The sequence below is a fragment of the Scyliorhinus torazame genome, chromosome 4 (assembly GCF_047496885.1).
Source record: "Scyliorhinus torazame isolate Kashiwa2021f chromosome 4, sScyTor2.1, whole genome shotgun sequence".
NCBI classification, from domain to species: Eukaryota; Metazoa; Chordata; class Chondrichthyes; order Carcharhiniformes; family Scyliorhinidae; genus Scyliorhinus; species Scyliorhinus torazame.
In genome coordinates this window covers 44,988,889-45,130,148 of record NC_092710.1, presented here as the reverse complement: position 1 = coordinate 45,130,148, position 141,260 = coordinate 44,988,889, and the positions used below count along the sequence as shown (strand labels likewise).

The 141,260-nt window shown below is 58.0% G+C and overlaps 1 protein-coding gene across 2 annotated transcripts; it reads left to right on the top strand.

Moving 5' to 3' along the window:
• Positions 1 to 63,737: 63,737 nt before the first annotated feature.
• On the top strand, positions 63,738 to 136,293 carry LOC140411593 (uncharacterized). 2 transcript variants are annotated; one of them, XM_072500660.1, is made up of 9 exons: positions 63,738 to 63,892; positions 68,815 to 69,087; positions 71,442 to 71,477; positions 94,107 to 94,412; positions 107,814 to 108,110; positions 114,583 to 114,900; positions 131,914 to 132,216; positions 134,010 to 134,309; positions 135,679 to 136,293. In XM_072500660.1, the coding sequence occupies exons 2-9, from the start codon at positions 69,057 to 69,059 to the stop codon at positions 135,999 to 136,001; spliced, it is 1,914 nt and encodes a 637-aa protein (XP_072356761.1). In that variant the 5' UTR covers positions 63,738 to 63,892; positions 68,815 to 69,056; the 3' UTR covers positions 136,002 to 136,293. The 2 variants fall into 2 exon arrangements, with proteins under 2 accessions (XP_072356761.1, XP_072356762.1); XM_072500661.1 differs by lacking the exon at positions 71,442 to 71,477.
• The last annotated feature ends 4,967 nt before the right edge of the window (positions 136,294 to 141,260 follow it).

Sequence of the window (141,260 nt, the reverse complement as noted above, 5' to 3'; positions counted from 1 at the left end):
CGTTCGTGTTCAGCTGCCTGCCCTTCCCAAACCCCGTCTGGTCCTCATGTGTCACTCCCGGGACACAATCCTCAATCCTGGTGGCCAAGATTTTTGCCAACAGCTTGGCATCCACATTGAGGAGCGAAATTGGCCTATAAGAGCCACACTGCAGCGGGTCCTTTTCCCGCTTGAGGATAAGCGAGAGCAAACCCTGCGACATCGTCGAGGGAAGGATTCCCTTTTCCTTCGCCTCACTAAAGGTTCTCAGCAACAACGGTCCCAACAGCTCCGAGGACTTCCTGTAGAACTCAACCGGGAGCCCATCCGGCCCCGGGGCCTTGCCCGACTGTATACTCACCAACCCCTTAACCAGCTCCTCCATCTCGATCGGGGCCACCAAACCATCTACCCGCCCTTCCTCCACCCTTGGAAACCTCAGTTGGTCCAGGAACTGCCGCATCCCCCCCCCACCCCCCCCGCACCCCCCCCCCCCCTCAGTGGGTTCTGACTTGTACAACTTACCATAAAAGTCCCTAAAGACCTTGTTTATTTTAGCTGGACTCCGCACCATGTTCCCCCCTCTACCTCTAACTCCCCCAATCTCCGTAGCCGCCTCCCTCCTCCGCAGCTGATGCGCCAACATCCAACTTGCCTTCTCCCCATACTCACACACAGCTCCCTGTACCCGCCTCCACTGGGCCTCAGCTTTCCCCGTGGTCAGCAAGTCAAACTCCGTTTGGAGGCTCCGGCACTCCCTCAGCAGCCCCTCTTCGGGGGATTCCGCATACCTCCTATCCGCCCTCAGTATCTCCCCCACCAATCTCTCCCTCTGCATCCCCTCCCTCTTCTCCCTGTGGGCCCTGATTGAGATTAGCTCTCCCCTGACCACTGCCTTCAGCGCCTCCCAGACCACACTCACCGACACCTCCCCATTGTCATTGGCCTCCACATATCTTTGGATGCACCCCCGAACCCGCCCACAAACCTCCTCGTCCGCCAGCAGTCCCACATCCATTCGCCACGACGGGCGCTGGCCCCTCTCCTCCCCCAACTCCAGCTCCACCCAGTGCGGGGTGTGGTCCGAAATCGCAATGGCCGAATACTCCGCCCCCTCCACTCTCGGGATCAGTGCCCTGCTTACCACAAAAAAGTCTATTCGCGAGTAGGCCTTGTGCACGTGGGAGAAGAAGGAGAACTCCCTCGCCCGTGGCCTGGCAAACCTCCACGGATCCACGCCCCCCAACTGATCCATAAACCCCCTCAGAACCTTGGCCGCAGCCGGCCTCTCACCCGACCTCGACCTAGACCGATCCAGTGCCGGGTCCAGTACCGTGTTGAAGTCCCCCCCCATTATCAGATTACCTGCCTCCAGATCCGGGATCTGACTCAACATCCGCTTCATGAACCCTGCATCGTCCCAGTTTGGGGCACCAGCACCACCCGGGCCCCCTGCAGCCTGCCCCTCACCGTCACATATCGGCCCCCCTTATCTGCCACAATACCCACCGCCTCAAATGCCACCCGCTTACTCGCCAGGATTGCGACCCCCCCCTGTTTTTCGTGTCCAGCCCAGAGTGAGAAACCTGCCCTACCCATCCCTTCCTCAGCCTGGTCTGATCCGCGACCTTCAGGTGCGTCTCCTGTAACATGGCTACGTCGGCCTTTAGCCCCTTTAAGTGCTCAAACACCCAGGCCCTCTTGACCGGCCCATTCGTGCCTCTCACGTTCCACGTGATCAGCTGGATCGGGGGACCACCTGGCCCCCCCCCCCCACCCGCTGACTAGCCATCTCCTTTTTTAGGCCAGCCACGTGCCCACACTCTCTAGCCCCCCAGGCGGAGGCTCCCCACCCTGACTGTCCCTCTTACCTTCAACTCCCCCTCCGCACAGCTGCAACCCAGTCCCCCCCCACACGGACAGTGACCCAGAGCCGGGATCAAACCTGGGACCTCGGCGCCGTGAGGCAGTCGTGAAGTTTTGTCCAATTCTTGATGCGGAGGATAAGACAGACCGGGTTTCCCGGACGTTTTGAGATCTCCAATAAAGTCTGGCGCAGAATGTACCACGCCTGCTCCTTCTCCACTTTTCCGTGTCTAATAGCCCTGAGTAATGACCTGGGCAAATGTCTCTCGCTTGTTTTGTTCAGCTGGAACAGGCCCAAGATGTGTGTTTGTTCTTTCTGTCTGAAAACAACAAGGCCCTTTGTCTGAATTTGTGTAGCTTCCAGCAGGCGCGAATGCAGCATACAGCAAGAACAACTGGCAATCTTCCAGCAGGCGCGAATGCATCATACAGCAAGAACAACTGGCAATCTTCCAGCAGGCGCGAATGCATCATACAGCAAGAACAACTGGCAATCTTCCAGCAGGCACGAATGCATCATACAGCAAGAACAGCTGGCAATCTTCCAGCAGGCACGAATGCATCATACAGCAAGAACAACTGGCAATCTTCCAGCAGGCACGAATGCAGCATACAGCAAGAACAACTGGCAATCTTCCAGCAGGCGCGAATGCAGCATACAGCAAGAACAACTGGCAATCTTCCAGCAGGCACGAATGCAGCATACAGCAAGAACAACTGGCAATCTTCCAGCAGGCGCGAATGCAGCATACAGCAAGAACAACTGGCAATCTTCCAGCAGGCGCGAATGCATCATACAGCAAGAACAACTGGCAATCTTCCAGCAGGCGCGAATGCAGCACACAGCAAGAACAACTGGCAATCTTCCAGCAGGCACGAATGCAGCATACAGCAAGAACAACTGGCAATCTTCCAGCAGGCGCGAATGCAGCATACAGCAAGAACAACTGGCAATCTTCCAGCAGGCACGAATGCAGCATACAGCAAGAACAACTGGCAATCTTCCAGCAGGCACGAATGCAGCATACAGCAAGAACAACTGGCAATCTTCCAGCAGGCGCGAATGCAGCATACAGCAAGAACAACTGGCAATCTTCCAGCAGGCACGAATGCAGCATACAGCAAGAACAACTGGCAATCTTCCAGCAGGCGCGAATGCAGCATACAGCAAGAACAACTGGCAATCTTCCAGCAGGCGCGAATGCATCATACAGCAAGAACAACTGGCAATCTTCCAGCAGGCACGAATGCATCATACAGCAAGAACAACTGGCAATCTTCCAGCAGGCACGAATGCATCATACAGCAAGAACAACTGGCAATCTTCCAGCAGGCACGAATGCAGCATACAGCAAGAACAACTGGCAATCTTCCAGCAGGCACGAATGCAGCATACAGCAAGAACAACTGGCAATCTTCCAGCAGGCGCGAATGCATCATACAGCAAGAACAACTGGCAATCTTCCAGCAGGCGCGAATGCATCATACAGCAAGAACAACTGGCAATCTTCCAGCAGGCACGAATGCAGCATACAGCAAGAACAACTGGCAATCTTCCAGCAGGCGCGAATGCAGCATACAGCAAGAACAACTGGCAATCTTCCAGCAGGCGCGAATGCAGCATACAGCAAGAACAACTGGCAATCTTCCAGCAGGCACGAATGCAGCATACAGCAAGAACAACTGGCAATCTTCCAGCAGGCACGAATGCATCATACAGCAAGAACAGCTGGCAATCTTCCAGCAGGCGCGAATGCAGCATACAGCAAGAACAACTGGCAATCTTCCAGCAGGCGCGAATGCAGCATACAGCAAGAACAACTGGCAATCTTCCAGCAGGCGCGAATGCAGCATACAGCAAGAACAACTGGCAATCTTCCAGCAGGCGCGAATACAGCATACAGCAAGAACAACTGGCAATCTTCCAGCAGGCACGAATGCATCATACAGCAAGAACAACTGGCAATCTTCCAGCAGGCGCGAATGCAGCATACAGCAAGAACAACTGGCAATCTTCCAGCAGGCACGAATGCAGCATACAGCAAGAACAACTGGCAATCTTCCAGCAGGCGCGAATGCAGCATACAGCAAGAACAACTGGCAATCTTCCAGCAGGCACGAATGCAGCATACAGCAAGAACAACTGGCAATCTTCCAGCAGGCACGAATGCAGCATACAGCAAGAACAACTGGCAATCTTCCAGCAGGCACGAATGCAGCATACAGCAAGAACAACTGGCAATCTTCCAGCAGGCGCGAATGCAGCATACAGCAAGAACAACTGGCAATCTTCCAGCAGGCACGAATGCAGCATACAGCAAGAACAACTGGCAATCTTCCAGCAGGCACGAATGCAGCATACAGCAAGAACAACTGGCAATCTTCCAGCAGGCACGAATGCATCATACAGCAAGAACAACTGGCAATCTTCCAGCAGGCGCGAATGCAGCATACAGCAAGAACAACTGGCAATCTTCCAGCAGGCGCGAATGCAGCATACAGCAAGAACAACTGGCAATCTTCCAGCAGGCGCGAATGCAGCATACAGCAAGAACAACTGGCAATCTTCCAGCAGGCACGAGTGCAGCATACAGCAAGAACAACTGGCAATCTTCCAGCAGGCACGAATGCAGCATACAGCAAGAACAACTGGCAATCTTCCAGCAGGCATGAATGCAGCATACAGCAAGAACAACTGGCAATCTTCCAGCAGGCGCGAATGCAGCATACAGCAAGAACAACTGGCAATCTTCCAGCAGGCGCGAATGCAGCATACAGCAAGAACAGCTGGCAATCTTCCAGCAGGCGCGAATGCAGCATACAGCAAGAACAACTGGCAATCTTCCAGCAGGCGCGAATGCAGCATACAGCAAGAACAGCTGGCAATCTTCCAGCAGGCACGAATGCAGCATACAGCAAGAACAACTGGCAATGTTCCAGCAGGCATGAATGCAGCATACAGCAAGAACAACTGGCAATCTTCCAGCAGGCGCGAATGCAGCATACAGCAAGAACAACTGGCAATCTTCCAGCAGGCGCGAATGCAGCATACAGCAAGAACAGCTGGCAATCTTCCAGCAGGCGCGAATGCAGCATACAGCAAGAACAACTGGCAATCTTCCAGCAGGCGCGAATGCAGCATACAGCAAGAACAACTGGCAATCTTCCAGCAGGCGCGAATGCAGCATACAGCAAGAACAACTGGCAATCTTCCAGCAGGCACGAATGCAGCATACAGCAAGAACAGCTGGCAATCTTCCAGCAGGCGCGAATGCAGCATACAGCAAGAACAACTGGCAATCTTCCAGCAGGCGCGAATGCAGCATACAGCAAGAACAACTGGCAATCTTCCAGCAGGCGCGAATGCAGCATACAGCAAGAACAACTGGCAATCTTCCAGCAGGCGCGAATGCAGCATCCAGCAAGAACTGGCAATCTTCCAGCAGGCGCGAATGCAGCATTCAGCAAGAACAACTGGCAATCTTCCAGCAGGCGCGAATGCAGCATACAGCAAGAACAACTGGCAATCTTCCAGCAGGCGCGAATGCAGCATACAGCAAGAACAACTGGGAATCTTCCAGCAGGCACGAATGCAGCATACAGCAAGAACAACTGGCAATCTTCCAGCAGGCGCGAATGCAGCATACAGCAAGAACAACTGGCAATCTTCCAGCAGGCGCGAATGCAGCATACAGCAAGAACAACTGGCAATCTTCCAGCAGGCACGAATGCAGCATACAGCAAGAACAGCTGGCAATCTTCCAGCAGGCGCGAATGCATCATACAGCAAGAACAACTGGCAATCTTCCAGCAGGCACGAATGCAGCATACAGCAAGAACAGCTGGCAATCTTCCAGCAGGCGCGAATGCAGCATACAGCAAGAACAACTGGCAATCTTCCAGCAGGCACGAATGCATCATACAGCAAGAACAACTGGCAATCTTCCAGCAGGCAGGAATGCAGCATACAGCAAGAACAACTGGCAATCTTCCAGCAGGCACGAATGCAGCATACAGCAAGAACAACTGGCAATCTTCCAGCAGGCGCGAATGCATCATACAGCAAGAACAACTGGCAATCTTCAATAGGTTGTTGTTAAATATTTGGCTGATAATGTTGGTCTGTTTCGTGGTTTAAGGATTGAGTCACATGATAGCCTAATACATCATCAGCTCCAGTGTGGCATTGCCCTCAGTCTGGACCGGGCCTTTGTCCAGTGAACAACCAGCGAATAAACCGTTGTTGATTATTACGTTCAACCCATGTATTTCGGCAATTCCTTTCTTCCATTCTGCAAATACAATACGCAAATGCGGACATTTAACGACCTGGGATCGGGAAAAATATATTGTACAAAGTGAAATTAAAATGGAAGTTGTCCACGGTCGATGTTGAAGCAGCTGACAGTCCGTCAGTGATTCCACCTGACACTTAGCGTACCACACAACCTCCCCCGGCAACACATTCCCGGCACCAACCACCCTCTGTGTAAAAAAAACTGCTTCGCACATCTCCTCAAAACTTTGCCCCAAGGACCTTAAACCTATGGTCCCTAGTGACTGACCCCTCCACCCTGGGAGAGAGTGCCTGCCCCCCCCCCCCCCCTAACTTTGTAGAACTCTATCAGGTCACCACTCAACCTCCGTCTTTTTAATGAAAACAGTCTCCACATAGCTAACACCATTCAGACCGGGCAACGTCCTTGTAAACCTCCTCTGCACCCTCTCCAAAGCCTCCACATCCTTCTGGTAGTGTGGCGACCAGAATTGTGCTCAATATTCCAAGTGCGGCCTTACCAAGGTTCTGTACAACTGCAGCCTGACTTGCCAGTTTTTACACTCGATGCTCCGTCCAATGAAGGCAAGCTTTCCGTCTGCTTTCTCGACGACCTTGTCCACTTGTGTTGCCACCTTCAAAGATCTGTGGACCAGCACGCCCAGATCTCTCTGACTTTCTATACTCCTAAGAGTTTTACCATTTACGGTATATTTCCCGTCTAATAAAATGCATTACCTCACATTTGTCTGCCTTAAAGTTAATTTACCATTTCTGTGCCCAAGTCTCCGACCTATCTAGGTCCTGCTGCATCCTCTGAGAATCCTCAACACTATCTGCCCCTCCACCAACCTTGGTGTCATCCGCGAACTCACTAATCAGATCGGCTACATTATCCTCCAGATCGTTTATGTACACTACAAACAACAGAGGTCCCAGCACCGATCCCTGTGGAACACCACTAGTCACAACCTTCCATTCAGAAAAACACCCTTCTACTGCTACCCTCTGCGACCGAGCCAGTTCTGTATCCACCTTGCCACCTCACCTCTGATCCCGTGTGACTTCACCTTTTGTACCAGTCGGCCATGAGGCACCTTGTCAAAGGCTTTACTGAAGTCCATGTAAACAACATCCACCGCCCTACCCTCGCCAACCCTGCTGACAAATGGCGGAAAACATAGAACATAGAACAATACAGCGCAGTACAGGCCCTTCAGCCCACAATATTGCACCGACATGGGAAGTCAAAAAAACAAAAGCCATCTAACCTACACTATGCCATTACCATCCATATGTTTATCCAATAAACTTTTAAATGCCCTCAATGTTGGCGAGTTCACTACTGTAGCAGGTAGGGCATTCCACGGCCTCACTACTTTTTGCGTAAAGAACCTACCTCTGACCTCTGTCCTATATCTATTACCCCTCAGTTTAAAGCTATGTCCCCTCGTGCCAGCCATATCCATCCGCGGGAGAAGGCTCTCACTGTCCACCCTATCTAACCCTCTGATCATTTTGTATGCCTCTATTAAGTCTCCTCTTAACCTTCTTCTCTCTAACGAAAACAACCTCAAGTCCATCAGCCTTTCCTCATAAGATTTTCCCTCCATACCAGGCAACATCCTGGTAAATCTCCTCTGCACCCGTTCCAAAGCTTCCACGTCCTTCCTATAATGAGGTGACCAGAACTGTACGCAATACTCCAAATGCGGCCGTACCAGAGTTTTGTACAGCTGCAACATGACCTCATGACTCCAGAACTCAATCCCTCTACCAATAAAGGCCAATACTCCATAGGCCTTCTTCACAACCCTATCAACCTGGGTGGCAACTTTCAGGGATCTATGTACATGGACACCGAGATCCCTCTGCTCATCCACACTTCCAAGAATTTTACCATTAGCCAAATATTCCGCATTCCTGTTATTCCTTCCAAAGTGAATCACCTCACACTTCTCTACATTAAACTCCATTTGCCACCTCTCAGCCCAGCTCTGCAGCTTATCTATGTCCCTCTGTAACCTTCAACATCCTTCCGCACTGTCGACAACACCACCGACTTTAGTGTCCTCTGCAAATTTACTCACCCACGCTTCTGCGCCCTCCTCTAGGTCATTGATAAAAATGACAAACAGCAACGGCCCCAGAACAGATCCTTGTGGTACTCCAGTTGTGACAGAACTCCATACTGGACATTTCCCATCAACCACCACCCTCTGTCTTCTTTCAGCTAGCCAATATCTGATCCACATCTCTAAATCACCCTCAATCCCCAGCCTCCGTATTTTCTGCAAAAGCCTACCGTGGGGAACCTTATCAAACGCTTTACTGAAATCCATATACACCACATCAACTGCTCTACCCTCGTCTACCTGTTCATTCACCTTCTCAAAGAACTCGATAAGGTTTGTGAGGCATGACCTACCTTTCACAAAGCCATGCTGACTATCCCTAATCATATTATTCCTATCTAGATGATTATAAATCTTGTCTCTTATAATCCCCTCCAAGACTTTACCCACTACAGACGTGAGGCTCACCGGTCTATAGTTGCCGGGGTTGTCTCTACTCCCCTTCTTGAACAAAGGGACCACATTTGCTATCCTCCAGTCCTCTGGCAATATTCCTGTAGCCAATGATGACATAAAAATCAAAGCCAAAGGTCCAGCAATCTCTTCCCTGGCCTCCCAGAGAATCCTAGGATAAATCCCATCGGGCCCTGGGGACTTATCTATTTTCAGCCTGTCCAGAATTGCCAACACCTCTTCCCTATGTACCTCAATGCCATCTATTCTATTAGCCTGGGGCTCAGCATTCTCCTCCACAACATTACCTTTTTCCTGAGTGAATACTGACGAAAAATATTCATTTAGTATCTCGCCTATCTCTTCAGACTCCACACACAACTTCCCATCCCTGTCCGTGACTGGCCCTACTCTTACCCTAGTCATTCGCTTATTCCTGACATACCTATAGAAAGCTTTTGGGTTTTCCTTGATCCTACCTGCCAAATACCTCTCATGTCCCCTCCTTGCTCATCTTAGCTCTCTCTTTAGATCCTTCCTCGCTACCTTGTAACTATCAAGCGCCCCAACTGAAACTTCATACCTCATCTTCACATAGGCCTCCTTCTTCCTCTTAACAAGAGATTCCACTTCTTTGGTAAACCACGGTTCCCTCGCTCGACGCCTTCCTCCCTGCCTGACCAATACGCACTTATCAAGGACCTGTACAAATCGGACGGTCTGCATCTGGGTGGGACCGGAACCAATGTTCTCGGGGGGGTGTTTGCTCGTGCAGTTGGGGAGGGTTTAAACTAATGTGCCAGGGGGATGGGAACCGATGTAGGAAGTCAGTGGGGACAGAAACAAAAGGCAGGAAGGGAGAGTGTGTAAAGCAGGGTAGAGAGCAAGGAAGGTCTACATTAAACTGCATTTATTTCAATGCAAGGGGCCTGACGGGCAAAGCGGATGAACTCAGGGCATGGACGGGCACATGGGACTGGGATATTATAGCTATGACTGAAACATGGCTAAGGGAGGGGCAGGACTGGCAGCTCAATGTTCCGGGGTACAGATGCTATAGAAAGGATAGAACAGGAGGTAAGAGAGGAGGGGGAGTGGCGTTTTTGATTAGGGAGAACATCACAGCAGTACTTAGAGGGGATATATCCGAGGGTTCGCCCACTGAGTCTATATGGGTGGAACTGAAAAATAAGAAGGGAGAGATCACCTTGGTAGGACTGTACTACAGGCCCCCAAATAGTCAGCGGGAAATTGAGGAGCAAATATGTAAGGAGATTACAGATAGCTGCAAGAATAATAGGGTGGTAGTAGTAGGGGACTTTAACTTTCCCAACATTGACTGGGACAGCCATAGCATTAGGGGTTTGGATGGAGGGAAATTTGTTGAGTGTATTCAGGAGGAATTTCTCATTCAGTATGTGGATGGACCGACTAGAGAGGGGGCAAAACTTGACCTCGTCTTGGGAAATAAGGAAGGGCAAGTGATAGAAGTGCTAGTGAGGGATCACTTTGGGACAAGTGACCATAATTCCATTAGTTTTAAGATAGCTATGGAGAATGATAGGTCTGGCCCAAGAGTTAAAATTCTTAATTGGGGCAAGGCCAATTTTGATGGTATCAGACAGGAACTTGCAGAGGTAGATTGGGGGAGACTATTGGCAGACAAAGGGACGGCTGGTAAATGGGAGGCTTTTAAAAATGTGTTAACCAGGGTGCAGGGTAAGCACATTCCCTTTAGAGTGAAGGGCAAGGCTGGTAGAAGTAGGGAACCCTGGATGACTCGAGATATTGAGACTCTGGTCAAAAAGAAGAAGGAGGCATATGACGTACATAAGCAACTGGGATCAAGTAGATCCCTTGAAGAGTATAGAGATTGTCGAAATAGAGTTAAGAGGGAAATCAGGAGGGCAAAAAGGGGACATGAAATTGCTTTGGCAAATAATGCAAGGGAGAATCCAAAGAGATTCTACAGATACATAAAGGGGAAAAGAGTAACTAGGGACAGAGTAGGGCCTCTTAAGGATCAACAAGGGCATCTATGCGCAGAGCCACAAGAGTTGGGTGAGATCCTGAATGAATATTTCTCATCGGTATTCACGGTGGAGAAAGGCATGGATGTTAGGAAACTAAGGGAAATAAATAGTGATGTCTTGAGAAGTGTGCATATTACAGAGGAGGAGGTGCTGGAAGTCTTAAAGCGCATCAAGGTAGATAAATCCCCGGGACCTGATGAAATGTATCCCAGGATGTTGTGGGAGGCTAGGGAGGAAATTGCGGGTCCCCTAACCGAGATATTTGAATCATCGGCAGCCACAGGTGAGGTGCCTGAAGATTGGAGAGTGGCGAATGTTGTGCCCTTGTTTAAGAAGGGCAGCAGGGAAAAGCCTGGGAACTACAGACCGGTGAGCCTAACGTCTGTAGTAGGTAAGTTGCTAGAAGGTATTCTGAGAGACAGGATCTACAAGCATTTAGAGAGGCAAGGACTGATTCGGGGCAGTCAGCATGGCTTTGTGCGTGGAAAATCATGTCTCACAAATTTGATTGAGTTTTTTGAGGGAGTGACCAAGAAGGTAGATGAGGGCAGTGCAGTAGACGTTGTCTACATGGACTTTAGCAAAGCCTTTGACAAGGTACCGCATGGTAGGTTGTTGCAGAAGGTTAAAGCTCACGGGATCCAGGGTGAGGTTGCCAATTGGATTCAAAATTGGCTGGACGACAGAAGGCAGAGGGTGGTTGTAGAGGGTTGTTTTTCAAACTGGAGGCCTGTGACCAGTGGTGTGCCTCAGGGATCGGTGCTGGGTCCACTGTTATTTGTGATTTATATTAATGATTTGGATGAGAATTTAGGAGGCATGGTTAGTAAGTTTGCAGATGACACCAAGATTGGTGGCACAGTGGATAGTGAAGAAGGTTATCTAGGATTGCAACGGGATCTTGATCAATTAGGCCAGTGGGCCGACGAATGGCAGATGGAGTTTAATTTAGATAAATGTGAGGTGATGCATTTTGGCAGATCGAATCAGGCCAGGACCTACTCAGTTAATGGTATGGCGTTGGGGAGAGTTATAGAACAAAGAGATCTAGGAGTACAGGTTCATAGCTCCTTGAAGGTGGAGTCGCAGGTGGACAGGGTGGTGAAGAAGGCATTCGGCATGCTTGGTTTCATTGGTCAGAACATTGAATATAGGAGTTGGGACGTCTTGTTGAAGTTGTACAAGACATTGGTACGGCCACACTTGGAATACTGTGTGCAGTTCTGGTCACCCTATTATAGAAAGGATATTATTAAACTAGAAAGAGTGCAGAAAAGATTTACTAGGATGTTGCCGGGACTTGATGGTTTGAGTTATAAGGAGAGGCTGGATAGACTGGGACTTTTTTCCCTGGAGCGTAGGAGGCTTAGGGGTGATCTTATAGAGGTCTATAAAATAATGAGGGGCATAGATAAGGTAGATAGTCAACATCTTTTCCCAAAGGTAGGGGAGTCTAAAACTAGAGGACATAGGTTTAAGGTGAGAGGGGAGAGATTCAGAAGGGCCCAGAGGGGCAATTTCTTCACTCAGAGGGTAGTGAGTGTCTGGAATGGGCTGCCAGAGGTAGTAGTAGAGGCGGGTACAATTGTGTCTTTCAAAAAGCATTTAGATGGTTACATGGGTAAGATGGGTATAGAGGGTTATGGGCCAAGTGCGGGCAACTGGGACTAGCTTAATGGTAAAAACTGGGCGGCATGGACTGGTTGGGCCGAAGGGCCTGTTTCCATGCTGTAAACTTCTATGATTCTATGATTCTATAACACGCAGTAGTTGTTCCTTGAACAAGCTCCACATAACCAGTGTGCCCAACACTTGCAGCCTACTTCCCTAACCTATCCCCCCCAAGTCACGTCTAATGGCATCATAATTGCCCTTCCCCCAGCTATAACTCTTGCCCTGCGGTGTATACTTATCCCTTTCCATCATTAACGTAAACGTCACCGAATTGTGGTCACTGTCCCCAAAGTGCTCACCTACCTCCAAATCTAACACCTGGCCTGGTTCATTACCCAAAACCAAATCCAATGTGGCCTCGCCTCTTGTTGGCCTGTCAACATATTGTGTCAGGAAACCCTCCTGCACACATTGTACAAAAAACTACTGTACTCGAACCATATCTTTTCCAGTCAATATTTGGAAAGTTAAAGTCTCCCATAATAACTACCCTGTTACTTTCACTCTTATCCAGAATCATCTTCGCCATCCTTTCCTCTACATCCCTAGAACTATTTGGAGGCCTATAGAAAACTCCCAACAGGGTGACCTCTCCTTTCCTGTTTCTAACCTCAGCCCAGACTACCTCGGAAGAAGAGTCCCCATCTAGCATCCTCTCCGCCACCGTAATACTGCTCTTGACTAGCAGTGCCACACCTCCCCCTCTTTTGCCTCCTTCCCTAAGCTTACTAAAACACCTAAACCCCGGAACCTGCAACAACCATTCCTGTCCCTGCTCTATCCATGTCTCCGAAATGGCCACAACATCGAAGTCCCAGGTACCAACCCATACTGCCAGTTCCCCTACCTTATTTTGTATACTCCTGGCATTGAAGTAAACACACTTCAAACCACCTACCTGAACACTGGCCCCCTCCTGCGAAGTCAAATCTGTGCTCCTGACCTTTATACTCTCAATCTCCCGTACCCTAAAACTACAATCCAGGTTCCCATGCCCCTGCTGCATTAGTTTAAACCCCCCCAAAGAGCACTAACAAATCCCCCCACCAGGATATTTGTGCCCCTCAGGTTCAGATGTAGACCATCCTGTCTGTAGAGGTCCCACCTTCCCCAGAAAGAGCCCCAGTTATCCAGAAATCTGAATCCCTCCCGCCTGCACCATCCCTGTAGCCACGTGTTTAATTGCTCTCTCTCCCTATTCCTCATTTCATTATCACGTGGCACGGGCAACAACCCAGAGATCACAACTCTGTTTGTTCTCGTTCTGAGCTTCCATCCTAGCTCCCTGACAGCCTGCCTGACATCCTTGTCCCCTTTCCTACCTATGTCGTTAGTGCCAATGTGGATCACGACTTGGGGCTGCTCCCCCTCCCCCTTAAGGACCCGGAAAACACGATCCGAGACATCATGTACCCTTGCACCTGGGTAACATACCAACATACCAAACGTGAGTCTCTCTCGCTCCCACAAAATCTCCTATCTGTGCCCCTGACTATCGAGTTCCCAATTACTAATGCTCTACTCCTCTCCCCCCTTCCCTTCTGAGCAACAGGGACAGACTCCGTGCCAGAGGCCCGTACCCCATGGCTTACCCCTGGTAAGTCGTCCCCCCCACAAGTATCCAAAGCGGTATACTTGTTTCTCAGGGGAACGACCGCAGGGGATCCCTGCACTGACTGCTTCTTCCCAGTCCCTCTTACAGTTACCCATCTATCTCCAATCTTTGGTGTAACTAATTCCCTGAAGCTGCTATCTATGACCCCCTCTGCCTCCCGAACGATCCGAAGTTCTTCCAACTCCAGCTCCAGTTCCCTAACTCGGTCTTGGAGGAGCTGGAGATGGCAGCACTTCCTGCAGGTAAAATCAGCAGGGACACTAACGGCATCCCTCACCTCAAACATCCTCCAGGAGGAACATTGCACTCCCTTCCCTGCCATTCCTCTAACTTTCTACCAAGATCTGATTAATAAATAAATTTTTTAAAAAATAATAATGTAAATATGGTACTTACCTCAGACCAATGGGTCTTATTATTAGGTTAGAGGAGGAGGGCGGGTGGGAGACACTACACGTGTAGTGTCTCAGGTTTCCTCTCCACCAGAATTTATTGGTGGGGGGGGGGGAACCTGCCCAGAAGTCCGCGGGTCGAACTTCCGCTTCCGGGTCGAACTTCCGGCTCCCGCCTTATATAAAAAATAAAAATTAAAAATAACACAGAAAAGAAGAACAGAAACGGGACCAGGTAAGTGTTTTTAAAGCAAATTATCACCTCCCGACAGGCCCCTGCACTCCGCTCCTGCCATGGCACCATGGGTTCCTTTCAGTTAGAATCCGAAAACTGCAAACCATATGGACATCGCACTAATATGTCCTGGTATATAACATTTCAGAATCATAAAATTCATAGAATTTACAGTGCAGAAGAAGACCATTCAGCCCCTCGAGTCTGCATCGGCTCTTGGAATGAGCACCCTACATAAGCTCACACCACCCTATCCCCGTTACCCAGTAACCCCACCTAACCGAAGGGCAATTTAACACGGCCAATCCACCTAACCTGCACATCTTTGGACTGTGGGAGGAAACCGGAGCACCCGGAGGAAACCCACGCAGACACAGGGCGACCGTGCAGACTCCGCACAGACAGTGACCCAAGCTGGGAATCGAACCTGGGGCCCTGTCGCTGTGAAGCAACAGTGCTAACCATCGTGCTACCGTGCTGCCCATTGGAGACAGCCCATTCCCTGCATTTCTTTGTACAAAATTGACGCAACCTTTTTAAATTGTCCATTCGTTTGGAACAACCCGTGGACCCTGGTGACAAATCTGCTCAAGAATTGGTTAAAAATTTCGAAGACAAATAAATACGGCAGCCATCAATAACCGCAGAGAGGAATCGGCCAGAGGGGGGAACATTGTGCAGTCCGTTACCAGCCTCAAGCGTGGCATGGAATTTTGCGAATTTGGTGACTCGGTTGATGACACCATGAGAGAGTGCTTGTTTTTTGGGTTCAGAAATGATCCCAGTCAGAACAGATAATTAACGGAACAAAATCTCCGTATTGATATTGCTGTGTCCATGAGCGCAGCAGGCTCGAGACACTAGAAATTGGCTGCCATCCAGAAAAAGATGGACGCAGCATTAGACATGTCAACGCTGTGCAAAAAAAAAAACGGGCCATTAACAGGCTGGTTGCTGGGGCAAGGACAATGAAACCAAAGTGAGGACACACCCGTGGCCACACAATGTGCACTTTCTGGAGTAAAGCGCCACCTACTGACAGACACATGCAATGACAGAAGAGACAAAATGAATTCAACTCTGGAAATTCAGGAACAAAGAGAGCAAGAAAACACGGTTTGGAAAGGGAGCTGATGTTAGGTGTATTCTGTGCGCTTGGTGTACCAGGTCGTTTCTGGGTAATTCTATGACTGAATGAACAACCTTTAAAGCCGAGGTTGATGTGGGGGCTGCCGTCTCTTTTATTCCCCAGGGCATCTCTGAAAAGAAACTGAATCACCGAACATTAGGCCCAGAAAATATCATCCTGGAGACCAACAGGGAGGAAACGGTGCTCCTGAAGGATGCATCATAGTCAAAGTAGAGTTAGGTGGGAAAACTGGAGCACACCCTGGCCTGAAGGACCAAATTAAACTGGAGTGCAGGAAATAGGTTATTCAAAGATGAGTTGGACGATCAACCATGATCATAATGAATGACCGAGCAGGTTCAAAGGGCCGAATGGCCTCCTCCTGTCCCTGCTTCTGGACGTGGGTCACTATCGGAAACATTGATTGAAGAATTTTTGGCTGGCATAGTAGGAGGACAGGATTTTAGCCAATTGACCTAGAGCAGGCCCACATGAAAATGAAATTTGGAGCTGATTCCCTCCACCTGCCCATCATGATCTCACATGATCTCCGGGGTAACAGCAACAGCCAAACTCGAGGCACCACGGTCGGTTCTGCTGCAGAGGGAGGGGTGATAAGTGTGACAGTGCAATAGTTATCGGGGATTCACAGGCATTTCTGTGCCCGCAAACGAGACTCCAGGATGGTGTGTTGCCTCCCTGGTGCTAGGGTCAAGGATGTCTCGGAGCGGGTACAGGACATTCTGGAGGGGGAGGGTGAACAGCCAGTGGCTGTGGTTCACATCGGTACAAACAACATCGGTAAAAAAAGGGATGCTAAAAGCAGAATACAGGGAGCTCGGAAGGAAGTTAAGAAATCGGACCTCGAAGGTAGTGATCTCAGGTTTACTACCGGTGCCACGTGCTAGTCAGAGTAGGAATGGCAGGATATATAGGATGAATACGTGGCTGAAGGGATGGTGTCAGGGGGAGGGTTTCAGATTCCTGAGGCATTGGGACCGGTTCAGGGGGAGGTGGGACCTGTACAAACTGGATGGGTTACACCTGGGCAGGACTGGAACTGATGTCCTAGGGGGGCTATTTGCTAGAGCTGTTGGGGAGGGTTTAAACTAATGTGGCAGGGGGATGGGAACTGATGCAGGAAGTTGGACGGTAGTAAAACAGGGACAGAAACAAAAGGCAGTAAGGGGGAAAGTGTAAGGCAGAGAAGCCATAGTCAAAAATCAACAAGGGCAACAGTACAAGGTACAGTGACTGAGGGGAGCTCAGTGAATAGGACCAGGAATACTAAAAGGAATAAAACTGGAAGTAAAAACATTAATGCTAAGCAACGCGGCAGGTTGTTACATGAAGATATGGGTTCAACGACAAGGAAAATTAGGAGAAAGGTTAAGAGGCAAAATAACTTAGGCAAGGTTACTGATCAAGGTGTTAAGATTCAAAACAGAGGTATAAATGCCAACATAATGCCCATAGTATTCAGAATAAGGTAAATGAGTTGATGGTGCAAATCATCGTGAATGACTATGATTTAGTGGCCATGACTGAAACATGGTTAAAGGAAGGTCACGACTGGGAGTTAAATATCCAAAGGTATCAAACTATTCGGAAGGATAGAGTGGATGGTAAGGGAGGTGGTGTAGCTCTGTTATTTAAGGATGACATCCGGGCAATAGTAAGGGATGACATCGGTGCTACGGAGGATAAGGTTGAATCCATTTGGGTGGAAATCAGGAATAGTAAGGCGAAAAAGTCACTGATAGGAGTAGTCTATAGGCCACCAAATAGTAACATTATGGTGGGGCAGGCAATAAACAAAGAAATAACTGATGCATGTCGAAATGGTACAGCAGTTATCATGGGGGATTTTAATCGATATATCGATTGGCTTAAACAGGTCGGTCAAGGCAGCCTTGAGGAGGGGTTGATAGAATGTATCTGCGATAGTTTCCTAGAACAGTATGTAATGGAACCTACGAGGGAACAAGCGGTCCTAGATCTGGTCCTGTGTAATGAGACAGGATTGATTCAGGATCTCATAGTGAGGGATCCTCTCTGAAGGAGCGATCCCAATATGGTGGAATTTAAAATACAGATGGAGGGTGAGAAGGAAAAATCAAACACTAGTGTTTTCTGCTTAAACAAGGAGATTACAATGGGATGAGCGACTGGGAGCAAAGACTTTATGGTGAAACAGTTGAGGAACAGTGGAGAACCTTCCAAGTGATTTTTCACAGTGCTCAGCAAAGGTTTATACCAACAAAAAGGAAGGACGGTAGAAAGAGGGAAAATCGCCCGTGGATATCTAAGGAAATAAGGGAGAGTATTAAATTGAAGGAAAAAACATACAAAGTGGCAAAGATCAGTGGGAGACTAGAGGACTGTGAAATCTTTAGGGGGCAACAGAAAGCTACTAAAAAAGCTCGAAAGAAGAATAAGATAGATTATGAGAGTAAACTTGCTCAGAATATAAAAACAGATGGTAAAAGTTTCTGCAAATATATAAAACAAAAAAGAGTGGCTAAGGTAAATATTGGTCCTTTAGAGGGTGAGAAGGGAGATTTAATAATGGGAGGAGGAAATGGCTGAGGAACTGAACAGGTTTTTTGGGTCGGTCTTCACAGTGGAAGACACAAATAACATGCCAGTGACTGATGGAAATGAGGCTATGACAGGTGAGGACCTTGAGATGATTGTTATCACTAAGGAGGTAGTGATGGGCAAGCTAATGGGACTAAAGGTAGACAAGTCTCCTGGCCCTTATGGAATGCATCCTAGAGTGATAAAAGAGATGGCTAGGGAAATTGCAAATGCACTCGTGATAATTTACCAAAATTCACTAGACTCTGGGGTGGTCCCGGCGGATTGGAAATTAGCAAACGTGACACCACTGTTTAAAAAAGGAGGTAGGCAGAAAGCGGGTAATTATAGGCCAGTTAGCTTAACTTCGGTAGTAGGGAAGATGCTGGAATCTATCATCAAGGAAGAAATAGCGAGGCATCTGGATGGAAATTATCCCATTGGGCAGACGCAGCATGGGTTCATAAAGGGCAGGTCATGCCTAACTAATTTAGTGAAATTTTTTGAGGACATTACCAGTGCGGTAGATAACGGGGAGCCAATGGATGTGGTATATCTGGATTTCCAGAAAGCCTTTGACAAGGTGCCACACAAAGGGTTGCTGCATAAGATAAAGATGCACGGCATTAAGGGGAAAGTAGTAGCATGGATAGAGGATTGGTTAATTAATAGAAAGCAAAGAGTGGGGATTAATGGGTGTTTCTCTGGTTGGCAATCAGTAGCTAGTGGTGTCCCTCAGGGATCAGTGTTGGGCCCACAATTGTTCACAATTTACATAGATGATTTGGAGTTGGGGACCAAGTGCAATGTGTCCAGGTTTGCAGACGACACTAAGATGAGTGGTAAAGCAAAAAGTGCAGAGGATACTGGAAGTCTGCAGAGGGATTTGGATAGGCTAAGTGAATGGGCTAGGGTCTGGCAGATCAAATACAATATTGACAAATGTGAGGTTATCCATTTTGGTAGGGATAACTGCAAAAGGGATTATTTTTTAAATGATAAAATATTAAAACATGCTGCTGTGCAGAGAGACCTGGGTGTGCTAGTGCATGAGTCGCAAAAAGTTGGTTCACAGGTGCAACAGGTGATTACGAAGGCGAATGGAATTTTGTCCTTTATTGCTAGAGGGATGGAGGTTAAGACTAGGGAGGTTCTGCTGCAATTGTATAAGGTGTTAGTGAAGCCACACCTGGTGTATTGTGTTCAGTTTTGGTCTCCTTACTTGAGAAAGGACGCACTGGCACTGGAGGGTGTGCAGAGGAGATTCACTAGGTTAATCCCAGAGCTGAAGGGGTTGGATTACGAGGAGAGGTTGAGTAGACTGGGACTGTACTCGTTGGAATTTAGAAGGGTGAGGGGGGGATCTTATAGAAACATATAAGATTATGAAGGGAATAGATAGGATAGATGCGGGCAGGTTATTTCCACTGGCGGGTGAAAGCAGAACTAGGGGGCATAGCCTCAAAATAAGGGGAAGTAGATTTAGGACTGAGTTTAGGAGGAACTTCTTCACCCAAAGGGTTGTGAATCTATGGAATTCCTTGCCCAGTGAAGCAGTAGAGGCTCCTTCATTAAATGTTTTTAAGATAAAGATAGATAATTTTTTGAAGAATAAAGGGATTAAGGGTTATGGTGTTCGGGCCGGAAAGTGGAGCTGAGTCCACAAAAGATCAGCCATGATCTCATTGAATAGCGGAGCAGGCTCGAGGGGCCAGATGGCCTATTCCTGCTCCTAGTTCTTATGACGACTTTTTCCACGATATTGGGCCATTATCTAGAATAACACCAGTCCCTGACTGATTTCAACCATCTATGGACCAGATCCTTCGTGTGAAGGAAGGTATGTGTGATTTCTATGGAAACTCAGTCCAGTAAAAGCTAAAAGCGCCATTGTCCAATTTAATATCGGCTGTTTTCCCCTTTGAGGGGGAGAGCTGATTGGCGGTGATTTAACCTGAGGGTCACCACCCCTCAGGCGAAGGGCCAGGTTGAGAAGGTGGAGCCTTCATGAATAACCTCAGTTGTTACGGGAAGGCCAATATCTAGGCTACGTAATCAATATTCAGGGTTTACACAGGGCAGCGAAGGAGATGGAAGCTACATTGCAGGTTCCACGACCATCAAGTTTAATAAGGTTAAGCTCATTCCGAGGGTTTATTAACTAATAAGGGAAGTTCGGCCCGAATCTAGCAACCCTTTTGAAAATGTTACACACCTCATTGTGGATGAAGGAACTATGGCAATGGAGAGAAGAGAGTGAAAAGGCAAACCGGTCAGCTGATGAATCGCTGAGGAATTCAGAGTGTTGGAAGATTTGCAATGTTACTATTGCAACTTGCTTGTGATGTTTCAGAGCCTGCCACATTCACTGCAGGATCGATCAATCTTTCTGATGGGCAGCCGGGTGGGGAAGGTGCTGCGACATAAGGGAGGGGGAGAAACTGAGTTATTCCGAACCACTGCCCCCACCCCCACCCTGGTCACAGGGAGTCAGAAACACCCCCTCCCCCCCCGCCCCCCCAGTCAAAGTGAGTCAGACTGCCCCCCCTCCCCACCGTTCGCTGTCGCCTCGCATTCACCCCAAATGCATTTGGCCAGTGGGGGTGTGGGGTGTGGGGGGGGGGGTGGTTATAAGGGGGGGGCGATGTATGGGGTAGTTGATATCCGATTGGGGTCCAGGCCTGGGGTGGGGGGGGGGGGTGATATCCAGTCACAGGAGTGAAGGAGTGATATTTGATGGGGGTTGATATGGGGGGAGGGTGTATCCGGGGAGGGGCTGATATCCTGGGGGGGGGGGGGAGCACTACAGCTGCCATTGAAACTGGAATTCTGCTCCGTCTCCTCAACAATCCCAATGGGGACAATGGGCAGCAGGAGCCGTGACTGCACCTCCGCCACATCCACTGCAACCCAGCACCCACTGTGCGGTGGCCATCTTGCGTTGCCAGGGGAGAGGCCCGGCGGCCATCTTGCGATGCCAGGGGAGACGCCCGGCGGCCATCTTGCGATGCCAGGGGAGAGGCCCGGCGGACATCTTGCATTGCAAGAGTGGGCACCCGACGGCCATCTTGCGTTGCCAGGGGAGAGGCCCGGCGGACATCTTGCATTGCATGCGGAGCTCCATGTTCCCACCTCGTTTTTTAAAATTTAAGTCTGCTCAGTAAATTGCTGTACCGTCAATATGACATGAGGCAGGTTGAAGTAACATAAATTAAAGGCTTTATTGAACAGAACTTGATCCCCAGCAGCTCGGTTACAGAATGCAGCTGCTGGGGGAAATCCGGGTTCTTATACCGGCATTCCTGGGTGGAGCCCAGTGGGCGGCAGATCCTATCAGGACCCGGTATCCATCTACCAATAGCCTGTCGGCATCGTGGTGTACCGTATTACACCTAATACATACCACCACACACACCGACTCCTCCCCCATTTCCTGACGATTGCTATATTCGCAGACCAATAATAATTTATAAAGTTCGGGAAAGCCAGCCCTTCCCCCCCCCCCCACCCCCGACCCCGCTCCAGCAACACCTTCTTCACCCGCGGGGAGAGGGGACATTAGGGTGCAGCCTAAAATAATCCAACCTCACCCGCTTTGTTCGCACCGCGCCACCGATGCCTGGCACAGCAACTGGACCCAGTCCACAAAACCCAACCCACAACACAACCTGCCCACGGCCCGCGGCCATGGTGACCACCACCACCACATCCAGCAACCTCCTGACCTGCCAGATGCCCACCCCCCCCACGAACCCTGTCTGGTCACCCCCCCCCCCCCCCGCCTCGCCACACCCGGCACACAGTCCCCAAGTCTCGAGGGCAAGATCCGGGCAACGTGGCGCACATTGAACAGTGAGGTCGCCAAACTGCTCCGCATCTTGCCCCGAAATCAGAGAGATCGCAGCCTGCGACAGAGGGAGCCGCCCCTCACTCCCCCAGCCCCTCCCTCAGCCCCTCCCCCAGCCCAACCGCATCACCCCCAGCCCCTCCCCACCTCCCCCCAGCCCAATAGGGGCTCCCAGCCCCTCCCCCACCAGCAGCCCAATGGGGGCTCCCAGCCCCTCCCCCACCCCCACCAGGTCAATGGGGGCTCCCAGCCCCTCCACCCCCGCCCCCCGCAGCCCAATGGGGGCTCCCAGCCCCTCCCCCACCTCCACCAGCTCAATGGGGGCTCCCAGCCCCTCCCCCACCTCCCCCAGCCCAATGGGGGCTCCCGGCCCCTCCCCCACCTCCCCCCAGCCCAATGGGGGCCCACTATCGCTGAATACTCCACATCGACCACCTCCGCTTACAGCATCTGGGACAAAATAGTCAATTCAGGAATACACCTTGTGCACATGCGAGATAAACAAAAATTCCTTCACCCTCGTCTTCCCCAAACCTCCACAGATCCACCGCCCCACCATCTGCTGCATAAACCCCCTCAGCTCCTTCACTGCCGCCGCACCCTCCCTGACCTCGAACAAAACTGGTCCAACCTCGGATCTAGTAAACCCCCCAATCATCAGCTGGTGTGAGTCCGGGTCCGGGATCTTCCCCAACACCCGCCTCGTAAACTCCACATCGTCCCAGTTTGGGGCATAAACATTCACCAACACCACGGGCATCCCCTCCAGTTTCCCACTCATCCCGTGACATCCCCCTGTGTCAGCCATGATGTTTCCCACTCCCTTCGCCCCCCATTGGTTCATTAAATCACCACCCCCTCATTTTAGAATCTACTCGTGAATGTGGGTCACCTCGAGGTGTCGGGGGCTGTACTTCGGCCTGACGGAGGGGGCGATGGAATCTGTCCGCGCCAATGAACTGGCAGCAGAAGGAGGACATTGAACTTTGGGGGAGATGTACCCGTTCTGTTCCTGTGGCTTTGTTTGGGTTATCTTGGTGCTTTGCCCTGGGTTTGTTCTTGAAGGGGGATGGTGGGTTGGGGTTGTTATGTTTGCAATGGGACATTGTTTGACCAATGGGTGGGGGGGGGGGGGGGGATCATCGGGGGTGGGTAGAAAACGAGGAGCCATGGTGGGAGCTACCAGGCTAGCTGGGTGGGCTAGCTCATTGAAGCACAGTGGGGGGTGGGCGGGCTAGCTCACTGAAGCGCAGTTGGGGGTGGGCGGGCTAGCTCGCTGAAGCGCAGTGGGGGTGGGTGGGCTAGCTCACTGAAGCGCAGTGGGGGTGGGCGGGTTAGCTCACTGAAGCGCAGTGGGGGGGTGGGCGGGCTAGCTCACTGAAGCGCAGTGGGGGGGTGGGTGGGCTAGCTCACTGAAGCGCAGTGGGGGTGGGTGGGCTAGCTCACTGAAGCACAGTGGGGGGGGGTGGGCAGGCTAGCTCACTGCAGCACAGTGGGGGGTGGGTGGGCTAGCTCACTGAAGCGCAGTGGGGAAGGGTGGGCAAGCTCACTGAAGCGCAGTGGGGGGGGTGGGCTAGCTCACTGAAGCGCAGTGGGGGGGTGGGCGAGCTCACTCAAGCGCAGTGGGGGGGTGTGCGGACTAGATCACTGAAGCGCAGTGGGGGGTGGGCAGGCTAGCTCACTGAAGTGCGGTGGGGGGGGCGGACTAGCTCACTGAAGCGCACGGGGGGTGGGCGGGCTAGCTCACTGAAGCGCAGTGGGGGGTGGGCGGGCTAGCTCACTGAATCACAGTGGGGGGGTGGGTGGGCTAGCTCACTGATGCGCAGTGGGGGGTGGGTGGGCTAGCTCACTGAAGCGCAGTGGGGGTGTGGGCGGGCTAGCTCACTGAAGCACAGTGGGGGGGTGGGTGGGCTAGCTCACTGAATCGCAGTGGGGGGGTGGGCGGGCTAGCTCACTGATGCGCAGTGGGGGGTGGGTGGGCTAGCTCACTGAATCGCAGTGGGTGGGCTAGCTCACTGAAGCGCAGTGGGGGGGTGGGCGGGCTAGCTCACTGATGCGCAGGGGGGGGTGGGCAGGCTAGCTCACTGAATCGCTGTGGGGGGTGGGTGGGCTAGCTCACTGAATCGCAGTGGCGGGGGTGGGCGGGCTAGCTCACTGAAGTGCAGTGGGGGTGTGGGCGGGCTAGCTCAATGAATCGCAGTGGTGGGGGTGGACAGGCTAGCTTACTGATGCGCAGTGGGGGGATGGGTGGGCTAGCTCACTGAATCGCAGTGGGTGGGTGGGCGGGCTAGCTCACTGAATCGCAGTGGGGGGTGGGCGGGCTAGCTCACTGAATCGCAGTGGGAGGTGTGCGGGCTAGCTTACTGATGCGCAGTGGGGGGGTGGGCGGGCTAGCTCACTGATGCGCAGGGGGGGTGGGCACGCTAGCTCACTGAATCGCTGTGGGGGGTGGGTGGGCTAGCTCACTGAATCGCAGTGGGGGGGTGGACAGGCTAGCTCACTGATTCATAGTGGGGGGGTGGACAGGCTAGCTCACTGATGCACAGTGGGGGGGTGAGCGGGCTAGCTCACTGAATCGCAGTGGGTGGGCTAGCTCACTGAAGCGCAGTGGGGGGGTGGGCAGGCTAGCTCACTGATGCGCAGGGGGGGTGGGCGATCTAGCTCACTGAATCGCAGTGGGGGGTGGGTGGGCTAGCTCACTGAATCGCAGTGGGAGGGTGGGCGGGCTAGCTCACTGATGCACAGTGGGGGTTGGGCGGGCTAGCTCACTGAAGCGCAGTGGGGGGTGGGCGGTCTAGCTCACTGCAGCGCAGTGGGAGGGTGTGCGGGCTAGCTCACTGAAGCGCAGTGGGGGGTGGGTGGGCTAGCTCACTGAAGCGCAGTGGGGGGCGGGTGGGCTAGCTCACTGAAGTGCAGTGGGGGGTGGGTGGGCTAGATCACAGAAGCGCAGTGGGGGGTGGGTGGGCTAGCCCACTGAAGCGCAGTGGGGGGTGGGCGGGCTAGCTCACTGAATCGCAGTGGGTGTTGGGTGGGCTAGCTCACTGAATCGCAGTGGGGGGTTGGACGGGCTAGCTCACTGATGCACAGTGGGGGGGTGGGCGGGCTAGCTCACTGATGCGCAGTGGGGGGTGGGCGGGCTAGCTCACTGAAGTGCAGTGGGGGGTGGGTGGACTAGCTCACTGAAGCGCAGTGGGGGGTGGGTGGGCTAGCTCACTGAAGTGCAGTGGGGGGCGGTGAGCGGGCTAGCTCACTGAAGCGCAGTGGGTGGGGTGGGGGGGCTAGCTCACTGAATCGCAGTGGGTGGGCTAGCTCACTGAAGCGCATGGGGGGGTGGGCGGGCTAGCCCACTGAAGCGCAGTGGGGGTGTGGGCGGGCTAGCTCACTGAAGCGCAGTGGGGGTGGGTGGTCTAGCTCACTGAAGCGCAGTGGGGGGTGGGCAGGCTAGCTCACTGAAGCGCAGTGGGGGGTGAGCGGGCTAGCTAACTGAAGCGCAGTGGGGGGGGGGTGGGGGGGCTAGCTCACTGAATCGCAGTGGGTGGGCTAGCTCACTGAAGCGCATGGGGGGGTGGGCGGGCTAGCTCACTGATGCGCAGGGGGGGCGGGCGGGCTAGCTCACTGAATCGCAGTGGGGGGTGGGTGGGCTAGCCCACTGAAACGCAGTGGGGGTGTGGGCGGGCTAGCTCACTGAAGCGCAGTGGGGGTGGGTGGGCTAGCTCACTGAAGCGCAGTGGGGGTTGGGCAGGCTAGCTCACTGAAGCGCAATGGGGGGGGTGGGTGGGCTAGCTCACTGATGCGCAGTGGGGGGTGGGTGGGCTAGCTCACTGAAGCGCAGTGGGGGTGTGGGCGGGCTAGCTCACTGAAGCACAGTGGGGGGGTGGGTGGGCTAGCTCACTGAATCGCAGTGGGGGGGGGTGGGCGGGCTAGCTCACTGATGCGCAGTGGGGGGTGGGTGGGCTAGCTCACTGAATCGCAGTGGGTGGGCTAGCTCACTGAAGCGCAGTGGGGGGGTGGGCGGGCTAGCTCACTGATGCGCAGGGGGGGGTGGGCAGGCTAGCTCACTAAATCGCTGTGGGGGGTGGGTGGGCTAGCTCACTGAATCGCAGTGGCGGTTGTGGACAGGCTAGCTCACTGATGCACAGTGGGGGGGTGGGCGGGCTAGCTCACTGATGCGCAGTGGGGGGGTGGGCGGGCTAGCTCACTGAAGTGCAGTGGGGGTGTGGGCGGGCTAGCTCACTGAAGTACAGTGGGGGGGTGGGTGGGCTAGCTCACTGAATCGCAGTGGGGGGGTGGGCGGGCTAGCTTACTGATGCGCAGTGGGGGGATGGGTGGGCTAGCTCACTGAATCGCAGTGGGTGGGTGGGCGGGCTAGCTCACTGAATCGTAGTGGGGGGGTGGGCGGGCTTGCATACTGATGCGCAGTGGGGGGAGGGCGATCTAGCTCACTGAAGCGCAGTGGGGGGGAGGGCGATCTAGCTCACTGAAGCGCAGTGGGGGGGTGGGCGGGCTAGCTCACTGACGCGCAGGGGGGGTGGGCACGCTAGCTCACTGAATCGCTGTGGGGGGTGGGTGGGCTAGCTCACTGAATCGCAGTGGGGGGGTGGACAGGCTAGCTCACTGATGCGCAGTGGGGGGGTGAGCGGGCTAGCTCACTGAAGCGCAGTGGGTGGGGTGGGTGGGCTAGCTCACTGAATCGCAGTGGGTGGGCTAGCTCACTGAAGCGCAGTGGGGGGGTGGGCAGGCTAGCTCACTGATGCGCAGGGGGGGTGGGCGATCTAGCTCACTGTATCGCAGTGGGGGGTGGGTGGGCTAGCTCACTGAATCGCAGTGGGAGGGTGGGCGGGCTAGCTCACTGATGCACAGTGGGGGTTGGGCGGGCTAGCTCACTGAAGCGCAGTGGGGGGTGGGCGGTCTAGCTCACTGCAGCGCAGTGGGAGGGTGGGCGGGCTAGCTCACTGAAGCGCAGTGGGGGGTGGGTGGGCTAGATCACTGAAGCGCAGTGGGGGGTGGGCGGGCTAGCTCACTGAAGCGCAGTGGGGGGCGGGGGGGCTAGCTCACTGAAGTGCAGTGGGGGGTGGTTGGGCTAGATCACTGAAGCGCAGTGGGGGGTGGGTGGGCTAGCCCACTGAAGCGCAGTGGGGGGTGGGCGGGCTAGCTCACTGAATCGCAGTGGGGGTTGGGTGGGCTAGCTCACTGAATCGCAGTGGGGGGTTGGACGGGCTAGCTCACTGATGCACAGTGGGGGGGTGGGCGGGCTAGCTCACTGATGCGCAGTGGGGGGTGGGCGGGCTAGCTCACTGAAGTGCAGTGGGGGGTGGGTGGACTAGCTCACTGAAGCGCAGTGGGGGGTGGGTGGGCTAGCTCACTGAAGTGCAGTGGGGGGCGGTGAGCGGGCTAGCTCACTGAAGCGCAGTGGGTGGGGTGGGGGGGCTAGCTCACTGAATCGCAGTGGGTGGGCTAGCTCACTGAAGCGCATGGGGGGGTGGGCGGGCTAGCCCACTGAAGCGCAGTGGGGGTGTGGGCGGGCTAGCTCACTGAAGCGCAGTGGGGGTGGGTGGGCTAGCTCACTGAAGCGCAGTGGGGGGTGGGCAGGCTAGCTCACTGAAGCGCAGTGGGGGGTGAGCGGGCTAGCTAACTGAAGCGCAGTGGGGGGGGTGGGGGGGCTAGCTCACTGAATCGCAGTGGGTGGGCTAGCTCACTGAAGCGCATGGGGGGGGTGGGCGGGCTAGCTCACTGATGCGCAGGGGGGGCGGGCGGGCAAGCTCACTGAATCGCAGTGGGGGGTGGGTGGGCTAGACCGCTGAAACGCAGTGGGGGTGTGGGCGGGCTAGCTCACTGAAGCGCAGTGGGGGTGGGTGGGCTAGCTCACTGAAGCGCAGTGGGGGTTGGGCAGGCTAGCTCACTGAAGCGCAGTGGGGGGGCGGGCTAGCTCACTGAAGCGCAGTGGTGGGCTGGTGGGCTAGCTCACTGAAGCGCAGTGGGGGGTGGGCGGGCTAGCTCACTGAAGCGCAGTGGGGGGCGGGTGGGCTAGCTCACTGAAGTGCAGTGGGGGGTGGGTGGGCTTGCTCACTGAAGCGCAGTGGGGGGCGGGTGGGCTAGCTCACTGAAGTGCAGTGGGGGGTGGGCAGGCTAGCTCACTGAAGCGCATTGGGGGGGTGGGCTAGCTCACTGAAGCGCAGTGGGGGGTGGGTGGGCTAGCCCACTGAAGCGCAGTGGGGGGGTGGGCGGGCTAGCTCACTGAAGCGCAGTGTGGGTGGGTGGGTGGGCTAGCTCACAAGCGCAGTGGGGGGTGGGCAGGCTAGCTCACTGAAGCGCAGTGGGGGGTTGGGCGGCTTAGCTCACTGAATCGCAGTGGAGGGTGGGCGGGCTAGCTCACTGAAGCGCAGTGGGGGTGGTGGGCAGGTTAGCTCACTGAATCGCAGTGGAGGGTGGGTGGTCTAGCTCACTGAAGCGCAGTGGGGGGGTGGTCGGGCTAGCTCACTGAAGCGCAGTGGGGAGGTGGGCAGGCTAGCTCACTGAAGCGCAGTGGGGGGTGGGTGGGCTAGCTCACTGAAGTGCAGTGGGGGGGTGGGCGGGCTAGCTCACTGAAGCGCAGTGGGGGGGTGGGCGGGCTTGCTCACTGAAGCGCAGTGGGGGGTGGGCGGGCTAGCTCACTGAAGCGCAGTGGGGGGTGGGTGGGCTAGCTGACTGAAGTGCAGTGGGGGGTGGGCGGGCTAGCTCACTGAAGCGCAGTGGAGGGGTGGGCGGGCTAGCTCACTGAAGCACAGTGGGGGTTGGGTGGGCTAGCTCACTGATGCGCAGTGGGGGGTGGGCGGGCTAGCTCACTGAAGCACAGTGGGGAGTGGGCGGGCTAGCTCATTGAAGCGCAGTGGAGGGGTGGGCCAGCAATCTCATTGAAGCGCAGTGGGGGGTGGGTGGGCTAGCTCACTGAAGCGCAGTGGGGGTTGGGCGGGCTAGCTGACTGAAGTGCAGTGGGGGGTGGGCGGGCTAGCTCACTGAAGCGCAGTGGAGGGGTGGGCGGTCTAGCTCACTGAAGCACAGTGGGGGTTGGGTGGGCTAGCTCACTGATGCGCAGTGGGGGGTGGGCGGGCTAGCTCACTGAAGCACAGTGGGGAGTGGGCGGGCTAGCTCATTGAAGCGCAGTGGAGGGGTGGGCCAGCAATCTCATTGAAGCGCAGTGGGGGGTGGGTGGGCTAGCTCACTGAAGCGCAGTGGGGGGTGGGCGGGCTAGCTCACTGAAGCGCAGTGTGTGGGGTGGGTGGGCTAGCTCACTGAAGCGCAGTGGGGGTGGTGGGCAGGCTAGCTCACTGAAGTGCAGTGGGGGGGTGGGGTGGGCGGGTTAGCTCACTGAAGCGCAGTGTGGGGTGGGCAGGCTAGCTCACATGAAGTGCAGTGGGGGGGGTGGGCGGGCTTGCTCACTGAAGTGTAGTGGGGGGGTGGGCAGGCTAGCTCACTGAAGTGCAGTGGGGGGGTGGGGTGGGCGGGTTAGCTCACTGAAGCGCAGTGGGGGGTGGGCAGGCTAGCTCACATGAAGTGCAGTGGGGGGGGGGTGGGCGGGCTTGCTCACTGAAGCGCAGTGGGGGGTGGGCGGGTTAGCTCACTGAATTGCAGTGGAGGGTGGGTGGTCTAGCTCACTGAAGCGCAGTGGGGGGGCTGGGCGGGCTATCTCACTGAAGCGCAGTGGGGGGTGGGTGGGCTAGCCCACTGAAGCGCAGTGGGGGGTGGGCGGGCTAGCTCACTGAATCGCAGTGGGGGGTGGGTGGACTAGCTCACTGAAGCGCAGTGGGGGGTGGGTGGGCTAGCTCACTGAAGTGCAGTGGGGGGCGGTGAGCGGGCTAGCTCACTGAAGCGCAGTGGGTGGGGTGGGGGGGCTAGCTCACTGAATCGCAGTGGGTGGGCTAGCTCACTGAAGCGCATGGGGGGGTGGGCGGGCTAGCCCACTGAAGCGCAGTGAGTGTGTGGGCGGGCTAGCTCACTGAAGCGCAGTGGGGGTGGGTGGGCTAGCTCACTGAAGCGCAGTGGGGGGTGGGCAGGCTAGCTCACTGAAGCGCAGTGGGGGGTGAGCGGGCTAGCTAACTGAAGCGCAGTGGGGGGGGTGGGGGGGCTAGCTCACTGAATCGCAGTGGGTGGGCTAGCTCACTGAAGCGCATGGGGGGGTGGGCGGGCTAGCTCACTGATGCGCAGGGGGGGCGGGCGGGCTAGCTCACTGAATCGCAGTGGGGGGTGGGTGGGCTAGCCCACTGAAGCGCAGTGGGGGTGTGGGCGGGCTAGCTCACTGAAGCGCAGTGGGGGTGGGCGGGCTAGCTCACTGAAGCGCAGTGGGGGTGGGTGGGCTAGCTCACTGAAGCGCAGTGGGGGTTGGGCAGGCTAGCTCACTGAATCGCAGTGGGGGGCGTGCTAGCTCACTGAAGCGCAGTGGTGGGCTGGTGGGCTAGCTCACTGAAGCGCAGTGGGGGGTGGTTGGGCTAGCTCACTGAAGCGCAGTGGGGGGCGGGTGGGCTAGCTCACTGAAGTGCAGTGGGGGGTGGGTGGGCTTGCTCACTGAAGCGCAGTGGGGGGTGGGTGGGCTAGCCCACTGAAGCGCAGTGGGGGGGTGGGCGGGCTAGCTCACTGAAGCGCAGTGGGGGTGGGTGGGTGGGCTAGCTCACAAGCGCAGTGGGGGGTGGGCAGGCTAGCTCACTGAAGCGCAGTGGGGGGTTGGGCGGCTTAGCTCACTGAATCGCAGTCGAGGGTGGGCGGGCTAGCTCACTGAAGCGCAGTGGGGGTGGTGGGCAGGTTAGCTCACTGAATCGCAGTGGAGGGTGGGTGGTCTAGCTCACTGAAGCGCAGTGGGGGGGTGGTCGGGCTAGCTCACTGAAGCGCAGTGGGGAGGTGGGCAGGCTAGCTCACTGAAGCGCAGTGGGGGGTGGGTGGGCTAGCTCACTGAAGTGCAGTGGGGGGGTGGGCGGGCTAGCTCACTGAAGCGCAGTGGGGGGGTGGGCGGGCTTGCTCACTGAAGCGCAGTGGGGGGTGGGCGGGCTAGCTCACTGAAGCGCAGTGGGGGGTGGGTGGGCTAGCTGACTGAAGTGCAGTGGGGGGTGGGAGGGCTAGCTCACTGAAGCGCAGTGGAGGGGTGGGCGGGCTAGCTCACTGAAGCACAGTGGGGGTTGGGTGGGCTAGCTCACTGATGCGCAGTGGGGGGTGGGCGGGCTAGCTCACTGAAGCACAGTGGGGAGTGGGCGGGCTAGCTCATTGAAGCGCAGTGGAGGGGTGGGCCAGCAATCTCATTGAAGCGCAGTGGGGGGTGGGTGGGCTAGCTCACTGAAGCGCAGTGGGGGTTGGGCGGGCTAGCTGACTGAAGTGCAGTGGGGGGTGAGCGGGCTAGCTCACTGAAGCGCAGTGGAGGGGTGGGCGGGCTAGCTCACTGAAGCACAGTGGGGAGTGGGCGGGCTAGCTCATTGAAGCGCAGTGGAGGGGTGGGCCAGCAATCTCATTGAAGCGCAGTGGGGGTGGGTGGGCTAGCTCACTGAAGCGCAGTGGGGGGTGGGCGGGCTAGCTCACTGAAGCGCAGTGTGGGGGGTGGGTGGGCTAGCTCACTGAAGCGCAGTGGGGGGTGGGCAGGCTAGCTCACTGAAGCGCAGTGTGTGGGGTGGGTGGGCTAGCTCACTGAAGCGCAGTGGGGGTGGTGGGCAGGCTAGCTCACTGAAGTGCAGTGGGGGGGTGGGGTGGGCGGGTTAGCTCACTGAAGCGCAGTGGGGGGTGGGCAGGCTAGCTCACATGAAGTGCAGTGGGGGGGGGTGGGCGGGCTTGCTCACTGAAGTGTAGTGGGGGGGTGGGCAGGCTAGCTCACTGAAGTGCAGTGGGGGGGTGGGGTGGGCGGGTTAGCTCACTGAAGCGCAGTGGGGGGTGGGCAGGCTAGCTCACATGAAGTGCAGTGGGGGGGGGGTGGGCGGGCTTGCTCACTGAAGCGCAGTGGGGGGTGGGCGGGTTAGCTCACTGAATTGCAGTGGGGGGTGGGTGGTCTAGCTCACTGAAGCGCAGTGGGGGGGGGCTGGGCGGGCTATCTCACTGATGCGCAGTGGGGGAGGGCGGGCTAGCTCACTGAAGCGCAGTGGGGGGTGGGTGGGCTAGCTCACTGAATCGCAGTGGGGGGTGGGTGGGCTAGCTCACTGAATCGCAGTGGTGGTTGGGTAGGCTAGCTCACTGAAGTGCAGTGGGGGGGTGGGCGGGCTAGCTCACTGAAGCGCAGTGGGGGGGTGGGCAGGCTAGCTCACTGAAGCGCAGTGGGGGGTGGGTGGGCAAGCTCACTGAAGTGCAGTGGGGGAGTGGGCGGGCTAGCTCACTGAAGCGCAGTGGGGGCGGTGGGCAGGCTAGCTCACTGAAGGGCAGTGGGGGGTGGGCGGGCTAGCTCACTGAAGCGCAGTGGGGGGTGGGCGGGCTAGCTCACTGAAGCGCAGTGGGGGTGGGTGGGCGGGCTAGCTGACTGAAGCGCAGTGGGGGGTGGACGGGCTAGCTCAATGAAGCGCAGTGGAGGGGTGGGCGGGCTAGCTCACTGAAGCACAGTGGGGTGTGGGCGGTTAGCTCACTGAAGCGCAGTGGGGGGGTGGGCGGGCTAGCTCACTGAAGCGCAGTGGGGGGTGGGCGGGCTAGCTCACTGAAGCGCAGTGGGGGGTGGGTGGGCTAGCTCACTGAAGCGCAGTGGGGGGTGGGCGGGCTAGATCACTGAAGCGCAGTTGTGGGTGGGCGGGCTAGCTCACTGAAGCGCAGTGAGGGGTGGGCGTGCTAGCTCACTGAAGTGCAGTGGGGGGGTGGGTGGGCTAGCTCACTGAAGCGCAGTGGGGGGTGGGTGGGCTAGCTCACTGAAGCGCAGTGGGGGGTGGGCGGGCTAGATCACTGAAGCGCAGTTGTGGGTGGGCGGGCTAGCTCACTGAAGCGCAGTGAGGGGTGGGCGTGCTAGCTCACTGAAGTGCAGTGGGGGGTCGGCGGGCTAGCTCACTGAAGCGCAGTGAGGGGGTGGGCGGGCTAGCTCACTAAAGCGCAGTGGGGGGGTGCGTGGGCTAGCTCACTGAAGCACAGTGGGGGGTGGGCGGGCTAGCTCACTGAAACGCAGTGGGTGGGGTGGGCGGGCAAGCTCACTGAAGCGCAGTGGGGGGGGGGGGTGGGCTAGCTCTCTGAAGCCCAGTGGGGGGGTGGGCGGGCTAGCTCACTGAAGCGCAGTGTGGGGTGAGCGGGCTAGCTCACTTAAGCGCAGTGGGGGGTGGGCGGGCTAGCTCACTGTAGCGCAGTGGGGGGGGCGGGCTAGCTCTCTGCAGCGCAGTGGGGGGTGGGCGGGCTAGCTCACGGAAGCACAGTGGGGGGGGTGGGCGGGCTAGCTCACTGAAGCACAGTGGGGGGTGGTTGGGCTAGCTCACTGAAGCGCAGTGGTGGGGGGTGGGCGGGCTAGCTCACTGAAGCGCAGTGGGGGGGTGGGCTAGCTCACTGAAGCGCAGTGGGGGCGTGTGCGGGCTAGCTCACTGAAGCGCAATGTGGGGTGGGCGGGCTATCTCACTGAAGCGCAGTGGGGGGTGGGCTAGCACACTGAAGCGCAGTGGGGCGGTGGGCTATCTCACTGAAGCGCGGTGGGGGGTGGGCGGGCTAGCTCACTGAAGCGCAGTGGGGGGTGGGCTAGCTCACTGAAGCGCGGTGGGGGGTGGGCTAGCTCACTGAAGCGCAGTGGGGGGTGGGCTAGCTCACTGAAGCGCAGTGGGGGGTGGGCTAGCTCACTGAAGCGCAGTGGGGGGTGGGCTAGCTCACTGAAGTGCAGGGGAGGTGGGCGGGCTAGCTAACTGAAGCGCAATGGGGGGTGGGCTGGCTAGCTTACTGAAGCACAGTGGGGGGGTGGGCTAGCTCGCATGAAGCATAGTGGGGGGTGGGTGGGCTAGCTCACTGAACCGCAGTGGGGGGGGTGGGCGGGCTAGCTCACTGAAGCGCAGTGGGTGGGTGGGCTAGCTCACTGAAGCGCAGTGGGGGTGTGTGCGGGCTAGCTCACTGAAGCGCAATGTGGGGTGGGCGGGCTATCTCACTGAAGGGCAGTGGGGGGGTGGGCTAGCTCACTGAAGCGCAGTGGGGGTGGTGGGCGGGTTAGCTCACTGAAGCGCAGTGGGGGGTGGGCAGGCAAGCTCACTGAAGTGTAGTGGGGGGGTGGGCAGGCTAGCTCACTGAAGTGCAGTGGGGGCGGGTGGGCGGGTTAGCTCACTGAAGCGCAGTGGGGGGTGGGTGGGCTAGCTCACTGAAGTGCAGTGGGGGAGTGGGCGGGCTAGCTCACTGAAGCGCAGTGGGGGCGGTGGGCAGGCTAGCTCACTGAAGGGCAGTGGGGGGTGGGCGGGCTAGCTCAATGAAGTGCAGTGGAGGGGTGGGCGGGCTAGCTCACTGAAGCACAGTGGGGGTGGGTGGGCTAGCTCACTGAAGCGCAGTGGGGGGGTGGGCGGTTAGCTCACTGAATCGCAGTGGGGGGGTGGGTGGGCTAGCTCACTGAAGTGCAGTGGGGGGGTGGGCGGGCTAGCTCACTGAGGCGCAGTGGAGGGGTGGGCGGGCTAGCTCACTGAAGCACAGTGGGGGTTGGGTGGGCTAGCTCACTGATGCGCAGTGGGGGGTGGGCGGGCTAGCTCACTGAAGCACAGTGGGGAGTGGGCGGGCTAGCTCATTGAAGCGCAGTGGAGGGGTGGGCCAGCAATCTCATTGAAGCGCAGTGGGGGGTGGGTGGGCTAGCTCACTGAAGCGCAGTGGGGGGTGGGCGGGCTAGCTCACTGAAGCGCAGTGTGGGGGGTGGGTGGGCTAGCTCACTGAAGCGCAGTGGGGGGTGGGCAGGCTAGCTCACTGAAGCGCAGTGTGTGGGGTGGGTGGGCTAGCTCACTGAAGCGCAGTGGGGGTGGTGGGCAGGCTAGCTCACTGAAGTGCAGTGGGGGGTGGGGTGGGCGGGTTAGCTCACTGAAGCGCAGTGGGGGGTGGGCAGGCTAGCTCACATGAAGTGCAGTGGGGGGGGTGGGCGGGCTTGCTCACTGAAGTGTAGTGGGGGGGTGGGCAGGCTAGCTCACTGAAGTGCAGTGGGGGGGTGGGGTGGGCGGGTTAGCTCACTGAAGCGCAGTGGGGGGTGGGCAGGCTAGCTCACATGAAGTGCAGTGGGGGGGGGGTGGGCGGGCTTGCTCACTGAAGCGCAGTGGGGGGTGGGCGGGTTAGCTCACTGAATTGCAGTGGAGGGTGGGTGGTCTAGCTCACTGAAGCGCAGTGGGGGGGCTGGGCGGGCTATCTCACTGAAGCGCAGTGGGGGGTGGGTGGGCTAGCCCACTGAAGCGCAGTGGGGGGTGGGCGGGCTAGCTCACTGAATCGCAGTGGGGGTTGGGTGGGCTAGCTCACTGAATCGCAGTGGGGGGTTGGACGGGCTAGCTCACTGATGCACAGTGGGGGGGTGGGCGGGCTAGCTCACTGATGCGCAGTGGGGGGTGGGCGGGCTAGCTCACTGAAGTGCAGTGGGGGGTGGGTGGACTAGCTCACTGAAGCGCAGTGGGGGGTGGGTGGGCTAGCTCACTGAAGTGCAGTGGGGGGCGGTGAGCGGGCTAGCTCACTGAAGCGCAGTGGGTGGGGTGGGGGGGCTAGCTCACTGAATCGCAGTGGGTGGGCTAGCTCACTGAAGCGCATGGGGGGGTGGGCGGGCTAGCCCACTGAAGCGCAGTGGGGGTGTGGGCGGGCTAGCTCACTGAAGCGCAGTGGGGGTGGGTGGGCTAGCTCACTGAAGCGCAGTGGGGGGTGGGCAGGCTAGCTCACTGAAGCGCAGTGGGGGGTGAGCGGGCTAGCTAACTGAAGCGCAGTGGGGGGGGTGGGGGGGCTAGCTCACTGAATCGCAGTGGGTGGGCTAGCTCACTGAAGCGCATGGCGGGGTGGGCGGGCTAGCTCACTGATGCGCAGGGGGGGCGGGCGGGCTAGCTCACTGAATCGCAGTGGGGGGTGGGTGGGCTAGCCCACTGAAACGCAGTGGGGGTGTGGGCGGGCTAGCTCACTGAAGCGCAGTGGGGGTGGGTGGGCTAGCTCACTGAAGCGCAGTGGGGGTTGGGCAGGCTAGCTCACTGAATCGCAGTGGGGGGGCGGGCTAGCTCACTGAAGCGCAGTGGTGGGCTGGTGGGCTAGCTCACTGAAGCGCAGTGGGGGGTGGGCGGGCTAGCTCACTGAAGCGCAGTGGGGGGCGGGTGGGCTAGCTCACTGAAGTGCAGTGGGGGGTGGGTGGGCTTGCTCACTGAAGCGCAGTGGGGGGTGGGTGGGCTAGCCCACTGAAGCGCAGTGGGGGGGTGGGCGGCTAGCTCACTGAAGCGCAGTGGGGGTGGGTGGGTGGGCTAGCTCACAAGCGCAGTGGGGGGTGGGCAGGCTAGCTCACTGAAGCGCAGTGGGGGGTTGGGCGGGCTAGCTCACTGAAGCGCAGTGGGGGGTTGGGCGGCTTAGCTCACTGAATCGCAGTCGAGGGTGGGCGGGCTAGCTCACTGAAGCGCAGTGGGGGTGGTGGGCAGGTTAGCTCACTGAATCGCAGTGGAGGGTGGGTGGTCTAGCTCACTGAAGCGCAGTGGGGGTGGTGGGCAGGTTAGCTCACTGAATCGCAGTCGAGGGTGGGCGGGCTAGCTCACTGAAGTGCAGTGGGGGGTGGGCGGGCTAGCTCACTGAAGCGCAGTGGGGGGGTGGTCGGGCTAGCTCACTGAAGCGCAGTGGGGAGGTGGGCAGGCTAGCTCACTGAAGCGCAGTGGGGGGGTGGTCGGGCTAGCTCACTGAAGTGCAGTGGGGGGGTGGGCGGGCTAGCTCACTGAAGCGCAGTGGGGGGGGTGGGCGGGCTTGCTCACTGAAGCGCAGTGGGGGGTGGGCGGGCTAGCTCACTGAAGCGCAGTGGGGGTGGGTGGGCTAGCTGACTGAAGTGCAGTGGGGGGTGGGCGGGCTAGCTCACTGAAGCGCAGTGGAGGGGTGGGCGGGCTAGCTCACTGAAGCACAGTGGGGGGGTGGGCGGGCTAGCTCACTGAAGCACAGTGGGGAGTGGGCGGGCTAGCTCATTGAAGCGCAGTGGAGGGGTGGGCCAGCAATCTCATTGAAGCGCAGTGGGGGTGGGTGGGCTAGCTCACTGAAGCGCAGTGGGGGGTGGGCGGGCTAGCTCACTGAAGCGCAGTGGGGGGGGGGGGTGGTCTAGCTCACTGAAGCGCAGTGGGGGGGTGGTCGGGCTAGCTCACTGAAGCGCAGTGGGGAGGTGGGCAGGCTAGCTCACTGAAGCGCAGTGGGGGGGTGGTCGGGCTAGCTCACTGAAGTGCAGTGGGGGGGTGGGCGGGCTAGCTCACTGAAGCGCAGTGGGGGGGTGGGCGGGCTTGCTCACTGAAGCGCAGTGGGGGGTGGGCGGGCTAGCTCACTGAAGCGCAGTGGGGGTGGGTGGGCTAGCTGACTGAAGTGCAGTGGGGGGTGGGCGGGCTAGCTCACTGAAGCGCAGTGGAGGGGTGGGCGGGCTAGCTCACTGAAGCACAGTGGGGGGGTGGGCGGGCTAGCTCACTGAAGCACAGTGGGGAGTGGGCGGGCTAGCTCATTGAAGCGCAGTGGAGGGGTGGGCCAGCAATCTCATTGAAGCGCAGTGGGGGTGGGTGGGCTAGCTCACTGAAGCGCAGTGGGGGGTGGGCGGGCTAGCTCACTGAAGCGCAGTGTGGGGGGTGGGTGGGCTAGCTCACTGAAGCGCAGTGGGGGGTGGGCAGGCTAGCTCACTGAAGCGCAGTGTGTGGGGTGGGTGGGCTAGCTCACTGAAGCGCAGTGGGGGTGGTGGGCAGGCTAGCTCACTGAAGTGCAGTGGGGGGGTGGGGTGGGCGGGTTAGCTCACTGAAGCGCAGTGGGGGGTGGGCGGGTTAGCTCACTGAATTGCAGTGGAGGGTGGGTGGTCTATCTCACTGAAGCGCAGTGGGGGGGCTGGGCGGGCTATCTCACTGATGCGCAGTGGGGGAGGGCGGGCTAGCTCACTGAAGCGCAGTGGGGGGTGGGTGGGCTAGCTCACTGAATCGCAGTGGGGGGTGGGTGGGCTAGCTCACTGAATCGCAGTGGTGGTTGGGTAGGCTAGCTCACTGAAGTGCAGTGGGGGGGTGGGCGGGCTAGCTCACTGAAGCGCAGTGGGGGAGTGGGCGGGCTAGCTCACTGAAGCGCAGTGGGGGCGGTGGGCAGGCTAGCTCACTGAAGGGCAGTGGGGGGTGGGCGGGCTAGCTCACTGAAGCGCAGTGGGGGGTGGGCGGGCTAGCTCACTGAAGCGCAGTGGGGGTGGGTGGGCGGGCTAGCTGACTGAAGCGCAGTGGGGGGTGGACGGGCTAGCTCAATGAAGCGCAGTGGAGGGGTGGGCGGGCTAGCTCACTGAAGCACAGTGGGGTGTGGGCGGTTAGCTCACTGAAGCGCAGTGGGGGGGTGGGCGGGCTAGCTCACTGAAGCGCAGTGGGGGGTGGGCGGTCTAGCTCACTGAAGCGCAGTGGGGGGTGGGTGGGCTAGCTCACTGAAGCGCAGTGGGGGGTGGGCGGGCTAGATCACTGAAGCGCAGTTGTGGGTGGGCGGGCTAGCTCACTGAAGCGCAGTGAGGGGTGGGCGTGCTAGCTCACTGAAGTGCAGTGGGGGGGTGGGTGGGCTAGTTCACTGAAGTGCAGTGGGGGGTCGGCGGGCTAGCTCACTGAAGCGCAGTGAGGGGGTGGGCGGGCTAGCTCACTAAAGCGCAGTGGGGGGGTGCGTGGGCTAGCTCACTGAAGCACAGTGGGGGGTGGGCGGGCCAACTCACTGAAACGCAGTGGGTGGGGTGGGCGGGCAAGCTCACTGAAGCGCAGTGGGGGGGGGGGTGGGCTAGCTCTCTGAAGCCCAGTGGGGGGGTGGGCGGGCTAGCTCACTGAAGCGCAGTGTGGGGTGAGCGGGCTAGCTCACTTAAGCGCAGTGGGGTGTGGGCGGGCTAGCTCACTGTAGCGCAGTGGGGGGGGGGCGGGCTAGCTCTCTGCAGCGCAGTGGGGGGTGGGCGGGCTAGCTCACGGAAGCACAGTGGGGGGGGTGGGCGGGCTAGCTCACTGAAGCACAGTGGGGGGTGGTTGGGCTAGCTCACTGAAGCGCAGTGGTGGGGGGTGGGCGGGCTAGCTCACTGAAGCGCAGTGGGGGGGTGGGCTAGCTCACTGAAGCGCAGTGGGGGCGTGTGCGGGCTAGCTCACTGAAGCGCAATGTGGGGTGGGCGGGCTATCTCACTGAAGCGCAGTGGGGGGTGGGCTAGCACACTGAAGCGCAGTGGGGCGGTGGGCTATCTCACTGAAGCGCGGTGGGGGGTGGGCAGGCTAGCTCACTGAAGCGCAGTGGGGGGTGGGCTAGCTCACTGAAGTGCAGGGGAGGTGGGCGGGCTAGCTAACTGAAGCGCAATGGGGGGTGGGCTGGCTAGCTTACTGAAGCACAGTGGGGGGGTGGGCTAGCTCGCATGAAGCATAGTGGGGGGTGGGTGGGCTAGCTCACTGAACCGCAGTGGGGGGGGTGGGCGGGCTAGCTCACTGAAGCGCAGTGGGTGGGTGGGCTAGCTCACTGAAGCGCAGTGGGGGTGTGTGCGGGCTAGCTCACTGAAGCGCAATGTGGGGTGGGCGGGCTATCTCACTGAAGGGCAGTGGGGGGGTGGGCTAGCTCACTGAAGCGCAGTGGGGGTGGTGGGCGGGTTAGCTCACTGAAGCGCAGTGGGGGGTGGGCAGGCAAGCTCACTGAAGCGCAGTGTGGGGGGTGGGTGGGCTAGCTCACTGAGGTGCAGTGGGGGAGTGGGCGGGCTAGCTCACTGAAGCGCAGTGGGGGCGGTGGGCAGGCTAGCTCACTGAAGGGCAGTGGGGGGTGGGCGGGCTAGCTCAATGAAGTGCAGTGGAGGGGTGGGCGGGCTAGCTCACTGAAGCGCAGTGGGGGGGGTGGGCGGTTAGCTCACTGAAGCGCAGTGGGGGGGTGGGCGGGCTAGCTCACTGATGCGCAGTGGGGGGAGGGCGGGCTAGCTCACTGAATCGCAGTGGGGGGGTGGGTGGGCTAGCTCACTGAAGTGCAGTGGGGGGGTGGGCGGGCTAGCTCACTGAGGCGCAGTGGGGGGTGGGTGGGCTAGCTCCCTGAAGCGCATTGGGGGGGTGGGCGGTTAGCTCACTGAAGCGCAGTGGGGGGGGTGGGCGGGCTAGCTCACTGAAGCGCAGTGGGGGGTGAGCGGGCTAGCTCACTGAAGCGCAGTGGGGGGTGGGCGGGCTAGCTCACTGAAGCGCAGTGGGGGGTGGGCGGGCTAGCTCATTGAAGCGCAGTGGAGGGGTGGGCGGGCTAGGTCATTGAAGCGCAGTGGGGGGTGGGCGGGCTAGCTGACTGAAGCGCAGTGGGGGGTGGGCCGGCTAGCTCACTGAAGCGCAGTGGAGGGGTGGGCGGGCTGGCTCACTGAAGCGCAGAGGGGGGTCGGCGGGCTAGCTCATTGAAGCCCAGTGGGGGGGTGGGCGGGCTAGCTCACTGAAGCGCAGTGGGGGTGGGTGGGCTAGCTCATTCAAGCGCAGTGGAGGGGTGGGCGGGCTAGCTCATTGACGCGCAGTGGGGGGGTGGGCGGGCTAGCTGACTGAAGCGCAGTGGCGGTGGGCGGGCTAGCTCACGGAAGCGCAGTGGAGGGGTGGGCGGGCTAGCTCACTGAAGCGCAGTGGGGGTTGGGCGGGCTAGCTCACTGATGCGCAGTTGGGGGTGGGCGGGCTAGCTCACTGAAGCGCAGAGGGGGGGGGGCGGGCTAGCTCACTGAAGCGCAGTGGGGGGGTGGGCGGGCTAGCTCACTGATGCGCAGTGGGGGGTGGGCAGGCTAGCTCACTGAAGCGCAGTGGGGGGGTGGGCGGGCTAGCTCACTGAAGCGCTGTGGGGGGTGGGCGGGCTATCTCACTGAAGCGCAGTGGGGGGGTTGGGTGGGCTAGCTCACTGAAGTGCAGTGGGGGGGGTGAGCGGGCTAGCTCACTGAAGCGCAGGGGGGTGGGCGGGCTAGCTCACTGAATCGCAGTGGGTGGGCTAGCTCACTGAAGCGCAGTGGGGGGGTGGGCTGGCTAGCTCACTGATGCGCAGGGGGGTGGGCGGGCTAGCTCACTGAATCGCAGTGGGGGGTGGGTGGGCTAGCTCACTGAATCTCAGTGGTGGGGTGGGCGGGCTAGCTCACTGATGCACAGTGGGGGGGTGGGCGGGCTAGCTCACTGAATCGCAGTGGGTGGGCTAGCTCACTGATGCACAGTGGGGGGGTGGGCGGGCTAGCTCACTGATGCGCAGGGGGGTGGGCGGGCTAGCTCACTGAATCGCAGTGGGGGGTGGGTGGGCTAGCTCACTGATGCACAGTGGGGGGTGGGCGGGCTAGCTCACTGAATCGCAGTGGGGGGTGGGCGGGCTAGCTCACTGAATCTCAGTGGTGGGGTGGGCGGGCTAGCTCACTGATGCACAGTGGGGGGTGGGCGGGCTAGCTCACTGATGCGCAGTGGGAGTGTGGGCAGAATAGCTCACTGAAGCGCAGTGGGGGGGTGGGTGGGCTAGATCACTGAAGCGCAATGGGGGGTGGGCGGGCTAGCTCACTGAAGCGCAGTGTGGGACGGGTGGGCTAGCTCACTGAAGTTCAGTGGCGGGTGGGTGGGCTAGCTCACTAAAGCGCAGTGGGGGGTGGGTGGGCTAGCTCACATGAAGCGCAGTGGGGCGTGGGCGGGCTAGCTCACTGAAGCGCAGAGGGGGGGGGTGGGTGGGCGAGCTCACTGAAGCACAGTGGGTGGGCTAGCTCACTGAAGCGCAGTGGGGGGGTGGGCGGGCTAGCTCACTGATGTGCAGGGGGGTGGGCGGACTAGCTCACTGAATCGCAGTGGGGGGTGGGTGGGCTAGTTCACTGAATCGCAGTGGGGGGGGTGGGGGGCTAGCTCACTGATGCAAAGTTAGGGGGTGGGCGGGCTAGCTCACTGATGCGCAGTGGGGGGGTGGGCGGGCTAGCTCACTGCAGTGCAGTGGGAGGGTTGGCGGGCTAACTCACTGAAGCGCAGTGGGGGGGTGGGTGGGCGAGATCACTGAAGCGCAGTGGGGGGCGGGCGTGCTAGCTCACTGAAGCGCAGTGGGGTGCGGGTGGGCTAGCTCACTGAAGCGCAGTGGGGGGTGGGCGGTTAGCTCACTGAAGCGCAGTGTGGGGGGTGGGTGGGCTAGCTCACTGAAGCGCAGTGGGGGGTGGGCAGGCTAGCTCACTGAAGCGCAGTGGGGTGGGTGGGCGGGCTAGCTCACTGAAGCGCAGTGGGGGTGGTGGGCAGGCTAGCTCACTGAAGCGCAGTGGGGGGTGGGCGGGTTAGCTCACTGAAGCGCAGTGGGGGGTGGGCAGGCTAGCTCACATGAAGTGCAGTGGGGGGGGTGGGCGGGCTTGCTCACTGAAGTGTAGTGGGGGGGTGGGCAGGCTAGCTCACTGAAGTGCAGTGGGGGGTGGGGTGGGCGGGTTAGCTCACTGAAGCGCAGTGGGGGGTGGGCAGGCTAGCTCACATGAAGTGCAGTGGGGGGGGGTGGGCGGGCTTGCTCACTGAAGCGCAGTGGGGGGTGGGCGGGTTAGCTCACTGAATTGCAGTGGAGGGTGGGTGGTCTAGCTCACTGAAGCGCAGTGGGGGGGGGTGGGCGGGCTATCTCACTGATGCGCAGTGGGGGAGGGCGGGCTAGCTCACTGAAGCGCAGTGGGGGGTGGGTGGGCTAGCTCACTGAATCGCAGTGGGGGGTGGGTGGGCTAGCTCACTGAAGCGCAGTCGGGGGTGGGTGGGCTAGCTCACTGAAGTGCAGTGGGGGAGTGGGCGGGCTAGCTCACTGAAGCGCAGTGGGGGCGGTGGGCAGGCTAGCTCACTGAAGGGCAGTGGGGGGTGGGCGGGCTAGCTCACTGAAGCGCAGTGGGGGGTGGGCGGGATAGCTCACTGAAGCGCAGTGGGGGTGGGTGGGCGGGCTAGCTGACTGAAGCGCAGTGGGGGGTGGGCGGGCAAGCTCAATGAAACGCAGTGGAGGGTTGGGCGGGCTAGCTCACTGAAGCACAGTGGGGGGTGGGTGGGCTAGCTCACTGAAGCGCAGTGGGGGGGGTGGGCGGTTAGCTCACTGAAGCGCAGTGGGGGGGTGGGCGGACTAGCTCACTGAATCGCAGTGGGGGGTGGGTGGGTTAGCTCACTGATTCGCACTGGGCGGAGGGCGGGCTAGCTCACTGAATCGCAGTGGGGGGTGAGTGGGCTGGCTCACTGAATCGCAGTGCGGGTGGGCGGGCTAGCTCACTGAAGCGCAGTGGGGGGTGGGTGGGCTAGATCACTGAAGCGCAGTGGAGGGGAGGGCGGGCTAGCTCACTGAAGCGCAGTGGGGGGGTGGGCGGGCTAGCTCACTGAAGCGCAGTGGGGCGTGGGCGGTTAGCTCACTGAAGCGCAGTGGGGGAGTGGGCGGGCTAGCTCACTGAAGCGCAGTGGGGGGTGGGCGGGCTAGCTCACTGAAGCGCAGTGGGGGGTGGGTGGGCTAGCTCACAAAAGCGCAGTGGGGGGTTGGCGGGCTAGATCACTGAAGCGCAGTTGTGGGTGGGCGGGCTAGCTCACTGAAGCGCAGTGAGGGGTGGGCGTGCTAGCTCACTGAAGTGCAGTGGGGGGGTGGGTGGGCTAGTTCACTGAAGCGCACTGGGGGGGTCGGCGGGCTAGCTCACTGAAGCGCAGTGGGTGGTGGGCGGGCTAGCTCACTGAAGCGCAGTGGGGGGGTGGGCAGGCTAGCTCACTGACGCTCAGTGGGGGGGGTGGGTGGGCTAGCTCACTGAAGCGCAGTGGGCGGTCGGCGGGCTAGCTCACTGCAGCGCAGTGGGGTGGGTGGGTGGGCTAGCTCACTGAAGTGCAGTGGGCGGTGGGTGGGCTAGCTCTCTGAAGCGCAGTGGGGGGGTGGGCGGGCTAGCACACTGAAGCGCAGTGGGGGGGGTGGGCGGGCTAGCTCACTGAAGTGCACTGGGGGGTCGGCGGGCTAGCTCACTGAAGCGCAGTGAGGGGGTGGGCGGGCAAGCTCACTAAAGCGCAGTGGGGGGTGCGTGGGCTAGCTCACTGAAGCACAGTGGGGGGTGGGTGGGCTAGCTCACTGAAGCGCAGTGGGTGGGGTGGGCGGGCAAGTTCACTGAAGCGCAGTGGGGGGGGGGTGGGCTAGCTCTCTGATGCCCAGTCGGGGGGTGGGCGGGCTAGCTCACTGAAGCGCAGTGTGGGGTGAGCGGGCTAGCTCACTTAAGCGCAGTGAGGGGTGGGCGGGCTAGCTCACTGTAGCGCAGTGGGGGGAGCGGGCTAGCTCTCTGCAGCGCAGTGGGGGGTGGGCGGGCTAGCTCACGGAAGCACAGTGGGGGGGGTGGGCGGGCTAGCTCACTGAAGCACAGTGGGGGGGGGGTGGGCTAGCTCACTGAAGCGCAGTGGTGGGGGGTGGGCGGGCTAGCTCACTGAAGCGCAGTGGGGGGGTGGGCTAGCTCACTGAAGCGCAGTGGGGGCGTGTGCGGGCTAGCTCACTGAAGCGCAATGTGGGGTGGGCGGGCTATCTCACTGAAGCGCAGTGGGGGGTGGGCTAGCACACTGAAGCGCAGTGGGGCGGTGGGCTAGCTCACTGAAGCGCGGTGGGGGGTGGGCGGGCTATCTCACTGAAGCGCTGTGGGGGGTGGGCGGGCTATCTCACTGAAGCGCAGTGGGGGGGTTGGGTGGGCTAGCTCACTGAAGTGCAGTGGGGGGGGTGAGCGGGCTAGCTCACTGAAGCGCAGGGGGGTGGGCGGGCTAGCTCACTGAATCGCAGTGGGTGGGCTAGCTCACTGAAGCGCAGTGGGGGGGTGGGCTGGCTAGCTCACTGATGCGCAGGGGGGTGGGCGGGCTAGCTCACTGAATCGCAGTGGGGGGTGGGTGGGCTAGCTCACTGAATCTCAGTGGTGGGGTGGGCGGGCTAGCTCACTGATGCGCAGTGGGAGTGTGGGCGGAATAGCTCACTGAAGCGCAGTGGGGGGGTGGGTGGGCTAGATCACTGAAGCGCAATGGGGGGTGGGCGGGCTAGCTCACTGAAGCGCAGTGTGGGGCGGGTGGGCTAGCTCACTGAAGCGCAGTGGGGGGTGGGTGGGCTAGCTCACTGAAGCGCAGTGGGGGGTGGGTGGGCTAGCTCACATGAAGCGCAGTGGGGCGTGGGCGGGCTAGCTCACTGAAGCGCAGAGGGGGGGGTGGGTGGGCGAGCTCACTGAAGCACAGTGGGTGGGCTAGCTCACTGAAGCGCAGTGGGGGGGTGGGCGGGCTAGCTCACTGATGTGCAGGGGGGTGGGCGGACTAGCTCACTGAATCGCAGTGGGGGGTGGGTGGGCTAGTTCACTGAATCGCAGTGGGGGGGTGGGGGGCTAGCTCACTGATGCAAAGTTAGGGGGTGGGCGGGCTAGCTCACTGATGCGCAGTGGGGGGGTGGGCGGGCTAGCTCACTGCAGTGCAGTGGGAGGGTTGGCGGGCTATCTCACTGAAGCGCAGTGGGGGGGTGGGTGGGCGAGATCACTGAAGCGCAGTGGGGGGCGGGCGTGCTAGCTCACTGAAGCGCAGTGGGGTGCGGGTGGGCTAGCTCACTGAAGCGCAGTGGGGGGTGGGCGGTTAGCTCACTGAAGCGCAGTGTGGGGGGTGGGTGGGCTAGCTCACTGAAGCGCAGTGGGGGGTGGGCAGGCTAGCTCACTGAAGCGCAGTGGGGTGGGTGGGCGGGCTAGCTCACTGAAGCGCAGTGGGGGTGGTGGGCAGGCTAGCTCACTGAAGTGCAGTGGGGGGGTGGGGTGGGCGGGTTAGCTCACTGAAGCGCAGTGGGGGGTGGGCAGGCTAGCTCACATGAAGTGCAGTGGGGGGGGTGGGCGGGCTTGCTCACTGAAGTGCAGTGGGGGGGTGGGCAGGCTAGCTCACTGAAGTGCAGTGGGGGGTGGGGTGGGCGGGTTAGCTCACTGAAGCGCAGTGGGGGGTGGGCAGGCTAGCTCACATGAAGTGCAGTGGGGGGGGTGGGCGGGCTTGCTCACTGAAGCGCAGTGGGGGGTGGGCGGGTTAGCTCACTGAATTGCAGTGGAGGGTGGGTGGTCTAGCTCACTGAAGCGCAGTGGGGGGGGGGTGGGCGGGCTATCTCACTGATGCGCAGTGGGGGAGGGCGGGCTAGCTCACTGAAGCGCAGTGGGGGGTGGGTGGGCTAGCTCACTGAATCGCAGTGGGGGGTGGGTGGGCTAGCTCACTGAAGCGCAGTGGGGGGTGGGTGGGCTAGCTCACTGAAGTGCAGTGGGGGAGTGGGCGGGCTAGCTCACTGAAGGGCAGTGGGGGGTGTGCGGGCTAGCTCACTGAAGCGCAGTGGGGGGTGGGCGGGATAGCTCACTGAAGCGCAGTGGGGGTGGGTGGGCGGGCTAGCTGACTGAAGCGCAGTGGGGGGTGGGCGGGCAAGCTCAATGAAACGCAGTGGAGGGTTGGGCGGGCTAGCTCACTGAAGCACAGTGGGGGGTGGGTGGGCTAGCTCACTGAAGCGCAGTGGGGGGGTGGGCGGTTAGCTCACTGAAGCGCAGTGGGGGGGTGGGCGGACTAGCTCACTGAATCGCAGTGGGGGGTGGGTGGGCTAGCTCACTGAAGCGCAGTGGGGGGGTGGGCGGGTTAGCTCACTGATTCGCACTGGGGGGAGGGCGGGCTAGCTCACTGAATCGCAGTGGGGGGTGAGTGGGCTGGCTCACTGAATCGCAGTGGGGGTGGGCGGGCTAGCTCACTGAAGCGCAGTGGGGGGTGGGTGGGCTAGATCACTGAAGCGCAGTGGAGGGGAGGGCGGGCTAGCTCACTGAAGCGCAGTGGGGGGGTGGGCGGGCTAGCTCACTGAAGCGCAGTGGGGCGTGGGCGGTTAGCTCACTGAAGCGCAGTGGGGGAGTGGGCGGGCTAGCTCACTGAAGCGCAGTGGGGGGTGGGCGGGCTAGCTCACTGAAGCGCAGTGGGGGGTGGGTGGGCTAGCTCACTGAAGCGCAGTGGGGGGTTGGCGGGCTAGATCACTGAAGCGCAGTTGTGGGTGGGCGGGCTAGCTCACTGAAGCGCAGTGAGGGGTGGGCGTGCTAGCTCACTGAAGTGCAGTGGGGGGGTGGGCAGGCTAGTTCACTGAAGCGCACTGGGGGGGTCGGCGGGCTAGCTCACTGAAGCGCAGTGGGTGGTGGGCGGGCTAGCTCACTGAAGCACAGTGGGGGGGGTGGGCTAGCTCACTGAAGCGCAGTGGGGGGGTGGGCAGGCTAGCTCACTGACGCTCAGTGGGGGGGGTGGGTGGGCTAGCTCACTGAAGCGCAGTGGGCGGTCGGCGGGCTAGCTCACTGCAGCGCAGTGGGGTGGGTGGGTGGGCTAGCTCACTGAAGTGCAGTGGGCGGTGGGTGGGCTAGCTCTCTGAAGCGCAGTGGGGGGGGTGGGCGGGCTAGCACACTGAAGCGCAGTGGGGGGGGTGGGCGGGCTAGCTCACTGAAGTGCAGTGGGGGGTCGGCGGGCTAGCTCACTGAAGCGCAGTGAGGGGGTGGGCGGGCAAGCTCACTAAAGCGCAGTGGGGGGTGCGTGGGCTAGCTCACTGAAGCACAGTGGGGGGTGGGTGGGCTAGCTCACTGAAGCGCAGTGGGTGGGGTGGGCGGGCAAGTTCACTGAAGCGCAGTGGGGGGGGGGTGGGCTAGCTCTCTGAAGCCCAGTCGGGGGGTGGGAGGGCTAGCTCACTGAAGCGCAGTGTGGGGTGAGCGGGCTAGCTCACTTAAGCGCAGTGAGGGGTGGGCGGGCTAGCTCACTGTAGCGCAGTGGGGGGAGCGGGCTAGCTCACTTAAGCGCAGTGAGGGGTGGGTGGGCTAGCTCTCTGCAGCGCAGTGGGGGGTGGGCGGGCTAGCTCACGGAAGCACAGTGGGGGGGGTGGGTGGGCTAGCTCACTGAAGCACAGTGGGGGGTGGTTGGGCTAGCTCACTGAAGCGCAGTGGTGGGGGGTGGGCGGGCTAGCTCACTGAAGCGCAGTGGGGGGGTGGGCTAGCTCACTGAAGCGCAGTGGGGGCGTGTGCGGGCTAGCTCACTGAAGCGCAATGTGGGGTGGGCGGGCTATCTCACTGAAGCGCAGTGGGGGGTGGGCTAGCACACTGAAGCGCAGTGGGGCCGTGGGCTAGCTCACTGAAGCGCGGTGGGGGGTGGGCGGGCTAGCTCACTGAAGCGCAGTGGGGGGTGGGCGGGCTATCTCACTGAAGTGCAGGGGAGGTGGGCGGGCTAGCTAACTGAAGCGCAATGGGGGGTGGGCTGGCTAGCTTACTGAAGCACAGTGGGGGGGGGGCTAGCTCGCATGAAGCATAGTGGGGGGTGGGTGGGCTATCTCACTGAACCGCAGTGGGGGGGGTGGGCGGGCTAGCTCACTGAAGCGCAGTGGGTGGGTGGGCTAGCTCACTGAAGCGCAGTGGGGGGGTGTGCGGGCTAGCTCACTGAAGCGCAATGTGGGGTGGGCGGGCTATCTCACTGAAGGGCATTGGGGGGGTGGGCTAGCTCACTGAAGCGCAGTGGGGGGTGGGCGGGCTAGATCACTGAAGCGCAGTTGTGGGTGGGCGGGCTAGCTCACTGAAGCGCAGTGAGGGGTGGGCGTGCTAGCTCACTGAAGCGCAGTGAGGGGTGGGCGTGCTAGCTCACTGAAGCGCAGTGAGGGGTGGGCGTGCTAGCTCACTGAAGCGCAGTGAGGGGTGGGCGTGCTAGCTCACTGAAGTGCAGTGGGGGGGTGGGTGGGCTAGTTCACTGAAGCGCACTGGGGGGGTCGGCGGGCTAACTCACTGAAGTGCAGTGGGGGGTCGGCGGGCTAGCTCACTGAAGCGCAGTGAGGGGGTGGGCGGGCTAGCTCACTAAAGCGCAGTGGGGGGGTGCGTGGGCTAGCTCACTGAAGCACAGTGGGGGGTGGGTGGGCTAGCTCACTGAAGCGCAGTGGGTGGGGTGGGCGGGCAAGCTCACTGAAGCGCAGTGGGGGGGGTGGGCTAGCTCTCTGAAGCCCAGTCGGGGCTGGGCGGGCTAGCTCACTGAAGCGCAGTGTGGGGTGAGCGGGCTAGCTCACTTAAGCGCAGTGAGGGGTGGGCGGGCTAGCTCACTGTAGCGCAGTGGGGGGGGCGGGCTAGCTCTCTGCAGCGCAGTGGGGGGTGGGCGGGCTAGCTCACGGAAGCACAGTGGGGGGGGTGGGCGGGCTAGCTCACTGAAGCACAGTGGGGGGTGGTTGGGCTAGCTCACTGAAGCGCAGTGGTGGGGGGTGGGCGGGCTAGCTCACTGAAGCGCAGTGGGGGGGTGGGCTAGCTCACTGAAGCGCAGTGGGGGCGTGTGCGGGCTAGCTCACTGAAGCGCAATGTGGGGTGGGCGGGCTATCTCACTGATGCACAGTGGGGGGTGGGCTAGCACACTGAAGCGCAGTGGGGCGGTGGGCTAGCTCACTGAAGCGCGGTGGGGGGTGGGCGGGCTAGCTCACTGAAGCGCAGTGGGGGGTGGGCTAGCTCACTGAAGTGCAGGGGAGGTGGGCAGGCTAGCTCACTGAAGCACAGTGGGGGGGTGGGCTAGCTCGCATGAAGCATAGTGGGGGGTGGGTGGGCTATCTCACTGAACCGCAGTGGGGGGGATGGGCGGGCTAGCTCACTGAAGCGCAGTGGGTGGGTGGGCTAGCTCACTGAAGCGCAGTGGGGGGGTGTGCGGGCTAGCTCACTGAAGCGCAATGTGGGGTGGGCGGGCTATCTCACTGAAGGGCAGTGGGGGGGGTGGGCTAGCTCACTGAAGCGCAGTGGGGGTGGTGGGCGGGCTAGATCACTGAAGCGCAGTGGGGGGTGGGCAGGCTAGCTCACTGAAGTGTAGTGGGGGGGTGGGCAGGCTAGCTCACTGAAGTGCAGTGGGGGCGGGTGGGCGGGTTAGCTCACTGAAGCGCAGTGGGGGGTGGGCACGCTAGCTCACTGAAGTGCAGTGGGGGGGGTGGGCGGGCTTGCTCACTGAAGCGCAGTGGGGGGTGGGCGGGTTAGCTCACTGAATTGCAGTGGAGGGTGTGTGGTCTAGCTCACTGAAGCGCAGTGGGGGGGTGGGCGGGCTATCTCACTGATGCGCAGTGGGGGAGGGCGGGCTAGCTCACTGAAGCGCAGTGGGGGGTGGGTGGGCTAGCTCACTGAATCACAGTGGGAGGTGTGCGGGCTAGCTCACTGAAGCGCAGTGGGGGGTGGGCGGGCTAGCTCACTGAAGTGCAGTGGGTGGGTGGGCGGGCTAGCTCACTGAAGCGCAGTGGGGGGGTGGTCAGGCTAGCTCACTGAAGTGCAGTGGGGGGTGGGTGGGCTAGCTCACTGAAGTGCAGTGGGGGAGTGGGCGGGCTAGCTCACTGAAGCGCAGTGGGGGCGGTGGGCAGGCTAGCTCACTGAAGGGCAGTGGGGGGTGGGCGGGCTAGCTCACTGAAGCGCAGTGGGGGGTGGGCGGGCTAGCTCACTGAAGCGCAGTGGGGGGGTGGGCGGGCTAGCTGACTGAAGCGCAGTGGGGGGTGGGCGGGCTAGCTCAATGAAGTGCAGTGGAGGGGTGGGCGGGCTAGCTCACTGAAGCAGTGGGGGGTGGGTGGTCTAGCTCACTGAAGCGCAGTGGGGGGGTGGGCGGTTAGCTCACTGAAGCGCAGTGGGGGGGTGGGCGGGCTAGCTCACTGATGCGCAGTGGGGGGAGGGCGGGCTAGCTCACTGAATCGCAGTGGGGGGGTGGGTGGGCTAGCTCACTGAAGTGCAGTGGGGGGGTGGGCGGGCTAGCTCACTGAGGCGCAGTGGGGGGTGGGTGGGCTAGCTCCCTGAAGCGCATTGGGGGGGTGGGCGGTTAGCTCACTGAAGCGCAGTGGGGGGGGTGGGGGGGCTAGCTCACTGAAGCGCAGTGGGGGGTGAGCGGGCTAGCTCACTGAAGCGCAGTGGGGGGTGGGCGGGCTAGCTCACTGAAGCGCAGTGGAGGGTGGGCGGGCTAGCTCATTGAAGCGCAGTGGAGGGGTGGGCGGGCTAGGTCATTGAAGCGCAGTGGGGGGTGGGCGGGCTAGCTGACTGAAGCGCAGTGGGGGGTGGGCCGGCTAGCTCACTGAAGCGCAGTGGAGGGGTGGGCGGGCTGGCTCACTGAAGCGCAGAGGGGGGTCGGCGGGCTAGCTCATTGAAGCCCAGTGGGGGGGTGGGCGGGCTAGCTCACTGAAGCGCAGTGGGGGTGGGTGGGCTAGCTCATTCAAGCGCAGTGGAGGGGTGGGCGGGCTAGCTCATTGACGCGCAGTGGGGGGGTGGGCGGGCTAGCTGACTGAAGCGCAGTGGGGGGTGGGCGGGCTAGCTCACGGAAGCGCAGTGGAGGGGTGGGCGGGCTAGCTCACTGAAGCGCAGTGGGGGGTGGGCGGCCTAGCTCACTGATGCGCAGTTGGGGGTGGGCGGGCTAGCTCACTGAAGCGCAGTGGGGGTGGGCGGGCTAGCTCACTGAAGCGCAGTGGGGGGGTGGGCGGGCTAGCTCACTGATGCGCAGTGGGGGGTGGGCAGGCTAGCTCACTGAAGCGCAGTGGGGGGGTGGGCGGACTAGCTCACTGAAGCGCTGTGGGGGGTGGGCGGGCTATCTCACTGAAGCGCAGTGGGGGGGTTGGGTGGGCTAGCTCACTGAAGTGCAGTGGGGGGGTGGGCGGACTAGCTCACTGAAGCGCTGTGGGGGGTGGGCGGGCTATCTCACTGATGCGCAGTGGGGGGTGGGCAGGCTAGCTCACTGAAGCGCAGTGGGGGGGTGGGCGGACTAGCTCACTGAAGCGCTGTGGGGGGTGGGCGGGCTAGCTCACTGAAGCGCAGTGGGGTGCGGGTGGGCTAGGTCACTGAAGTGCAGTGGGGTGTGGGTGGGCTAGCTCACTGAAGCGCAGTGGGGTGCGGGTGGGCTAGGTCACTGAAGCGCAGTGGGGGGTGGGCGGGCTAGCTGACTGAAGCGCAGTGGGGGGTGGGCCGGCTAGCTCACTGAAGCGCAGTGGAGGGGTGGGCGGGCTGGCTCACTGAAGCGCAGAGGGGGGTCGGCGGGCTAGCTCATTGAAGCCCAGTGGGGGGGTGGGCGGGCTAGCTCACTGAAGCGCAGTGGGGGTGGGTGGGCTAGCTCATTCAAGCGCAGTGGAGGGGTGGGCGGGCTAGCTCATTGACGCGCAGTGGGGGGGTGGGCGGGCTAGCTGACTGAAGCGCAGTGGGGGGTGGGCGGGCTAGCTCACGGAAGCGCAGTGGAGGGGTGGGCGGGCTAGCTCACTGAAGCGCAGTGGGGGGTGGGCGGCCTAGCTCACTGATGCGCAGTTGGGGGTGGGCGGGCTAGCTCACTGAAGCGCAGTGGGGGTGGGCGGGCTAGCTCACTGAAGCGCAGTGGGGGGGTGGGCGGGCTAGCTCACTGATGCGCAGTGGGGGGTGGGCAGGCTAGCTCACTGAAGCGCAGTGGGGGGGTGGGCGGACTAGCTCACTGAAGCGCTGTGGGGGGTGGGCGGGCTATCTCACTGAAGCGCAGTGGGGGGGTTGGGTGGGCTAGCTCACTGAAGTGCAGTGGGGGGGTGGGCGGACTAGCTCACTGAAGCGCTGTGGGGGGTGGGCGGGCTATCTCACTGATGCGCAGTGGGGGGTGGGCAGGCTAGCTCACTGAAGCGCAGTGGGGGGGTGGGCGGACTAGCTCACTGAAGCGCTGTGGGGGGTGGGCGGGCTAGCTCACTGAAGCGCAGTGGGGTGCGGGTGGGCTAGGTCACTGAAGTGCAGTGGGGTGTGGGTGGGCTAGCTCACTGAAGCGCAGTGGGGTGCGGGTGGGCTAGGTCACTGAAGCGCAGTGGGGGGTGGGTGGGGTAGCTAACTGAAGTACAGTGGGGGGGTGGGCAGGCTAGCTCACTGAAGCGCAGTGGGGTGCGGGTGGGCTAGGTCACTGAAGCGCAGTGGGGGGTGGGTGGGGTAGCTAACTGAAGCACAGTGGGGGGGTGGGCAGGCTAGCTCACTGACGCTCAGTGGGGGGGGGGGGGTGGGCTAGCTCACTGAAGCGCAGTGGGGGCTGGGCGGGTTAACTCACTGAATCGCAGTGGAGGCTGGGTAGTCTAGCTCACTGAAGCGCAGTGGGGGGGTGGGCGGGTTAGCTCACTGATTCGCACTGGGGGGAGGGCGGGCTAGCTCACTGAATCGCAGTGGGGGGTGAGTGGGCTGGCTCACTAAATCGCAGTGGGGGTGGGCGGGCTAGCTCACTGAAGCGCAGTGGGGGGTGGGTGGGCTACCTCACTGAAGCGCAGTGGAGGGGTGGGCGGGCTAGCTCACTGAAGCGCAGTGGGGCGGGGTGGGCGGGCTAGCTCACTGAAGCGCTGTGGGGTGTGGGCGGTTAGCTCACTGAAGCGCAGTGGGGGTGGGTGGGCGGGCTAGCTCACTGAAGCGCAGTGGGGGGTGGGCGGGCTAGCTCACTGAAGCGCAGTGGGGGGTGGGTGGGCTAGCTCACTGAAGTGCAGTGGAGGGGTGGGCGGGCTAGATCACTGAAGCGCAGTGGTGGGGTGGGCGGGCTAGCTCACTGAAGCGCAGTGGGGGGGTCGGCGGGCTAGCTCACTGAAGCGCAGTGGGTGGTGGGCGGGCTAGCTCACTGAAGCACAGTGGGGGGGGTGGGCTAGCTCACTGAATCGCAGTGGGGGGGTGGGCAGGCTAGCTCACTGACGCTCAGTGGGGGGGGTGGGTGGGCTAGCTCACTGAAGCGCAGTGTGGGGTGGGCGGGCTAGCTCACTGCAGCGCAGTGGGGTGGGTGGGTGGGCTAGCTCACTGAAGTGCAGTGGGCGGTGGGTGGGCTAGCTCCCTGAAGCGCAGTGGGGTGGGTGGGTGGGCTAGCTTCCTGAAGCACAGTGGGGGGTGGGTGGGCTAGCTCTCTGAAGCGCAGTGGGGGGGGTGGGCGGGCTAGCACACTGAAGCGCAGTGGGGGGGGGTGGGCGGGCTAGCTCACTGAAGTGCAGTGGGGGGTCGGCGGGCTAGCTCACTGAAGCGCAGTGAGGGGGTGGGCGGGATAGCTCACTGAAGCGCAGTGGGTGGGTGGGCTAGCTCACTGAAGCGCAGTGGGGGTGGGGGTGCGGGCTAGCTCACTGAAGCGCAATGTGGGGTGGGCGGGCTATCTCACTGTAGGGCAGTGGGGGGGTGGGCTAGCTCACTAAAGCGCAGTGGGGCGGTGGGCTAGCTCACTGAAGAGCAGTGGGGGTGGGCGGGCTAGCTCACTGAAGCGCAGTGGGGGGTGGGCGGGCTATCTCACTGAAGCGCAGGGGGGCTGGGCGGGCTAGCTCACTGAAACGCAGTGGAGGGGTGGGCTAGCTCACTGAAGCGCAGTGGGGGTGGGCGGGCAAGCTCACTGAAGCGCAGTGGGGAGTGTGCGGGTTAGCTCACTGAAGCGCAGTAGGGGGTGGGCTAGCTCACTTAAGCGCAGTAGGGGGTGGGCGGGCTAGCTCACTGAAGCGCAGTGTGGCGTGGGCGGGCGATCTCACTGAAGCGCAGTGGGGGGGGTGGGCTAGCTCCCTGAAGCGCAGTGGGGGGTGGGCGGGCTAGCTCACTGAAGCGCAGTGGGGGGTGGGTGGGCTAGCTCAATGAAGCGCAGTGGGGGGTGGGCGGGCTAGCTCACTGAAGTGCAGTAGGGGGTGGGCGGGCTAGCTCACTGAAGCGCAGTGTGGAGGTGGGCTAGCTCACTGAAGCGCAGTGGGTGGGCGGGCTAGCTCACTGAAGCGCGGTGGGGGGTGGGCTAGCTCACTGAAGCGCAGTGGGGAGTGGGCGGGCTAGCTCACTGAAGCGCAGTGGGGGGTGGGCGGGCTAGCTCACTGAAGCGCAGTGGGGGGTGGGTGGGCTAGCTCATTGAAGCGCAGTGGGCGGTGGGTGGGCTAGCTCACTGAAGCGCAGTGGGGGGGTGGGCTAGCTCACTGAAGCGCAGTGGGGTGGGCGGGCTAGCTCAATGAAGTGCAGTGGGGGGAGGGCTAGCTCACTGAAGCGCAGTGGGGGTGGGTGGGCTAGCTCACTGAAGCGCAGTGGGGGGGATGGGCGGGCTAGCTCACTGAAGCGCAGTGGGGGGTGGGCGGGCTAGCTCACTGAAGCACAGTGGGAGTGTGGGCTAGCTCACTGAAGCGCAGTAGGGGGTGGGCGGGCTAGCTCACTGAAGCACAGTGGGAGTGTGGGCTAGCTCACTGAAGCGCAGTAGGGGGTGGGCGGGCTAGCTCACTGAAGCGCAGTGGGGGGTGAGTGGGCTAGCTCACTGAAGCGCAGTGGGGGGTGGGTGGGCTAGCTCACTGAAGCGCAGTGGGGGGTGGGTGGGCTAGCTCATTGAAGCGCAGTGGGTGGTGGGTGGGCTAGCTCACTGAAGCGCAGTGGGGAGTGGGCGGGCTAGCTCACTTAAGCGCAGTGGGGGGGTGAGCTAGCTCACTGAAGCGCAGTGGGGGGTGGGTGGGCTAGCTCACTGAAGCGCAGTGGGGGGTGGGTGAGCTAGCTCACTGAAGCGCAGTGGGGAGTGGGCGGGCTAGCTCACTTAAGTGCAGTGGGGGGGTGGGCTAGCTCACTGAAGCGCAGTGGGGAGTGGGCGGTTTAGCTCACTGAAGCGCAGTGGGGGGGGTGGGCGGGCTAGGTCACTGAATCGCAGTGCGGGTGGGCGGGCTAGCTCACTGAAGCGCAGTGGGGAGTGGGCGGGCTAGCTCACTGAAGCGCAGTGGGGGGTGGGTGGGCTAGCTCACTGAAGCGCAGTGGGGGGTGGGTGGGCTAGCTCACTGAAGCGCAGTGGGGGGTGGGCGGGCTAGCTCACTGAAGCGCAGTGGGGGGTGGGCGGGCTAGCTCACTGAAGCGCAGTGGGGGGTGGGTTGTCTAGCTCACTGAAGCGCAGTGGGGGGCGGGCGGGCTAGCTCACTGAAGTGCAGTGGGGGGGTGGGAGGGCTAGCTCACTGAAGCGCAGTGGGGGGTGGGCGGGCTAGCTCACTGAAGCGCAGTGGGGGTTGGGCTAGCTCACTGAAGCGCAGTGGGGGGTGGGTGGGCTAGCTCACTGAATCGCAGTGGGAGGTGGGCGGGCTAGCTCACTGAAGCGCAGTGGGGGGTGGGCGGGCTAGCTCACTGAAGCGCAGTGGGGGGTGGGCGGGTTAGCTCATTGAAGCGCAGTGGGGGGTGGGCGGGCTAGCTCACTGAAGCGCAGTGGGGTGTGGGCGGGCTAGCTCACTGAAGCGCAGTGGGGGGTGGGCGGGTTAGCTCATTGAAGCGCAGTGGGGGGTGGGCGGGCTAGCTCACTGAAGCGCAGTGGGGGTGTGGGCGGGCTAGCTCACTGAAGCGCAGTGAGGGGTGGGCGGGTTAGCTCATTGAAGCGCAGTGGGGGGTGGGCGGGCTAGCTCACTGAAGCGCAGTGGTGGGTGGGCGGGCTAGCTCACTGAAGCGCAGTGGGGGGCGGGCTAGCTCACTGAAGCACAGTTGGTGGGCGGGCTAGCTCACTGAAGCGCTGTGGGGGTGGGCTAGCTCACTGAAGCGCAGTTGTGGGTGGGCGGGCTAGCTCTCTGAAGCACAGTGGGGTTTGGGCTAGCTCACTGAAGCGCAGTGGGGGGTGGGTGGGCTAGCTCATTGAAGCGCAGTGGGGAGTGGGCAGGCTAGCTCACTGAAGCGCAGTGGGGTGGGCGGGCTAGCTCACTGAAGCGCAGTGGGGGGTGGGCGGGCTAGCTCACTGAAGCGCAGTGGGGGGTGGGCGGGCTAGCTCACTGAAGCACAGTGGGGGGTGGGCGGGCTAGCTCATTAAAGCGCAGTGGGGGGTGGGCGGGCTAGCTCATTAAAGCGCAGTGGGGGGGTTGAGCAGGTGGTCAGTGTTTCGATGGTTTTTTGGGTTGTTATGTGGTGATGGGGGGGGGACTTCTGACAGGGGAGGCGTTTCTAAAATGTGGTATAGGGAGGGTCGACGCTGAGGGCAGGCCTGAGGGCGCAGGCTGGAGGCTGGCCCAGGAAAGTTTATGGTTATTATTTAAATCTTTCAGATCGATACATATCCTTCAGTCCCAATTCCCCACCCCCACCCCCCGCCACACACACACGCGCCATAGAACTTACCCATCCTGTCGACTCAGTCACCTTCGATATGATATTGTATTGCTGCATTCTATCGAACTCGTCCTTGAGATGGTCTCTTAATGTTGATGGCACTATTCTGGGCGCATGCATCATTGGCTTAGCATTATTTTTGAGCTATACGTGAATGGTAAGATGTCCATTCCACTAAAAACGTGCTTGAAGTTGCTCAAAGTGTCCTCAATTCTATCACTGAGTGAGCCATTTAAATCTCTTTCTGCGTATATCCTTTGTACAAAATTTAATTTAATACATGCATCAAAGTGATGGCTTTGTGTCATCCACAATTTCAAATTGCAATGGCATGCAGGTGTCGCTATTCTGTCCCTGGAGGCAGCAGGAACCTTTGGGCACTACTGCGTTCCCGTTATAGTCTGTCAACCTACTTTTACTTGTATTCAATGTGCGTCTGTGATTAAATTTGCATGTGCCCTGCCTCCAGCTTGTATGGAACATCAGACCAATTAATAATTAGTGTTCTCGTCCAACCTTTAATTAAATTGGAGTGTTGAAATATTGTTCTATCATCAGTGTTCAGTGCAGTAACCCTGGCTTTGGTTCTACCATTTTTGTGAGGGCCACGAAGAATCCAGCACGAGTTTTAAGGATACAAAGTAATACCATTTATTTACAATAACATAATATAACAGCAGCAGCAACTTCCCTTGCTGCACACTCCTTCCTGCTGGTTCCTGAACTGGCCAGCTTTATTTATACTTTGAGTTTACTAATGGTTTCTCCGCCACCCTCATTGGGGAAGCTCATACTCCCACAGGATTGTGGGATTGTCATTAGTCCCCAGCCAATGGTAAGCAGGCAGGTTATAACATCCCTCCCCCCCAAAGTCCAAGAAATCCACCGAAGACCCTGGCGAAGGAGGGCGTCGGACTCGTTTGGCCGCAGGCCGGACACCATTTGCACGCGGCGCTGGATCCGGCGGCGTGTAACGAGACGGAGACCGGCGCTTCCGTGATGAACGGCGCAGCGGTTGTACATCCACAGCCCGTGGACCCGAGGATTCCCCCTCTGATGCATCCTGTGTCTCCATCTCGGAGTCAGAGTCTGCTGCCTCCGTCATGTCAGCGTCTCTATCTCCATTCGGTCCCGTAACGACCTGCGCAGGCTTTGAGTGAGGCACCAGTGGAAGATTGTGCGGACTACCTTCCATTGTCTCTGGTCTCTGCGGCTGTAGAAATGAGCTCTGGGGGCGGGGAATCTTTTGAGGGGATAGTCTTCTGGACCGAACGTGGTCTACATGTTTTCGCTGGAGACGACCCTGGGCTTGCACCTGGTAAGATATAGGGCCCGTTTGGCGAAAGATTACGCCAGGAACCCACTGGGCACCACCAGCAAAATTCCGAACGAACACTGGGTCACCGGGCGCAAACTGCCGAATCGGCCAATGCCGAGAAAATCCCTGTCCCTGCAGTTCTTGTGTGCGGCGTACTTTTGCGCCAATGTCCGGGAAGACCATACTAAGGCGGGTGCGAAGTCTTCGGCCCATTAGGAGTTCTGCGGGAGCTACCCCAGTCACTGCATGGGGGGGTGGTCCTGTACGTAAACAAAAAGCGAGCCAGTCTCGTGTCCATTGACCCGGAAGACTGCTTCTTTAGGCCTCGTTTGAATGTCTGCACTGCGCGCTCTGCCAACCCATTTGAAGCCGGGTGGTAAGGGGCAGTGCGGATATGGCGTATGCCGTTCATCTTTGTAAACCTAGCAAACTCCTCACTCGTGAATGGAGTGCCGTTATCCGTGACCAGCACCTCGGGGAGGCCATGTGTACTAAAAGACAAACGCATCTTTTCAATTGTTGCGCAGGACGTTGTCCCCTGCATCTTATGCACCTATGCACCTCTAGCCATTTAGACTGGGCGTCAATTAATAGAAGGAACATGGATCCTTGAAAAGGGCCTGCGAAATCTGCATGTAAGCGTGCCCAAGGCCGCCCTGGCCATTCCCAGTGATGTAGGGGCACAGCCGGCGGAAGCTTCTGATGCTCCTGGCAAATGGAGCAGTTTTGGGCCACCTTCTCAATGTCGGTGTCGAGGCCTGGCCACCAGACATAACTCCGGGCCAACATTTTCATTTTGGTCACGCCTGGATGCCCATTGTGCAAGTCTCTTAGTATCAGCTCCTGGCCTTTTTCCGGGACAATCACACGCGTCCCCCACAAGAGGATGCCGTCTTCCACGCTGAATTCTGACAGCTTGGAGGAAAATGCCCGCAACTCGCCTGGGAGCTGTCTATGCTGCCCACCATACAGGACTATGTGCCGAACCTTTGACAGGACTGGCTCCGTCTGGGTCCACTCACGGATCTGTGATGCCGTGACAGGCAAGGTCTCCAGAAAATTTAGGGTTGCAACCACCTCACCGGTCGTGGGGGTCGACATGGGGCAGGTCGATAAAGGCAATCGGCTCAGTGCATCGGCATTTGCTATCTGCGTACCTGGTTTGTGCTCCAGAGAATACTCGTATGCAGCGAGCAACAAAGCCCAGCACTGGATCCGTGCGGAAGCAATGGGCGGTATTGGCTTATCCTCTCTGAAGAGTCCCAGCAGGGGCTTATGATCAGTCACGATAGTGAAATGGCGGCCGTACACGCACTGGTGGAAGCGTTTCACCGCAAAAACCACTGCCAGGCCCTCCTTCTCGATCTGCGCGTACCTTTTCTCCGCTGCAGTCAATGTGCGGGAGGCGAAAGCTATCGGTCGCTCGGCCCCGTTCTCCATCTTGTGGGACAGGACGGCCCCAATACCATACGGGGATGCATCACATGTGACGAGCAAAGGCTTTCCCGGATCATAGTGGGTTAGTAACCCAGACGACGACAATTGTTGCTTTACCCGCCGGAAAGCGGTTTCTTGCGGCTGACCCCAAACCCAGGTGTGATTTTTCTTTAGCAGCAGGTGTAAGGGGGCCAGCGTAGTTGCCAGATTGGGGAGGAACTTCCCGCAATAGTTTACGAGACCGAGAAAATAACAAAGATGCGAAGTGTCAGTCGGGGCGGGGGCCTGTTGAATTGCACGCACCTTCTCTGCGACTGGGTGCAAACCTTCGCGGTCCAACCGATAACCTAGGTAGACTACTTCCTTAGCCTGAAATACGCACTTTGTGCGACGTAAACGGACTCCAGCCTCCGAAAAGCGTCTAAGGACAGCCTCCAGATTTTCCAAATTTTCCTGCTCCGACGTCCCTGTAATCAAAACGTCATCTAGGTAGACAGCAACACGTGGTAAACCTCTCAAAATGCCCTCCATAACACGTTGAAAAACAGCGCAGGCAGAGGATATTCCAAAGGGCAACCGTGTATATTCATACAGGCCCCGGTTTGTATTAATCGTTACATATGGTCGGGAGGCAGGGTCCAGCTCCAGCTGCAGGTAGGCGTGACTCATATCTAATTTTGTGAACGAGAGTCCACCTGCAAGTTTCGCGTAGAGATCCTCTATGCGAGGCATTGGATATCGGTCGAGTCGGGAAACCGTATTCACTGTATGTTTATAGTTGCCACACAAGCGAACTGGGGTATCTGGCTTCATTACAGGTACAATTGGTGCTGCCCAGTCAGCAAAACGGACGGGCCCGATAATACCCAAACTCTCCAAAAGGGTCTCCGTAAGGCACCGGGCGTGCCCGGAAATAGCGCGGCGTGGCTCCTGGTTCGACTTGGATACGGGCTACGGCCCCTTTTATTTTCCCCAAACCAGGCTGGAATACATCTGGGTATCGTCCTAGCACCTCAGTCAACCCTTCAGACACTGTTTGGAGGATGTGCTGCCATTGCAACCGCAAATAGCGCAACCAGTCCCGACCCAACAGGCTGGGCCCATGGCCGCGCACCACGATAAGTGGGAAACGCCCCTCCTGGCGTCCATAGACAACAGGGGTCATTGTAGTTCCTGCAATGTCCAGTGGTTCCCCCGTGTAGGTGGCCAACCTGGCCTGTGAGTCGGTTAATGTAAGGGTCTGTATACCCTGCTTGAGGCGGTCGAATGTCCTCTGGGCGATCACGGAGACCGCTGCGCCGGTGTCCAACTCCATCTCAAGCGGGTGACCATTGACCCGTACTGTCACCTTAATGGGGGCCACACGGGGAGCTGCCACACAATACAGCTGCAGGCAGTCGTCCTCCGTCTCCACGTCCTCAGGAGTAGTCGCCGCAGGTTCATCCACATGGAAGGTACGGCCTCTGGGTTGGTCCCAGTTACGGCCCCTGGGCTGGTCCCAGTTTCGGTCGGAACGACGGCGCCTCTGGCGCCCCCAGGACCGGCGTCCGCGACGGGGTCGGCGCCTACAAGTCTGACACGGACATGGCTCCTCATCCATTGGCTCTGGAGAAGGCTCCCTTTGGGTAGGAATGTCCGATGGCCACTTGCGTTGGTCCGGACGTTGCCTCGCCCAAGGTACCGCAGGAGTGCGGGGGGGACGTTTTCGGATGGAAGGGGTTGCGCCCCAAGGCATGCACCTCTATTCCCTGTAGCTCCTGCACTCCTCGTTCTGCGCTCTCTCGGGACAATACTATTTGAATGGCCTGTTGAAAAGTTAATGTTGGCTCAGCTAACAACTTTCTCTGGGTGGCCGCATTGTTAATACCGCAAACCAAACGGTCGCGTAACATTTCTGACAAGGTCTCACCATAGTCACAGTATTCCGCAATCCCGCGTAGCCTGGATAAAAAATCGGCAAGGGGTTCTCCAGGGGTCCTCTCAGCGGTATTAAACTGGTAACGCTGGACTATTGTGGACGGGGTTGGGTTAAAGTGTTGCCCCACTAAATTCACAAGTTCGTCAAACGTTTTGGTGTCCGGCGCAGCTGGGTACGTAAGGCTCCTAATCACCCCAAACGTATGCGGCCCGCAGGCGGTGAGCAATATGACCACCTGGCGCTCGTTTTCAGTGATATTGTTTGCCCGGAAATAGTAACGCATCCGTTGTGTGTACTGGTTCCAGCTTTCCAGCGCAGCATCAAAAACATCCAAACGTCCGTACAGAGGCATGGTATAATAGAAAACAACTATGTCCTTCATTTTGTATACTGTGTATCTTTATATATCTATGGCACGACCTTTTAGAGTTGTCCGCAGAATCGCTGAAGTAAAACGGCATTGTGAGGCAAAATGATTGAACCTGCTGCATTGCGAGCATTTTTTACGTTTCCCGCGTTTGCGCCTTTTTCTTCAACGTGAACTCTGCATATTTGTTTGTGGATTACTCACTGGCATTGAAAAAATTTACGGCTTCTTCCAACGGCAAAATCAGTCTTCTTAATAATCTTTCTCGCAATCTCTCATCACACACACCAAACACTATCAGATCCCGCAACATCGAATCCGCAACGGAGAACAAAATACAGGACGGCGCTCTCAGTCTTCAATCAGTTATAAACAAATCTATCGATTCTCCTTTATGCTTCAACATTTTTCTGAACGTGTATCTCTCGGACGTTTCATTCACCTACGCTTTGCAATGAACATCAAATTTCTCCACAACCCGCTCAAATTCTTTCTTATCCTCACTGTCTGTGAATTCAAAGGAATTGCATCATTCAAATGCTTGCCTTCCTGCCACATTGAGGAGGAGCGTAACTTCTCGACGATCAGGACCTGATTCTAACGCGGAGGCTGATAGAAAAACTGCAAATTGATGTTTGACATTTTTCCAGTTCAGTCTGAGTTTACCGGTCGTCCTGAAATGTTCTGGATTTTTCAGGCCTTCCATCTTACAATCAGTAGCCTGGTGCTGTCTCAATATCTGTGTAGAGGCGTGATTGCTCTTCTTTTCGTCTTAGAAGCTAAACACTTTTTAAACTCACTGCTTATTTTTAGGAACGCACTCCTGGTACCATGTCGTGTTCTTTGTGATTCTTGTTATCGGGATGGATGTCGTAGTGTTCACAAAGATCACAGAAGCTAAGTTCATTAACAAAGCAAATATTTATTTATGCTGCTGATATTAAGTTTGACCACTAACTCCTAGAGTAAACAATAATCTAAGAATCAACAATCTACACTCTACTAACACGAGTCTGTACAATTTCTCTATAACTGTACTCTGGTCTCTGTCACTACACCTATTCTCCCCTGTCCAGCCCTCTCCCAGAAGTCTGTGAGACAGTGCTTTATATAGTTCTGCATCCAGCCCCATCTAGTGGCTAATTATGATATGACATTAACCCTTTGTATTCTGAACATTTCACATAATGTCACAGCATCGAGGTTACGATCAGATCAGCCATGATTGTATTGAATGGGGTAGCAGACTCGATGGCCCAAATGTTTTCTCCTGCTCCTATCTGGCCTGTATTCTGCCTGCGTGGTAGTCACCTGCCTCGTGCTCACGTTCAGTTCCAGTTTTGATTATTTAGTCTGGGTAACTGATTGTGTGTGAGAGGGAAATACTCTCGAGGTTACTGACCAGAGACGAAAGTTTCTTGTCCCATGAACTGTGGACACTGACTGAATGATCTGGGTAAACAGGCTTCTTTATCACAGATCGCGGTAACTTGCACAGGACTTTGAGCCTCTGTGACTCTTTACCAATGTGACTGCTCACTCTCTCCCTGACTGCCTGTCCCTGAACAGCAGGGAGCTGCATTTGTATAGCACCGACAGTAGCAGCACAACATCCCAATGGGCCGCCACGTGACTGCCCGTGATGTGGACAAGGGCTTGGCAGCAGAAATGTGAAGAAGTCTGGGAAGAGGTGAGAAATAGCTCGACGGAAGAGCGAGGTGTGAAAGGAGACAGAGAGAGGCTCAGGGAGAAGGAGACAAAGAAAGAGACAGAGAGACAGAGAAAGAGAGACAGAGAGAGAGAGACAGGCACCGTGGGCAGACAGAGAGAGAGACAGGGCTGGGCAGAGATAGCTAGAGTGAAAAAGAGAGACAGAGGGAGACAGAGACAGTGAGAGATGAAGAGACAGAGAGAGAGAGACGGAGAGACAGAGAGAGAGGGAGACAGAGAAAAACACAAAGAGAAATGCGCATTGAGAGTGCGACAGCATGTGACAAAGAGAGAATGATACAAAGAGAGAGTGAGACAGACAGAGAGGGAGACAGAGAGAGACACAGAGACAGAGAAAGAGACACAAAGACAGAGAGAGAGAGAGACAGAGGGACATAGAAAGAGAAAGTGACAGAGAGCGCGAGTTTGAGGGAGCGACGGAGAGGCAGAGAGCCAGAGAGCGAAAGAGAGCGACAAAGAGGGAGAGAGAGTGAAAGAAAAAGAGAGATACAGAGCGAGAGAGTGAGGTTTAGAGAGACTGATAGAGAAAGCTAGTCAGATAGAGAGAGAGACAAAGAGAGAGTGAGGGACAGAGAGAGACAGACACTGGGAGAGACAGACGGATAGAGATGGAGAGAAAAAGAGAGATGGGCAGAGAAAAAGTATCAGACAGAGATAGATCGAGTGAGAAAGAGAGACAGAGGGGCAAAGTGTGTCTATCTCTGTCTCTCTCTCACTACCTGACTGTTTCTCTATCGCTCCCTCTAACTCGCTCTCTCTTTCTGTGCCTCTCTCTCTCTATCTGTCAATCTGTCTCTTGCTGTCACTCCCTCGCTCTCTCTCTCTCTTTCTCTCTGTCTCTCTGTTTGTGTCACTCTCAAGCGCTATCTACCTGTCTCTCAATCGCTCCATCTAACTCGCTCTGTCTGTCACTCTCTCTCTGTCACTTTCTCTTTCTGTCTCTCTCTCTGTCTCTCTCTCTCTCTCTGTCTCCCTCTCCATCTATCTCACTCTCTCCTTGTCTAATTCTATGTCATGCTCTTGACAATATTGAATTTTTACCCGTCAGTCTGCCCTCAATAAAACTCTGATGGATTTGTAGGCGTAGTATTATTTATTTTTAACCAACTTGCAAGTCTGACTCACTCCACAGAGATCCAGAACACGCAAGCGGTCTCCTGGAGCTCCAGAACCGAGTGAGATCGGAGACAAAGAAATCTCTGCAAACCTCATTCAAATGGCATCAAGTTTCACACTGATTCCCATAGGTCATCCTATACCCCTCCTGACCTGGCCATACATCCTAATTGGCTCATTTCTCATTCCTTAACCCTGGGCCTCTTGTTACCCAGCATCCTTTTCCCCCTCCTTGCCATGCTTTCTGAATCCCTTTGTCCTTTGTGAACTCAGCACTATCAGACTGGTCCACATCTGCATTACTGTAACTAATATCTGAACTAGCTATTTTATATCACATTCGTTTGTTCAATTCCTCATTCTCTGCACTCTCTCTACGTCTCTTTTGGTGTTTTTTTTGTGTCTCTCTCTCTCTGTCTCTGTCTCTCTCTCTCTCTCTGCCTCACACTGTCTCTCTCTCTCTAAATCCTTCTCTGTCTCTTCATCTCTCACTGTCTCTATCTCTCTGTCTCACTCTATCTATCTCTGTCTCGCTCTTTTTCTCTGCCCATAACTCTCTGTCTCTCTCTGTCGCTCTCTCTTTCTCTGTGTCTCTGACTCTGTCTCTCTCTATCTGACTGGCTTTCTCTATCAGTCTCTCTAAATCTCTGTCTCTCTCTCTCTGTCTCTCTCTCTCTGTCTCTCTCTGTCTGTCTCTCTCTCTGTCCCTCTCTTTCTGTCTCTCTCTGTCTCTCTCTCTCCCTCTGTCTCTTTTTATCTGTCTCTCTCTCTGACACACTCTCTGTTGCGCTCTCTCCGTGGTCTCTCTTTGCGTTTTTCTCTGTCTCTCTCAATCTCCTGACAGAAAAGAAGAGAGACAGAGAGTGAGAGAGGCAGAGAGAGAGAGAGAGACAGAGAGAGAAGAGGCAGAGAGAGAGAGAGAGAGACAGTGAGAGACAGAGACAGTGAGAGAGAGAGAGACGGAAAGAGAGTGAGAGACAAAGAAAAAAACAAAGAGAGAGACAGAGGGAGACAGGCAACGAAAGACGGACTGAGAGAGACAGAGAGAGAGAGACAGAGAGAGAGAGACAGAGAGAGAGAGAGACAGAGAGAGAGACAGAGAGAGAGACTGAGACAGGGAGAGAGAGACAGAGAGCGAGACAGAGAGAGAGAGAGACAGAGAGCGAGAGGGACAGAGAGAGAGAGACAGAGAGAGAGAGAGAGAGAGCGAGAGGGACAGAGTGAGACAGAGACAGAGAGACAGAGACAAAGAAAAAAACAAAGAGAGAGACAGAGAGGGTGAGGGAATAATGCCCAGAGTTCAGACCGTCCGCAGGCAGCTGACAGCAATGACAGAGCGAAGGAAATCGGGGGTTCCTCGTGACACGAGAATCGGAGGAGTGCAGAGATCCCGGAGAATTGAGGGGTGATAGTGGGCTGGAAAGTGACGGAGTGAGGAGACACTATGGCATTTGAACAGGAGGATGAAAGTTGTCGGGGACCTGGGGGTGTTACAGAGATGGATAGGTTTGAAGGCACAGTCAGGTATTTGATCATTAAAATGAGGATTGAAAGTGATCGGGAGGTTCAGAGGTAAGGAGCGAGGGAGAAACTGGAGACCAGACCTGTGCACAGTGCTCCCAGTGTGGTGTAACTGAGGGATACCGAGACTGGAACTGTGCACAGTGCTCCCAGTGTGGTGTAACTGAGGGATACCGAGACTGGAACTGTGCACAGTGCTCCCAGTGTGGTGTAACCGAGCGATACGGAGACTGGAACTGTGCACAGTGCTCCCAGTGTGGTGTAACCGAGGGATACGGAGACCGGAACTGTGCACAGTGCTCCCAGTGTGGTGTAACCGAGCGATACGGAGACTGGAACTGTGCACAGTGCTCCCAGTGTGGTGTAACCGAGGGATACGGAGACTGGAACTGTGCACAGTGCTCCCAGTGTGGTGTAACCGAGTGATACGGAGACTGGAACTGTGCACAGTGCTCCCAGTGTGGTGTAACTGAGGGATACAGAGACCGGAACTGTGCACAGTGCTCCCAGTGTGGTGTAACCGAGGGATACCGAGACTGGAACTGTGCACAGTGCTCCCAGTGTGGTGTAACCGAGCGATACGGAGACTGGAACTGTGCACAGTGCTCCCAGTGTGGTGTAACCGAGGGATACGGAGACTGGAACTGTGCACAGTGCTCCCAGTGTGGTGTAACCGAGTGATACGGAGACTGGAGCTGTGCACAGTGCTCCCAGTGTGGTGTAACCGAGCGATACGGAGACTGGAGCTGTGCACAGTGCTCCCAGTGTGGTGTAACCGAGCGATACGGAGACTGGAGCTGTGCACAGTGCTCCCAGTGTGGTGTAACCGAGCGATACGGAGACTGGAGCTGTGCACAGTGCTCCCAGTGTGGTGTAACCGAGCGATACGGAGACTGGAACTGTGCACAGTGCTCCCAGTGTGGTCTAACCGAGGGATACGGAGACTGGAACTGTGCACAGTGCTCCCAGTGTGGTCTAACAGAGGGATACCGAGACTGGAACAGTGCACAGTGCTCCCAGTGTGGTCTAACCGAGGGATATGGAGACCAGACCTGTGCACAGTGCTCCCAGTGTGGTATAACTGAGGGATACAGGAACCGGAACTATGCACAGTGCTCCCAGTGTGGGTCTAACTGAGGGATATGGGGACCGGAACTGTGCACAGTGCTCCCAGTGTGGTCTAACTGAGGGATATGGAGACCGGAACTGTGCACAGTGCTCCCAATGTGGTCTAGCCGAGGGATATGGTGACCGGAACTGTGCACAGTGCTCCCAGTGTGGTCTAACTGAGGGATATGGAGACCGGAACTGTGCACAGTGCTCCCAGTGTGGTCTAACCGTGGGATACGGAGACCGGAACTGTGCACAGTGCTCCCAGTGTGGCCTAACTGAGGGATATGGAGACCGGAACTGTGCACAGTGCTCCCAGTGTGGTCTCACCGAGGGATATGGAGACCGGAACTGAGCACAGTGCTCCCAGTGTGGTCTAGCCGAGGGATATGGAGACATGAACTGTGCACAGTGCTCTGAGTTTAGGTCTAACCAAGTTGTGTATAGCTTTGAGGTCAATTAATTTAGTTTCATTTGGAGATTTCTGTGTGTAATTTCTGCAGGGGAGGGGGTCGTTGGAAGGTATAGTCCCTCAACTAAGAATTCCTGTGTGTCTACTGGGGAACTGGGATTAGTGAAGCCAGACATTTGCTCTGATTTTAATGGAGTAGTGAGTTTAGTGTGGTGTGTTTCTGTGTCTCAGGGAGAGAAATCTACACGGAAAAACGCCTCTTAAATTTCAGAAATCCATGGTGTTGTATTATCAAGGATTGCGGTACCTAAGAGGCTGATGACCATTGGTTAAACCTAGGAGTTTACCATTGGCTGTTGATACGTAGCTCCGCCCTGACAGGCGGAGTATAAGAACCGGTGCCGCCCCAGCAGCCTCCACTTTCTGTACCGAAGCTGCTGGGAACAAGTTCTAGTCGATTAAAGCCTCAGTTATGAAATCATTTTGTCTCGAGTGTAATTGGTCGCGCCATGGCATGAAAATATGTTTGAAATTGAGCCAAACCAGGCCTTCGAGTTGGGTTTGTGGTAAATCTTCACTGGGGTTTTGTGTCTGCAAGGATACTGCTGGGGTAAGAGTGGGAGAGCAAGTTGGAATTATTTTGTTCTGTTTGTACTTACTTTTATCAAACTTTTAATATCAGGTCATTCTGCTTCATGTTGTCCTTGTTGTTTATGTTACAGTTTCCCAATCAGACTCTTGCGAATGTAGTTAGCGACTGACCTCCACGGAATCTGAAAAATAAAACCACGTTCGGATCGATCGAGTCAGGTTTCACTCTGTGACTGGACTTGTCCAGTTTCCACGACAGCTGGGATCATCGCATTAGGCTCATGTTATGTTTACGTCCGGATTCGTCCCGTGGTAGAAAAGTCTCCTTCGGGGTAGTTTCCGCCTCTTGAGAGTGGCCTGGCTCCCCCTCAAAATGGCTCTCATATTCCTGCTCATCGTGTCCAGTAAGTATCCGTATTTCTGCAGATTGACTCGTGCCTGATAATTGGCTCATGTGAGGTACAGAAATGAAATGAAAATCGCTTATTGTCGCAAGTAGGCTTCAAATGAAGTTACTGTGAAAAGCCCCTAGTCGCCACATTCCGGCGCCTGTTCAGGGAGGCTGGTACGGGAATTGAACCATTCTGCTGGCCTGCCTTGGTCTGCTTTCAAAGCCAGCGATTTAGCCCTGTGCCAAACCAGAATGATGGGCGGTTCAATGTTGTGTCCGATGGAGGAAGGAGTGTTGGGCCCCAGAGTGTGAGACAGAAACAGAGACAGTGAGGGAGAGACAGTGAGAGAGATGGAGAGAGACATAGAGAGTGAGCGAGAAAGGAACAGAAGAGACTGAGAGATATATAGTCCGAGAGAAACATAGAGAAAGCCAAAGAGAGATATACAGAGAGGGAGACAGAGAGAGAGAGAGGGAGACAGAATGATGGAGAGGGGATTAAAGAGTGAGTGAGTGACATAGAGACAGAGAGACAGAGAGAGGCAGTGAGAGAGACAGAGAGACAGAGTGAGAGATGGAGAGAGACAGAGGGAGAGACAGAGAGACAGAGGGAGAGACAGAGAGACAGAGTGAGAGATGGAGAGACAGAGGGAGAGACAGAGAGACAGAGCGAGAGATGGAGAGAGGGAGAGAGGGAGAGGGAGCGAGACAGAGAGAGACAGAGGGAGAGACAGAGAGACAGAGTGAGAGATGGAGAGAGACAGAAAGGGAGAGGGAGAGAGACCGAGAGAGGCAGTGAGAGAGACAGAGAGACAGAGTGAGAGATGGAGAGAGACAGAGAGGGAGAGGGAGAGAGACAGAGAGAGAGAGACAGAGAGACAGAGTGAGAGATGGAGGGAGACAGAAAGGGAGAGGGAGAGAGACAGAGAGAGGCAGTGAGAGAGACAGAGAGACAGAGTGAGAGATGGAGAGAGACAGATAGAGACAGAGGGAGAGACAGAGAGACAGAGTGAGAGATGGAGAGAGACAGAAAGGGAGAGGGAGAGAGACCGAGAGAGGCAGTGAGAGAGACAGAGAGACAGAGAGAGAGATGGAGAGAGACAGAAAGGGAGAGGGAGAGAGACCGAGAGAGGCAGTGAGAGAGACAGAGAGACAGAGAGAGAGATGGAGAGAGACAGAAAGGGAGAGGGAGAGATACAGAGAGAGGCAGTGAGAGAGACAGAGAGACAGAGAGAGAGATGGAGAGAGGGAGAGAGGGAGAGGGAGAGAGACAGAGAGAGGCAGTGAGAGAGACAGAGACAGAGTGAGAGATGGAGAGAGACAGAAAGGGAGAGGGAGAGATACAGAGAGAGGCAGTGAGAGAGACAGAGAGACAGAGAGAGAGATGGAGAGAGGGAGAGAGGGAGAGAGACAGAGAGAGGCAGTGAGAGAGACAGAGAGACAGAGAGAGAGATGGAGAGAGGGAGAGAGGGAGAGGGAGAGAGACAGAGAGAGGCAGTGAGAGAGACAGAGAGACAGAGTGAGAGATGGAGAGAGACAGAGTGCTGGATTCTTGAGGCCATTGCGCCGAAATCGCGTTCGGCGATCGGTCGGAGAATCAAAGTTTACGACCAAATTGGGGGGGGGGGGGCGCTGCTTTTACGATACTCCACCCCTTCTGAAGCACAGTACCCGGGGACTACGCCACACGCCGTATCGAAGGCCTCTGGACATTGCCTGAGCCCCCCCCCCCCCCCGCCCAATGATCTTCCCCAACTGGCCGAGTTCCCGACCACTTCTCCCGTAGAGGGTTGTGTATAAATGGGAATTTTTTCCTTCCTATTGCTGCAAATGCAGTCTGCATTTAACAACATTGGAGAGAAGCGTGAGCTGACAGCAGGGGCCTGGTTATTGTGCCGGTTTGTCGCGCCGGGTCACACCTGCAGCTAAATCATTGAAGACCACCTGGCCAAGCGAGCCCCCCCCCCCCATCAACGGTAAAGGTAGACGTGGAATTGCATTCGACGAGTGCCCCCATGAACCAGCTACATCATCTGCCCTAATGTCTGTGGCTGCGTTTCCAGACCCCCCCCCCCCAGTTCCCCCCCTGCCCCCCCCGCCCCCCCCGCCCCCCCCCCCACCCCCCCCCCCCCCCCCCGCCCCCACCCCACACTCCCCTACCCCTGCTGAAGACTGAAATCCTGCCCAATGATGTCGGGATGCAGAGCCGATGTCGCTCCGTACGGTTTAACGCGCCTCCGGGAATCGGCAGCCCCCCCGCCCCAGTTCCCCCCCCCCGCCCCCCCCCCCCCCCCCCCCCCCGCCCTGGCAACAGGAAACTGCGGCCGAGGTATTTGCATTTGACGTTTGTCTTTGTTTTGTTTTCAGTGCCTGTCGGGTTAGTGAGTGTCCAGGATCCGGAAGGTGAGTGTCTGGATCGACCATAGTCTCACTACGGCCACGTCCAGCCGAGCGGGCGGTCTCACTACGGCCACGTCCAGCCGAGCAGGTGGTCTCACTGCGGCCACGTCCAGCCGAGCAGGCGGTCTCACTACGGCCACGTCCAGCCGAGCGGGCGGTCTCACTACGGCCACGTCCAGCCGAGCGGGCGGTCTCACTGCGGCCCCTCCACGTCCAGCCGAGCAGGCGGTCTCACTGCGGCCACGTCCAGCCGAGCGGGCGGTCTCACTACGGCCACGTCCAGCCGAGCGGGCGGTCTCACTACGGCCACGTCCAGCCGAGCGGGCGGTCTCACTGCGGCCACGTCCAGCCGAGCAGGCGGTCTCACTACGGCCACGTCCAGCCGAGCGGGCGGTCTCACTGCGGCCCCTCCACGTCCAGCCGAGCGGGCGGTCTCACTGCGGCCCCTCCACGTCCAGCCGAGCGGGCGGTCTCACTGTGGCCCCTCCACGTCCAGCCGAGCAGGCGGTCTCACTGCGGCCCCTCCACGTCCAGCCGAGCGGGCGGTCTCACTGTGGCCACGTCCAGCCGAGCAGGCGGTCTCACTACGGCCACGTCCAGCCGAGCGGGCGGTCTCACTGCGGCCCCTCCACGTCCAGCCGAGCGGGCGGTCTCACTGCGGCCCCTCCACGTCCAGCCGAGCAGGCGGTCTCACTACGGCCACGTCCAGCCGAGCAGGCGGTCTCACTACGGCCACGTCCAGCCGAGCGGGCGGTCTCACTGCGGCCCCTCCACGTCCAGCCGAGCAGGCGGTCTCACTACGGCCACGTCCAGCCGAGCAGGCGGTCTCACTGCGGCCCCTCCACGTCCAGCCGAGCAGGCGGTCTCACTGCGGCCCCTCCACGTCCAGCCGAGCAGGCGGTCTCACTGCGGCCCCTCCACGTCCAGCCGAGCAGGCGGTCTCACTGCGGCCACGTCCAGCCGAGCAGGTGGTCTCACTGCGGCCATGTCCAGCCGAGCGGGCGGTCTCACTGCGGCCCCTCCACGTCCAGCCGAGCAGGCGGTCTCACTGCGGCCACGTCCAGCCGAGCGGGCGGTCTCACTGCGGCCACGTCCAGCCGAGCGGGCGGTCTCACTACGGCCACGTCCAGCCGGACGGGCGGTCTCACTGCGGCCACGTCCAGCCGAGCGGGCGGTCTCACTACGGCCACGTCCAGCCGAGCGGGGCGGTCTCACTGCGGCCCCTCCACGTCCAGCCGAGCAGGCGGTCTCACTGCGGCCCCTCCACGTCCAGCCGAGCAGGCGGTCTCACTGCGGCCACGTCCAGCCGAGCGGGCGGTCTCACTGCGGCCACGTCCAGCCGAGCGGGCGGTCTCACTACGGCCACGTCCAGCCGAGCGGGCGGTCTCACTGCGGCCCCTCCACGTCCAGCCGAGCAGGCGGTCTCACTGCGGCCACGTCCAGCCGAGCAGGCGGTCTCACTGCGGCCACGTCCAGCCGAGCGGGCGGTCTCACTGCGGCCCCTCCACGTCCAGCCGAGCAGGCGGTCTCACTGCGGCCACGTCCAGCCGAGCAGGCGGTCTCACTGCGGCCACGTCCAGCCGAGCAGGCGGTCTCACTGCGGCCACGTCCAGCCGAGCAGGCGGTCTCACTGCGGCCACGTCCAGCCGAGCGGGCGGTCTCACTGCGGCCCCTCCACGTCCAGCCGAGCAGGCGGTCTCACTGCGGCCCCTCCACGTCCAGCCAAGCAGGCGGTCTCACTGCGGCCACGTCCAGCCGAGCAGGCGGTCTCACTGCGGCCACGTCCAGCCGAGCAGGCGGTCTCACTGCGGCCACGTCCAGCCGAGCAGGCGGTCTCACTGCGGCCACGTCCAGCCGAGCGGGCGGTCTCACTGCGGCCCCTCCACGTCCAGCCGAGCAGGCGATCTCACTGCGGCCACGTCCAGCCGAGCAGGCGGTCTCACTGCGGCCACGTCCAGCCGAGCAGGCGGTCTCACTGCGGCCACGTCCAGCCGAGCAGGCGGTCTCACTGCGGCCACGTCCAGCCGAGCAGGCGGTCTCACTGCGGCCACGTCCAGCCGAGCAGGCGGTCTCACTGCGGCCCCTCCACGTCCAGCCGAGCGGGCGGTCTCACTGCGGCCCCTCCACGTCCAGCCGAGCAGGCGGTCTCACTGCGGCCACGTCCAGCCGAGCAGGCGGTCTCACTGCGGCCCCTCCACGTCCAGCCGAGCGGGCGGTCTCACTACGGCCACGTCCAGCCGAGCAGGCGGTCCTCACTGCGGCCACGTCCAGCCGAGCAGGCGGTCTCACTGCGGCCACGTCCAGCCGAGCGGGCGGTCTCACTGCGGCCCACGTCCAGCCGAGCGGGCGGTCTCACTGCGGCCCCTCCACGTCCAGCCGAGCGGGCGGTCTCACTGCGGCCCCTCCACGTCCAGCCGAGCAGGCGGTCTCACTGCGGCCACGTCCAGCCGAGCGGGCGGTCTCACTGCGGCCCCTCCACGTCCAGCCGAGCGGGCGGTCTCACTGCGGCCCCTCCACGTCCAGCCGAGCAGGCGGTCTCACTGCGGCCACGTCCAGCCGAGCGGGCGGTCTCACTGCGGCCACGTCCAGCCGGGCACGCGGTCTCACTGCGGCCCCTCCACGTCCAGCCGAGCGGGCGGTCTCACTGCGGCCCCTCCACGTCCAGCCGAGCAGGCGGTCTCACTGCGGCCACGTCCAGCCGAGCGGGCGGTCTCACTGCGGCCACGTCCAGCCGGGCACGCGGTCTCACTGCGGCCCCTCCACGTCCAGCCGAGCGGGCGGTCTCACTGCGGCCACGTCCAGCCGAGCAGGCGGTCTCACTGCGGCCCCTCCACGTCCAGCCGAGCGGGCGGTCTCACTACGGCCACGTCCAGCCGAGCAGGCGGGCTCACTGCGGCCACGTCCAGCCGAGCGGGCGGTCTCACTGCGGCCCCTCCACGTCCAGCCGAGCGGGCGGTCTCACTACGGCCACGTCCAGCCGAGCGGGCGGTCTCACTGCGGCCCCTCCACGTCCAGCCGAGCAGGCGGTCTCACTACGGCCACGTCCAGCCGAGCGGGCGGTCTCACTGCGGCCACGTCCAGCCGAGCACGCGGTCTCACTGCGGCCCCTCCACGTCCAGCCGAGCGGGCGGTCTCACTGCGGCCCCTCCATGTCCAGCCGAGCAGGCGGTCTCACTACTGCCACGTCCAGCCGAGCAGGCGGTCTCACTGTGGCCCCTCCACGTCCAGCCGAGCGGGCGGTCTCACTACGGCCACGTCCAGCCGAGCGGGCGGTCTCACTGCGGCCCCTCCACGTCCAGCCGAGCGGGCGGTCTCACTGCGGCCCCTCCACGTCCAGCCGAGCAGGCGGTCTCACTGCGGCCACGTCCAGCCGAGCAGGCGGTCTCACTGCGGCCACGTCCAGCCGAGCGGGCGGTCTCACTGCGGCCACGTCCAGCCGAGCGGGCGGTCTCACTGCGGCCACGTCCAGCCGAGCGGGCGGTCTCACTGCGGCCACGTTCAGCCGAGCGGGCGGTCTGACTGCGACCCCTCCACGTCCAGCCGAGCAGGCGGTCTCACTGTGGCCACGTCCAGCCGAGCAGGCGGTCTCACTGCGGCCACGTCCAGCCGAGCGGGCGGTCTCACTGCGGCCCCTCCACGTCCAGCCGAGCAGGCGGTCTCACTGCGGCCACGTCCAGCCGAGCAGGCGGTCTCACTGCGACCACGTCCAGCCGAGCGGGCGGTCTCACTGCGGCCACGTCCAGCCGAGCGGGCGGTCTCACTGCGGCCACGTCCAGCCGAGCAGGCGGTCTCACTGCGGCCACGTCCAGCCGAGCGGGCGGTCTCACTGCGGCCACGTCCAGCCGAGCGGGCGGTCTCACTGCGGCCACGTCCAGCCGAGCGGGCAGTCTCACTGCGGCCCCTCCACGTCCAGCCGAGCAGGCGGTCTCACTGCGGCCCCTCCACGTCCAGCCGAGCGGGCGGTCTCACTGCGGCCACGTCCAGCCGAGCGGGCGGTCTCACTGCGGCCACGTCCAGCCGAGCGGGCGGTCTCACTGCGGCCACGTCCAGCCGAGCGGGCGGTCTCACTGCGGCCCCTCCACGTCCAGCCGAGCAGGCGGTCTCACTGCGGCCAAGTCCAGCCGAGCAGGCGGTCTCACTGTGGCCACGTCCAGCCGAGCAGGCGGTCTCACTGCGGCCCCTCCACGTCCAGCCGAGCGGGCGGTCTCACTGCGGCCCCTCCACGTCCAGCCGAGCGGGCGGTCTCACTGCGGCCCCTCCACGTCCAGCCGAGCAGGCGGTCTCACTACGGCCACGTCCAGCCGAGCGGGCGGTCTCACTGCGGCCACGTCCAGCCGAGCGGGCGGTCTCACTGCGGCCCCTCCACGTCCAGCCGAGCGGGCGGTCTCACTGCGGCCCCTCCACGTCCAGCCGAGCAGGCGGTCTCACTGCGGCCACGTCCAGCCGAGCAGGCGGTCTCACTGCGGCCCCTCCACGTCCAGCCGAGCAGGCGGTCTCACTGCGGCCACGTCCAGCCGAGCGGGCGGTCTCACTGCGGCCCCTCCACGTCCAGCCGAGCAGGCGGTCTCACTGCGGCCACGTCCAGCCGAGCAGGCGGTCTCACTGCGGCCCCTCCACGTCCAGCCGAGCAGGCGGTCTCACTGCGGCCACGTCCAGCCGAGCGGGCGGTCTCACTGCGGCCCCTCCACGTCCAGCCGAGCAGGCGGTCTCACTGCGGCCACGTCCAGCCGAGCGGGCGGTCTCACTGCGGCCCCTCCACGTCCAGCCGAGCGGGCGGTCTCACTGCGGCCCCTCCACGTCCAGCCGAGCAGGCGGTCTCACTGCGGCCACGTCCAGCCGAGCGGGCGGTCTCACTGCGGCCACGTCCACGTCCAGCCGAGCAGGCGGTCTCACTGCGGCCCCTCCACGTCCAGCCGAGCAGGCGGTCTCACTGCGGCCACGTCCAGCCGAGCAGGCGGTCTCACTGCGGCCCCTCCACGTCCAGCCGAGCGGGCGGTCTCACTGCGGCCCCTCCACATCCAGCCGAGCAGGCGGTCTCACTGCGGCCACGTCCAGCCGAGCAGGCGGTCTCACTGCGGCCACGTCCAGCCGAGCGGGCGGTCTCACTGCGGCCACGTCCAGCCGAGCGGGCGGTCTCACTGCGGCCACGTCCAGCCGAGCAGGCGGTCTCACTGCGGCCCCTCCACGTCCAGCCGAGCAGGCGGTCTCACTGCGGCCACGTCCAGCCGAGCGGGCAGTCTCACTGCGGCCACGTCCAGCCGAGCAGGCGGTCTCACTGCGGCCACGTCCAGCCGAGCGGGCGGTCTCACTGCGGCCCCTCCACGTCCAGCCGAGCGGGCGGTCTCACTGCGGCCACGTCCAGCCGAGCGGGCGGTCTCACTGCGGCCACGTCCAGCCGGGCACGCGGTCTCACTGCGGCCCCTCCACGTCCAGCCGAGCGGGCGGTCTCACTACGGCCCCTCCACGTCCAGCCGAGCAGGCGGTCTCACTGCGGCCCCTCCACGTCCAGCCGAGCGGGCGGTCTCACTACGGCCACGTCCAGCCGAGCGGGCGGTCTCACTGCGGCCCCTCCACGTCCAGCCGAGCGGGCGGTCTCACTGTGGCCACGTCCAGCCGAGCGGGCGGTCTCACTACGGCCACGTCCAGCCGAGCGGGCGGTCTCACTGCGGCCCCTCCACGTCCAGCCGAGCAGGCGGTCTCACTGCGGCCACGTCCAGCCGAGCGGGCGGTCTCACTACGGCCACGTCCAGCCGAGCGGGCGGTCTCACTGCGGCCCCTCCACGTCCAGCCGAGCAGGCGGTCTCACTGCGGCCACGTCCAGCCGAGCGGGCGGTCTCACTGCGGCCACGTCCAGCCGAGCGGGCGGTCTCACTGCGGCCACGTCCAGCCGAGCGGGCGGTCTGACTGCGGCCACGTCCAGCCGAGCGGGCGGTCTCACTGCGGCCACGTCCAGCCGAGCGGGCGGTCTGACTGCGGCCACGTCCAGCCGAGCGGGCGGTCTCACTGCGGCCACGTCCAGCCGAGCGGGCGGTCTGACTGCGGCCACGTCCAGCCGAGCGGGCGGTCTCACTGCGGCCCCTCCACGTCCAGCCGAGCGGGCGGTCTCACTGTGGCCACGTCCAGCCGAGCAGGCGGTCTCACTGCGGCCACGTCCAGCCAAGCGGGCGGTCTCACTGCGGCCCCTCCACGTCCAGCCGAGCAGGCGGTCTCACTGCGGCCCCTCCACGTCCAGCCGAGCGGGCGGTCTCACTGCGGCCCCTCCACGTCCAGCCAAGCAGGCGGTCTCACTGCGGCCACGTCCAGCCGAGCGGGCGGTCTCACTGCGGCCACGTCCAGCCGAGCGGGCGGTCTCACTGCGGCCCCTCCACGTCCAGCCGAGCAGGCGGTCTCACTGCGGCCCCTCCACGTCCAGCCGAGCAGGCGGTCTCACTGCGGCCCCTCCACGTCCAGCCGAGCAGGCGGTCTCACTGCGGCCCCTCCACGTCCAGCCGAGCGGGCGGTCTCACTGCGGCCCCTCCACGTCCAGCCGAGCGGGCGGTCTCACTACGGCCACGTCCAGCCGAGCGGGCGGTCTCACTGCGGCCCCTCCACGTCCAGCCGAGCGGGCGGTCTCACTGTGGCCACGTCCAGCCGAGCGGGCGGTCTCACTACGGCCACGTCCAGCCGAGCGGGCGGTCTCACTGCGGCCCCTCCACGTCCAGCCGAGCAGGCGGTCTCACTGCGGCCACGTCCAGCCGAGCGGGCGGTCTCACTACGGCCACGTCCAGCCGAGCGGGCGGTCTCACTGCGGCCCCTCCACGTCCAGCCGAGCAGGCGGTCTCACTGCGGCCACGTCCAGCCGAGCGGGCGGTCTCACTGCGGCCACGTCCAGCCGAGCGGGCGGTCTCACTGCGGCCACGTCCAGCCGAGCGGGCGGTCTGACTGCGGCCACGTCCAGCCGAGCGGGCGGTCTCACTGCGGCCACGTCCAGCCGAGCGGGCGGTCTGACTGCGGCCACGTCCAGCCGAGCGGGCGGTCTCACTGCGGCCACGTCCAGCCGAGCGGGCGGTCTGACTGCGGCCACGTCCAGCCGAGCGGGCGGTCTCACTGCGGCCCCTCCACGTCCAGCCGAGCGGGCGGTCTCACTGTGGCCACGTCCAGCCGAGCAGGCGGTCTCACTGCGGCCACGTCCAGCCAAGCGGGCGGTCTCACTGCGGCCCCTCCACGTCCAGCCGAGCAGGCGGTCTCACTGCGGCCCCTCCACGTCCAGCCGAGCGGGCGGTCTCACTGCGGCCCCTCCACGTCCAGCCGAGCAGGCGGTCTCACTGCGGCCACGTCCAGCCGAGCGGGCGGTCTCACTGCGGCCACGTCCAGCCGAGCGGGCGGTCTCACTGCGGCCCCTCCACGTCCAGCCGAGCAGGCGGTCTCACTGCGGCCCCTCCACGTCCAGCCGAGCAGGCGGTCTCACTGCGGCCCCTCCACGTCCAGCCGAGCAGGCGGTCTCACTGCGGCCCCTCCACGTCCAGCCGAGCGGGCGGTCTCACGTCCTGCACGGAACGAGCTCGCCGGGAGAGTTATCCTGCACGGAGCGAGCTCGCCGGGAGAGTTATCCTGCACGGAGCGAGCTCGCCGGCCCCGTTATCCTGCACGGAGCGAGCTCGCCGGGAGCGTTATCCTGCACGGAGATAGCTCGCCGGGAGCGTTATCCTGCACGGAGCGAGCTCGCCGGGAGCGTTATCCTGCACGGAGCGATCTCGCCGGGAGCGTTATGCTGCATGGAGCGAGCTCGCCGGGAGGGTTATCCTGCACGGAGCGAGCTCCCCGGGAGCGTTATCCTGCACGGAGCGAGCTCGCCGGCCCCGTTATCCTGCACGGAGCGAGCTCGCCGGGAGCGTTATGCTGCATGGAGCGAGCTCGCCGGGAGGGTTATCCTGCACGGAGCGAGCTCCCCGGGAGCGTTATCCTGCACGGAGCGAGCTCGCCGGCCCGTTATCCTGCACGGAGCGAGCTCGCCGGGAGCGTTATCCTGCACGGAGCGAGCTCGCCGGGAGCATTATCCTGCACGGAGCGAGCTCGCCGGGAGCGTTATCCTGCACGGAGCGAGCTCGCCGGGAGCGTTATCCTGCACGGAGCGAGCTCGCCGGGAGCGTTATACTGCACGGAGCGAGCTCGCCGGGAGCGTTATCCTGCACGGAGCGAGCTCGCCGGGAGCGTTATCCTGCACGGAGCGAGCTCGCCGGCCCCGTTATCCTGCACGGAGCGAGCTCGCCGGCCCGTTATCCTGCACGGAGCGAGCTCGCCGGGAGCGTTATCCTGCACGGAGCGAGCTCGCCGGGAGCGTTATCCTGCACGGAGCGAGCTCGCCGGGAGCGTTATCCTGCACGGAGCGAGCTCGCCGGCCCCGTTATCCTGCACGGAGCGAGCTCGCCGGGCGCGTTATCCTGCACGGAGCGAGCTCGCCGGGAGCGTTATCCTGCACGGGGCGAGGTCGCCGGGGGCGTTATCCTGCACGGAGCGAGCTCGCCGGGAGCGTTATCCTGCACGGAGCGAGCTCGCCGGGAGCGTTATCCTGCACAGAGCGAGCTAGCCGGGAGCGTTATCCTGCACGGAGCGAGCTCGCCGGGAGCGTTATCCTGCACGGAGCGAGCTCGCCGGGAGCGTTATCCTGCACGGAGCGAGCTCGCCGGGAGCGTTATCCTGCACGGAGCGAGCTCGCCGGCCCCGTTATCCTGCACGGAGCGAGCTCGCCGGCCCCGTTATCCTGCACGGAGCGAGCTCGCCGGGAGCGTTATCCTGCACAGAGCGAGCTAGCCGGGAGCGTTATCCTGCACGGAGCGAGCTCGCCGGGAGCGTTATCCTGCACGGAGCGAGCTCGCCGGCCCCGTTATCCTGCACGGAGCGAGCTCGCCGGGAGCGTTATCCTGCACGGAGCGAGCTCGCCGGGAGCGTTATCCTGCACGGAGCGAGCTCGCCGGGAGCGTTATCCTGCACGGAGCGAGCTCGCCGGCCCCGTTATCCTCCACGGAGCGAGCTCGCCGGGAGCGTTATCCTGCACGGAGCGAGCTCGCCGGGAGCGTTATCCTGCACGGAGCGAGCTCGCCAGGAGCGTTATCCTGCACGGAGCGAGCTCGCCGGGAGCGTTATCCTGCACGGAGCGAGCTCGACGGGAGCGTTATCCTGCACGGAGCGAGCTCGCCGGGAGCGTTATGCTGCACGGAGCGAGCTCGCCGGGAGCGTTATCCTGCACGGAGCGAGCTCGCCGGCCCCGTTATCCTCCACGGAGCGAGCTCGCCGGCCCCGTTAACCTGCACGGAGCGAGCTCGACGGCCCCGTTATCCTGCACGGAGCGAGCTTGTCGGGAGCGTTATCCTGCACGGAGCGAGTTCGCCGGGAGCGTTATCCTGCACGGAGCGAGCTCGCCGGCCCCGTTATCCTGCACGGAGCGAGCTCGCCGGGAGCGTTATCCTGCACGGAGCGAGCTCGCCGGGAGCGTTATCCTGCACGGAGCGAGCTCGCCGGCCCCGTTATCCTGCAGGGAGCGAGCTCGCCGGGAGCGTTATCCTGCACGGAGCGAGCTCGCCGGGAGCGTTATCCTGCACGGAGCGAGCTCGCCGGCCCCGTTATCCTGCAGGGAGCGAGCTCGCCGGGAGCGTTATCCTGCACGGAGCGAGCTCGCCGGGAGCGTTATCCTGCACGGAGCGAGCTCGCAGGGAGCGTTATCCTGCACAGAGCGAGCTCGCCGGGAGCGTTATCCTGCACGGAGCGAGCTCGCCGGGAGCGTTATCCTGCACGGAGCGAGCTCGCCGGCCCCGTTATCCTGCAGGGAGCGAGCTCGCCGGGAGCGTTATCCTGCACGGAGCGAGCTCGCCGGGAGCGTTATCCTGCACGGAGCGAGCTCGCCGGCCCCGTTATCCTGCAGGGAGCGAGCTCGCCGGGAGCGTTATCCTGCACGGAGCGAGCTCGCCGGGAGCGTTATCCTGCACGGAGCGAGCTCGCCGGGAGCGTTATCCTGCACGGAGCGAGCTCGCCGGCCCCGTTATCCTGCACGGAGCGAGCTCGCCGGGGAGCGTTATCCTGCACGGAGCGAGCTCGCCGGGAGCGTTATCCTGCACGGAGCGAGCTCGCCGGCCCCGTTATCCTGCAGGGAGCGAGCTCGCCGGGAGCGTTATCCTGCACGGAGCGAGCTCGCCGGGAGCGTTATCCTGCACGGAGCGAGCTCGCCGGGAGCATTATCCTGCACGGAGCGAGCTCGCCGGCCCCGTTATCCTGCACGGAGCGAGCTCGCCGGGAGCGTTATCCTGCACGGAGCGAGCTCGCCGGGAGCGTTATCCTGCACGGAGCGAGCTCGCCGGGAGCGTTATCCTGCACGGAGCGAGCTCGCCGGGAGCGTTATTCTGCACGGAGCGAGCTCGCCGGCCCCGTTATCCTGCACGGAGCGAGCTTGCCGGGAGCGTTATCCTGCACAGAGCGAGCTAGCCGGGAGCGTTATCCTGCACAGAGCGAGCTTGCCGGGAGCGTTATCCTGCACGGAGCGAGCTCGCCGGGAGCGTTATCCTGCACGGAGCGAGCTCGCCGGGAGCGTTATCCTGCAGGGAGCGAGCTCGCCGGGAGCGTTATCCTGCACGGAGATAGCTCGCCGGGAGCGTTATCCTGCACGGAGCGAGCTCGCCGGGAGCGTTATCCTGCACGGAGCGTGCTCGCCGGGAGCGTTATCCTGCACGGAGCGTGCTCGCCGGCCCCGTTATCCTGCACGGAGCGAGCTTGCCGGGAGCGTTATCCTGCACGGAGCGAGCTCGCCGGGAGCGTTATCCTGCACGGAGCGACCTCGCCGGGAGCGTTATCCTGCACGGAGCGAGCTCGCCGGCCCGTTATCCTGCACGGAGCGAGCTCGCAGGGAGCGTTATCCTGCACGGAGCGAGCTCGCCGGGAGCGTTATCCTGCACGGAGCGAGCTCGCCGGGAGCGTTATCCTGCACGGAGCGAGCTCGCCGGGAGCGTTATCCTGCACGGAGCGAGCTCGCCGGCCCCGTTATCCTGCACGGAGCGAGCTCGCCGGGAGCGTTATGCTGCACGGAGCGAGCTCGCCGGGAGCGTTATCCTGCACGGAGCGAGCTCGCCGGGAGCGTTATCCTGCACGGAGCGAGCTCGCAGGGAGCGTTATGCTGCACGGAGCGAGCTCGCCGGGAGCGTTATCCTGCACGGAGCGAGCTCGCCGGGAGCGTTATCCTGCACGGAGCGAGCTCGCCGGGAGCGTTATCCTGCACGGAGCGAGCTCGCCGGCCCCGTTATCCTGCACGGAGCGAGCTCGCCGGGAGCGTTATCCTGCACGGAGCGAGCTCGCCGGCCCCGTTATCCTGCACGGAGCGAGCTCGCCGGGAGCGTTATCCTGCACGGAGCGAGCTCGCCGGGAGCGTTATCCTGCACGGAGCGAGCTCGCCGGGAGCGTTATCCTGCACGGAGCGAGCTCGCCGGGAGCGTTATCCTGCACGGAGCGAGCTCGCCGGGAGCGTTATCCTGCACGGAGCGAGCTCGCCGGCCCGTTATCCTGCACGGAGCGAGCTCGCCGGGAGCGTTATCCTGCACGGAGCGAGCTCGCCGGGAGCGTTATCCTGCACGGAGCGAGCTCGCCGGGAGCGTTATCCTGCACGGAGCGAGCTCGCCGGCCCCGTTATCCTGCACGGAGCGAGCTCGCCGGGAGCGTTATCCTGCACGGAGCGAGCTCGCCGGCCCCGTTATCCTGCACGGAGCGAGCTCGCCGGGAGCGTTATCCTGCACGGAGCGAGCTCGCCGGGAGCGTTATCCTGCACGGAGCGAGCTCGCCGGGAGCGTTATCCTGCACGGAGCGAGCTCGCCGGGAGCGTTATCCTGCACAGAGCGAGCTCGCCGGCCCCGTTATCCTGCACGGAGCGAGCTCGCCGGGAGCGTTATCCTGCACGGAGCGAGCTCGCCGGGAGCGTTATCCTGCACGGAGCGAGCTCGCCGGGAGCGTTATCCTGCACGGAGCGAGCTCGCCGGCCCCGTTATCCTGCACGGAGCGAGCTCGCCGGGAGCGTTATCCTGCACGGAGCGAGCTCGCCGGGAGCGTTATCCTGCACGGAGCGAGCTCGCCGGGAGCGTTATCCTGCACGGAGCGAGCTCGCCGGGAGCGTTATCCTGCACAGAGCGAGCTCGCCGGCCCCGTTATCCTGCACGGAGCGAGCTCGCCGGGAGCGTTATCCTGCACAGATCGAGCTCGCCGGCCCCGTTATCCTGCACGGAGCGAGCTCGCCGGGAGCGTTATCCTGCACGGAGCGAGCTCGCCGGGAGCGTTATCCTGCACGGAGCGTGCTCGCCGGGAGCGTTATCCTGCACGGAGCGAGCTCGCCGGGAGCGTTATCCTGCACGGAGCGAGCTCGCCGGGAGCGTTATCGTGCACGGAGCGAGCTCGCCGGGAGCGTTATCCTGCACGGAGCGAGCTCGCTGGGAGCGTTATCCTGCACGGAGCGAGCTCGCCGGGAGCGTTATCCTGCACGGAGCGAGCTCGCCGGGAGCGTTATCCTGCACGGAGCGAGCTCGCCGGGTGCGTTATCCTGCACGGAGCGAGCTCGCCTGGAGCGTTATCCTGCACGGAGTGAGCTCGCCGGGAGCGTTATCCTGCACGGAGCGAGCTCGCCGGGAGCGTTATCCTGCACGGAGCGAGCTCGCCGGGAGCGTTATCCTGCACGGAGCGAGCTCGCCGGGAGTGTTATCCTGCACGGAGCGAGCTCGCCGGGAGCGTTATTCTGCACGGAGCGAGCTCGCTGGGAGCGTTATCCTGCACGGAGTGAGCTCGCCGGGTGCGTTATCCTGCACGGAGCGAGCTCGCCGGGAGAGTTATCCTGCACGGAGCGAGCTCGCCGTGAGCGTTATCCTGCACGGAGCGAGCTCGCCGGCCCCGTTATCCTGCACGGAGCGAGCTCGCCGGGAGCGTTATCCTGCACGGAGCGAGCTCGCCGGGAGCGTTATCCTGCACGGAGCGAGCTCGCCGGGAGCGTTATCCTGCACGGAGCGAGCTCGCCGGGAGCGTTATCCTGCACGGAGCGAGCTCGCCGGGAGCGTTATCCTGCACGGAGCGAGCTCGCCGGGAGCGTTATCCTGCACGGAGCGAGCTCGCCGGGAGCGTTATCCTGCACGGAGCGAGCTCGCCGGGAGCGTTATCCTGCACGGAGCGAGCTCGCGGGGAGCGTTATCCTGAACGGAGCGAGCTCGCCGGGAGCGTTATCCTGCACGGAGCGAGCTCGCCGGGAGCGTTATCCTGCACAGAGCGAGCTCGCCGGGAGCGTTATGCTGCACGGAGCGAGCTCGCCGGGAGCGTTATCCTGCACGGAGCGAGCTCGCGGGGAGCGTTATCCTGAACGGAGCGAGCTCGCCGGGAGCGTTATCCTGCACGGAGCGAGCTCGCCGGGAGCGTTATCCTGCACGGAGCGAGCTCCCCGGCCCCGTTATCCTGCACGGAGCGAGCTCGCCGGGAGCGTTATCCTGCACGGAGCGAGCTCGCCGGGAGCGTTATCCTGCACGGAGCGAGCTCGCCGGGAGCGTTATCCTGCACGGAGCGAGCTCGCCGGTAGCGTTATGCTGCACGGAGCGAGCTCGCCGGGAGCGTTATCCTGCACGGAGCGAGCTCGCCGGGAGCGTTATCCTGCACGGAGCGAGCTCGCCGGGAGCGTTATCCTGCACGGAGCGAGCTCGCCGGGAGCGTTATCCTGCACGGAGCGAGCTCGCCGGGAGAGTTATCCTGCACGGAGCGAGCTCGCCGGGAGCGTTATCCTGCTCGGAGCGAGCTCGCCGGGAGAGTTATCCTGCACGGAGCGAGCTCGCCGGCCCCGTTATACTGCACGGAGCGAGCTCGCCGGCCCCGTTATCCTGCACGGAGCGAGCTCGCCGGGAGCGTTATCCTGCACGGAGCGAGCTCGCCGGCCCCGTTATCCTGCACGGAGCGAGCTCGCCGGGAGCGTTATCCTGCACGGAGCGAGCTCGCCGGTAGCGTTATCCTGCACGGAGCGAGCTCGCCGGGAGCGTTATCCTGCACGGAGCGAGCTCGCCGGGAGCGTTATCCTGCACGGAGCGAGCTCCCCGGGAGCGTTATCCTGCACAGAGCGAGCTCGCCGGGACCGTTATCCTGCACGGAGCGAGCTCGCCGGGAGCGTTATCCTGCACGGAGCGAGCTCGCCGGGAGCGTTATCCTGCACGGAGCGAGCTCGCCGGGAGCGTTATCCTGCATGGAGCGAGCTCGCCGGGAGCGTTATCCTGCACGGAGCGAGCTCGCCGGGAGCGTTATCCTGCACGGAGCGAGCTCGCCGGGAGCGTTATCCTGCACGGAGCGAGCTCGCCGGCCCCGTTATCCTGCACGGAGCGAGCTCGCCGGGAGCGTTATCCTGCACGGAGCGAGCTCGCCGGGAGCGTTATCCTGCACGGAGCGAGCTCGCCGGGAGCGTTATCCTGCACAGAGCGAGCTCGCCGGCCCCGTTATCCTGCACGGAGCGAGCTCGCCGGGAGCGTTATCCTGCACGGAGCGAGCTCGCCGGGAGCGTTATCCTGCACGGAGCGAGCTCGCCGGGAGCGTTATCCTGCAAGGAGCGAGCTCGCCGGCCCCGTTATCCTGCACGGAGCGAGCTCGCCGGCCCCGTTATCCTGCACGGAGCGAGCTCGCCGGGAGCGTTATCCTGCACAGAGCGAGCTCGCCGGCCCCGTTATCCTGCACGGAGCGAGCTCGCCGGGAGCGTTATCCTGCACGGAGCGAGCTCGCCGGGAGCGTTATCCTGCACGGAGCGAGCTCGCCGGGAGCGTTATCCTGCACGGAGCGAGCTCGCCGGGAGCGTTATTCTGCACGGAGCGAGCTCGCCGGGAGCGTTATCCTGCACGGAGCGAGCTCGCCGGGAGCGTTATCCTGCACGGAGCGAGCTCGCCGGGAGCGTTATCCTGCACGGAGCGTGCTCGCCGGGAGCGTTATCCTGCACGGAGCGAGCTCGCCGGGAGCGTTATCCTGCACGGAGCGAGCTCGCCGGGAGCGTTATCCTGCACGGAGCGAGCTCGCCGGGAGCGTTATCCTGCACGGAGCGAGCTCGCCGGGAGCGTTATCCTGCACGGAGCGAGCTCGCCGGGAGCGTTATACTGCACGGAGCGAGCTCGCCGGGAGCGTTATCCTGCACGGAGCGAGCTCGCCGGGAGCGTTATCCTGCACGGAGCGAGCTCGCCGGGAGCGTTATCCTGCACGGAGCGAGCTCGCCGGGAGCGTTATCCTGCACGGAGCGAGCTCGCCGTGAGCGTTATCCTGAACGGAGCGAGCTCGCCGGGAGCGTTATCCTGCACGGAGCGAGCTCGCCGGGAGTGTTATCCTGCACGGAGCGATCTCGCCGGGAGCGTTATCCTGCACGGAGCGAGCTCGCCGGGAGCGTTATCCTGCACGGAGCGAGCTCGCCGGGAGCGTTATCCTGCACGGAGCGAGCTCGCCGGGAGTGTTATCCTGCACGGAGCGAGCTCCCCGGGAGCGTTATCCTGCACGGAGCGATCTCGCCGGGCGCGTTATCCTGCACGGAGCGAGCTCGCCGGTATCGTTATCCTGCACGGAGCGAGCTCGCCGGGAGCGTTATACTGCACGGAGCGAGCTCGCCGGGAGCGTTATCCTGCACGGAGCGAGCTCGCCGGGAGCGTTATCCTGCACGGAGCGAGCTCGCCGGGAGCGTTATCCTGCACGGAGCGAGCTCGCCGGGAGCGTTATCCTGCACGGAGCGAGCTCGCGGGGAGCGTTATCCTGCACGGAGCGATCTCGCCGGGAGCGTTATCCTGCACGGAGCGAGCTCGCCGGGAGCGTTATCCTGCACGGAGATAGCTCGCCGGGAGCGTTATCCTGCACGGAGCGAGCTCGCCGGGAGCGTTATCCTGCACGGAGCGAGCTCGCCGGGAGTGTTATCCTGCACGGAGCGATCTCGCCGGCCCCGTTATCCTGCACGGAGCGAGCTCGCCGGGAGCGTTATCCTGCACGGAGCGAGCCCGCCGGGAGCGTTATCCTGCACGGAGCGAGCTCGCCGGGAGCGTTATCCTGCACGGAGCGAGCTCGCCGGGAGCGTTATCCTGCACGGAGCGAGCTCGCCGGGAGCGTTATCCTGGAGAAGGGGCTGAATAGGCCTCCTCCTGTTCCTGTGTAACGGGCTGGAGAAGGGGCTGAATGGGGCCTCCTCCTGTTCCTGTGTAACGGGCTGGAGAAGGGGCTGAATGGGGCCTCCTCCTGTTCCTATATAACAGGCTGGAGAAGGGGCTGAATGGGAACTCCTCCTTTTCCTGTGTAACGGGCTGGAGAAGGGGCTGAATGGGAACTCCTCCTTTTCCTGTATAACGGGCTGGAGAAGGGGCTGAATAGGGCCCCCTCCTCTTCCTGTGTAACAGGCTGGAGAAGGGCCTGAATGGGAACTCCTCCTTTTCCTGTGTAACGGGCTGGAGAAGGGGCTGAATGGGGCCTCCTCCTGTTCCTGTGTAACAGGCTGGAGAAGGGGCTGAATGGGGCCTCCTCCTGTTCCTGTGTAACAGGCTGGAGAAGGGGCTGAATGGGGCCTCCTTCTGTTCCTGTGTAAAGGGCTGGAGAAGGGGCTGAATGGGGCCTCCTGTTCCTGTGTAACAGGCTGGAGAAAGGGCTGAATGGGGCCACCTCCTGTTCCTGTGTAACAGGCTGGAGAAGGGGCTGAATGGGGCCGCCTCCTGTTCCTGTGTAACGGGCTGGAGAAGGTGCTGAATGGGGCCTCCTCCTGTTCCTGTGTAACGGGCTGGAGAAGGGGCTGAATGGGGCCTCCTCCTGTTCCTGTGTAACAGGCTGGAGAAGGGGCTGAATGGGGCCTCCTCCTGTTCCTGTGTAACGGGCTGGAGAAGGCGCTGAATGGGGCCTCCTCCTGTTCCTGTGTAACAGGCTGGAGAAGGGGCTGAATGGGGCCTCCTCCTGTTCCTGTGTAACGGGCTGGAGAAGGGGCTGAAAGGGGCCTCCTCCTGTTCCTGTGTAACGGCCTGGAGAAGGGGCTGAATGGGGCCTCCTCCTGTTCCTGTGTAACGGGCTGGAGAAGGGGCTGAATGGGGCCTCCTCCTGTTCCTGTGTAACAGGCTGGAGAAGGGGCTGAATGGGGCCTCCTCCTGTTCCTGTGTAACGGGCTGGAGAAGGGGCTGAATGGGGCCTCCTCCTGTTCCTGTGTAACAGGCTGGAGAAGGGGCTGAATGGGGCCTCCTCCTGTTCCTGTGTAACGGGCTGGAGAGGGGCTGAATGGGGCCTCCACCTATTCCTGTGTAACAGGCTGGAGAAGGGGCTGAATGGGGCCTCCTCCTGTTCCTGTGTAACGGGCTGGAGAAGGGGCTGAATGGGACATCCTCCTGTTCCTGTGTAACAGGCTGGAGAAGGGGCTGAATGGAGCCTCCTCCTGTTCCTGTGTAACAGGCTGGAGAAGGGGCTGAATGGGGCCTCCTCCTGTTCCTGTGTAACGGGCTGGAGAAGGGGCTGAATGGGGCCTCCTCCTGTTCCTGTGTAACAGGCTGGAGAAGGGGCTGAATGGAGCCTCCTCCTGTTCCTGTGTAACAGGCTGGAGAAGGGGCTGAATGGGGCCTCCTCCTGTTCCTGTGTCACGGGCTGGAGAAGGGGCTGAATGGGGCCTCCTCCTGTTCCTGTGTAACAGGCTGGAGAAGGGGCTGAATGGGGCCACATCCTGTTCCTGTGTAACACGCTGGAGTAGGGGCTGAATGGGGCCTCCTCCTGTTCCTGTGTAACGGGCTGGAGAAGGGGCTGAATGGGGCCTCCTCCTGTTCCTGTGTAACAGGCTGGAGAAGGGGCTGAATGGAGCCTCCTCCTGTTCCTGTGTAACAGGCTGGAGAAGGGGCTGAATGGGGCCTCCTTCTGTTCCTTTGTCACGGGCTGGAGAAGGGGCTGAATGGGGCCTCCTGTTCCTGTGTAACAGGCTGGAGAAAGGGCTGAATGGGGCCACCTCCTGTTCCTGTGTAACAGGCTGGAGAAGGGGCAGAATGGGGCCGCCTCCTGTTCCTGTGTAACGGGCTGGAGAAGGGGCTGAATGGGGCCTCCTCCTGTTCCTGTGTAACGGGCTGGAGAAGGGGCTGAATGGGGCCTCCTCCTGTTCCTGTGTAACAGGCTGGAGAAGGGGCTGAATGGGGCCTCCTCCTGTTCCTGTGTAACGGGCTGGAGAAGGCGCTGAATGGGGCCTCCTCCTGTTCCTGTGTAACAGGCTGGAGAAGGGGCTGAATGGGGCCTCCTCCTGTTCCTGTGTAACGGGCTGGAGAAGGGGCTGAAAGGGGCCTCCTCCTGTTCCTGTGTAACGGCCTGGAGAAGGGGCTGAATGGGGCCTCCTCCTGTTCCTGTGTAACGGGCTGGAGAAGGGGCTGAATGGGGCCTCCTCCTGTTCCTGTGTAACAGGCTGGAGAAGGGGCTGAATGGGGCCTCCTCCTGTTCCTGTGTAACGGGCTGGAGAAGGGGCTGAATGGGGCCTCCTCCTGTTCCTGTGTAACAGGCTGGAGAAGGGGCTGAATGGGGCCTCCTCCTGTTCCTGTGTAACGGGCTGGAGAGGGGCTGAATGGGGCCTCCACCTGTTCCTGTGTAACAGGCTGGAGAAGGGGCTGAATGGGGCCTCCTCCTGTTCCTGTGTAACGGGCTGGAGAAGGGGCTGAATGGGACATCCTCCTGTTCCTGTGTAACAGGCTGGAGAAGGGGCTGAATGGAGACTCCTCCTGTTCCTGTGTAACAGGCTGGAGAAGGGGCTGAATGGGGCCTCCTCCTGTTCCTGTGTAACGGGCTGGAGAAGGGGCTGAATGGGGCCTCCTCCTGTTCCTGTGTAACAGGCTGGAGAAGGGGCTGAATGGAGCCTCCTCCTGTTCCTGTGTAACAGGCTGGAGAAGGGGCTGAATGGGGCCTCCTCCTGTTCCTGTGTCACGGGCTGGAGAAGGGGCTGAATGGGGCCTCCTCCTGTTCCTGTGTAACAGGCTGGAGAAGGGGCTGAATGGGGCCACATCCTGTTCCTGTGTAACACGCTGGAGTAGGGGCTGAATGGGGCCTCCTCCTGTTCCTGTGTAACGGGCTGGAGAAGGGGCTGAATGGGGCCTCCTCCTGTTCCTGTGTAACAGGCTGGAGAAGGGGCTGAATGGAGCCTCCTCCTGTTCCTGTGTAACAGGCTGGAGAAGGGGCTGAATGGGGCCTCCTCCTGTTCCTGTGTCACGGGCTGGAGAAGGGGCTGAATGGGGCCTCCTCCTGTTCCTGTGTAACAGGCTGGAGAAGGGGCTGAATGGGGCCACGTCCTGTTCCTGTGTAACACGCTGGAGTAGGGGCTGAATGGGGCCTTCCTCCTGTTCCTGTGTAACGGGCTGGAGAAGGGGCTGAATGGGGCCTCCTCCTGTTCCTGTGTACTGGGCTGGAGAAGGGGCTGAATGGGGACTCCTCCTGTTCTTGTGTAACGGGCTGGAGAAGGGGCTGAATGGGGCCTCCTCCTGTTCCTGTGTAACGGGCTGGAGAAGGGGCTGAATGGGGCCTCCTCCTGTTCCTGTTTAACGGGCTGGAGAAGGGGCTGAATGGGGCCTCCTCCTGTTCCTGTGTAACGGGCTGGAGAAGGGGCTGAATGGGGCCTCCTCCTGTTCCTGTTTAACGGGCTGGAGAAGGGGCTGAATGGGGCCTCCTCCTGTTCCTGTGTAACAGGCTGGGGAAGGGGCTGAATGGGGCCTCCTCCTGTTCCTGTGTAACAGGCTGGAGAAGGGGCTGAATGGGGCCTCCTCCTGTTCCTCTGTTACAGGCTGGAGAAGGGGCTGAATGGGGCCTCCTCCTGTTTCTGTGTAACAGGCTGGAGAAGAGGCTGAATGGGGACTCCTCCTGTTCTTGTGTAACGGGCTGGAGAAGGGGCTGAATGGGGCCTCCTCCTGTTCCTGTGTAACGGGCTGGAGAAGGGGCTGAATGGGGCCTCCTCCTGTTCCTGTGTAACGGGCTGGAGAAGGGGCTGAATGGGGCCTCCTCCTGTTCCTGTGTAACAGGCTGGAGAAGGGGCTGAATGGGGCCTCCTCCTGTTCCTGTGTAACTGGCTGGAGAAGGGGCTGAATGGGGCCTCCTCCTGTTCCTGTGTAACAGGCTGGAGAAGGGGCTGAATGGGGCCTCCTGTTCCTCTGTTACAGGCTGGAGAAGGGGCTGAATGGGGCCTCCTGTTCCTGTGTAACAGGCTGGAGAAGGGGCTGAATGGGGCCTCCTCCTGTTCCTGTGTAACAGGCTGGAGAAGGGGCTGAATGGGGCCTCCTCCTGTTCCTCTGTTACAGGCTGGAGAAGGGGCTGAATGGGGCCTCCTCCTGTTCCTGTGTAACAGGCTGGAGAAGGGGCTGAATGGGGCCTCCTCCTGTTCCTGTGTAACGGGCTGGAGAAGGGGCTGAATGGGGCCTCCTCCTGTTCCTGTGTAACAGGCTGGAGAAGGGGCTGAATGGGGCCTCCTCCTGTTCTTGTGTAACAGGCTGGAGAAGGGGCTGAATGGGGCCTCCTGTTCCTGTGTAACAGGCTGGAGAAGGGGCTGAATGGGGCCTCCTCCTGTTCCTGTGTAACGGGCTGGAGAAGGGGCTGAATGGGGCCTCCTCCTGTTCCTGTGTAACGGGCTGGAGAAGGGGCTGAATGGGGCCTCCTCCTGTTCCTGTGTAACGGGCTGGAGAAGGGGCTGAATGGGGCCTCCTCCTGTTCCTGTGTAACAGGCTGGAGAAGGGGCTGAATGGGGACTCCTGTACCTGTGTAATAGGCTGCAGAAGGGGCTGAATGGGGCCTCCTCCTGTTCCTGTGTAACGGGCTGGAGAAGGGGCTGAATGGGGCCTCCTCCTGTTCCTTTGTAACAGGCTGGAGAAGGGGCTGAATGGGGCCTCCTCCTGTTCCTGTGTAACAGGCTGGAGAAGGGGCTGAATGGGGCCTCCTCCTGTTCCTGTGTAAGAGGCTGGAGAAGGGGCTGAATGGGGCCTCCTCCTGTTCCTGTGTAACAGGCTGGAGAAGGGGCTGAATGGGGCCTCCTCCTGTTCCTGTGTAACGGGCTGGAGAAGGGGCTGAATGGGGCCTCCTCCTGTTCCTGTGTAACAGGCTGGAGAAGGGGCTGAATGGGGCCTACTCCTGTTCCTGTGTAACGGGCTGGAGAAGGGGCTGAATGGGGCCTCCTGTTCCTGTGTAACAGGCTGGAGAAGGGGCTGAATGGGGCCTCCTCCTGTTCCTGTGTAACAGGCTGGAGAAGGGGCTGAATGGGGCCTCCTCCTGTTCCTGTGTAACAGGCTGGAGAAGGGGCTGAATGGGGCCTACTCCTGTTCCTGTGTAACGGGCTGGAGAAGGGGCTGAATGGGGCCTCCTCCTGTTCCTGTGTAACAGGCTGGAGAAGGGGCTGAATGGGGCCTCCTCCTGTTCCTGTGTAACAGGCTGGAGAAGGGGCTGAATGGGGCCTACTCCTGTTCCTGTGTAACAGGCTGGAGAAGGGGCTGAATGGGGCCTCCTCCTTTTCCTGTGTAACGGGCTGGAGAAGGGGCTGAATGGGGCCTCCTCCTGTTCCTGTGTAACGGGCTGGAGAAGGGGCTGAATGGGGCCTCCTCCTGTTCCTGTGTAACGGGCTGGAGAAGGGGCTGAATGGGGCCTCCTCCTGTTCCTGTGTAACAGGCTGGAGAAGGGGCTGAATGGGGCCTCCTCCTGTTCCTGTGTAACAGGCTGGAGAGGGGCTGAATGGGCCTCCTCCAGTTCCTGTGTAACAGGCTGGAGAAGAGGCTGAATGGGCCTCCTCCTGTTCCTGTGTAACAGGCTGGAGAAGGGGCTGAATGGGGCCTCCTCCTGTTCCTGTGTAACAGGCTGGAGAAGGGGCTGAATGGGGCCTCCTCCTGTTCCTGTGTAACGGGCTGGAGAAGGGGCTGAATGGGGCCTCCTCCTGGTCGTCTGCCACCTTTTTAAACCTCAGTTGTGCCCAAAACGCTTATTTCTAGAATAATCTCTGGTTCATTTGAAGTAGAGAAATTGTTGTGTCTCAGAATCGTAGCAGCCGATTGGGCACAGGAAGATCTCACTAACAGCACCGTGATAATGACCCAGAAGTACTTTTTTAGTGATGTTAACAGTGCAGCGCTGCTCAGTACTGGCATCGGGGGGAGTGTCAGCCTGGATTACGGAGCTCAAATCCTAGAGTAAATACATCTCCCTCCAACAGTGCAGCGCTCCCTCAGTACTGGCACCGGGGGGGCAGGTCGGCCTTGATTATGGAGCTCAAATCCTAGAGTAAATACATCTCCCTCCGACAGTGCGGCGCTCCCTCAGTATTGGCACCGTGGGGAGTGTCGGCCTGGATTATGGAGCTCAAATCCTAGAGTAAATACATCTACCTCCGACAGTGCAGCGCTCCCTCAGTACTGGCACCGGGGGGGCAGGTCGGCCTTGATTCTGGAGCTCAAATCCTCGAGTAAATACATCTACCTCCGACAGTGCAGCGCTCCCTCGTACTGGCACCTTGTGGAGGTTTTAGGGTGGACATTAGCCTTTACTATGGCGATAGAGCCTGTGGTCTGGTATTCAAAGCTGCTAGCCGTTCTGGTCACTGGGCAATGCTGCTATGACATGCAGGGTTTTGCAATGTGTGATTTACTTTCTGTTTTTTCACTGATGCCTGTCTTTTGAATATTCCAGAGCATGCAGTGGGGCCTGGCATTGCTGCAGATAGACCGTCTGGTCGCTACATCAAGGGAGAGGCAGTCGGGGTTTACTGCTCTTCTGAGGGCTTGCCCAGAGGGGGGATCTTCTACCTGTGTAAGGTCGAGGAGGTGTCCTGCTTGACCCCTAAGCTGGCTTTGAATTCGAGCGACGACACCAGGTTCGTCCTGACCAATGTCAGCGTGAATGTCTCTGGGATGTATGTCTGCATTTACCAGGTGTGGCGAAGTGGGATATTCACCAACTCAACTGGACGTGAAACTGTGAACATTAATGTCACAGGTAAGTGAGGGAAGCAAGAAACTAACAATGGAAATGGGGTGAAAAATGAAACTACCTTTTGACGACTGACTACCTTGGCACTCCCAATTCTTCTGGGACATTTCTCAGCCCCCACTATTCCCCGTTGATATTTCCCTTCCCAAAAACCCACTCCACGGCAACAGCCCCGTAAAGTGTTGTTTTTGGGGGGGGTGCATTCCAAATCATTTATTCGTCAATTCCTTCATGGTGTGCAGGTGTCTATGGGTAGACCAGCATTTAGCTGATCATCCCGAATCGCGAACCCCTAATCTCTTGAGAAGGTGGGGGTGAGCTGCCTTCTTGAACCCGCTGCAGTCCCTGAGGTGTAGGTACACCCACAGTGCAGTTAGGGAGGGAGTTCCAGGATGTTGCCCCAGCGACAGTGAAGGAAGAGGATATATAACCACGTCTGAGTGGCAAGGCCACAGAGGAAGCAACTGGTCATTCCTGGCTCGGCAAGCTCCTGACTCTGTTGAAAAAGTCAGAAAGCCTGACTATATTCCTTTTGTTTGCACAGAAGGCTCTTGCGAATGAGACGATGTTGCCCCAGCCAGCATTGATGAGACACATTGCGAGCAATCAAACTCCACGGCAACGCTTCAGCCAATCGGAGAGGATGTGCCAACCAATCTTTTTCTCCTGTGGGATAATTTGTTGTGAACCTCTGAAATTTGGTATTCTTCGGTTTTTCCTGATGTGGGCGTGAGGAAAATCCTCAGCAACGTGACTCTCTTTTCAGCGGCAGTCAGTCTCTGAGGTGTCCAGACGACTGAGGGGAGAGTTGATGGAGGTGTTTGAAATCATGCTCAGGCTGGTTGATGGTGTGAGGCGGAGGGGTTTGGACACAGTAGCTCAGGAGATGATCAGAGGGCTCGAGCCTGAAGTGATTTGGAAAAGAAGTAACAACATGGGGGGAAATGTTTACATATATACAAGTGGTTAGGAGTCAGGGTTAGGGTTCGGGATTATGGCCAATATTCGGATCTGCATTGGGAATATGATTCGGGTTGGGAATTAGGGCTACGCTTAAGGTGGACGGCACGGTAGCACAGTGGTTAGCACTGTTGCCTCACAGCTCCAGGGTCCCAGGTTCGATTCCGGCTTGGGTCACTGTCTGTGCGGAGTCTGCACATCCTCCCCGTGTCTGCGTGGGTTTCCTCCGGGTGCTCCGGTTTCCTCCCACAGTCCAAAGATGTGCAGGTTAGGTGGATTGGCCGTGATAAATTGCCCTTAGTGTCCAAAATTGCCCTTAGTGTTGGGTGGGGTTACTGGGTTATGGGGATAGGGTGGGGGTGTGGGCTTGGGTAGGGTGCTCTTTCCAAGAGCTGGTGCAGTCACGATGGGCCGAATGGCCTCCTTCTGCACTGTAAATTCTATGAAATTGCCCACATTTGGTCCATATCGCTCTGTACCCAGCTTTCCCGTATAACTGCCTAAATACTTTTTAAAGGACAAAATTGTACCCACCTCTACCACTGCCTCTAGCAGCTCATTCGAGACACTCACCACCCTCTGTCTGAACCAATTGCCCCTCTGGACCTGTTTGTATTCCTCCCCTCTCACCTTAAACCTATGCCCTCTAGTTTTAGACTCCTCCACCTTTGGGAAAATACAGTACGAAGTCTTACAACACCAGGTTAAAGTCCAACAGGTTTGTTTCGATATCACTAGCTTTCGGAGCGCTGCTCCTTCCTCAGGTGAATGAAGAGGTATGGTCCAGAAACACATATATAGACAAATTCAAAGATGCCAAACAATGCTTGGAATGTGACCATTAGCAGGTGATTAAATCTTTACAGATCCAGAGATGGGGTAACCCCTGGTTAAAGAGGTGTGAATTGTGTCAAGCCAGGACAGTTGGTAGGATTTCGCAGGCCAGATGGTGGGGGATGAATGTAATGTGACATGAATCCCAGGTCCCGGTTGAGGCCGCACTCATGTGTGCGGAACTTGGCTATAAGTTTCTGCTCGGCGATTCTGCGTTGTCGCGGGTCCTGAAGGCCGCCTTGGAGAACGCTTACCCAGAGATCAGAGGCTGAATGCCCTTGACTGCTGAAGTGTTCCACGACTGGAAGGGAACATTCCTGCCTGGCGATTGTTGCGCGATGTCCGTTCATTCGTTGTCGCAGCGTCTGCATGGTCTCGCCAATGTACCACGTTTCGGGACATCCTTTCCTGCAGCGTATGAGGTAGACAACGTTGGCCGAGTCGCACGAGTATGTACCGTGTACCTGGTGGGTGGTGTTCTCACGTGTAATAGTGGTATCCATGTCGATGATCTGGCACGTCTTGCAGAGATTGCCATGACAGGGTTGTGTGGTGTCGTGGTCACTGTTCTGAAGACTGGGTAGTTTGCTGCAAACAATGGTTCGTTTGAGGTTGCGCGGTTGTTTGAAGGCAAGTAGTGGGGGTGTGGGGATGACCTTGGCAAGATGTTCATCGTCATCAATGACGTGTTGAAGGCTGTGAAGAAGATGACGTAGTTTCCCCGCTCCGGGGAAGTACTGGACGACGAAGGGTATTCTGTCGGTTGTGTCCCATGTTTGTCTTCTGAGGAGGTCGGTCCGGTTTTTCGCTGTGGCGCGTTGGAACTGTCGATCGATGAGTCGAGTGCCATATCCCATTTGTACGAGGGCATCTTTCAACGTCTGTAGATGTCTGATACGCTCCTCCTCGTCTGAGCAGATCCTGTGTATACGGAGCGCTTGTCCATAGGGGATGGCTTCTTTAATGTGTTTAGGGTGGAAGCTGGAGAAGTGGAGCATCATGAGGTTATCCGTGGGTTTGCGGTAAAGCGAAGTGCTGAGGTGACCGTCCTTGATGGAGACGAGTGTGTCCAAGAATGCAACTGATTTTGGAGAGTAGTCCATGGTGAGTCTGATGGTTGGATGGAACTTATTAATGTCATCGTGTAGTCGTTTCAGTGATTCTTCGCCGTGGGTCCAAAGGAAAAAAATGTCATCGATGTATCTGGTGTATAACATCGGTTGAAGGTCCTGTGCGGTGAGTAGGTCCTGTTCAAACTTGTGCATGAAGATGTTGGCGTATTGGGGTGCGAATTTGGTCCCCATGGCTGTTCCGTGCATCTGGATGAAGAACTTGTTGTCGAAGGGGAAGACGTTGTGATCCAGAATGAAGCGGATGAGTTGCAGAATTGTGTCTGGAGATTGGCAGTTGTCGGTGTTGAGTACTGAGGCTGTTGCAGCAATGCCGTCGTCATGGGGGATGCTGGTGTAGAGTGCCGAGCCGTCCATTGTGACGAGGAATGTTCCTGGTTCAACTGGTCCATGGGTGCTGAGTTTCTGTAGGAAGTCCGTCGTGTCGCGACAGAAGCTGGGTGTACCTTGTATGATGGGTTTCAAGATGCCCTCGATGTAGCCAGAGAGGTTCTCACACAAGGTCCCATTGCCTGAAACGATAGGGCAGCCTGGTGTGTTGGCCTTATGTATTTTCGGGAGGCAGTAGAGATCTCCAATGCGGGGAGTACGTGGGATGAGAGCACGTAGGGTGCTCTGAAGATCTGGATCCAAGGTCTTGATCAGTCTGTTAAGTTGGCGGATGTGTTCCTTGGTCGGATCTGCGGGTAACTGTCTGTAATGTTCTTGGTTGTTCAGTTGTCGGTATACTTCTTTGCAGTAGTCCGTTCTGTTCAGTACGACAGTGGCCCCCCCTTTGTCTGCTGGTTTGATGACGATGCTGTGGTTGGTCTTGAGAGCGCGGATGGCATTGCGTTGTGCTTGGGTGACGTTCGGGGTTGTCTTGTGAATGCGACTGATGAATCTGGCATTCTGAGTGTTCTGGCAACACTCAGAAGACAAACATGAGACACAACCGACAGAATACCCTTCGTCGTCCAGTACTTCCCCGGAGCGGGGAAACGACGTCATCTTCTTCACAGCCTTCAACACGTCATTGATGACGATGAACATCTTGCCAAGGTCATCCCCACACCCCCACTACTTGCCTTCAAACAACCGCGCAACCTCAAACAAACCATTGTTTGCAGCAAACTACCCAGTCTTCAGAACAGTGACCACGACACCACACAACCCTGCCATGGCAATCTCTGCAAGACGTGCCAGATCATCGACATGGATACCACCATTACACGTGAGAACACCACCCACCAGGTACGCGGCACATACTCGTGCGACTCGGCCAACGTTGTCTACCTCATACGCTGCAGGAAAGGATGTCCCGAAGCGTGGTACATTGGCGAGACCATGCAGATGCTGCGACAACGAATGAACGGACATCGCGCAACAATCACCAGGCAGGAATGTTCCCTTCCAGTCGGGGAACACTTCAGCAGTCCAGGGCATTCAGCCTCTGATCTCCGGGTAAGCGTTCTCCAAGGCGGCCTTCAGGACCCGCGACAACGCAGAATCGCCGAGCAGAAACTTATAGCCAAGTTCCGCACACATGAGTGCGGCCTCAACCGGGACCTGGGATTCATGTCACATTACATTCATCCCCCACCATCTGGCCTGCGAAATCCTACCAACTGTCCTGGCTTGATACAATTCACACCTCTTTAACCTGGGGTTACCCCATCTCTGGATCTGTAAAGATTTAATCACCTGCTAATGCTCGCATTCCTAGCATTGTTTGGCATCTTTGAATTTGTCTATATATGTGTTTCTGGAACAGACCTCTTCATTCACCTGAGGAAGGAGCAGCGCTCCGAAAGCTAGTGACATCGAAACAAACCTGTTGGACTTTAACCTGGTGTTGTAAGACTTCGTACTGTGCTCACCCCAGTCCAACGCCGGCATCTCCACATTTTGGGAAAAGATGTTGACTACTCTACCTTATCTATGCTCCTCGTTATGTTACAGACCTCTATACGACCACCCCTAAGCCTCCTACGCGTCAGGGAAAAAAGTCCCAGCCTACCCAGCCTCTCCTTATAACTCAGACCATCAAGCCCTGGTAGCATCTTCGTAAATCTCTTCTGCACTCTTTCTAGCTTACCAATATCCTTCCTATAATAGGGTGACCAGAACTGAACACAGCATACCGTGTGTGGTCTTACTAATGTCTTGTACAACTTCAACAAGATGTCCCAACTCCTGTATTCAATGTTCTGACCAATGAAACCAAGCATGCCGAATGCCTTCTTCACCACCCTGTCCACCTGCGACTCCACCTTCAAGGAGCTATGAACCTGTACCCCTTGATCTCTTTGTTCTGTAACTCTCCCCAACTCCGTACCATTAACTGAGTAGGTCGTGCCCTGATTTGATCGACCAAAATGCATCACCTCACATTTATCTAAATTAAACTCCATCTGCCATTCGTCGGCCCACTGGCCTAATTGATCAAGATCCCGTTGCAATCCTAGATAACCTTCTTCACTATCCACTATGCCACCAATCTTGGTGTCATCTGCAAACTTACTAACCATGCCTCCTAAATTCTCATCCAAATCATTAATATAAATAATAAACTGGGATTTGGTTTCGAGAACGGGCTAGGGTTACGTTTTCATTTCGTGTTGGGGGTTAGAATTAATGATGTGGTAAGGGCTCGGGGTCTGGGGTAGTTTGAGTATTAGTATTTGGGTTGAGGTTAGCTACTGTTATGGCTGTCAGCTCGCCCTCTGTCAATTCCAGCCCCACTTGACCTGGAGTTGCAACGTAATTAAAATTCATAAATAATTCTGAGAAAACGTCCCAAAGTCTCCGGCTGCCCATCATCTACAGTTAACAGGTTTGCAAATTTCAACACAATTAAGTTTAACAACAGTAACTATAATTAAATATGCAGCAAATCCAACAGGTTAACTATTAACTAAATCCTCCCCCCCTCCCCCACAATTAAAATCACCCCACCTTCTTTACACACACACACACACACACACACACTCACACACACACACACACACAAGACAGACAAAGACAGAGGTGAGAAGTGGGGTGAAAAAATAATCAGTAAAGTAAAAATATTGGTCTTAGTTTCAGATGGTTGTTTCCGGACCACCTTCCTTTGTAGCCACCTAAATTGGCCAACTCCCGATTTAAAATGGCGGACGGCAAAGGCTGATGGGAAAGTCAGCCAACAAGACAGAAACCGGCAGGTGCAGGTTTGCTGTGTATTAAAACTCTGCAAAAGGCCAGACAACATCGATACCAGCGACCATCAGCATAACAATGTAGCAGCCATCTACATACTGATGAGCAATCCCCGGGAACAATAGGTAACATTTGGGACACACAAAGCAAAGCCAGACTCCTCGGCGCCAGCAGGAGCCAACACAAAGGAGGTGAACGAGCACCTCAAGACCGCCCATCGATCAGGGAACCGCCCCAGTGTTGGAGAAATCGAACCAAGCGATTGGGACAAAGTCCAATCACTTGGGACCAGGTACAGGATCCACCCCAAAAGGCGGGAAGCCCCTGGGGACTATAAGAGTTAAGCCCCAAGTTCAAATTGTTCTCTTCACCTCTTCGTCCTGCCCGGGTCACCCAGCAACATGAACAAACATTGACCGTGACCGGTGCAGTGACCACCGAATGAAGGAAGTCTTAATTCAACGCTCGCTACGAGATAGGCGCTCCTAGCTACCAATCCGTACCAACTTCAAATCCCGCAGACTCAGACCCCGAACGAAAGGCCATTTGTTCCCCTGACCTGGTGGGCCAGTCCGAGGTTAAGTATTGGCCTGTTAGTTGTAGAAGTAGCTTAGACGTAGAATTTGTGCATGAGTAGCGATTACTGTGTATAATAAATGTGCTTTGATTTGAATCTTACTAATCGGTGTATTGGGTGATGGATCATTACTCGGACTTGAACCTTGTGGCGGTATCATAAAGATACCTGGCGACCCGAGAGCAAAGGTAATAAAACAGAGCAATTGAACCAAGGAGAAAGTTAGCAACATTATTTGGCGACTCTGCCGGACCCGATCTAGAAGTGGCATAACCACTCCGGGAGAACCCAAGAATTTGAATTAGAGATCCAATTGGGAACAGAAAACCACAAGTGTTCAAGCAGTTCTGATCAATACTCATAATTCGGAAGTGTGTTAAATGCATGCGTAACTAACAGGGTGATAAGGTAATACTGATAGATTTTTTGTTGCAATAAAACTGTCGGGAGTTTGTATTTCGGAAAGTAGCGATAGCCGTTCCCGTATTTACAGCGCCGCCTTAATACCCCTGTCCCAAATTTGAAGAGCAGCATTCGGATAGGAAAGATGGCAATGCAGCGCCTCATGAACCCAGAGGAATTTGCAGTCGCAGCGACCAGCAGCAGTAGAGTGGGACAGTGTCCCATTTGGGAGGAAGAGATCAGAAAATATCTCAAAGGGAAATGATGGCCCCTTTGGAATGAATTCTGTGACATTGAGGAATCAGGTCCCGGGAGTATAGGACGTACTTGGTGGGAGAACCTGTCAGAGATCCACAAAAAGAGCTTGGGGAAAGCTCGCAAGCCGATGGCAATCGTGTCCTGCTTGGCACAATTGCGAGACACAGAGGAGGTCGTTAGGATGCCCTGGAAAGAAGTAGAGGGCATACATCGAATGAGTAAGGTCGATGTGAGCGAGGTAGAAAGAGGGAACTTAGAATTGAGGAGGAAATTGGCAGCAAAAGATGGAGAGGTGGAGGATGCCAAGAGGGCACACCAGTCTTGTCTGGCGCACTTAAGCAGCTTCCAGTCCCAATATGAAAAGGCCGATCAGGACACGCAACGTGCAGTCCTGGTACGTGAAGAAACAGAAAAGCAGGTAGAAGCATTGCAGAGACAGTGCAACAACCTCAAGGCAGCGTTAAGAGCACTCCATGCTGCCACCACAGAGCAAAGACAAAGCACGCTAGATCACGCAAAGTGCTGGAAGCAGATTGCAGAGCTGTAATCACTGCTTTCAGTTCAAAAAGGATTCCAGGAAACCTTTGGAGCAAAATTAGATGAGGAAGACGGCCCTGATTGGGAAGAATTAAATGAGACAGCGCATAGATATGTTCAGGGAACATGTGTGCAGGGAAATCCCCAGAAGAGAAAAGCACCCCACCCCCCACAGAGCAGGTAGTTCAAGCTCCAATGAACCCAGTCACCACCCACCGCACAGCCACATCGGACGATGCGGAATTTCTATACTCCACCCCCTTAACAGTGACCCAATTACGGGACGCGTGTGATAAGATCCCACCGTACCTCCCCACCTCAGACCCCCACCATTTCTTTGCCAGAGTGAAGCAGCAGGCGACCATGTACGGCCTGGATGAGCGAGAGCATGTAAAGCTCACCGTTTTAAGTTTAGACCCTTCAGTAGCAGCAGCCCTTCCCGACCCACAGAATGTAGGAGACACCCTTGCAGAAATGCATACCGCGACCCTGGATGCGATCGGGTATCACCGGGGTGACCCCGTAGATGGCCTCACCAAATGTAGGCAAAAGAATTCGAGCACCCCACAGCGTTCGCTGGACGCCTGTGGATCCACTTTGCAGCAGTTTTTGGAGACGTAGACCGTGCCCATTTGTTCCCAGACAACACGGCCAAATGGACCCGCACCCTTATCTCCCATGCCACAGAAACAGGACAAAAAGCTTGCACGAGTTATGATCCCTCAGAGGAGGCTCATAATGAGAAGTGAGTAGTGAAAAGATTGTCCCGCGCCTGGGAGCAGTTTGTACAAAGCAAACCCGCAGTTAAAATTCCCGGAGAAAAGCAGGCCGACGCAGATATACAGGCAGTTACAACACACCAGATCCCCGCATGGGTAAATGAAGGAAAGAACAGCACCCCACCCAAGTCACAGGAGTGTTACAACTGCGGAGAGTTGGGACACTTCGCAAGAGAGTGCAATGCCCCTAGAGAGCCACAGAGAGCCCAGCAGATGGGCACTCTGAGTAAGAAGAAGACAGAGCCCATTCATAGCGTTAGCGCCCGTTCAGATCAGACGGACTTGACCGGAACGGACTGACGGTGTTCGGGCTCCCCCAGTTGGGTCTGCGACACCCTTTGGGATAGGTCCGGACGACCGGTAGTTGCAGCGAAAATTCGGGGACAGCCCATTGAATTTCTCTGGGACACAGGAGGGTCCCGCACCACAATCAATTCCTCCACCCTGTTTCAAAAGGACACGTGGCCCACTACAGCCACCATCACCCTCAGTGGCGTTACAGGCCACTCACAGCAGAGACACATCACAGCCCCTGTACCCATTCAAATCGGCACCATTACCACCAAGCACCCCGTAGTTTTAGTTGACCTGCCCCACACAGCAGAACACATTCTGGGAATCGATTTCATGAATTCCCATAATCTTTCATTTGATCCAGTCAACCAGTGTGTCTGGAAAATGGCAAAATCCGCAAGAGCCCCCGCAACGCTCAACATAGGAGAGTACACGAACAAAATTAGCGCAGTCGGCGAATTTTGGTTCAACCCGACCACGCTCAGCACGGACAAGCAGGTTAGGGCAGTCCTGCAAAAGAACAGGGCAGCATTCGCGACCCACAAGCACGACTGTGGCCGGATGACTGGCTCCGTACAAATAACAGGACCTGACCCTAGACCCCAGAAACAATATGGATTTCCCCAAGAGGCAGAGGGAGAAATCGCCAAGGTAATAGAAAGCTTATTAGAGCAGGGCGTACTCAGATCAGTAGCCTCCACTAATAATGCCCCGATTTGGCCAGTGAGAAAGCCCGATGGATCATGGCGACTGACCATCGATTACCGGGAACTCAACAAAGTCACCCCCGCAGCAGCCCCCACCGTAGCAACAAGCCCCGAGACCAGGCTCGACGCAACAGACCACACCCCGCCCACAGCCAACGTAACCCTACCATCCCCCACCACGTCCAGCCCAGCCACCGACCCGACCTCGACTCCACCCACGAAGTTTACACTCCGCCCCGGAACGCCCACAGACAGCAGCAGCAGCGACAGCGACTGTGACTCTGACGATAGCCACAGCACGCCTCCCTACTATCCCCATGCACCAGGCCCCACACCCAGCGAATCGGACCACGATTCGAGTGATCCCTTCATGATCACTTTCCTAAATAAACCCCACCACCGACCACCGACCCACAATGATGACCCGATTCCGTCCCCACACAACTAGACACCACCTATTGGCACAGAGATAACTCATACAGACTCGTCCGGAATGACGAGAGCGATCCCTAATCACACCACGCAGCCCTATCAGCCCTGATACACTCGAGAGTTTGGCATCCGGGAGAAGGTGACGACCTTGAGTCTGACACCCAAAACGAGAACCACTTTGCGACCCTGCTCGCAACCGATAACTGAGGTGTCCAGATGATGTTTTAAAAGGAACTGCTTGGGAGAAAACGGTATCCTTTCTGATGGAACCTGCAGGATGTTTTATGTTGTTTGTACTGTTTTGTTACATGTTGTATGTCAGACCGGAAAAAAATTTCTCCACGGCCCCACACCTTTTCGGCCGAAACCTCTGAGGACCTGCTCACAGAGACTTGTTAAGGTCCCAGACGCCAGTTCAGAGGAACTCGTCTGTCGACAGACGCCTGTTCGTAACTGCCCTTCTGGTTCGAAGGTAGAACCAATACGGCAACCCCCCACGATGACTACATTTCTTGCCTGTTCTTGTCGGTTGCTCAGGCAGTGGAGAAACAGCTTGGGACCCGCCCTGCCTGGGAACCCCCCCTCTGGTCAGCTACGCTCGGGTAGGGAACACACGGCATTGGTAGCCGTCCTACCCGGGGACTCCATCCAACTCTTACCCGTCGCAGCCCATACGCACCTCATTTTGGCAATTTTAGTTCAAAAAGTTGTTTTGTTTCAGGTAACCCTTAGGTTGCCAACCACATGCTATTTACATCCTGCAACATTTGGATGGTAAACCGCACAGTCTGCGAGACGGCTCGCACTGGTTCATTATTTGAAAGTGTGTTTTGTCCTAAAATTCGTTTTTTGGGAAAAAAAATTAAAAGTGAGGGAGTCACACACAGTGACCAATTATAAAGGGAGTAATTGGCCCCGCAGGACAGACAGACTATCGTACGAGATGTTGAACCAAGATAGTTACAGACACTATGCTTGTTTCCACAGAACTCCACAAGCTCCAGGACCGGAGAAGAGAAGGGAAGAGAGGAGAAGTGAAGGAAAACGCACCACGAGGACATCCTCCGGATTGTGCATCATGATAATGGACATTTGGTTGCGCGTGAACACGAACCCCATGACCTCAAGCCCCCCAGCCGTTAATGATTCACTTCCCCTCAGTACCCAGAGCCCAGCCACCAGCGACACCGCACCATCTTGGTGTGCCAGGTTTATAATCTGGTATTCCCTGTCCTACGCAATAGTATCCTTATTGGTATTGGTGATACTCTGCTGCATCGTGCAGACTATGCATCTAAGAAAATGGAGAAGGAGAACCTACCGCGCTCGCACCCCGGAATATAGGATCAGATCCCCTATTTTCAGATACGACCAGACCCCCGACCCCCGCGATCTTTAATAAAGAGCATTCATTTGCGTTTTTGTTGTAAATAAAGAAATGTTCAGAATGTTCATGAGCAATTGGACGATCCTGAGCTTGACTGCCAAGCCAGGAAACATGTGTATAAACTGCTATGATTTTGTTTGTATGGTTGAGGAAGTTAGAGTGATGAAATGTTTGAGTGAGAGTAGTGTATTAAGGATAGTTAGAGGTTCCCATTTTTAAAATTGTTTTGTAATGCATGTCCCTGTTTCACATAGCGCCCCTTAGAATTGTCAGTTAACATTTTTTTGCATACTTATGGTCAGTGTAGAGGCCATGAAAGAAGTGCCCCCCAGGTCAGGGAATGGAAAGCAACGTAGTTATGTGATCCTTCACGCTTTGCGTTAGGATCACAAGGAGGGTGTGTAGCCACCTAAATTGGCCAACTCCCGATTTAAAATGGCGAACAGCAAAGGCTGATGGGAAAGTCAGTCAACAAGACAGAAACCAGCGGCTGCAGGTTTGCTGTGTATTAAAACTCTGCAAAAGGCCCAGACAACATCGATACCAGCGACCATCACCATAACAATGTAGCAGCCATCTACATATTGATGAGCAATCCCCGGGAACAATAAGTAACATTTGGGACACACAAAGCAAAGCCAGACTCCCCGGCGCCAGCAGGAGCCAACACAAAGGAGGTGAACGAGCACCTCAAGACCGCCCATCGATCAGGGAACCGCTCCAGTATTGGAGAAATCGAACCAAGCGATTGGGACAAAGTCCAACCACTTGGGACCAGGTACAGGGTCCGCCCCGAAAGGCGGGAAGCCCCTGGGGACTATAAGAGTTGAGCCCCAAGTTCAAATCTCTCTCTCTTCGTCCTGCCCGGGTCACCCAGCAACACGAACCAACATTGACCGTGACCGGTGCAGTGACCGCCGAACGAAGTAAGTCTTAATTCAACGCTCGCTACGAGATAGGCGCTCCTAGCTACCAATCCGTACCAACTTCGAATCCCGCAGACCCAGAACCCGAACGAAAGGCCATTTGTTCCCCTGACCTGGTGGGCCAGTCCGAAGTTAAGTATAGGCCTGTTAGTTGTAGAAGTAGCTTAGACGTAGAATTTGTGCATGAGTAGCGATTACTGTGTATAATAAATGTGCTTTGATTTGAATCTTACTAATCGGTGTATTGGGTGATGGATCATTACTCGGACTTGAACCTCGTGGCGGTATCATAAAGGTACCTGGCGACTCGAGAGCAAAGGTAATAAAACAGAGCAATTGAACCAAGGAGAAAGTTAACAACACCTTCAGCCCAGGTTTCCAGGTGGGGATTTCTGGTTCCAGTCTGCACTGGAGGGTCATTCACGTCTCTGCAGTTTCAGAAAAACAGCAGCGTTTCGGGAGAGAACACAAGCTGCTCCCATCTGAGTGTCCAGCTCTCTCACTGCTTCCCCTGGCTCTCTGAAACTCCCACGCAGACAGGTCCAATCCCTGCCTCTTACCGGGTACAATACGGCCTTTTAACCAATCCATAGGTTATTGGCCGACCACTGGATCCAGGCCGCACCAATCGCTCGGTCGTCGAAAAGCCTGGGTTCTGCTCTCTGGAGGATGGCGCCGTGTTTATTTTGTAACTTGTGAATTCCTCACTTTCCCAATTCCGAGTAAAGAGAGATGTGTCCATGAAGCATCCATGGATCAGAAAGAACGGGGAGGTAATGGACTCAACAGGAAGGAGCCTTACATTAGGGTGAGGGGTCAGGGGTTAGGATTCTTTTCAGGATTTGAATTAGGGTTACATTTGGGGTTAGGGTCAGGTTTGGGGTGAGGTGATGCCAGCTGTTGCCGGTTTGATGGGCTGAATGGTTTGTATTGTACCTGGAATTATTTGAGTGGACGATTGAATTTGGTGCGTCCCTATCTGACTAACATGTCTGTGTGTGTTACAGAGCAGCTGCCCGCTGCTGGAATCTCCATGGACCTGTCACCCTCCGCGGACCCTGATTCCCGAACTCTGCAATGTTCATCACCGCCTGATTTCCCAGTGACAGTGTTTCAATTCTACCAGATGGAGGAGGGGTCCGTCATTGATGCCACACGACCTCTGCACTCCGACCCTTCTGCAGCCTCTCATGTAACAAGGGCCATCACAGCCGAAGGCAATTACACATGTCAATATAAAGTCAACAGTTCTGGCATCGTGTACACATCACCCAGCAGCCAGTCCCTGGAGGTGCTGATATTTGGTAAGTGTTAAAGATTGTGACAAACCGTGTGCAAAACATGCAATGCATCCGTGATGCACGATCACTGACCACTAAAACGAGGTTGTAGTCCCACTGAAGGCTTTAATAAGCAAGATGTTTCCCCCCAGCAGCTCAGGTACAGAATGAAGGCTGCTGGGGCGGCACTGGTTCTTATACCCCGCCTAGCAGGGCAGAGCTATCATACAGGGGGTATGGGATGGCGAATGGTAACCGGGAGTACTCGTCAATCCTGTTCAGGAAGTACGTGTTGCGGTCGGTGGAGGGGAGGGGGCCTTTGAAGTCCATGCTGAGGCGTTCAAAGGGACGAGAAGCCTTTATCAGGTGCGCCCTCTCTGGCCGGTAGAAGTGCGGTTTGCACTCCGCGCAGATTTGGAAGTCCCTGGTGACTGTCCTGACATCCTCGATGGAGTCGGGCAGGTTGCGGGTCTTGACAAAATGGAAAAAGCGAGTGACCCCCGGGTGGCAGAGGTCCTCGTGGAGAGCTCAGAGGCGGCCCACTTGTGCAGTGGCACATGTGCCGTGGGATAGGGCATCAGGAGGCTCGTTTAGCTTCCCCGGACGGTACAAGATCTCGTAGTTGAAGGTGGTGAGCTCGATCCTCCGCCGCAAGATCTTGTCGTTCTTGATCTTGCCCCGCTGTGCATTATCGAACATGAAAGCAACCGACCGTTGGTCAGTGAGGAGAGTGAATCTCCTGCCGGCCAGGTAATGCCTCCAATGTCGCATAGCTTCTACTATGGCCTGGGCCTCCTTTTCGACTGAGGAGTGGCGGATTTCAGAAGCATGGAGGGTTCGGGAGAAGAAGGCCACGGGTCTGCCCGCTTGGTTGAGTGTTGCCGCCAGAGCTACGTTGGACGCATCGCTCTCGACCTGGAAGGGGAGGGACTCGTCGATGATGCGCATCGTGGCTTTTGCAATGTCTGCTTTGATGCGGCTGAAGGCCTAGCGGGCCTCTATCGACAGGAGAAAAGCTGTGGATTCGATCACGGGACGGGCCTTGTCCGCATAGTTGGGGACCCAATGGGCATAGTAAGAGAAAGGATTTTTGCGGTCTGGAGGAATTTTCGGAGGTTGGTGTCGTGGTCCTGCTGGTCGTGGCCGCAGATGGTGACATTATCGAGGTACGGGAATGTTGCCCGTAATCCGTACCGGTCAACCATTCGGTCCATCTCACGCTGGACGACCGAGACCCCGTTGGTGACACCGAAGGGAACCCTTAAGAAGTGATGGAGCCGCCCGTCTGCCTCAAAGGCAGTGTATTTGCGGTCACTAGTACGGATGGGGAGCTGGTGGTAGGCGGACTTGAAATCCACCGTGGAGAAGACCTTATAATGCGCGATCCTGTTTACCAGGTCGGCTATACGGGGGAGAGGGTACGCGTCCAGCTGCATAAACCTGTTGATGGTCTGACTAGTCTATGACCATCCTATGCTTCTCCCCGGCCTTTACCGCCACTACTTGAGCTCTCCAGGGGCTGTTACTGGCTTCAATGACCCCTTCCCTCAGTAGCTTTTGGACCTCGGATGAAGGTCCTGTCCTGGGCACTGTAGCGTCTGCTCCTGGTGGCGACGGGTTTGCAATCCGGGGTGAGGTTTGCAAACAGGGAAGGCGGGTCGACCTTAAAGGGTCGCGAGGCCACAGACAGTAAGGGGGGGTATAGGGCCGCCGAATTGGAAGGTCAGACTTTGAAGGTTACACTGGAAGTCTGAACCCAGGAGTGTAGCCGCGCAGAGGTGGGGAAGGACGTAGAGACGGAAAGTTTTGAACTCCCTTCCCTGGACTGTGACCATCTCCACTGAGTGGGAACCGGAGGCCAGGGAGATTTATTGATTAATGGGGTAGATGACGCGAGAACAGCGCCTTACCGTGTCAGGTATGAAGCTCTCCGTGCTCCCAGAGTCGATTAGGCAGGACGTCTCTTGCCCGTTGATGAATACAGTCTTCGTAGCAGTTGAGAGTGTTCGAGGCCGGGACTGATCCAGAGTCACCGAGGCTAATCGGAGCAGTTGAGAGTTCTCTTCGGGCAGTGCGTGGTCAGCCGAGCTGGGGTCCTGGGGGTTCATCCAAGATGGCGGCTCCCATTGGTCGCACATGGCCGGGGGTGCACAAAATGGCGGCACCCATCCCTCCAACGTGGCGTCCGCGGAACAAGATGGCGCCCGGGGTCCGCACGTGGCCCTGGGATATGGGGGTGGCGGCGACCGCTGGCCATGCGGTGACCGTGGAGAGGTTTGTGGTCGCGGTCCGGATTCACCGCCGGAGACCGCTCGGGCCTGACAAAACCCCCACAAAATGGATCTTTTTGCCGCATCCCTTGCAGGTGGATGCGCGGGCCGGGCAGCGCTGGCGGGGGTGCTTGGCCTGCCCGCAAAAGTAGCAGCGGGGCCCCTCGGGGTTGCCAGGCCGCCTCGCAGTGCAGGCCTGTGGGGGGATAGGGGATGTCCCGGGGTCGGCCGCGGAGGGGTTCCACGCTGCCCGGGCGCTGCCGCGCGGTCGGGAACATAGGCAAGGGCGTTCCTGGAGGCCACGTCCAGGGAGCCGGCAAGGGCCCGTGCCTCTCTGAGACCCAGGGTGTCCTTTTCTAACAGACGCTGGCGGATTTGTGACGATAGCATACCTGCCACGAAAGCGTCCCGGACTAAGAGGGTGTTCGCTCGCCGAAACTTGCGGGCAGCCGCAGCTACTTCCCAACACCAGGAGCGCACGGTAGAATTCTTCCAACGATTCCCCAGGGGTTTGTCGCCTTGTTGCAAGCAGGTGCCGGGCGTAGACCTGGTTTACCGGGCGAATATAGTGTCCCTTTAGCAGCTCTATTGCTGCATCGAAGTCTTCCGCTTCCTCGATGAGGGTGTAAATCTCCGGGCTCACCCTTGAGTGCAGGATGTGCAGTTTCTGCTCTCCCGTGGGTGTGCTTTCGGCCGTCCCGAGATACCCTTTAAAGCACGCCAGCCAGTGCTGAAAGGTTGCCGCTGAGTTCGCCGCGTGGGGGCTGAGTTGCAGACACTCCGGCTTGATTCGGAGCTCCATCCTTTCTTCTTAAAAAACTAGCTTATTAAATTGGTGCACGATCAATGACCACTAAAGCGAGGTTGTAGTCCAACTGAAGGCTTTAATAAGCTGGATGTTTACCCCAGCAGCTCAGGTACAGAATGAGGGCTGCTGGGGCGGCACGGGTTCTTATACCCCGCCTAGCAGGGCGGAGCTACCATACACTCTAACCAATAGAAAGCATACAGTTTCCACCAATGTAATTGTAAATTGTGAAAATCGAGAGACAGAGAGAGGGAGACAGAGAGAGAGAGAGAGAGACAGGCACAGAGAGAGAGAGAGAGAGGGAGAGACAGCGAGAGAGAGACAGAGAGAGAGAGAGACAGGCAGAGAGAGAGGCAGAGAGAGAGAGAGACAGGCAGAGAGAGAGGCAGAGAGAGAGAGACAGAGAGAGAGAGAGAGAGACAGGCACAGAGAGAGAGAGAGAGAGGGAGAGACAGCGAGAGAGAGAGACAGAGAGAGGGAGACAGAGAGAGAGAGACAGAGAGAGAGAGAGACAGGCAGAGAGAGAGGCAGAGAGAGAGAGACAGAGAGAGAGAGAGACAGAGAGAGAACAGAGAGAGACAGACAGAGAGAGAGAGACAGAGAGAGGGAGAGACAGCGAGAGAGACAGACAGAGAGAGAGAGAGACAGACATAGACAGAGAGACAGACATAGACAGAGAGACAGAGTGAGTGTGAGAGAGAGAGAGAGACGCAGAGAGAGAGACACAGACAAAGAGAGTGAGTGAGAGTGAGAGAGACACTGAGAGAGAGAGAGAGAGAGAGAGACAGAGAGAGAGATAGAGAGAGAGAGATTGAGAGATAAAGAGACAGAGAGAGAGACAGAGAGAGAGCGATTGAGAGACAGAGACAGAGATAGAGAGAGAGACAGAGAGAGAGACAGAGATAGAGAGAGACAGAGGGTGAGAGAGAGAGAGACAGCGAGTGAGTGAAAGAGACAGACAGAGAGAGTGAGAGAGAGAGGGACACTCCAAAAGAACTCGGAGAGCCATGCAAACAGATCCTGAAGTAGTCAGAAAGATGCATGGAAAGTAGTTGGTTCTGAAATGCTGGTCCAGCTGTCTGGGGCTGGCGTACAAAGGATTGAGGTGCCACACCTGAGCTATGCACAGTCCTGGTTGGAGCACATCTGGACTCAACGGTGGTGGACATCCCTGGCTTGTACATAATCCATTGCCCATCCCTAATTGCCTCCTGGGAAGATCGAGGTGAGCCATCTTCTTGATCCGCTGCAGTCAAACTTGGTGCGAAGGAAGATGGTTGTGGTGGTCGGAGGTCAATCAGCTCAGCTCCAGGACATCACTGCAGGAGTTCCTCAGGGTCGTGTCCTCGGCCCGACCACCTCCAGCTGCTCCATCAATGACCTCCCTTCCAGCATTCCCTCCCTCCCTTCCATGCGGGCAGCATGGTAGCATTGTGGATAACGCAATTGCTTCACAGCTCCACGGTCCCAGGTTCGATTCCCCGCTGGGTCACTGTCTGTGCGGAGTCTGCACATCCTCCCCGTGTGTGCGTGGGTTTCCTCCGGGTGCTCCGGTTTCCTCCCACAGTCCAAAGATGTGCGGGTTAGGTGGATTGGCCTTGATAAATTGCCCTTAGTGTCCAAATTGCCCTTAGTGTTGGGTGGGGTTACTGGGTTATGGGGATAGGGTGGAGGTGTTGACCGTGGGTCGGGTGCTCTTTCCAAGAGCCGGTGCAGACTCGATGGGCCGAATGGCCTCCTTCTGCACTGTAAATTCGATGAATAATGTCAGAAGTGGGGATGTTTGTGGACGACTGCACAATGTTCAGCACCATTCGCGGCTCCTCAGATAATGAAGCAGTCCCTGTCCAAATGCACAAGACCTGGACAATATCCGGGCTCGGGGCTGACAAGGGGCAAGTTACCTTCACGCCACACACGTGCCCGGCAATGGCCATCTCCTCAGAGAGAGGATCTAACCATCGCCCCTTGACATTCAACGGCATTCCCATCGCTGAATCCCCCACAATCCACATCCTGGGGGTTACCATTGATCAGAAACTGAACTGGGCCCAGCCACATTAATACTGTGGCTACCAGGGCAGGTCAGAGGCTGGGAATCCTGCGGAGAGTAACTCACCTCCTGACCCTCCCCCAAAGCCTGTCCACCATCCACAAGGCACAAGTCAGGAGTGTGAGGGAAACTCTCCACTTGCCTGGATGAGTGCAGCTCCAACAACACTCGAGAAGCTCGACACCATCCAGGACAAAGCAGCCCCGCTTGATCGCTCCCCTTCCACAAACATTCACTCCCCCCCCCCCCAGACGCACAGTGTCAGCCGTGTGTCCCATCTACAAGATGCGCGGCAGGAACTCACCGAGGTTCCTCAGGCAGCACCTTCCAAACCCACGCCCACCTCCATCTAGAAGGACAAGAGCAGCAGATACCTGGGAACCCCCCCACCTGGAGGCTCCCCTCCGAGTCACTCACCACCCCGACTTGGAATTTTTATTTTTATTTTATTTATTTATTTTTAATTATAAATTTGGAGCACCCAATTTTTTTTTTTCCAATTAAGGGGCAATTTAGCGTGGCCAATCTACCGAACCTGCACATCTTTGGGTTGTGGGGGTGAAACCCACGCAGACATGGGGAGAATGTGCAAACTCCACACGGACAGTGACCCAGAGCCGGGATTCGAACCCGGGTCCTCAGCGCCGCAGTCCCAGTGCTAACCACTGCGCCACATGCCGCCCAACTGACGCGGGAATATATCAGCCGCTCCTTCACTGTCGCCGGGGCAACATCCTGGAACTCCCTCCCTAACAGCACAGTGGATGTGCCTACCCTCCAATGGACTGTAGCAGTTCAAGAAGGCCCCACATTCTCAAGGGGCAGTTAGAGATGGGGGTAAATGCTGGGCTGAACCAGTGATGTACACCTCCACAAGTAGAAATGAGGATAACAGCTTGAGGAATAGGTAGGGTTGATGTAGAGAACCTCGTTTGGCTGGTCAGGGGCGTCTAGGACCAGGGCTCATAATTGAGAAATTAGAGCCAGGCATCTGAGGAGTGAAATTATTATTTGTTTTTCCCACCCTGGCGAAGGTGATGGGCCGAATGTCCTCTTTGTGTGCAGTGTCCTGTCCCCGTTCTGTGATTCTTTCTGTGATGGGTGCTTGGAGTTTGGACTCTATCCTTCCCGCCCAAAAGGTTATTCACGTTCTGGGTGATTTCAATCTGAGAGTGACAATGTTTTTTGTGATAATTGTTGGCGTTAAGGGTTTTGGGGTGAGGTGGGTACGGATCAGGGAGATGTCGTGATCACATTGAGTGGGGTAGCAGGGTGGAGGGGCAGGATGGCGTCCTCCCGGTCCTGCCTTCTTGCCCCTCCTGTGACTCAGATTTCCGATGCCTCTCTCTCTCGTTTCTGTTCCAGATGACGGCCAGCTACGGTTGACCAGTGGACGAGATGCGTGCTCGGGACGGCTCGAAGTCTGGCACTGGGGCAGGTGGGGGACCGTCTGCCGTGCCGGCTGGGGGCCAGCGGAGTCCGAGGTGGTGTGCCAGCACCTGGGCTGTGGCTTCACCAGCTGGGGCTCACACCACCAATACTATCGCAGGGCCACGGAGCCCATCTGGCTGCGGAAGGTGGTGTGCCAAGGTACCGAGCTATCACTGTGGTCGTGTTCACTATGGAGCTACAACACTGCCGAGTACTGCAGCCACAGGAGTGACGTGGAGGTCTCCTGCATCGGTAAGTCTCAACTCTCCATTGGGCTGAATCAGCTGACAAAGGTGCCCTTCCCCCTGAGTATCTCTCCTGTCCACAATCTACAAGGCACAGGTCAGGAGTGTGATGACAAAGGGCCACCTGAACTCGAAGCGTTACCTCTTCTCTCTCCCTACAGATGCTGCCACACCTGCTGAGATTATCCAGCATTTTCTCTTTGCCCATAGAATCCCTTCTTTGCAGAAGGAGGCCATTCGGCCCATTGAGTGGGCGCACCCTCTGAAAGAACACCCCACCCAAGCACACTCCCCCCACCATATCCCCGTAACACCCACTTAACCAGCACATCACTGGACACTAAGAGACGCAACGGCACAGTAGCACAGTGGTTAGCACTGTTGTATCGCAGCTCCAGGGTCCCGGGTTCGATTCCCGGCTTGGGTCACTGTCTGTGCAGAGTCTGCACGTTCTCCCCGTGTCTGCGTGGGTTTCCTCCGGGTGCTCCGGTTTCCTCCCACAAGTCCCGAAAGACGTGCTTGTTTGGTGAATTGGACATTCTGAATTCTCCCTCAGTGTACCCGAACAGGTGCTGGAGTGTGGCCACTAGGGGATTGTCACAGTAACTTCATTGCAGTGTTAATGTGAGCCTACTTGTGACAACAATAAAGATTAATATTAGACTCCACCACACGGGGAAACATCCGCTCAGAATCTCCCTTCACTCTGAGATTCTGTCCTCTGGGCCCAGACTCTCCCACACGGGGAAACATCCTCTCAGAATCTCCCCTCACTCTGAGATTCTGCCCTCTGCTCCCAGACTCTCCCACACGGGGAAACATCCTCTCAGAATCTCCCCTCACTCTGAGATTCTGCCCTCAGGGCCCAGACTCTCCCACACGGGGAAACATCCTCTCAGAATCTCCCCTCACTCTGAGATTCTGCCCTCTGCTCCCAGACTCTCCCACACGGGGAAACATCCTCTCAGAATCTCCCCTCACTCTGAGATTCTGTCCTCTGCTCCCAGACTCTCCCACACGGTGAAACATCCTCTCAGAATCTCCCCTCACTCTGAGATTCTGCCCTCTGCTCCCAGACTCTCCCACACGGTGAAACATCCTCTCAGAATCTCCCCTCACTCTGAGATTCTGCCCTCTGCTCCCAGACTCTCCCACACGGGGAAACATCCTCTCAGAATCTCCCCTCACTCTGAGATTCTGTCCTCTGCTCCCAGACTCTCCCACACGGGGAAACATCCTCTCAGAATCTCCCCTCAATCTGAGATTCTGCCCTATGGGCCCAGACTCTCCCACACGGGGAAACATCCTCTCAGAATCTCCCCTCACTCTGATATTCTGTCCTCTGCTGCCAGACTCTCCCACACGGGGAAACATCCTCTCAGAATCTCCCCTCACACTGAGATTCTGTCCTCTGCTCCCAGACTCTCCCACACGGGGAAACATCCTCTCAGAATCTCCCCTCACTCTGAGATTCTGCCCTCGGGGCCCAGACTCTCCCACACGGGGAAACATCCTCTCAGAATCTCCCCTCACTCTGAGATTCTGTCCTCTGCTCCCAGACTCTCCCACACGGGGAAACATCCTCTCAGAATCTCCCCTCACTCTGAGATTCTGTCCTCTGCTCCCTGACTCTCCCATACGGGGAAACATCCTCTCAGAACCTCCCCTCACTCTGAGATTCTGTCCTCTGGGCCCAGACTCTCCCACACGGGGAAACATCCTCTCAGAATCTCTCCTCACTCTGATATTCTGCCCTCTGCTCCCAGACTCTCCCACATGGGGAAACATCCTCTCAGAATTTCCCCTCACTCTGAGATTCTGTCCTCTGCTCCCAGACTCTCACACATGGGGAAACATCCTCTCAGAATCTCCCCTCACTGAGATTCTGCCCTATGGGCCCACTCTCCCACACGGGGAAACATCCTCTCAGAATCTCCCCTCACTCTGAGATTCTGCCCTCTGCTCCCAGACTCTCCCGCACGGGGAAACATCCTCTCAGAATCTCCCCTCACTCTGAGATTCTGTCCTCTGGGCCCAGACTCTCCCACACGGGGAAACATCCTCTCAGAATCTCCCCTCACTCTGAGATTCTGTCCTCTGGGCCCAGACTCTCCCACACGGGGAAACATCCTCTCAGAATCTCCCCTCACTCTGAGATTCTGCCCTCTGCTCCCAGACTCTCCCACACGGGGAAACATCCTCTCAGAATCTCCCCTCACTCTGAGATTCTGCCCTCTGGGCCCAGACTCTCCCACACTGGGAAACATCCTCTCAGAATCTCCCCTCACTCTGAGATTTTGCCCTCTGCTCCCAGACTCTCCCACACGGGGAAACATCCTCTCAGAATCTCCCCTCACTCTGAGATTCTGTCCTCTGGGCCCAGACTCTCCCACACGGGGAAACATCCACTCAGAATCTCCCCTCACTCTGAGATTCTGCCCTATGGGCCCAGACTCTCCCACACGGGGAAACATCCTCTCAGAATCTCCCCTCACTCTGATATTCTGTCCTCTGCTGCCAGACTCTCCCACACGGGGAAACATCCTCTCAGAATCTCCCCTCACACTGAGATTCTGTCCTCTCCTCCCAGACTCTCCCACACGGGGAAACATCCTCTCAGAATCTCCCCTCACTCTGAGATTCTGCCCTCTGCTCCAAGACTCTCCCACACAGGGAAACATCCTCTCAGAATCTCCCCTCACTCTGAGATTCTGCCCTCTGGGCCCAGACTCTCCCACACTGGGAAACATCCTCTCAGAATCTCCCCTCACTCTGAGATTTTGCCCTCTGCTCCCAGACTCTCCCACACGGGGAAACATCCTCTCAGAATCTCCCCTCACTCTGAGATTCTGCCCTATGGGCCCAGACTCTCCCACACGGGGAAACATCCACTCAGAATCTCCCCTCACTCTGAGATTCTGCCCTATGGGCCCAGACTCTCCCACACGGGGAAACATCCTCTCAGAATCTCCCCTCACTCTGATATTCTGTCCTCTGCTGCCAGACTCTCCCACACGGGGAAACATCCTCTCAGAATCTCCCCTCACACTGAGATTCTGTCCTCTGCTCCCAGACTCTCCCACACGGGGAAACATCCTCTCAGAATCTCCCCTCACTCTGAGATTCTGTCCTCTGCTCCCAGACTTTCCCACACGGGGAAACATCCTCTCAGAATCTCCTCTCACTCTGAGATTCTGTCCTCTGGGCCCAGACTCTCCCACACGTGGAAACATCCTCTCAGAATCTCCCCTCACTCTGAGATTCTGTCCTCTGGGCCCAGACTCTCCCACACAGGGAAACATCCTCTCAGAATCTCCTCTCACTCTGAGAATCTATCCTCTGGGCCCAGACTCTCCCACACGGGGAAACATCCTCTCAGAATCTCCCCTCACTCTGAGATTCTGTCCTCTGGGCCCAGACTCTCCCACACGGGGAAACATCCTCTCAGAATCTCCCCTCACTCTGAGATTCTGTCCTCTGGGCCCAGACTCTCCCATATGGGGAAACATCCTCTCAGAATCTCCCCTCACTCTGAGATTCTGTCCTCTGCTCCCAGACTCTCCCACATGGGGAAACATCCTCTCAGAAACTCCCCTCACTCTGAGATTCTGTCCTCTGTGCCCAGACTCTCCCACACGAGGAAACATCCTCTCAGAATCTCCCCTCACTCTGAGATTCTGTCCTCTGGGCCCAGACTCTCCCATACGGGGAAACATCCTCTCAGAATCTCCCCTCACTCTGAGATTCTGCCCTCTGGGCCCAGACTCTCCAACACGGGGAAACATCCTCTCAGAATCTCCCCTCACTCTGAGATTCTGCCCTCTGGGCCCAGACTCTCCCACACGGGGAAACATCCTCTCAGAATCTACCCTCACTCTGAGATTCTGCCCTCTGGGCCCAGACTCTCCCACACGGGGAAACATCCTCTCAGAATCTCCCCTCACTCTGAGATTCTGCCCTCTGCTCCCAGACTCTCCCACACGGTGAAACATCCTCTCAGAATCTCCCCTCACTCTGAGATTCTGCCCTCTGCTCCCAGACTCTCCCACACGGGGAAACATCCTCTCAGAATCTCCCCTCACTCTGAGATTCTGCCCTATGGGCCCAGACTCTCCCACACGGGGAAACATCCTCTCAGAATCTCCCCTCACTCTGAGATTCTGCCCTCTGCTTCCAGACTCTCCCACACGGGGAAACATCCACTCAGAATCTCCCCTCAATCTGAGATTCTGCCCTATGGGCCCAGACTCTCCCACACGGGGAAACATCCTCTCAGAATCTCCCCTCACTCTGATATTCTGTCCTCTGCTGCCAGACTCTCCCACACGGGGAAACATCCTCTCAGAATCTCCCCTCACACTGAGATTCTGTCCTCTGCTCCCAGACTCTCCCACACGGGGAAACATCCTCTCAGAATCTCCCCTCACTCTGAGATTCTGTCCTCTGCTCCCAGACTCTCCCACACGGGGAAACATCCTCTCAGAATCTCCCCTCACTCTGAGATTCTGTCCTCTGCTCCCAGACTCTCCCATACGGGGAAACATCCTCTCAGAACCTCCCCTCACTCTGAGATTCTGCCCTCTGGGCCCAGACTCTCCAACACGGGGAAACATCCTCTCAGAATCTCCCCTCACTCTGAGATTCTGCCCTCTGGGCCCAGACTCTCCCACACGGGGAAACATCCTCTCAGAATCTACCCTCACTCTGAGATTCTGCCCTCTGGGCCCAGACTCTCCCACACGGGGAAACATCCTCTCAGAATCTCCCCTCACTCTGAGATTCTGCCCTCTGCTCCCAGACTCTCCCACACGGTGAAACATCCTCTCAGAATCTCCCCTCACTCTGAGATTCTGCCCTCTGCTCCCAGACTCTCCCACACGGGGAAACATCCTCTCAGAATCTCCCCTCACTCTGAGATTCTGCCCTATGGGCCCAGACTCTCCCACACGGGGAAACATCCTCTCAGAATCTCCCCTCACTCTGAGATTCTGCCCTCTGCTCCCAGACTCTCCCACACGGGGAAACATCCACTCAGAATCTCCCCTCAATCTGAGATTCTGCCCTATGGGCCCAGACTCTCCCACACGGGGAAACATCCTCTCAGAATCTCCCCTCACTCTGATATTCTGTCCTCTGCTGCCAGACTCTCCCACACGGGGAAACATCCTCTCAGAATCTCCCCTCACACTGAGATTCTGTCCTCTGCTCCCAGACTCTCCCACACGGGGAAACATCCTCTCAGAATCTCCCCTCACTCTGAGATTCTGTCCTCTGCTCCCAGACTCTCCCACACGGGGAAACATCCTCTCAGAATCTCCCCTCACTCTGAGATTCTGTCCTCTGCTCCCAGACTCTCCCATACGGGGAAACATCCTCTCAGAACCTCCCCTCACTCTGAGATTCTGTCCTCTGGGCCCAGACTCCCCCACACGGGGAAACATCCTCTCAGAATCTCCCCTCACTCTGAGATTCTGTCCTCTGCTCCCAGACTCTCCCACACGGGGAAACATCCTCTCAGAATCTCCCCTCACTCTGAGATTCTGTCCTCTGCTCCCAGACACTCCCATACGGGGAAACATCCTCTCAGAACCTCCCCTCACTCTGAGATTCTGCCCTCTGGGCCCAGACTCTCCAACACGGGGAAACATCCTCTCAGAATCTCCCCTCACTCTGAGATTCTGCCCTCTGGGCCCAGACTCTCCCACACGGGGAAACATCCTCTCAGAATCTACCCTCACTCTGAGATTCTGCCCTCTGGGCCCAGACTCTCCCACACGGGGAAACATCCTCTCAGAATCTCCCCTCACTCTGAGATTCTGCCCTCTGCTCCCAGACTCTCCCACACGGTGAAACATCCTCTCAGAATCTCCCCTCACTCTGAGATTCTGCCCTATGGGCCCAGACTCTCCCACACGGGGAAACATCCTCTCAGAATCTCCCCTCACTCTGATATTCTGTCCTCTGCTGCCAGACTCTCCCACACGGGGAAACATCCTCTCAGAATCTCCCCTCACACTGAGATTCTGTCCTCTGCTCCCAGACTCTCCCACACGGGGAAACATCCTCTCAGAATCTCCCCTCACTCTGAGATTCTGTCCTCTGCTCCCAGACTCTCCCACACGGGGAAACATCCTCTCAGAATCTCCCCTCACTCTGAGATTCTGTCCTCTGCTCCCAGACTCTCCCATACGGGGAAACATCCTCTCAGAACCTCCCCTCACTCTGAGATTCTGTCCTCTGGGCCCAGACTCTCCCACACGGGGAAACATCCTCTCAGAATCTCTCCTCACTCTGATATTCTGCCCTCTGCTCCCAGACTCTCCCACATGGGGAATCATCCTCTCAGAATTTCCCCTCACTCTGAGATTCTGTCCTCTGCTCCCAGACTCTCACACATGGGGAAACATCCTCTCAGAATCTCCCCTCACTGAGATTCTGCCCTATGGGCCCACTCTCCCACACGGGGAAACATCCTCTCAGCATCTCCCCTCACTCTGAGATTCTGCCCTCTGCTCCCAGACTCTCCCACACGGTGAAACATCCTCTCAGAATCTCCCCTCTCTCTGAGATTCTGTCCTCTGGGCCCAGACTCTCCCACACGGGGAAACATCCTCTCAGAATCTCCCCTCACTCTGAGATTCTGCCCTATGGGCCCAGACCCTCCCACACGGGGAAACATCCTCTCAGCATCTCCCCTCACTCTGAGATTCTGTCCTCTGGGCCCAGACTCTCCCACACGGGGAAACATCCTCTCAGAATCTCCCCTCACTCTGAGATTCTGCCCTCTGCTCCCAGACTCTCCCACACGGGGAAACATCCTCTCAGAATCTCCCCTCACTCTGCAATTCTGCCCTCTGCTCCCAGACTCTCCCACACGGGGAAACATCCTCTCAGAATCTCCCCTCACTCTGAGATTCTGCCCTCTGGGCCCAGACTCTCCCACACGGGGAAACATCCTCTCAGAATCTCCCCTCACTCTGAGATTCTGCCCTCTGCTCCCAGACTCTCCCACACGGGGAAACATCCTCTCAGAATCACCCCTCACTCTGAGATTCTGCCCTCTGCTCCCAGACTCTCCCACACGGGGAAACATCCTCTCAGAATCTCCCATCACTCTGAGATTCTGTCCTCTGCTGCCAGACTCTCCCACAAGGGGAAACATCCTCTCAGAATCTCCCCTCACTCTGAGATTCTGCCCTCTGCTCCCAGACTCTCCCACACGGGGAAACATCCTCTAAGAATCTCCCCTCACTCTGAGATTCTGCCCTCTGCTCCCAGACTCTCCCACACGGTGAAACATCCTCTCAGAATCTCCCCTCACTCTGAGATTTTGCCCTCTGCTCCCAGACTCTCCCACACGGGGAAACATCCTCTCAGAATCTCCCCTCACTCTGAGATTCTGCCCTATGGGCCCAGACTCTCCCACACGGGGAAACATCCTCTCAGAATCTCCCCTCACTCTGAGATTCTGCCCTCTGCTCCCAGACTCTCCCACACGGGGAAACATCCACTCAGAATCTCCCCTCACTCTGAGATTCTGCCCTATGGGCCCAGACTCTCCCACACGGGGAAACATCCTCTCAGAATCTCCCCTCACTCTGATATTCTGTCCTCTGCTGCCAGACTCTCCCACACGGGGAAACATCCTCTCAGAATCTCCCCTCACACTGAGATTCTGTCCTCTGCTCCCAGACTCTCCCACACGGGGAAACATCCTCGCAGAATCTCCCCTCACTCTGAGATTCTGTCCTCTGCTCCCAGACTCTCCCATACGGGGAAACATCCTCTCAGAATCTCCACTCACTCTGAGATTCTGTCCTCTGGGCCCAGACTCTCCCACACGGGGAAACATCCTCTCAGAATCTCTCCTCACTCTGATATTCTGCCCTCTGCTCCCAGACTCTCCCACATGGGGAAACATCCTCTCAGAATTTCCCCTCACTCTGAGATTCTGTCCTCTGCTCCCAGACTCTCCCACACGGGGAAACATCCTCTCAGAATCTCCCCTCACTCTGAGATTCTGCCCTCTGCTCCCAGACTCTCGCACACGGGCATACATCCTCTCAGAATCTCCCCTCACTCTGCGATTCTGCCCTCTGCTCCCAGACTCTCCCACACGGGGAAACATCCTCTCAGAATCTCCCCTTACTCTGAGATTCTGTCCCCTCGGCCCAGACTCTCCCACACGGGGAAACATCCTCTCAGAATCTCCCCTCACTCTGAGATTCTGCCCTCTGCTCCCAGACTCTCGCACACGGGCATACATCCTCTCAGAATCTCCCCTCACTCTGAGATTCTGCCCTCTGCTCCCAGACTCTCCCACACGGGGAAACATCCTCTCAGAATCTCCCCTCACTCTGCGATTCTACCCTCTGCTCCCAGACTCTCCCACACGGGGAAACATCCTCTCAGAATCTCCCCTCACTCTGAGATTCTGCCCTCTGCTCCCAAACTCTCCCACACGGGGAAACATCCTCTCAGAATCTCCCCACACTCTGAGATTCTGTCCTCTGCTGCCAGACTCTCCCACACGGGGAAACATCCTCTCAGAATCTCCCCTCACTCTGAGATTCTGCCCTCTGCTCCCAGACTCTTCCACACGGGGAAACATCCTCTCAGAATCTCCCCCCACTCTGAGATTCTGTCCTCTGGGCCCAGACTCTCCCACACGGGGAAACATCCTCTCAGAATCTCCCCTCACTCTGAGATTCTGCCCTCTGCTCCCAGACTCTCCCAGACGGGGAAACATCCTCTCAGAATCTCCCCTCACTCTGAGATTCTGCCCTCTGCTCCCAGACTCTCACACATGGGGAAACATCGTCTCAGAATCTCCCCTCACTCTGAGATTCTGTCCTATGGGCCCAGACTCTCACACACGGGGAAACATCCTCTCAGAATCTCCCCTCACTCTGAGATTCTGTTCTCTGGGCCTAGACTCTCCCACACGGGGAAACATCCTCTCAGAATCTCCCCTACTCTGAGATTCTGTCCCCTGGGCCCAGACTCTCCCACACGGGGAAACATCCTCTCAGAATCTCCCCTCACTCTGAGATTCTGCCCTCTGCTCCCAGACTCTCCCACACGTGGAAACATCCTCTCAGAATCTCCCCTCACTCTGAGATTCTGTCCTCTGCACCCAGACTCTCCCACATGGGGAAACATCCTCTCAGAATCTCCCCTCACTCTGTGATTCTGTCCTCTGGGCCCAGACTCTCACACACGGGGAAACATCCTCTCAGAATCTCCCCTCACTCTGAGATTCTGCCCTCTGGGCCTAGACTCTCCCACACGGGGAAACATCCTCTCAGAATCTCCCCTCACTCTGAGATTCTGCCCTCTGGGCCCAGACTCTCCCACACGGGGAAACATCCTCTCAGAATCTCCCCTCACTCTAAGATTCTGCCCTCTGGGCCCAGACTCTCCCACACAGGGAAACATCCTCTCAGAATCTCCCCTCACTCTGAGATTCTGTCCTCTAATCCCAGACTCTCCCACACGGGGAAACATCCTCTCAGAATCTCCCCTCACTCTGAGATTCTGTCCTCTGCTCCCAGACTCTCCCACACGGGGAAACATCAAAGAATAAAGAACAAAGAAATGTACAGCTCAGGAACAGGCCCTTCGGCCCTCCAAGCCCGTGCCGACCATACTGCCCGACTAAACTACAATCTTCTACACTTCCTGGGTCCGTATCCCTCTATTCCCATCCTATTCATATATTTGTCAAGATGCCCCTTAAATGTCCCTATCGTCCCTACTTCCACTACCTCCTCCGGTAGCGAGTTCCAGGCACCCACTACCCTCTGCGTAAAAAACTTGCCTCGTACATCTACTCTAAACCTTGCCCCTCTCACCTTGAACCTATGCCCCCTAGTAATTGACTCCTCTACCCTGGGGAAAAGCCTCTGACTATCCACTCTGTCTATGCCCCTCATAATTTTGTATACCTCTATCAGGTCTCCCCTCAACCTCCTTCGTTCCAGTGAGAACAAACCGAGTTTATTCAACCGCTCCTCATAGCTAATGCCCTCCATACCAGGCAACATTCTGGTAAATCTCTTCTGCACCCTCTCTAAAGCCTCCACATCCTTCTGGTAGTGTGGCGACCAGAATTGAACACTATACTCCAAGTGTGGCCTAACTAAGGTTCTATACAGCTGCAACATGACTTGCCAATTCTTATACTCAATGCCCCAGCCAATGAAGGCAAGCATGCCGTATGCCTTCTTGACTACCTTCTCCACCTGTGTTGCCCCTTTCAATGACCTGTGGACCTGTACTCCTAGATCTCTTTGACTTTCAATACTCTTGAGGGTTCTACCATTCACTGTATATTCCCTACCTGCATTAGACCTTCCAAAATGCATTACCTCACATTTGTCCGGATTAAACTCCATCTGCCATCTCTCCGCCCAAGTCTCCAAACAATCTAAATCCTGTTGTATCCTCCGACAGTCCTCATCGCTATCCGCAATTCCACCAACCTTTGTGTCGTCTGCAAACTTACTAATCAGATCAGTTACATTTTCCTCCAAATCATTTATATATACTACAAAGAGCAAAGGTCCCAGCACTGATCCCTGTGGAGCACCACTGGTCACAGCCCTCCAATGAGAAAAGCATCCTTCCATTGCTACTCTCTGCCTTCTCTGGCCTAGCCAGTTCTGTATCCACCTTGCCAGCTCACCCCTGATCCCGTGTGACTTCACCTTTTGTACTAGTCTACCATGAGGGACCTTGTCAAAGGCCTTACTGAAGTCCATATAGACAACATCCACTGCCCTACCTGCATCAATCATCTTAGTGACCTCCTCGAAAATCTCTATCAAGTTAGTGAGACACGACCTCCCCTTCACAAAACCGTGCTGCCTCTCACTAATACGTCCATTTGCTTCCAAATGGGAGTAGATCCTGTCTCGAAGAATTCTCTCCAGTAATTTCCCTACCACTGAAGTAAGGCTCACCAGCCTGTAGTTCCCGGGATTATCCTTGCTACCCTTCTTAAACAGAGGAACAACATTGGCTATTCTCCAGTCCTCCGGGACATCCCCTGAAGACAGCGAGGATCCAAAGATTTCTGTCAAGGCCTCAGCAATTTCCCCTCCAGCCTCCTTCAGTATTCTGGGGTAGATCCAATCAGGCCCTGGGGACTTATCTACCTTAATATTTTTTAAGACACCCAACACCTCGTCTTTTTGGATCTCAATGTGAACCAGGCTATCTACACCCCCTTCTCCAGACTCAACATCTACCAATTTCTTCTCTTTGGTGAATACTGATGCAAAGTATTCATTTAGTACCTCGCCCATTTCCTCTGGCTCCACACATAGATTCCCTTGCCTATCCTTCAGTGGGCCAACCCTTTCTCTGGCTACCATCTTGCTTTTTATGTACGTGTAAAAAGCCTTGGGATTTTCCTTAACCCTATTTGCCAATGACTTCTCGTGAAATTTTTAAATTTTTTTTTTGAATATTTAAAAAAAAAAATTCAAAGTTACTGTTAACTATCTGTTTCCTAGCACTAGATTTCTAGTAGAAATGTGAAAGCTAAATACAGTACTCTCCGATCTCTGGCTTAGATATCCTCTAAATTATAATTAAGTAATTATGTTTAATTAGTTACCAATGCTCAATTTTTTTTAATTTAGTGTAGAATCCCAACCAGCCACTCAGGCCACAGCTTTTCTGTGATGTCACTTCAGTTTTCCCCCGACACACACAATTTGAAAAAGGTACAAAAGTAAAAATGAGTAAAAAATCACTTACTTACCTTCTTAGTGTTAATAATAAAATATGGTACTTACCACAGACCAATGGGTTTTATTATAGGTTAGAGGAGGAGGGCGGGTGGGAGACACTACACGTGTAGTGTCTCGGGTTTCCTCTCCACCAGAATTTATTGGTGAGGGTCTTCCCAGACGTCCGCGGGTCGAACTTCCTGTTCCCGCCTTAAATACTAAAATATTTTTTAAAAACAGAAAAGAGGGACCGAAAACGGGACCAGGTAAATGTTTTTAAAGGACAGACTTACCTCCCAGCAATCACTTCCGCACTGCCCCGCTGAAATTGACTCACCAGCTGTTCTCCCGCCGAAATCGACTGGCCTGCCACTGCAAAGACAAGTGTTTTTAAAGGAGAGACTTACCTCCCAGCAGCCACTTCCGCACTGCTCCCGCTGAAACTGACTCACCAGCTGTTCTCACTCCGAAATCGACTGGCCTGCCCCTGCAAAGACAAGTGCTTTTAAAGGACATCCTCTCAGAATCTCCCCTCACTCTGAGATTCTGCCCTCTGGGCCCAGACTCTCCCACACGGGGAAACATCCTCTCAGAATCTCCCCTCACTCTGAGATTCTGTCCTCTGGGCCCAGACTCTCCCACACGGGGAAACATCCTCTCAGAATCTCCCCTCACTCTGAGATTCTGCCCTCTGGGCCCAGACTCTCCCACACGGGGAAACATCCTCTCAGATCCCCTCACTCTGAGATTCTGTCCTCTGGGCCCAGACTCTCCCACACGGGGAAACATCCTCTCAGAATCTCCCCTCACTCTGAGATTCTGTCCTCTGGGCCCAGACTCTCCCACACGGGGAAACATCCTCTCAGAATCTCCCCTCACTCTGAAATTCTGCCCTCTGGGCCCAGACTCTCCCACACGGGGAAACATCCTCTCAGAATCTCCCCTCACTCTGAGATTCTGTTCTCTGGGCCCAGACTCTCCCACACGGGGAAACATCCTCTCAGAATCTCCCCTCACTCTGAGATTCTGCCCTCTGCTCCCAGACTCTCCCACACGGGGAAACATCCTCTCAGAATCTCGCCTCACTCTGAGATTCTGTTCTCTGGGCCCAGACTCTCCCACACGGGGAAACATCCTCTCAGAATCTCCCCTCACTCTGAGATTCTGCCCTCTGCTCCCAGACTCTCCCACACGGGGAAACATCCTCTCAGAATCTCCCCTCACTCTGAGATTCTGCCCTCTGGGCCCAGACTCTCCCACAGGGGGAAACATCCTTTCAGAATCTCCCCTCACTCTGAGATTCTGCCCTCTGGGCCCAGACTCTCCCACACGGGGAAACATCCTCTCAGAATCTCCCCTCACTCTGAGATTCTGTCCTCTGGGCCCAGACTCTCCCACACGGGGAAACATCCTCTCAGAATCTCCCCTCACTCTGAGATTCTGTCCTCTGGGCCCAGACTCTCCCACACGGGGAAACATCCTCTCAGAATCTCCCCTCACTCTGAAATTCTGCCCTCTGGGCCCAGACTCTCCCACACGGGGAAACATCCTCTCAGAATCTCCCCTCACTCTGAGATTCTGTTCTCTGGGCCCAGACTCTCCCACACGGGGAAACATCCTCTCAGAATCTCCCCTCACTCTGAGATTCTGCCCTCTGCTCCCAGACTCTCCCACACGGGGAAACATCCTCTCAGAATCTCGCCTCACTCTGAGATTCTGTTCTCTGGGCCCAGACTCTCCCACACGGGGAAACATCCTCTCAGAATCTCCCCTCACTCTGAGATTCTGCCCTCTGCTCCCAGACTCTCCCACACGGGGAAACATCCTCTCAGAATCTCCCCTCACTCTGAGATTCTGCCCTCTGGGCCCAGACTCTCCCACAGGGGGAAACATCCTTTCAGAATCTCCCCTCACTCTGAGATTCTGCCCTCTGGGCCCAGACTCTCCCACACGGGGAAACATCCTCTCAGAATCTCCCCTCACTCTGAGATTCTGTCCTCTGCTCCCAGACTCTCCCACACGGGGAAACATCCTCTCAGCATCTCCCCTCACTCTGAGATTCTGCCCTCTGGGCCCAGACTTTCCCACACGGGGAAACATCCTCTCAGCATCTCCCCTCACTCTGAGATTCTGCCCTCTCGGCCCAGACTCTCCCACAGGGGGAAACATCCTCTCAGAATCTCCCCTCACTCTGAGATTCTGTCCTCTGGGCCCAGACTCTCCCACACGGGGAAACATCCTCTCAGAATCTCCCCTCACTCTGAGATTCTGCCCTCTGCTCCCAGACTCTCCCACACAGGGAAACATCCTCTCAGAATCTCCCCTCACTCTGAGATTCTGTCCTCTGCTCCCAGACTCTCCCACACGGGGAAACATCCTCTCAGAATCTCCCCTCACTCTGAGATTCTGTCCTCTGCTCCCAGACTCTCCCACACGGGGAAACATCCTCTCAGAATCTCCCCTCACTCTGAGATTCTGTCCTCTGGTCCCAGACTCTCCCACACGGGGAAACATCCTCTCAGAATCTCCCCTCACTCTGAGATTCTGCCCTCTGGGCCCAGACTCTCCCACACGGGGAAACATCCTCTCAGAATCTCCCCTCACTCTGAGATTCTGCCCTCTGCTCCCAGACTCTCCCACACGGGGAAACATCCTCTCAGAATCTCCCCTCACTCTGAGATTCTGCCCTCTGGGCCCAGACTCTCCCACACGGGGAAACATCCTCTCAGAATCTCCCCTCACTCTGAGATTCTGCCCTCTGGGCCCAGACTCCCTCACACGGGGAAACATCCTCTCAGAATCTCCCCTCACTCTGAGATTCTGCCCTCTGGGCCCAGACTCTCCCACACGGGGAAACATCCTCTCAGAATCTCCCCAGACTCTGAGATTCTGCCCTCTGGGCCCAGACTCTCCCACAAGGGGAAACATCCTTTCAGAATCTCCCCTCACTCTGAGATTCTGTCCTGTGGGCCCAGACTCTCCCACACGGGGAAACATCCTCTCAGAATCTCCCCTCACTCTGAGATTCTGTCCTCTGCTCCCAGACTCTCCCACACGGGGAAACATCCTCTCAGAATCTCCCCACACTCTGAGATACTGCCCTCTGGGCCCAGACTCTCCCACAAGGGGAAACATACTCTCAGCATCTCCCCTCACTCTGATATTCTGTCCTCTAGTGCCAGACTCTCCCACACGGGGAAACATCCTCTCAGCATCGACCCTCACTCTGAGATTCTGTCCACTGCTCCCAGACTCTCCCACACGGGGAATCATCCTCTCAGAATCTCTCCTCACTCTGAGATTCTGCCCTCTGGGCCCAGACTCTCCCACAAGGGGAAACATCCTCTCAGCATCTCCCCTCACTCTGAGATTCTGTCCTCTAGTGCCAGACTCTCCCACACGGGGAAACATCCTCTCAGCATCGACCCTCACTCTGAGATTCTGTCCACTGCTCCCAGACTCTCCCACACGGGGAATCATCCTCTCAGAATCTCCCCTCACTCTGAGATTCTGTCCTCTGGGCCCAGACTCTCCCACACGGGGAAACATCCTCTCAGCATCTCCCCTCACTCTGAGATTCTGCCCCCTGCTCCCAGACGCTCCCACACGGGGAAACATCCTCTCAGAATCTCCCCTCACTCTGAGATTCTGTCCTCTGGGCCCAGACTCTCCCACACGGGGAAACATCCTCTCAGAATCACCCCTAACTCTGAGATTCTGCCCTCTGGGCCCAGACTCTCCCACACGGGGAAACATCCTCTCAGAATCTCCCCTCACTCTGAGATTCTGTCCTCTGGGCCCAGACTCTCACACACGGGGAAACATCCTCTCAGAATCTCTCCTCACTCTGAGACTCTGTCCTCTGCTCCCAGACTCTCCCACACGGGGAAACAACCTCTCAGAATCTCCCCTCACTCTGAGATTCTGCCCTCTGGGCCCAGACTCTCCCACACGGGGAAACATCCTCTCAGAATCTCCCCTCACTCTGAGATTCTGTCCTCTGGGCCCAGACTCTCCCACACGGGGAAACATCCTCTCAGAATCTCCCCTCACTCTGAGATTCTGCCCTCTGGGCCCAGACTCTCCCACACGGGGAAACATCCTCTCAGAATCTCCCCTCACTCTGAGATTCTGTCCTCTGCTCCCAGACTCTCCCACACGGGGAAACATCCTCTCAGAATCTCCCCTCACTCTGAGATTCTGCCCTCTGGGCCCAGACTCTCCCACACGGGGAAACATCCTCTCAGAATCTCCCTTCACTCTGAGATTCTGTCCTCTGGGCCCAGACTCTCCCACACGGGGAAACATCCTCTCAGAATCTCCCCTCACTCTGAGATTCTGCCCTCTGGGCCCAGACTCTCCCACACGGGGAAACATCCTCTCAGAATCTCCCCTCACTCTGAGATTCTGCCCTCTGGGCCCAGACTCTCCCACACGGGGAAACATCCTCTCAGCTTCGACCCTGTCAAACCCCCGGAGAATCCGGAATGTCTCAATAAGGTCGCCTCTCACTCTTCTAAACTCCCAGTGAGGACCGGCCCGGCCTGCTCCCCCTCTTATGAGAAAACCCTTCCCCACCCGGGGTCAACCCAGTGGACCTTCCCTGGACTGTCTCCAATGTCAGTCTATCTTTCGTTAGATACGGGGACCAGAACTGTTCACAGTATTCCAGGTGTGATCGAACTAGTGCCTTGTACAGTTTTAGGAAAACGTCCCTATTTTTATATTCCATTCCCTTTGAAATAAAGGTGAACATTCCATTTACCGTCCCTATGACCTATGAACTTGCCTGGTAGCTTTTTCTGATTTATACACGAGGACCCCCCCCCCCCCCTCCGGCCACCGGGCCGCAGCTTTCTGCAATCTCTCTCCATTTCAATAACACTCAGCTTCTTTATTCTCCCTACCAAAGTGCAGAGCTTCCCATCTTCCCACATTATATTCCATCATCCAAGTTTTTTCCCATTCCCCGAACCTGTCTATATCCTTCTGTAGACTCTGTATAATCCTCAGCGGTTACCTTCCCACCTATTCTTGTGTCGACCGCAAACTTGGCAATACCGCATTCTCTTCCCTCGTCCGAGTCATTAATATATGTTGTAAATAACTAATTGTGGCCCCAGCACAGATGCCTGCGGTACTCCACTATTTACAGGTTACAATCCTGAAGGTCTTCTTCTTCTCCCAGTCTCTGTCTTCTGTGCATTTGAGAGTGAGGTCTCCAAGTGCAGGACATTTGAGGTCAAGGTGTCAATGATTGACTGCTGATTGTGTCATTGCAGGTCAGCCCAAGGAGCCGTCAGTGTCAACAGTTCGATCGGCATGGGGGTTTATCGAGGGAGAGAACATTACCATACAATGCACCTGTCCACCGCTTTACACGGGGATTACTTTCCACTTGACGAAGGTGAATCAGCCCAGGTTCCAATTAACAATGGTGGCCTCGACGGCTGAAAACAAAGTCACCTTCATCATCCCCAATGGAACCATCAGCCAGAGTGGGTTCTACCTCTGCCTGTACCAACTCCAGCGACATGGCGTGACTTACAATTCGACTGCTTTCGGAATCACCATTAAAGTTCACGGTAAGCATTGTGATCTATTTTGCCCAGGACCGTGGCCTCGTCTCATCCCTCTTGCCTTCTGCTCTCTATCCAACGGCTGGTCAGCCCCACATTGCTAGATCTCAGCCTTGGGCAGAGCGAAGGGGGGGACGGCACGGGTAGCACAGTGGTTAGCACTGTTGCCTCACAGCGGCAGGGACACGGGTCCGATTCCCGGATTCAGTCACTGTCTGTGTGGAGTCTGCACGTTCTCCCCGTGTGTGCGTGGGTTTCCTCCGGGTGCTCCGGTTTCCCCCCACACTCCAAAGATGTGCAGGTCAGGGGGATTAGCCGTGATAAATTGCACCATCGTGTCCAGGGATGTGCAGGTTAGGTTAAAGATGAATAGGGCAAGGAAGTGGTCTTTTAGAGGGTTGGTGCCGACTCGATGGGCCGAATGGCCTCCTTCTGCACGGTAGTGATTCGATGAAACAACTCGGACTCAGAGTAGTGTCCTCGGCCCAAACCATCTTCAGCTGCTCCATCAATGACCTCCCTTCCAGCATTCCCTCCCTCCCTTCCATCATGAGGTCAGAGTGGGGGTGTTTGCGGATGACAGCACAATGTTCAGCATCATTCGCGACTCCTCAGATAATGAAGCAGTCCATGTCCAAATGCAGCAAGACCCGAACAACATCCAGGCTCGGGGCTGACAAGGGGCAAGTTACATTCACACCACACACGTGCCCGGCAATGACCATCTCCGACAAGAGAGGATCTAACCACTGCCCCTTGACATTCAATGGCATTACCATCGCTGAATCCCCCTCAATCCACATCCTGGGGGTAACCATTGATCAGAAACTGAACTGGGCCCAGCCACATTAATACTGTGGCTACCAGGGCAGGTCAGAGGCTGGGAATCCTGCGGAGAGTAACTCACCTCCTGACCCCCCCCAAAGCCTGTCCCCCATCGACAAGGCACAAGTCAGGAGTGTGAGGGAAACTCTCCACTTGCCTGGATGAGCGCAGCTCCAACAACACTCGAGAAGCTCGACACCATCCAGGACAAAGCAGCCCCGCTTGATCGCTCCCCTTCTAATTTAATGATAAACTGGGGTCTGGTCTGTCATCCTCTCACGAGCCAATTGTCTTGGTGAATTAGTTAATTGTTTCTGATAACACTCTGCCCACAGAGCGGGCGTACGGGCAGTCAGGCGGGAGCGTGGGCCCGCTGGTCTTCATGAAAACATTTTGAATTGGTCGGACAAAATTGGGTATAATTGTTTGTTTGTGCGCTTGTTCACTGGGGGCACTCCCACCCACCTAAGGCAGTGTACCCAGCCCTCATTATCCCAGCCCAAAGCTCACCTTCCCCCATCCCTCCAACCGTTCCTGATCTACCCAAATCTTCAATGCCCAACACCCTGGAATTCACCCTGTTGCAATCTCCATTGGCACCATCTCCTGGGGCCACACGCGGCGTACCTCCCGCTGGCACTGCCAGTCTGCTTGGGCAGGGCTTCTCCCCCCGTGCCAGGGAGCTGCGAAGCTCCCACCCACTGGGTGGGTAGCCGGCCCGGGATGAGTTAGGCGGCTGCAGGGAAGGCAGGTGAGGAGGAGTTTGACATGGCACATCCACAATCCCCCACAAACATCTCCCATCTTATCCAGTCCCCTAAATCTGCTGATGTCCACAGATAATTGTGCTGGGTTTCCTATTTTCCTGACCACAAAACTGGGCTTAATCCCGAGACGATTAGACGGAAAGGGAGTATCTCACGATGTGCCTTTCAAAATAATAAATTAATGGTCCTCTTGGCTTTCCTTCCCAGAGATTGCATCCATGCCCAGGATTTCCCTGGATCGCTGGACCGGTATATATTTAATCGGCGAAACACCCGTGATTTCCTGTGCAGGTTTGCATTTAAAGCCTGACGGGTTCTACCTGTACGAGACAACAGCCAATCCGGTCCTAATCGACGAGCTGAGTCTGAGAGCCTGGCGGGCGTCTTTCGCCTTGGACACCAAGAACAGGACTGGCGAGTTTCGATACATGTGCACCTATCGGGTTGCGGTGGCAAACCACTATGTGAATTCTACGGCCAGCTCCACGCTCAGAATCGTTGTGACTGGTGAGACCAACCGCGACGGTCAATTGGCTTTTTCTTTCTCACAATCGCTGGTCGACTGCGTGTTGCGTCCCACGAGCTGGGTCGAGACCAATAACCAACAGTGTTGAAGTAGGGAAAGTGTGAAACCCCAGTTACTCACTGGCAAAATTAAGCCGCCAGATATTAGTCTTTCAAACAGAAGATGTTTTACTGTACAAGAGTTAAGAAAGCAACCAGTGAATACAATCTATCCTCTACTATTTCCGTGAATTACCATGCATGTTATCATGGAATATAAGCGAGACATTTCACATAAAATTGCCCTGAGATTCAATGGCTTCACCATCGCTCAATCCCTACAATCCCCACAATCCCCCACAATCCCCCATAATCCCCACAACCCCCACAAACTCCCACAATCCCCCACAATCCCCACAATCCCCCACAACCCCCACAATCTCCACAATCTACAAGATGCACAGCAGCAACTCACCGAGGTTCCTCAGGCAGCACCTTCCAAACCCACGCCCACCTCCATCTAGAAGGACAAGAGCAGTAGATACCTGGGAACCCCCCCACCTGGAGGTTCCCCTCCGAGTCGCTCACCCCCCTGACTGGGAAATATATTGGTCGTTCCTTCACTGTCGCCGGGGCAACAGCCTGGAACTCCCTCCCTAACAGCACAGTGGGTGTAGCTACACCTCAGGGACTGCAGCGGTTCAAGAAGGCAGCTCACCCCCACCATCTTGTATCTTGTAGATGGGACACACGGCTGACACTGTGCGCCGGGGGGGGGGGGGGGGGGGGGGAGTGAACGTTTGTGGAAGGGGAGCGATCAAGCGGGGCTGCTTTGTCCTGGATGGTGTCGAGCTTCTCGAGTGTTGTTGGAGCTGCGCTCATCCAGGCAAGTGGAAAGTGTTCCCTCACACTCCTGCTTGTGCCTTGTCGATGGTGGACAGGCTTTGGGGGGGGTCAGGAGGTAAGTTCCTCTCCGCAGGATTCCCAGCCTCTGACCTGCCCTGGTAACCACAGTATTAATGTGGCTGGGCCCAGTTCAGTTTCTGATCAATGGTTACCCCCAGGATGTGGATTGTGGGGGATTCAGCGATGGGAACGCCGTTGAATGTCAAGGAGCGATGGTTAGATCCTCTCTCAGAGGAGATTTCTGGCTTTCAATTCGAATGACAGGTCAGGTGGGTTTGAAGCATTCACCAATCCTCAAAGCACAGATCTTGCCAGAACTGCTGAATTTTAGCATCATTTTCTGTTCATAGTGAAGCAGGATATCTTCACTCAGTGAGGCGCCAGTCTGATAGGCTGGCAAGGCGGCAAGCGGCAAATTCCCATCGTTCAGGTTCCCTTTACCGATTTGCTGCTTCTGCCTCCACAGGTGATCTGCCAAAGCCCCGGATATATTTGGAATCCGCCATAGGATCCTTCGCCCAGTACAGAAAAGTCACCTGTTCGATTGTCAGCCCCTTGGGGAGGCCAAAGTTCTACCTGTACAAGGCTGGGAGGCGGGTACATTTCAACTCGAGTACGGTGTACGGGTGGACGTCCTCCAGCAAGTTCTTGGTGTCCAACTTGAACAAGACAAACTCGGGCACTTACACGTGCCGCTATCAAGTGGAGGGTTCAGGCCGAGTCATTAACTCTCCGTGGAGCGAGCCGATGAAACTGGACATAGGCAAGTGTGAAAGTCCCCAGCGGTAATTCACGTTCGGCGGGATAGGGTAAACGCCAAGGTCCGAGTTAGCAGCAGGAGACAGGCCACTGAGTCCCTCGTGTGTACTATCCCATTCGATAAGATCATGTCTGATTTCATTGTCACCATAACCCGTGTCGATTATCACCCCCTCGCTAATCACAAATTTATCCAGGTCTGCCTTAAAAATACTCCGAGATCCTGCTCCCGATGCCTTTCGAGGACCGGCAGAGGGGAGGCAGTAATGTAGAGATATTGTTACTGGACTAGTAATTAAGACACCTCTGTCAATGCCCTGGGAACGCGGGTTCAAATGCCAGCTGAGCTGTTGGAGCAATTCAAATTTCGATAAAGATCTGGAATTAAAAGTCCAAACAATGACCATGAAACCATTGTCGATTGTCGTAAAATCCCGCCTGCTTCACAAACCTTCTTTTGAGAAGGCAATAGTTAGCAGGGCTGCCAAATGTGGGTCCAGAGTCATAGCAAGGTGGCTGATTCTGAAATGCCCTTGGGGAGAGTCAATACATGCTGTGTTCAGTCAGTGACTCCCACATCCCAGACACGCACCACCCTCCCGGAGAGGAAGTTCGCTTCAACTCTGTCCGAAATGGGTACTGAAGGAGGCGTCTCTGGAAATAGTGGATGCATTGGTGGTGACCTTCCGGGATTCTATAGATTCTGGAACTGTCCCTGCAGATTGGAGGGTAGCTCGCGTCACTCCGATATTCAAAAAGGGAGGTAGAGAGAAAGCAGGGAATTATAGACCAGTAAGCCTAACATCGGTAGTGGTGAAAATGCTTGAATCCATTATCAAGGACTTGATAGCGGATCATTTAGAAAGCAGTGGCAGGATCAGTCAGAGTCAACATGGTTTTATGAAGGGGAAATCATGCTTGACAAATCTGTTGGAATTCTTTGAAGGTGTAATCAGTACGGTCGACAAGGGGGAGCCAGTCGATGTGGTATATTAGGACTTTCAGAAAGTTTTTGACAATGTCCCGCATAAGAGATTATTGTGCAAGATTATACCGCCTGGGATTGGGGGAAATGTTTTGAGGAGGATAGAAAACTGGTTGGCAGAGAGGAAACAAAGAGTAGGAATTAATGGGTCCATTCCAAATTGGCAGGCAGTAACCAGTGGGGTACCACAGGGGTCGGTGCTGGGACCCCAGCTATTCACAATATATATTATTTATTTGGATGAGGGAATAAAATGTAACATCTCAAAGTTTGCAGAAGATACCAAGTAGGGTGGGAGGGTGAATTGTGACGAGGATGCAGGGATCCTGCAGCACGATCGGGACAGGTTGGGCGAGTGGGCAAACCAGTGGCAGATGCAGTATAATTTGGACAGTGTGAGGTTTTTAACTTTGGAAGCAAAAACAGGAAGGGAGGTTACTGCCTGAACATCATAACCTGGCAGGGGAATGTCCCCCTGACACTGTCCCCCTGACACTGTCCCCCTGACACTGTCACTGACACTGTCCCCCTGACACTGTCCCCCTGACACTGTCCCCCTGACACTGTCCCTGACACTGTCCCCCTGACACTGTCCCCCTGACACTGTCCCTGACACTGTCCCCCTAACACTGACCACCTGACACTGTCCCCCTGACACTGTCCCCGACACTGTCCCCCTGACACTGTCCGTGACACTGTCCCCCTGACACTGTCCCTGACACTGTCCCCCTGACACTGTCCCTGACACTGTCCCCCTGACACTGTCCCCCTGACACTGTCCCCCTGACACTGTCCCTGACACTGTCCCCCTGACACTGTCCCCCTGACACTGTCCCTGACACTGTCCCCCGACACTGACCCCCTGACACTGTCCCCCTGACACTGTCCCCCTGACATTGTCCCTGACACTGTCCCCCTGACACTGTCCCCCTGACACTGTCCCCCTGACACTGTCCCCCTGACACTGTCCCTGACACTGTCCCTGACACTGTCCCTGACACTGTCCCCCTGACACTGTCCCCCTGACACTATCCCCCTGATACTGTCCCTGACACTGTCCCCCTGACACTGTCCCTGACACTGTCCCTGACACTGTCCCCCTGACACTGTCCCCCTGACACTGTCCCCCTGATACTGTCCCTGACACTGTCCCCCTGACACTGTCCCCCTGACACTGTCCCTGACACTGTCCCCCTGACACTGTCCCTGACACTGTCCCTGACACTGTCCCTGACACTGTCCCTGACACTGTCCCCCTGACACTGTCCACCTGACACTGTCCCCCTGACACTGTCCCCGACACTGTCCGCCTGACACTGTCCGCCTGACACTGTCCCCCTGACACTGTCCCCCTGACACTGTCCCTGACACTGTCCCCCTGACACTGTCCCTGACACTGTCCCCCTGACACTGTCCCCCTGACACTGTCCCCCTGACACTGTCCCTGACACTGTCCCCCTGACGCTGTCCCCCTGACACTGTCCCCCTGACACTGTCCCCCTGACACTGTCCCTGACACTGTCCCTGACACTGTCCCCCTGACACTGTCCCCCTGACACTGTCCCCCTGATACTGTCCCTGACACTGTCCCCCTGACACTGTCCCTGACACTGTCCCCCTGACACTGTCCCCCTGACACTGTCCCCCTGACACTGTCCCTGACACTGTCCCCCTGACACTGTCCCCCTGACACTGTCCCTGACACTGTCCCCCTGACACTGTCCCTGACACTGTCCCCCTGACACTGTCCCTGACACTGTCCCTGACACTGTCCCTGACACTGTCCCCCTGACACTGTCCCTGACACTGTCCCCCTGACACTGTCCCCCTGACACCGTCCCCCTGACACTGTCCCTGACACTGTCCCCCTGACACTGTCCCCCTGACACTGTCCCTGACACTGTCCGCCTGACACTGTCCCCCTGACACTGTCCCCCTGACACTGTCCCTGACACTGTCCCCCTGACACTGTCCCTGACACTGTCCCCCTGACACTGTCCCCCTGACACTGTCCCCCTGACACTGTCCCTGACACTGTCCCCCAGACACTGTCCCCAGACACTGTCCCTGACACTGTCCCCCTGACACTGTCCCTGACACTGTCCCCCAGACACTGTCCCTGACACTGTCCCCCTGACACTGTCCCTGACACTGTCCCTGACACTGTCCCTGACACTGTCCCCCTGACACTGTCCCTGACACTGTCCCTGACACTGTCCCCCTGACACTGTCCCCCTGACACTGTCCCTGACACTGTCCCCCTGACACTGTCCCCCTGACACTGTCCCTGACACTGTCCCTGACACTGTCCCTGACACTGTCCCCCTGACACTGTCCCCCTGACACTGTCCCCCTGACACTGTTCCTGACACTGTCCCCCTGACACTGTCCCCCTGACACTGTCCCTGACACTGTCCCCCTGACACTGTCCCTGACACGGTCCCTGACACTGTCCCCCTGACACTGTCCCTGACACTGTCCCTGACACTGTCCCTGACACTGTCCCTGACACTGTCCCTGACACTGTCCCCCTGACACTGTCCCCCTGACACTGTCCCTGACACTGTCCCTGACACTGTCCCCCTGACACTGTCCCCCTGACACTGTACCTGACACTGTCCCCCTGACACTGTCCCCCTGACACTGTCCCTGACACTGTCCCTGACACTGTCCCTGACACTGTCCCCCTGACACTGTCCCCCAGACACTGTCCCTGACACTGTCCCTGACACTGTCTCCCTGACACTGTCCCCCTGACACTGTCCCCCTGACACTGTCCCTGACACTGTCCCCCTGACACTGTCCCCCTGACACTGTCCCTGACACTGTCCCCCTGACACTGTCCCCCTGACACTGTCCCTGACACTGTCCCTGACACTGTCCCCCTGACACTGTCCCTGACACTGTCCCTGACACTGTCCCTGACACTGTCCCTGACACTGTCCCCCTGACACTGTCCCCCTGACACTGTCCCTGACACTGTCCCCCTGACACTGTCCCTGACACTGTCCCTGACACTGTCCCCCTGACACTGTCCCCCTGACACTGTCCCTGACACTGTCCCTGACACTGTCCCTGACACTGTCCCCCTGACACTGTCCCTGACACTGTCCCTGACACTGTCCCTGACACTGTCCCTGACACTGTCCCCCTGACACTGTCCCCCTGACACTGTCCCTGACACTGTCCCTGACACTGTCCCTGACACTGTCCCCCTGACACTGTCCCTGACACTGTCCCTGACACGGTCCCCCTGACACTGTCCCTGACACTGTCCCCCTGACACTGTCCCCCTGACACTGTCCCTGACACTGTCCCCCTGACACTGTCCCCCTGACACTGTCCCCCTGACACTGTCCCTGACACTGTCCCCCTGACACTGTCCCTGACACTGTCCCTGACACTGTCCGCCTGACACTGTCCCTGACACTGTCCCCCTGACACTGTCCCCCTGACACTGTCCCCCTGACACTGTCCCCCTGACAATGTCCCCCTGACACTGTCCCTGACACTGTCCCCCTGACACTGTCCCCCTGACACTGTCCCTGACACTGTCCCCCTGACACTGTCCCCCTGACACTGTCCCCCTGACACTGTCCCTGACACTGTCCCCTGACACTGTCCCCCTGACACTGTCCCTGACACTGTCCCCCTGACACTGTCCCCCTGACACTGTCCCTGACACTGTCCGCCTGACACTGTCCCCCTGACACTGTCCCTGACACTGTCCCTGACACTGTCCCCCTGACACTGTCCCCCTGACACTGTCCCTGACACTGTCCCCCTGACACTGTCCCTGACACTGTCCCCCTGACACTGTCCCCCTGACACTGTCCCCCTGACACTGTCCCTGACACTGTCCCCCAGACACTGTCCCCAGACACTGTCCCTGACACTGTCCCCCTGACACTGTCCCTGACACTGTCCCCCAGACACTGTCCCTGACACTGTCCCCCTGACACTGTCCCTGACACTGTCCCTGACACTGTCCCTGACACTGTCCCCCTGACACTGTCCCTGACACTGTCCCCCTGACACTGTCCCCCTGACACTGTCCCCCTGACACTGTCCCTGACACTGTCCCCCAGACACTGTCCCCAGACACTGTCCCTGACACTGTCCCCCTGACACTGTCCCTGACACTGTCCCCCAGACACTGTCCCTGACACTGTCCCCCTGACACTGTCCCTGACACTGTCCCTGACACTGTCCCTGACACTGTCCCCCTGACACTGTCCCTGACACTGTCCCTGACACTGTCCCCCTGACACTGTCCCCCTGACACTGTCCCTGACACTGTCCCC

Bases quoted from the DNA above. Each gene is read 5' to 3' on its own strand.
- LOC140411593 (XM_072500660.1), top strand. From the start codon at position 69,057: ATGGCTCTCATATTCCTGCTCATCGTGTCCA. The intron at 108,111-114,582 runs GTAAGTGTTAAA...TTTCTGTTCCAG, and splicing joins CCTGGAGGTGCTGATATTTG to ATGACGGCCAGCTACGGTTG. The intron at 134,310-135,678 runs GTGAGACCAACC...CTGCCTCCACAG, and splicing joins GCTCAGAATCGTTGTGACTG to GTGATCTGCCAAAGCCCCGG.